At 32.0% G+C, this 118,573-nt stretch overlaps 9 protein-coding genes across 15 annotated transcripts; 6 read left to right on the plus strand and 3 right to left on the minus strand.

Annotated features, from left to right (window-relative positions):
• The first annotated feature begins 10,932 nt into the window (after positions 1-10,932).
• On the plus strand, positions 10,933-15,338 carry LOC108336479 (transcriptional regulator STERILE APETALA). The gene is made up of 2 exons (XM_017572960.2): positions 10,933-11,199; positions 13,978-15,338. The coding sequence occupies exons 1-2, from the start codon at positions 10,933-10,935 to the stop codon at positions 15,109-15,111; spliced, it is 1,401 nt and encodes a 466-aa protein (XP_017428449.1). The 3' UTR covers positions 15,112-15,338.
• Positions 15,339-19,160: 3,822 nt separating this feature from the next.
• LOC108338713 (phytochromobilin:ferredoxin oxidoreductase, chloroplastic) lies at positions 19,161-32,146 on the minus strand. 6 transcript variants are annotated; one of them, XR_001833064.2, is made up of 9 exons: positions 31,825-32,145; positions 25,109-25,225; positions 23,260-23,354; positions 21,477-21,570; positions 21,049-21,180; positions 20,808-20,912; positions 20,357-20,407; positions 19,966-20,283; positions 19,161-19,457 (listed from the first exon to the last, which is right to left on the minus strand). XR_001833064.2 is itself a non-coding variant. In XM_017575763.2 (9 exons), exons 1-9 carry the CDS (start codon positions 32,035-32,037, stop codon positions 19,450-19,452), a joined length of 984 nt encoding a protein of 327 aa, XP_017431252.2. In that variant the 5' UTR covers positions 32,038-32,145; the 3' UTR covers positions 19,161-19,449. The 6 variants fall into 6 exon arrangements, 5 of the variants coding, with proteins under 5 accessions (XP_017431252.2, XP_052736202.1, XP_052736201.1 ...); XM_017575763.2 differs by having other exon boundaries at positions 20,115-20,283; XM_052880242.1 differs by adding an exon at positions 25,694-25,756 and having other exon boundaries at positions 19,161-20,283; positions 31,825-31,965.
• Positions 32,147-41,193: 9,047 nt separating this feature from the next.
• LOC108337758 (F-box protein SNE) lies at positions 41,194-42,559 on the plus strand. Its single transcript, XM_017574348.2, has one exon. The coding sequence runs from the start codon at positions 41,954-41,956 to the stop codon at positions 42,419-42,421; it is 468 nt and encodes a 155-aa protein (XP_017429837.1). The 5' UTR covers positions 41,194-41,953; the 3' UTR covers positions 42,422-42,559.
• A 2,684-nt stretch (positions 42,560-45,243) lies between these two features.
• On the plus strand, positions 45,244-48,658 carry LOC108338346 (uncharacterized). Of its 2 annotated transcripts, none has more exons than XM_052880243.1 (2): positions 45,244-45,612; positions 46,124-48,658. In XM_052880243.1, exon 2 carries the CDS (start codon positions 46,224-46,226, stop codon positions 48,342-48,344), a length of 2,121 nt encoding a protein of 706 aa, XP_052736203.1. In that variant the 5' UTR covers positions 45,244-45,612; positions 46,124-46,223; the 3' UTR covers positions 48,345-48,658. The 2 variants fall into 2 exon arrangements, with proteins under 2 accessions (XP_052736203.1, XP_017430645.1); XM_017575156.2 differs by having other exon boundaries at positions 45,245-45,612; positions 46,127-48,658.
• Positions 48,659-58,544: 9,886 nt separating this feature from the next.
• On the plus strand, positions 58,545-65,115 carry LOC108336478 (disease resistance protein At4g27190). Its single transcript, XM_017572959.1, has 9 exons — positions 58,545-60,816; positions 62,206-63,186; positions 63,312-63,424; positions 63,661-63,780; positions 63,857-64,006; positions 64,108-64,188; positions 64,303-64,368; positions 64,489-64,582; positions 64,652-65,115. The coding sequence occupies exons 1-9, from the start codon at positions 58,545-58,547 to the stop codon at positions 65,113-65,115; spliced, it is 4,341 nt and encodes a 1,446-aa protein (XP_017428448.1).
• Positions 65,116-69,391: 4,276 nt separating this feature from the next.
• On the plus strand, positions 69,392-88,255 carry LOC108336476 (uncharacterized). Its single transcript, XM_052880244.1, has 13 exons — positions 69,392-69,510; positions 70,392-70,475; positions 70,555-70,631; positions 78,126-78,197; positions 79,342-82,050; positions 82,844-83,422; positions 84,765-85,439; positions 85,857-85,969; positions 86,200-86,316; positions 86,480-86,764; positions 86,893-86,973; positions 87,164-87,467; positions 87,649-88,255. Exons 5-13 carry the CDS (start codon positions 79,374-79,376, stop codon positions 88,164-88,166), a joined length of 5,349 nt encoding a protein of 1,782 aa, XP_052736204.1. The 5' UTR covers positions 69,392-69,510; positions 70,392-70,475; positions 70,555-70,631; positions 78,126-78,197; positions 79,342-79,373; the 3' UTR covers positions 88,167-88,255.
• A 3,212-nt stretch (positions 88,256-91,467) lies between these two features.
• Positions 91,468-92,937, plus strand: LOC108337715 (proliferating cell nuclear antigen). The gene is made up of 4 exons (XM_017574289.2): positions 91,468-91,948; positions 92,025-92,225; positions 92,323-92,420; positions 92,551-92,937. Exons 1-4 carry the CDS (start codon positions 91,627-91,629, stop codon positions 92,752-92,754), a joined length of 825 nt encoding a protein of 274 aa, XP_017429778.1. The 5' UTR covers positions 91,468-91,626; the 3' UTR covers positions 92,755-92,937.
• Positions 92,938-93,864: 927 nt separating this feature from the next.
• On the minus strand, positions 93,865-103,787 carry LOC108338462 (cytosolic enolase 3). The gene is made up of 13 exons (XM_017575358.2): positions 103,515-103,787; positions 103,267-103,421; positions 102,988-103,162; positions 102,241-102,312; positions 102,017-102,133; positions 101,578-101,658; positions 101,102-101,178; positions 99,903-100,006; positions 98,726-98,824; positions 98,542-98,627; positions 98,076-98,162; positions 95,311-95,508; positions 93,865-94,320 (listed from the first exon to the last, which is right to left on the minus strand). Exons 1-13 carry the CDS (start codon positions 103,617-103,619, stop codon positions 94,255-94,257), a joined length of 1,422 nt encoding a protein of 473 aa, XP_017430847.1. The 5' UTR covers positions 103,620-103,787; the 3' UTR covers positions 93,865-94,254.
• A 696-nt stretch (positions 103,788-104,483) lies between these two features.
• LOC108338338 (neutral ceramidase 1) lies at positions 104,484-111,150 on the minus strand. The gene is made up of 10 exons (XM_017575146.2): positions 110,948-111,150; positions 110,355-110,763; positions 109,547-109,755; positions 108,428-108,772; positions 106,957-107,221; positions 106,593-106,860; positions 106,370-106,495; positions 105,902-105,965; positions 105,318-105,481; positions 104,484-105,150 (listed from the first exon to the last, which is right to left on the minus strand). The coding sequence occupies exons 2-10, from the start codon at positions 110,654-110,656 to the stop codon at positions 104,602-104,604; spliced, it is 2,292 nt and encodes a 763-aa protein (XP_017430635.1). The 5' UTR covers positions 110,657-110,763; positions 110,948-111,150; the 3' UTR covers positions 104,484-104,601.
• Positions 111,151-118,573: the final 7,423 nt, after the last annotated feature.

The following is a 118,573-nucleotide window of genomic DNA, read 5'->3' on the forward strand; positions in this document are numbered from 1 at the left end:
TTCTAATCACTTTTTCTTTTCGTATCTCCTACAATATATCTATATACATATACATAAAAGAAATCTCTTCATTTATGAATGCTTTCTATTTATAATATAATATAAACAACACATCTCTATGCACTTCTAGTCTACTTTTAGATCAATTGTCTTAAAATTCAATTTTGATATATTTCTAATTTTACTTTCACTAAAAGTGATTATTATTTCTATTAAGCACAAAGGTTAAACTATATTTTATATTAAAAAAATCAAATTTTGAGACATCTTAAAACAATGTTTTAGTTTGTGTGTTCTTTTTATTTATTTTTATTAGCAATAAAAAAATTATAAACAGTGTAAAATAATTGGTTTTATTCATTTTTTAACAAATATTGTTAATCACATTATTAGAAAATTATTACTAACGGTTATTTTTTTCTAAAACAACTACAAAGTACATATATTAGAGGAATTAATAAAAGTAGATAAAAAAGTTAATGTTTTATAAAAGTTAATATCAATTCCTTTTAAATGATATTTTATATTAAAAATCTGAGACAATGACAAAATAGAAAGAAAATGTCATCCCAAATATAAAATTTTAAAGTTCAAACTCTAACTAAGAGGTCTACAGTTCAATCTTGTACCGTAGGATACCTGAATCCACTAAACGGTCGACAAATAACCCAATCGACCGTCCACTGGGCTTTCTTATGTTCGTATCACTTACAGTTTGATGTCGACTACTTGGTGATCGACACATAACCCAATTGACCATTTTCTGGGTCTTCTTATGTTCGACGTCGACCACTTGGTGATCGACACAGTGATGTCATGACAAAATGCTCGCACGACAGTTCGCATAGTTACATCAGTACATAAGGCGCTCGACATATAATGAGCGATATCTTCAACTTAAAAGGTGTAACGATTAGAAGTTACCAATTACGAATATCGGTCAATGCCATAAATCACGGGAATAAACTGACCCAGTATCAGACACGATCTAGCGGTTATAACTTCCAGATAGTAAACTCCGGTAACCATCCGGACTTTCAGGTAAACGGTTTATTTTACTGTTTTAAATATGAATATCACACCAGAAAAAAAGGTACGTTTTTCCCTTTAGAGAAATTAAGAGAGATAAATTATTATTCTTCTTGATCACTTTGAACTGAAAAGATTGGGGACATCCCTTTTCTGACTTGAGCATCGGAGTGCCTTTGCAGGTACCCAGTCCATTTTTCCTCTCAGAGAGCATAACACAGGAAGAGAAATACAACAGTAACGGCATCACAGGAAAGAGCAGTTGAGATTTGCTAGGTTCGTTTCTCGGTTCCATATCCATACTGAAACAAATCTTATGACAAGTGAAGATAATTTTGACTGTTAGTATGTAGTATATATTTAATGGTCTGTGTTTCTTTCTCCATGTAATCAACATAAGATTATTATTTATTAATATGTAAATTTAAATTAATTAATTAATTAAATAGTAGCTTTTTTAATATTTTTTAATCATAAGCAATTAAAAAAACATATTAGATTCCTTTTCTTTATCTCCTGTACATCTTAATCTATTCTATAATAAAAAAAATATTATCAGCATTACAATTTTTTTTTTACAAAAGCTTAATCAAATTATTTCTATGTAATGTTAATACAATTACAAGTAAACTAACAAATGGTAACTAACATCATACATAATAGTAAAGAGAATTATTAACTAGTAACGTGTAACCTCATTAGTTTATTTGGTTTAGAATATTGTGACATTTTGAAATATTTATGTCTTTCAACGTAAAATTGTAATCTTATTTAATCATTACATAATAAAAATAAATTATCATTAGTGATATAAGAGATGAGCTTAAAATATGCATTTTTTTCTGTTTGACTTGCATGGTTTTTATATAGATTACAAAATAAAGTATATTTTTATAATTAAAATAAGATAATAAAATAAATTAACAAAGTGGAATGAGTTTATCAACATATTAGATAGTGATTTGGAGGCATATAATGAAATTAGATGGAGATTGTGAAGTTGTTTAAACACAAAGAAGCAAATATATGATGATTCACATTTATAGGTTCCACTTATGTTTGAACAATTATGCACACTTCCTTATAACACAAAACATCCTCTTTCCTTTATGTTTGTGAGACTTAGTTTTGCTCACTTTTCCTAATCATTTGTTCATTTATTTTATGAAGTATTGGGTAGGAGACATGCCTACATACAGTTGCACAGAAATACAGTTACTATTGTTTTATTTACTCAGTGTGTCTTTTTATATTTGAATCGGTAATATTTAATTTTGTAGTCCTTAATCAAGTTTATTGTTAATTTCTTTTTATGTTTCTTTTGTCATAAAAGAGATATTTTTATATTTTAATAATTACACAATTTTTATTTTATCTCATGTTTTTTTTAAATATGTGATAACTAGTATGTTTATTTGAAAAGAGATTATTCTCATTGACTCTATACAATTAAGATTTAGTTGCACAACATTTATCGTCTCACAACAAATCAAAAATAAGTTAAAAATTTGAAACATCCCATCAGATAGAAGACAAGTTTGTTAAGTTTAAATAGTTTTATTATTATTTATTTTACAATAAAATTTATTTTTAATATGTATAAAATACAATAAAAATTTATATATATATATATATATATATATATATATATATATATATATATATATACATATATTTCAAAAACATATTTAAGAATACAAACTTCACTATGCTGAAAAAAAAATAAGATAATTATGATATAAGTTTAATTTGAAGTTATATAAAAAAAATCAACTCTAAAATATCATATTCATTCTAAAAACTCAAAAAGTAATACAACAGTAGTCTATTATTTTCATTTTATAATTTTATAATGAAGGTTCTGATTTTGAAAACATGTCTTGTCATATATTATAAGTGAAATTAAAATTTAATACCAAACTTATTCTCATAACTTCTTTTTGTATTCCAACAAATCCAATTCAGTACTTTATTTACATTACTTAAGTAGACCACATACATTATCGTAACTTAAGCATGCAATTTGTTAGACTAAAGATGAAATATAAAATTAATTTAATTATCATTTTTAAATTACTATTACTATATAGTCTTATGTGCACTTATGTCGTCTTATAAAATTAAGGGTTTTTATGATTCCAGTTGGATCAAATTATGACAAACCCATTTTTCAACCCAATAAAATATTAGTAAGTTTATATTTATCTTTTTATTAGTAGACACAACTCAACTATAAGATTAGGTCAACTGTTTAAAATTAATACCGTATAAATACTAAAACAATGAGAGTAAAACAAAAATGAAATAATTAATTTTCGTTATCTTACCTCCTACTTTATCTTTCTTTCATTTTGATATATATTTTTTTTCTAAGACTTTCATATGTTTGAATCTTATATGTCTTAAATTATGGTCACGCGTCTCAAGAATTGTTCCAATTAAACAGTTTTTTTAGAACTTCTAGGTGTTCAATGTCTTTATTATTTAATTCTTTTCTTAAACAAAAAAAAAATTCTAAGTACAAGAAATTTAATGATATGTCAATTATGGAAGAAAGTAGATATTAAACAAATATTTATGATGTAATAAAAATTGTTTAACTTCATTAGTTATCTAAGTCATTAAACTAAACTGAATTGTTATTGCATAAGTTGAGTTTTGAACTACTAAATTGAATAATATAGATATGATTATACTTTAAATTCACCCTTAGTCTATATTTAAGGTGTTAAATGTTTGATAAAATATGTTTAATGTAGGCTTTTCATAAAAAAAAAACCAGTAGATAATTTTAAAAAATATCCTTAAAGATATATATATATATATATATATATTCGTGGAGGTGGTAATTCATACATATGTGTGCATAGACATAGGTGAATAAGGAAATTATTTAATTATGAATTTCTTGTAGTGTTTTTCTTTTGACTTACATTTGATTATGAATTTCTACTGTTGATGTTTTGGATACATGAATAAGCTTAGATGCATACTTTAGAAGTGCGTTTGATAAGGTGCAGAAACTGAATTTCACCGTTATGTATTGTATATGAATTTTACCTTTATGAAATAATCTACTATGATTTTTTTAATACATAAATAAACTCATATGTAATTTTTTTATTGAAGGGACTCTTTATTAACTTTATTTTATTGCCAATTTTTATTTCAATCTTTTTTTTTCTATTTATCTTTTCTCAAAATAAAATACAAATGGAGTGTACAGGAAAAGAATATTAGTTAGGAAATAAATGGACAATTTGGTTGGAATTTGGATATAAGAACTGAATCATTAATCAATAATGAAAATTAATTTTAAAAAAATATTGGAAATAGTTAATTTGTTTATTATGTTTGGGAGAGTTGGTTCCAGGTTGGATCTCCCATGACTATGGAAGGTGGTCTCAGCATCACGAGATGCATTTCTGATTCGGTGGTCAAAACTCCAGTGATCATATTTTGATTCTTTTCAAATCAAACAACGATTTGATGGCCACATAAAAAGATAAACACTTTTTACACATCACTGCACTCGACTCTATCCAATATCGTACTTTCCTTTCCACCCAATAATAAACTTTTCATGCACAAAATAAACAAATAATGCTTTTTTTACTTTCCACACCCGTGATTCCAGATCTAATGCTCTCTTTCTAATTATATTTCTCTTTCTAATTATATTTCTCTTTCATTCAAAATAATTAAACCTTTACTTTTTAACATTCACCAATACCTCAGATAATCAAAAGTATTTTAACTAAATTAATATCAATAATCACGATAAATATTAATGATTATATCTATATGCATATATCTATGATAATTATCTTGAAAATATTTGCACTTTCACGTGAAAATATAACCAGTTTTCTAAAATAATCAAGAGAAGAAAAACATGAAATCTTAACTTTGATACAAAACTTTCATATTGGATTGTGATTGTTTATTTCTTATCAACCTCATAAAACATGCAATACCTTTACATGAAAAAACATACAAAACTTTTAAAGTTTACCTCCGTAGTTAATAGTTGATTATAATAGATCTAGGTTTTCATGATATCATTTTGAATATAACATATAAAATTATTATATTATTTTATTTTTTCTTTGTATCAAATTACTGCTAAAGAAATTTGTTAATCACATCAATTCAATAAAATTAAGGAAATTTGTTAATATATTAATCCAATAAAACTAGTTCATAATCAATTCAATTTCCGTTATTCTCATGTTGAACATTAATCTTATCATTTATATGTCTTACTTGTAGTTTTAATGAATCATCATCATGTCTACATTCATATTCATCAATATAATAATCTGGCTTATACATTTGTATACATACACACAACAACATTTTAAAGTATCTATATGAATTATAAATAGATATATGTGAATTAAGGGAATAAATCCCACTTAAGTGACATTTTTTTTTTCAGAATAGATCACGAATTCTTGTTCATGCTCTCTCGAGAATAGTTCAATCTACTCTTTGCTTGAACCTAGAAAACTAATGTTTAAATGTCCAATTTTTATTTTTATTTTTTAAAAATTAACATTTGTTATTGATGTTGAGATGCATACCATCACTTGATTTATTACATAAACTCATAATCCTGTATAAATCACTTAAAAAGTATAATAAGTGATAAAAGTTACACACATAATACTTATCTAACATTTGCTTTTATATTTATAAAATTGTAGTTTTTATTAGCGCCACTTATATGATTATTAATAACAATAGTAATATATTTATTTTCCATTTTTACTAAAATATTTTTTTCATCTTTCCATCTTCTTTTGTTTTTTTCTCCTTTAAATGAAATAAAATTGTAGAATAAAAAAGAAAAACACAGGTAGGATAAAATAAATTGTTAATGATGTTTGTATAATAAAAGAAAGTCTTAGAAAAAAAAAACTAGCTAGAAAATCGATTTCCAATTGCACCAGTATAACTTATAAGTTCAATTCGATTATTAAAACAAAAACAAATGTATAACAAAATAAAAGGTTAATATTTATACAATGAAATAAAATCTTAGAATATAAAAGAAACATACTAGTTTGAGGATTCAATTTCTAATTGAACCACTGTAATCACTGAGTTCAATTAGATTACGGTAAGTAATATCTATATATTTTTCTACTGTGAGTTTTTTTTTATATAAAATATTTTATTATGCATGTTATTTATACTTATCAATTCTAAAATTAGAGTATTTAATAAATAAAACATTACAGCGACATTTTATTCCATTAGACATCGACTACATAAATCATACAACATCCTTCACATTCCTTTAAAACCAAATATATTTTCATAATAATATTTGTAGACAATAACATGCTTCTTTTGAATGAAAAAATAAATAAAGATAATAAATACAAAGTATTAAAAAAATTTCTCATTTGGTGTAAAAAAAAAGAAAGAGACAAAAATAATGTGCACAATTTTAGTATTAAATCCCACTAATATTAATATTTATACAGTTTTAGTACAGATACTGGTATGCTACTGTACGTATAGTGTATGTATGCTTTACCTGAAGATTTATGTAGGATCTAAAGCTGCTTGAATGGTAACTTTCTGACGTACTTTCTCTGTTACTTTCACTATTTTCCATTGTGTACCTTTTGTTTTTGGGGTTTTATTCTTTTCAATTCGATACTCTCAATAGTAATCAACAAATATATCAACCGGATAACCTAAAAAATGTTACACTGTCTCGCCAACCAGGTTATATAGGATAAGATTACCTTTTCTTTTTTTAGCCACCTTCAATTTTATAACATTTTTTATTCAATTAAACATTATGTAAAAACTAAACTAGTTTTATTTAGAAAATATATATTCTCGTCAACAGGAATAAAATATTAAAAAAATGTGGATTAGATATGGAGGTAACATTTTAAAAAAAAAGTCTTAAAATTGATGTAAAAATGTAAAACTGACAAAAAATAGTATTAAAATCTCATAGAATGACTTCATTTTTCATCCTCTCGTTCTCAACCTGCATGCAATCCTTCTTTTCTTTATGTTTTTGTTCTACCTTTATACCTTATAATTTTTTTTTAAACTTGATTAACTCTGAAGTAACGGAAGAACTCATAAATAATTTCAATTAAATGGTTTACCTCAAAGCTAATAAGTGCTGGATGTTCTTATTAGCTAGAAGTTTCGTAAGACAAAGGTATAAGATAAGAGAGATTATCTAGGCATGTGTATGAAGGGGGAAGGGAAGGATGAAAATATTGTTTGGACTTCAATTTACACTACTACAATTCTTTTAATTATCCATAAAATTTTCTTATAAATTTGTTAGTAAAATAAATTTTGTTGACCATGACTGATTAAATTTTTCAGTACATTGAAATTTGAATTGTTGATGAAATTATTGGTTAATAAATATTTGTTGGTGAAATTTGTAAGATTTAATTAGTGATTTAATTTATTGGTTTAGTTCATTTTGGTCTATTTATTATTTTTGGGTTAATAATTTTGAGGCTTGAATCAATGCAAAATAAAATATTCTTTTTTCTAACTTTAAATACAAGTATAAGTAAAATAACGTTTCAAAGTCTAATGACATATAAAATTTATTAACTTAACTATATTTAATACTATTCTTGTAAAATTATTGTGACTTTGTAATATAAAGTGGTTTCGACAAACGAATACAAAAATAATTGATATATATCTACGAAAAATTCAATTACGATAATGTTAAAGAAGATTCGCTATTGTATGCAAATGAGATCCTATTATTAGATTCTTCCAATTTGCCAATACATAGGGACAAAGGTGAGCATAAAACATTGAATCAAGTATCTCATTTTGGAAAAGTTATTTTTTAGACCATTGGATTTTTTTTTATAGACTCAATATCAATGTCTCTACAATTCAGTTAAAAAAAATTACGAAAACATTATGTTTTATACGTGTTTTTGTTACATCAGAGAAACTAAACAAAACGATTTTTTTATGGATTAATAAAGTAATTTTAAAAAATACACTAATTTAGGCACATTTATCTGATTCATAAATTTTACTTATTATTAAATATTATATAATAACGAAAAATTTTATAAAAATTAGGTTATTCGGATTTATCTTCAGGTTGATATTTTCATTACATCCAAAGAAAGATAGCCAGAAAAAAATTCCTTGAATTAGCTAGCAATTTATATTCTTTTTCTCATGTTATATCGAAGAAGGATGTGAAATTGATTACAATGACTATAACAAATTTTTATTTTTTTTTTATGTGCATTTTCTTATGTGATCCATGAAATTTTTTCACTGACCTTAAACTAATTAAAGAACGTAAATTTTTTGCAGTTGGGAATGGAAGTTAGAAATAATATTTCTCCTTGAATAGAAAATGGAAGGGGACAAAGAGCAGAGGATAAAGATGTTATTCTATTCAAAAGTTTCAAAGAATAAAAGGTAAAGGTGATAGGATTAGAATCTTGACTTCACGAAGATTTTGTAATGATGTAAAAGGGAAGAGACTGGGTCCAATAACGGACTTGAATAAGTAAAAAGGTCCAACACTTTTTTCATTCTAAAGGTTATATAGTAACATTCAATTGAAACCTTATCTGATGAACACAAGTAAATAAGGTACAGAAAAAATTAGGAGCATTACCATAAATTTGGAAACCTTTGTTTAAGAAAACTCAAAGGGTCGTTTTCTCGATCGAACAAAGATAAAGGTTGTTGATCTTTTGGCTGTTGTGCATGTGCTTGCAAGATGAACAGGTGAAAAGAAATGGAAGAATGATTGGAAAATATAACTTTTTGTTTTGTGGGTATAGATTGTATAGTGTAGAGAGTGGATTATGAAGGGTCATAATAGTGGCACAAAAATGAGGGACAGTGAATTCACGCTCACTTTTGTTTTTGCGCTTATTGCTCTGACCATCAAAGATTTTCTCTGCTTCGAAACATTCAGGGAAAAAGGCAATGTTCACTGGAGACTAGTGTCTCCTTTCCCTCAATGATCACAATACAATGCATTGGATTCAATCAGATTTATGCTTTATTTGGCACACATATACATATATATGTATAAGTAGAATGAAAGAGGAATGAAAGAGGACAGACTAATCACTTTTGAAATATATATTACTTTGATATAGAATCTTAAAATTTAATATATGTAAATAATTTTTATTTTCTTTTTATATTATTTGACTTTCTTATTTCTATTAATATTACAATTAATATTGTTAAAAAAACCTAATGTAAAAAACTTGTCACTCCGACAAACTAGCCTGACCAGTTTGATAGTTGTAATTGAATCTATTTTGAGTATAGGTTCAATGATTTTGAATAAGCATAAGAGTTATTTATAACCAAAAGAATGTTGAAGTAATAATTTATACTTTCACCTCTAAGTATCTGTTTTATGATTTAGATGGTGATATTGACGAAGATGAAAGAGTGGTGGAAGAAAGTTCTTCTAATCTGTACCTAATAACCTTGAAAAGGGGAATGATCAACATTAAACTTAAAAATTAAGGTGATTGTTAATTTTAAATAATAATAAATTGAGATTTATTAAGTCTCTCCTTTTTTCTATCTCTAAATAATATTAATACCTATAAATTTATTATTCTTTAAACAATATTAACATTAATTTAACATAAAATCACATAATTTTTTTGTTCTAAAAAATATAGACCTTATTAAGAATAAAAAAAATATAAATAAACATTAAATCATTACAACTAAAATTATACTAAATCTCATAGAAACATGCAAAAGTTTAATCCAATGTCATTCTAACACATGATTGAATTTCAATTATATCCTGTTAATCTACTTTAAACTCAGCCCAAGGCTAAAAAAGGACGACATTTTTTAGTTTAAGGAGTAAAAACGAGTAATCTCAACCTGTTTCTTCTACACTAAACAAAACAAATAAAAATAACCTATTTACATATACCAGTCATCAAACTTATCCAAACATCTCATTTAAAATAAATTTAGTTGCAGACAAAATATGACACGATAATTATTTTATGATTTAGAAAAGTAAAGTGTGGTTGTGTTATGAGCAGGCAAAAGAAAAACAAATAATAGTGGAACAGTTCAATTCAATTATTATTTAAATCTACATGGATAAAACAAAACCACCTCCATACTCTCTCTCACATGATAATTTAATCATAAAGTATTTGAAAATGAATTAATCTAGACAGTCGCCAAGTCTAGTTTAAAAACAATAAAATTGACCAATGAAAAAGTGTCCTTAAAAGTAATAAATAAATTAATTTCAGCAATCGAAAAATCCACTTCAGACAAAGTAGAAGAAGAGGAAAATACACACACATATATATATATATATATATATATATATATATATATATATGTATGTATATATATAAAGATAGAGAGAAGAAGAGAGGAGGACCACCACCACGTAGCATTTTAAGTATGTTTGAAAACACCTGAAGACAATGGTACCAGTGGAGTTGCCATAGCTGGATTGAAACCCAGCCCAAAGCAGTCCCTGCATTGCAGCACGGGAACATCTCCAGAAAACACAAATAAATATCATTAATGTAAAAAGGACCAGCTAGGGGAAGGAGATAGTGTAAATAATATATTACATTTATTTGGAATAATTGTTTTATTTATGGTAGAAAGAAAAGAAAAGAAAGAAAAAGGCAATAACAAAGGGGTGTGTGTGTGTGTGAGAGGTTTGGTTTAAAAGTGAGATAAACGGAAGCTAAAGGGAAACACAGACACATATGATATAACCAAGAATTCCCAGACATCTCCTTTTGGGTCCCTCACTTTGTGTCCTTATCTTCTACCTTTTTGTCCTTGGTCCTTTCCGGTCTGGTCCTCCTTCCCCACTTTTATAGCCACCACCCACTTCACTCACTCATGTCTTCTACTACTTCTTCTTCTTCCTCGTCATCATCGTCATCATCAACTTCAGCCCCATATGATGTTGTTGCTGCTCCTGATATCCCTGGCCCTAGTACGAGGAGAACCGCTCAATTTGAAGGTCCTTCCTCCTCTCGTCAACGTCCTATGAATGAGGTCTTGCCTGAGCCTTTTCTTGAAGCTTTGGCCAACCAAGTCGCCATTGATGCTGCTAACTACAATGGACGTCTTGCTGCTGCTCAGGCCCTTGCATATTTTTTTCGGGTATTTTGTTTTTTTGTTTTTTGTTTTACCTTTTTTCCTTCATCTCCATCTTCATCTTCCTCTTTACCCCTCGTTTCGCTTTTGCTATAAAAAACATGCAATCATTGTTCACATTGCCTGTGTTTGCTTTGCTAAATCTGACCAAGGATTCTCAATTTGCTTAAAATGAAGATTTGTAGAATCTTCAGCATGTGTAACTGATAGCTTTTTCAGTTCCGTAACTGGACAAAATATTGGTCAAGTCAAACATGAATCTAGCATTGCAACCTGCAGACGCTGATTCTTTTTTATTTTCAATAAATATCAACACCATGGACTAACTTAATTATACTATATGTAATATTATTATTTTCATTATATCAACATCCCTCTTTTTATGTTTATGCGGCAGACTTTTTTTCCTGTGTTTAAACTTTAGAGGCAAAGATTCAGCCGAATGGATAAGGAGACATGAGTTCCGATTTAGGTTTTAAGTTTTAGATGCTTCAAGCATCCGAGAAGAAACTGTTCCTTGAAAGCACTTTACGTGTGTCTTTTTCAAACCAAATATGTGTGTCCCTTTCAAAAAAGGGTGTATTTTTCTCCTTTGCAATGTTTGTTCTCTCTTCCCCTTCAAAAATGTCTAGTTTTGGACCTCCTTTTCACAAACCAATCAAAATGCTCACACTGCCTTCGATTTGCCGTTTCCCTTTCTCGGCATGAATCCTTTTTGACTGAGCTTTTTCCTGCTATCTAGGCTAGAAGATCCATTGCATGCCTTTTTTTATCTCAAAATATGTAGATACCAGTTTTTTTCTTTTGTTTGAAAAGAAGTTGCTTTCTTAAACAATAACACAAGGATGGAAGCATAAATAGTTATTAATGTCTCATACCCAGCGTCCTTGCAAGTGTACCATTTCCATATATAGTCTGTTGCATATATATTTCGGAAGCACACCATTTCTTTTTCTTTATTTATTATCGAGATCAGTGAGAGAAGGTAACTGTCCACAGCATTAAAATAATTAATCTTTTTCTTATATATATATATATATATATATATATATATATATATACTTTTTTTTTTGTGTGTTCAAAGAACAACCTTTCCCGGTGTGCTTCGAAGCAATGGAAAACTGGAATCAGATTTCGTGTTACATTTATGCCTACCGTGAAAATAATAACAATTTTCCTTTACTTGCATTCATAAAACTAGAGAAGAGTTACTTTTATCAGTTAGAGTACCCTTCTACTCTATTGGAAACAACCAGTTGCATGATTTTTGGTTGCAGGATAAGCCTTGCACCTTCTCAAATCTCAATTAGGGTTTGAATTTTTTAATAATCGGTGATTAGTGGTTGGTTTAATATTTTATTTTATAATCTAAAAATGGGGTCAAAAAAGCAGCTATTGCATAACGCCAAAAGGCACATGGAGCCCTATTCTTGTCGTGACGACACTCTATTCCTTTTGTTTCTATCTGGGAAGTTCACACCTATTATAATTTTAGTTTTCTTTCCCAATAAATAAAATAGTATCATATGCTGTACTATATACGTTATGATAATTACACACACACACAACAAAGTTGGGACTTGGGAGATGGGGCATGCATATTGTTTAGTTGTACTTATAAACTATGACCCCTATATATAAAGGTGGATCTATTTGGATAAATATATGTACGAACGCCTGTTATATAAACAGAGTTTCATAATTAAAAACAAATGAAGCTATGAAAGTTTGTTTTTTTCTTTTTAAAGTGTTTGCTGTGAACCCTTGTTTATGTGATGTTTTCTTTAACTGCTAAACAACAATAGTTTGTCCAAGAATTTGTTACTCAAGTTTTTACCTGGGTAGGATTGGACTGGTCTTTGTGGGCGTGAATAGAACTAGAGATTCGGTGTTTGGAACAAGACAGGCACTTGGGCATACCTTTCTTGGAAATGAAAGTGAAATGTTTGTGGGAAAGCACGCTTTTCATACCATGTTTACATTTTACACACACATGCCTACACGAACAGGAACTAAGATATTGACTAGTTTCGTTATCTAGCCGTGTACCTGCAATGGACCACATAATAACACTGTATCTTCTTCTTTTCGCTTGCTACTTCCCCACTCTTTTTTCTCTCTAGGGCATGTTAATTAGCCTTACCCTTTTGAACTGCGTGATATATATCTTATGGTGGTGGATGATGGCGAAGTATGTATGAAATGTAGGTGGCAGTGTATGTATGGATATTTCATACCATACGTAAAGTGTGCTATATGGCAGAGGCATGATTATATAAGATTCTGAAGTATCTAACTGAAAATAAGTACACTGACATGATAATAATGAAAATTAAATGGGTGTAATGTTGTTAATTTGAAGCTGATAATGTGGTCTTTCTCTAGTCCCGAGTATCTGTTTTTCTGCTACGCGATGTCATTGCTATGGTTTGCTTGGTTCCTGACGCGAATGATGGTTACCTCTCTGCTCCCTCCCAGCTAGCTGAGCTGAGTTTTAGCTTAGCTTAGCATAGCTACCTGCTTCTGCCATCTTCAATGTTTCTCTCTCCAGTCTTTCATCCATTGATACCTACTTATAGTTAACGAAAAGCAGGTAGATATTATGAAAAAAAGAATTTCTTGGCTTTCTATTTTTGTGGAAGAGTTCTAGGGACTTGCTCAAATTATCAATGCAGCTTTCGTGAAACGGAAAGCTATTTTAACTTAGAGCTAGGTTGGTTGGTTCATATGGAGTTGGGTTGACAACGGTGATGATGATTGAAAATTTGTGCATTGGCCATGCAGGTTTGTTCCACGTGGCGGGAGGTGTCGCGCTCGGATCTGCTGTGGGAGCACCTCACGAGGCGCATCTGGCGAAGGACGTTCCGAGTGAGGGACACGTGGCACACCGAGTACATCAACTGGCATCGGACGGCTACGAACTTCGAGACTGGAAGGCTGTCGTTTATGACTCCGCGCTTTGATCCTTCGGAGCATCGCCGGGGCTTGATCTGCCGCTGCCTCTCCCTTTCCGACACCCGCCTCGCGTGCGGCTTCGTAGACGGCACCGTGCGGGTCTTCGACCTCGAAACCTACGACCACGTCAGCACCTACCTGTCCGACCACGGCCACCTCTTCGGGCCCTACTCGCGCTCTGTCTCGGGAATCATTATCACCGACTCCGACATCACCTTCGCCAGGCTGGACGGGGACATCTATGTGGACGCTATCAACGTGCATGGGCAGAGCCAAGCGCGGCGGGTCGTGTCGGGGTTCGTGATGAACAGCGGGGTCTTGGTCGGGTTCGCGGGAACGCGGCGGCGGTGGGTGGGTCTGTTCGCGGGGATAGCGGAAGGTGCGTTCCAGGTTTGGAACGCGGAGAGCGGGGAGCGCCTGTTCCTTGGGGGGTCGTTAACGGATCCGGAAACGGTTATGGGGTGGCACATGCTGACGGAGTTGGTTGACCCGGTGGGGCGGGTGCGCGTGACGGAGGATGAGTTCGTGGTGGCATGCACTGGTTTGAGGCTGATCTGTTTCAACGCGTGGAACCCGGAGGTTCTTCTGCGGGACGAGATGTCGGCGTCGGGGTTCGTGGTGAGTTCGATGGACGTGAGTTCGGAGGCGTTTGTGGTGGTGGAGCGTGGTGGGGTGGGAACGGTTTGGCGCGTGGGGACGATGGAGTTGATGAGCCGGTTTGTGTTGAGGAGTTCGTGGGTTCGTGGGTTGTGGGGTTGCATGAACCTTGGGTACGTGGTAACCTATTCTCCTAACCCTACGCCATTCTTGAGGGTTTGGAACATTGAGCAAGAAGAAGGACGGCTGTGTGTGAGAGTGTTCCTGCGAGCAGGAGAGGTGAATAGCATGGTGGGTGATGACAGACACGTGGCTATCTCTTCCAACAACATTAACCTATTGGATTTTGGTGTACAGAATCCTTAGCCCTAGACTTAGACTTAGGTTTAGGTTTTTAGGATGCAGGAGTGTACTCTGATGCTATGTCCTCCCATTCATTCTAACTTTCGATTCCTTTTTGTACCTATTTCTTAAAATTCACCTCCATTGTTACTCTTTCTTTTCTTCCAATGCATCTGCATATTTCATTGTTTAGTGAGTACAAAGACAAGCATGGGAATCCACCATGCATGTGCTCATTTGGATATTGGTTTTTATTCAGCTGTTTTTTGTTTTTCATCTTAATATTATTTTTCTCTCATATTATTTGCCTCCTTCAGAATTTGCTGTCTGTGTTTTGTGGCAGTAGATTGTATTTATTGGTAATAAATTGTATTTATTAATGTTTACTTAATGCTTCTATAAATCAAGATCATTTTTTTAAATATGATAATTTTTGCGTTTAAGATAGTTATTTCATCATAATTGATGTTTGAAAGCTTGTGCATTACTTTCAAGAGGTTATTATTGACTCTCTACTATGAATTTTCTGACTAATTAAACATATTTTTTTTTGTTCAATTCCTTAAAATTAATCCCTCTAGTAGTTATAGAAAAGAAATTATGGTTTAGTTTATAGCTTTTTATAGTTTCTATGGCTACTAAAATTGATGGTCCTTTTTATCTATTATATTATTATCATTATTTCAACAATTTAACGTAATTAATTAATTAAATTATTTTTATAATTTTATGGGTTTTTAGTTTTTAAATTATAATTTAAATTAAATTTGTATATTTTCGAAATTTTGATAGATCTTAAAGTTTAAAAATTGATTGAATATAATGATTTTACTTTAATTATATTAATTATTTTTAACATATTAAATGTGTTTTTTCTAATAGATATTGAAATTAAATTGTTTCAAACAATTTAAATAATAATATGAAATGTATTTAATATGTTAAAAAAATTAATATAATTAAATTAAAAGTATTATATCCATCTATTTTTAAAATTTATAAACAAAAATATATTAAAATTTTGGACAAAATTTTATTTTACATTTAGGAACTAAAAATTATATTTAATCATTGTTCAATATCTAATCTAACTTATAACTGGATTATGATGTAATGAATTTAAAGTCTTCCAAGATGTTTAATATCTATTGATGTTTTGTTTATTGCTCAAATGGATGTAATTCCATTCATAAACTTAACTTGATTACTAATTTAAATAAATCACTATAAATTTTTAAAATTTAATTAAATTTAAAGATAAATTTTGTTCCTAGGCATCCCATTTGATCACACCACTCCATATACATGTTCACAAATAATTAAAAAAACTTACACGAGAAATATCTTCAAATAAAATAATTTATGTATTTTTTATAAATGCAGTATTTAGATAGTATATGAAAACCAGACTTCAATATTTTATATTAAAGTCATTAGTCTCATTTAAATTCATTTAAATTCTCTGTTTAATAAATGAAGAAAGCAGCAACTTCCTCTTTTTCTCTGTGCTTGTGCTTGTGCATGGGAGGGAAGGGATGACCTGCAGAGAAAACTCTTTCACATTCTCTTAGATTGTATACTGCAACTGTTTATTTTATTCTATTTTTTGTTTTTAACATAGCAGTGTCACTGTGTTTCTTCTTTCCACAACCATGCATGTTATATTTCTACAAGTAACTGACATTTTAAAACTGATCATAAAGTCAATCTTTATACACTTTAGCAGCAAATGGTTCAGTTCATGAGTTTTTCTTCAATCTAAACCTAACTCATTTTTAACACATAGTCTAAGTGTTACATAGTTTATATATCATGATTGGAGGAAAAAGGCTATTGAAATGACATAAGATAGCATCATATACATTCTTTAAAAGCAAAATGATTAATTAAGATGTTGGACAAAGGAGGATATTTGGTTAACAGTTACAGTCATTCAGTATAAATTTCAAGCACTTGATAATACTTCAGATTTCATGCAAAACAACAACATTTCATGCATAATTGTAAAGCAGTACCCTTTTTTGTTGAGGAATTTGTCCATGTACCAAAACAAAAAGTATAAAAATATATGTATTCCAAATGCAGTAAAAGAACCAAATCAATATCTAAATTTAAAGCTTGATATTTAAAAAAAACTTGGTCTACTGTTTAACACATCATGATCACGTATACAAAGCACACCTTATATTATGGTTAAAATCCTGAGTCGTTGGTCATAAGCATGTTTCTGTTGATTCATTACAGACACTATTCACTACGTATGTGTAAATAAATGCAAAGATGCTCCAAGTGCAAGTGTGCAGAGAAGAAAATATATGAGTTGTAGTTATGGAAAAGTAACTAAAAAGGAGAAGGAGAATTTTTTATTAGACATTTTGAATATGGATAATGATACTTTAACAACATTTTTTTGACAATATTTTAACATTATTTACATGTCATTCTATAATTGATCTATATTAATGTTTATGATTATTATTATTGATTGAAAAACAATTTTGAATTAATCATACAATGACACATAAATAATATTAAAATATTATTAAAAAAATGTTCTGAAATTATCGTTAATATATGATAAAAATGAATGAAGGACAAAGTGAGATAGACAGATGATGATAGAGTCTAGTACTGCTCTCTAGTCCCTAGTCTCTCCTGCTTCTATGTTTGACGATGCTTTTCTTCTGTTGTCTGTTCTTCTGTCTGTTTCTGATACCATAGCTAGCTGCTGCTGTATGCTACTGCTGCTGCATCCATCGCTCAGCTTGGTAGCTAGGTAGACCTGTTGAATTCTCATATTTATATATTATTGTAAATTAATTTGTAATTTGCTGAAAGTTGGCAGCACCTTCGATGTTGTGTCTGTGGACATCATTAAATTTAAGCCTTAAAGAGTCTACGCGCATGGCCTAGATGGATTGAGAATGGAATGAAACTATTCTGACCATGTCTTTCCAACTTGTTCATATCAGTATCAAATAAATTATGTCGTATTGACTCTTGTATCAGTACCACTTGATCAATGAATCAATGAGTCACTTTTATGACTCATGCATGCTGCCATTCAAATAAATTTTTTCTTGGAATTTTAAGATGGTTTTTGAATGCTTTTGTCGGTTTTCTGTTAGGTCCATTCAAATCCAGCTTAAAAAGTAAATTCAGATTCACGTGTTTATGTTACTTCCTTCTAAGGATGATTGGATGTTAAAATGGTGCCTCAAAACTAATCTCTAGAAAAGCAACACTTCTGTTGTATCTTAAAACCTGATGTTATTTCAGAGCTAACTTTATAAATCTTTGAATTAACCTAAAAATATTGATAAATAAAAGGGCGGAGTATTCAAGAAACCAAAGAGACTTGACCAAACTATATGAATGATCCTTTTTACTGTTTTGTTTGTTCAGATAAAAGCTATATGAATGATTCTAATAAGTTGATATAATATAATTTTTTAACTTATAAAAAAATTATTATTTTATAAATTATAATGGAAGTATATAGACATATAATATAAAATAAAAAATATTTACATAATTTCAAACATAAAATAAAAAATATTTATATAATTTCATACTGTCAATAACCATTTGTTTATAATAAAAAGGATAGGAATTAAGAGATTACTTTATCTTACATTCAAACATGCTTTGTTAATTTATTTTACTTTAATATTGATTTCTTCTATTTGTTATATACTTGAATTAGAATTTGTAATAAAAAGGGAAAGTTTTGGTAAAGATATAGTTAAGAAAAAAAAAAGGAAAAAATGGATCAGATCTTTACAATTATATAACTTTTGTACATGTAAGGTGTATGAATAAATCAATTAGGAATTAAAATGATGATTTATAAATTACTCCTTAACCGACATGTTTGAGATGAAAACATCTACAAATGCAAATTAGTTTAATAAGTCACAGTTAAAAAATACCTCTACATAGAAATCCAATTTATCTAGCATGTCAAATAAATAGTCCAATTGATTTAAAAAACTTTTTTATTTAACCACAATAGTTGATCAACTAATTTTTTTTGTGTTATACAAATTAATATAAATTAAATGGTAATATACAAATTTAATTTAGAAGACTTGATTGATCTAAAGCTAATTGTACACAGCTGATTGTAATCTTACAATATAAATGTTACAATAACACAAGTACAGCCATAGGAGCCTGAGATTTGTTAAAGAATTTTTTTGCCATACAAAAATTAGTGGACATAACACAGTACAGTAGCACTTATATTACAAACATCTAATGGCATAATTCTCTACAACAATTGCAGTCTCTTCAATGCTTGCTGAACGATTCAAAATTTAAAGCAATGTCTAAAAAGTGTTGCCTTTTACATGCTGACAATCATTCACCTAAAACATTCCAACAGTCAATAAAAACACATGGATTCTTAAAAACTACTATAAACCAAGATAACAATTTCACTGAGTAGTTATTTCAATCCAATCAAATAACATTTTATTCATAAAATTAACTGAATTACTGAAATAAATTAAAAAAACTTATTCTAATAAGTTTTTCTGTAAATATTATAAAAATTATCAACTAGCATAATAAATAAATAAAAAATTAAACACCCTAGTTACTATGTTAATTCAGAAGAAGGTTGTTTGATCTTAATGTAATATTTCTTGTGAGTGCTATCTTGTGCACTATTTGCTAGCCCACTAAACTAAGCCTATTTCACTGTTGAAATCATCTCATGCTTGATCGTAATAATGGAAATTAAGCTCAAATGATTTCTTCAATTAATTTCTCTTGCACCTAAAATCTCACTGTCAGATTGTACCTTCAAGTGACCAGTAACGTACATATACACGCAAAATGCCACATATAAATATACAGAACCAATCTTTGTACCAGGAAATAAAAGACACCGTTAAGGGAAACAATCCAATTGATCACAGAACAATGATGATAAGAGAGGCTCAGGCTAGCAAAAGACATGAAACACAGCTGCAAAGGAAACAAAAATTAGATAAATAAAACCCAATTCAAAAACCAATTACCAATAAATTCTCCTCTAGCATTCCATGGGCGATTTTCGAAGGACTTCCCAACAATATTGCCTTTTTTATTTAACATCCCCTCTTGAGTGCAGTAGTGTGGAAAATAATCATAGAATGTTTTGCTTCCTAGTTCATCAACTCCATTAAAGAGAAATTTTCTCAACAAATCCTAGGATAAAACCAGAAGTAAGCATCTGTAGTACTAAATTGTAAGAAATTAAACCACCAAGGATTTGACCTACCTTGGCAAGTGTATCCCCAATCAACTTCTTCAACACACCTTGTCCTGGATCCTACTTCCAAAATATGTCCAGGAATCAGGTCCATTGTAAATTTAAATTTGAAATTGAATATTTATTCTAAATTTAAGACCCCATTGGATTGACTGTCCATTGTTGATAATTCAAACTTCAAACTACATTTCAAACTTATATGTCAAAATTTGAAAGTAGAAACAAATTTCAACATTGCTCAATAAACAACAAGGTAGCTAGCTCTCTTGAACATATCACAAGCATAATCCTCTTCAGTATTATCATCATCTAAATTAACTGAGGCTAAATGAGTGTAAAACCTTGGTGAATTAGTAAACCCCAAAACCAACTATACCTAGGAGAAATATGTGTCATTGTGGATAGATCACTAATCATATTTATGATTGGCTGTCCAAAAATATTAGAAAATGTGAACTACCTTTTCAACTCTCCATGTCAAATATCTGTGTTGTGCTTCGAGATTGAGTACAACCTGAGATTTATCTGTCTCTTTAACTGATTTGCATATCAATTCCAACCATACCTGTCAGGGTCCCAGGGTCCCAGTCATCAACATAAAAGAAATTACACTTGTACAAGGCCAACTATATTAAATATATTATATTTTGTAAAATTGAAATGGTCAATGATAAAGTTTAATATGGCGCTAGGGTTATTACCTTGTAATAATCCCTAAATGCAGAATACAGAATATCGTATTTTTGCGGGTTTGAGGTAAACTTTGTCCAGATGACAATTGGTGAAAAAAAATTTATAGACTCACTTGTGAGCTTCCCTCCCCATGGAAAAAGCTGCATGAAGTCTGTGTTAAGTCAACACGCTAGCTCCTTTAAGAAAGAATTCTATAATTTACAGAACATAGATGCATCGATGAAAGAAAAGGAAAAGTCAAAAACAGAGAATTTGTAGTAAGAGTATATATAGTTTTAAAACAATGCATCACTCATGTGGCAAATCAGATCAATAAGTAGTTCTTATTAACAAAATTTTGCACATTGTTATGCTGCATTTGAGTGATTAACTGTTTCAAAACTGAAAATACTTCTACCAATAACTTTAATAATTTGCCCTAAATATTTGCATTTACCTGTGTATATTTAAGGCCAAGAGGAATTAAGCTTTTAAAGTACTTATCCTTGTACTCATGCCGATTGATGATATCATGCAAGGGGTTAAGGTCCCTGACATAATTAATTCAAGGTTAGTGCCCTGCATTATAGAATGTTTGTACCTATTAATAGTACAGTTGGAAATCTTTATCAAAGTACCAGCGTCATATAGGTGAACATATACTATATTTCTAAGACAGTTAACGTGTAAATAATATTGAGGAGAACCAAGCACTACACAGACTGTCACAATGATTTTTCACATATTTGCTTTATGTTGTTCCTAGGTAAAGCATTGTCTTTGATCATTATGTAAAGCACAAGCACTGGCAATATGACTAGAGACACCTACATTGAGGAAGGAAAATGCAACCTTAGAAGGAAAATAGTACATTATCTAAATGGATGGGCACTATAGAATTCTTCTACAGTTGAGTAGGTGGTAAATTCTAGTAGATGTGCAGCTCACACACAATCCTTTTGTATTTACTGACCAATATGACAAATTTCTCATTTATTACAATGGCTGCACCAAATAGTAGTTCTTTATAAGATGGATCACTGCGAGTCACTACCAATTATCCAAAAGCCTCTATAACTTTCGATTATAAAACTACAATACAGAAGAAATGAAAGCAAAGGCCAATATGCATAAAACGAGGATGATTTTGGTACATCTAATATAACTTAATTTCAAATAGTGAATCAAATACACGATCCTCTACATAGAATATGACATGACATCTTGTGACAGATATAGCCAGATTTATTGAACTAAGGTTTCAGGGTTCTTTACTTACAAGCCCTCATTCTAAAGAGAATAACAATTATAAAACAAGCACTGTAACTCTGCAAGAAAAGATCTGTGACCTTCACTGTGCAGCTGGTTAGGATTACTTAAGATTAAAAACAGAGAAATATATTTTGAAGGGCTTAAGAGACCCCTCTCATAATCTTCTGTTTATAATGAAAAACTTATTCAAGAATACATGAAAGATTAAGGAACTGTACTAGACACCTAAGTGCCGAACTAGGTACTATTGGTATAGCTAATAGATTGTCTAACACACTACACCCACTTAGGCTTAATGATGATACATAGATGTAATTATTCTAACAGGACTAAACTTCATCTTATTCAAGATTCATAGAAAAAAAGTGGCAAAACCAAAGGGCTAGAGTAAAACAACTACAATTTTCTGGCTTAAAGTAACATTCAGATGTGAATAATTAGAAATATACCATAAAAGATGCATGAACCTGTTATAAAAAGGAATGAAGCATCCTCTTCAAGTTATCGAAGAAAGTTAACACTAAATGAAATATGGCATTTTCTTTTAACAAGTTCAATCAAATACCTATTCCTGAGACTACTTGATAAACCTAGTTTGGTGAGTATTAGTAAGCAGTAAAACATATGCATTAACCACACCCAAATGATGATATAAAAGTTTTCTGTTATGTACCACATGGATAAGAGGCTATTTTATGCATTAAAAAACTGAATGATTCTCAACACAATTTCACAATGCAAAGCAGACAAAGATAGGTTTTCATTATTAGTTCTAAACTCTTCTTTGATGAAAAAATTATGCATTACAATGCATAAATTTCCAAAGCTGAAATGCAGCTTATGAGTAAGTTAAAAAGTTGAAAACACGGTCCACATTGTGGACTTTTCCACAACTAAAAGTAAAATGGAAAATGGAGAACATCCTTTATATAAGTGGAATACAACAGTGGAAGAAGATGCTAACTCACAATACGACAATGTTTGTTTTAGCAGAGGTGAAAAAGTTGGCACAAAATATGGGGACATCATATTCTGCTTCAGGAAAGACAGTAAAATCAAAAACCTGCATAAGTTCAAGAAAAAAAGAGAGAGGCAGTGAGCATATTGTAAAACAATTTCCAGACAGGACAAAATACAGAACACTTCAGCAATTCATATGTCTTTTTTTCTTGTATCATTGAAAACAGGTTTGCACTAGGCTGAAGTTCAAGTTCACATGAAGATGGAAAAAAGTTTGGACTAGGATGAAATCCAACACATTGAAGTCAAATGAGGAGGATCCAGAGATATATAATAACACAATTCAGAAAATAAATGCCCACCTCTGTTTTCCCAATGAAGAAATTACTACTTTAAAATAACAGCAACACGATTAGGAATGGGATTGTTACTATAGTAATTCATCTAGCAAGAAATTCAAAAAACAAGAACAGACATTAACTTTGAAGTCTGATTAGTAAAGAGGATATATTGTGAAGTGACATCCGCAAGTTCTGAAATGATTAGTTACGTCACAGACATTTTAAATTAAAATAATGGACAAGGGATTGTCAGTTTTGTGGAAACTATGGTATTTCAAGAATCGAGACTGGCAGAAATAAGTTCATAAAAGATCAAATTTTGAAATTGTTATGGCTAAAATAAATTACCAGGTACTACAAAGGCATATTTTTTTAGGACAGTAGTAGAAACCAACCATACATCAATTTGTATTAGAATAACATAGTGCAGGGAGAAACTGATTTCATTATGAATGAGGGATTACAAAATTGAATTTACTGCAGTAAGCTAAGCTTATGTATAGCTACAGAGATGAGCTAATTATGCTAGTAAACCAACTAACTATAATAAAAGAGCTAATTGTAGTAGGGATAACAAACTGTAACTAATGGAGTTGAGTTAAGATAACAAACTATAACAAACTGAGAGTATGTTACATAGATCTTAGCAATGAAAGAGATACAATATAGTACTGAATATATACCCCACTACACCCACGCAAACTCAGGAAGGGTGGTGAGAACGAGAATCTAGAACTTTGAGCTTTAACCAGAGTCAGGAATCGATTAGGAGAGAAGATTTTGGTTAGAACATCAACAACTTGACATGAATGATCTAGATTTTGCTAGGTAACAACCTTTTCTCAAACAAAGAAACTATTTGTTTCCATATGCTTGGTGCATGAATGAAGAGAATTGTGGGCTAAGGCTATAGAGCTCATGTTATCACAAAGTGTGTGGAATTCCAAGTTAAGATCATAAAGTTTGAATCAAAACAATTTCAGTTGTGGTGTATGCCATATTGCAATACTCTGCTTCTGTTCTGGAGAGAGCTTTCATGTTGGTATGCAAGTGGAAGTATGCATGAACCTTGTTCCAAAGCTAAAACAATGACTTGCACCAGAAAACATGAGTGAGCATTTCTCTAGACATGGAAGATTGGAGCCACAAGAGGAGAAGTTGATTTTTTGACACCAAGAAGATAATTATTTGAGTCAAGCTTTTCAGAGATTGAGTGAGAAAAGTTAGTTGTCACCATTGTTGGACAAGGAGAAGAAAACTAGGGTTAGAGGCATGGATTGTTTCATGCTTAACAAAGAGAGGGAAACTGATTTCACTATGAATGAGGGACTACAAATTTGATTTTACTATAGTAAGCTTCAGCTTTTTATAACTATACAAAGATGAACTAGTTATCCTAGTAAACTAACTATAGTAGATAAGCTAATTGTAGTAAGGACAACAAACTGTTACTAACAGAATTTAGTTAAGCTAACAAACATAATAAATTGACATTCGACAGGGATTGAAAAAACACCTGCATTGTTTCTGTCTCAATGATCAAACTTCGTAAAAGCCTAATTTTGGTAGCTTCAAATGATAGCATACTAAGCATTCCTTTACCATCCTTAGAATTCATGGAACTGAACTTTTCCTAGCAAAAAAACATACACAAAATGTACGGTGAAGATCTGTGGACACAAATAATGGTGGAGAACAAAGCAGAGGAATGCAGAACAACAAGGGACAAAAGCCACAACTGGGATTTTGGAAAATTTTTTAGTTCGGTTAAACTAAATTTAATACCAAAAGAAAAATATAATATGAAATGGAAAATTAAATAACAAAAGAACAAAAAAACAAGAGTTAATGACTTCTTCATTATTTAATTATCAGAAGTGCAAAGTTGATGATTGGAACAATGGACCACATCCTCAAAAACTCCTTTTCATTTAAATTTTCCTTCAAAATTAAATGGAAGATGTTTTCTAGATATTATTGACCAAATCAAAGTGATTGTTTACTTTATTTATGTACAGTGCTTACAAAATCAATGAGTGTGTTTGAAACTTGTTGTAGATGTTGGCAAACACGTTCATGTATTGTTGGGTTTATCAGTTACCAATTAAGAAATCTGCAGCACTTGCAATCTATCACTGTCAAACATGGAATTGTGTACTGAGTTCTGCAATAAAAAGAAATTTAATACAGTAAATTTATTGAAGTCGAGCAGTTTTAAAGGTTTCAATTTTTACTGTTAAAAGTTAACGCTCTCCTATTCTATAAAGCAGTTTTCAGCATCATAACCATTGGGAAGGCAATGAAGAGTTCACACGACAACCTAATAAAAACCTAATCAAGCATGAATGATCCCAAAAAAAAAATCCTAGAGATTAGAAAATAAGAGGGGGGATAATGTTAGACAATTAAAGGTTTACGTGAGAAGGGGTAAAAAAAAAAGGGATGAAATAAGTAGTGGGAGACGGTGGTTAGTTGGTTAGAAGAGAGAGGGAATATAAATAACAAACAGATTAAGGAGAGGGGGCATCGAATATTATTTGGGAATTGAGACTGGACCATTGTGGCCAGTGGAGGAAGGGAGGCTTCCTTGGGGGAGAGATAGACAACTGTATTCATCTTTTCTACACATTACAGAGGAAATAGAAATATAGATACATGCATATTTCTTTATACTGTTGAGTGTGTGTTTTTTCTTGCTACTGTTCGGCTCCTTATATAAAGGAACCTAACAGATTTGGTCCGACCTGCCGGATCAGTTTCGGAGAGGAGAAGAAGGAGAGGTAGCGAAGAAGCATGGAGGGGCGAATGGGGGCGATGGAGGCGACAATGGAGGAACTGAAGGCAGAGGTGAGGGCGATGACTCTCGCTTTTCAACGAACCTCAGGTAGACGTTCCAGGAACCATGATCGGAGCTCCGCAGGGAGCCGCGACTCCGTCAATGCTGACTGTGAACGACGATCACCAGAGAGTTCGGAGGAGGAGTCGGAAGAGGATGGAGGAGATGTGCAACGAAGTTGGATGAAACGTGTGGAACTTCCAACGTTCGAAGGAACGGACCCCATGGGCTGGATAGCGAAGGCCGAAAAATTCTTTGATATCCAGAACGTGACAGAGAGGGAGAAAATGAAGCTGGTATATATCTGTATGGAAGGAGGCGCTAGTTATTGGTTCCGTTTTTGGCGGAAGAAGACTAGACATCCAACTTGGAGCATGTTCACTGCCGCTCTAACACGGAGGTTTGGAGGCTTAAACAGGGGCTCTGTTTATGAAAAATTGGCTGCCGTGCGACAAAGGGGAAATGTCGACGAATATATACAGGAGTTTGAAGTATTGGTGGCGCAAGCAGCCGGAGTGAATGAGGAACAACTTTTGGGATACTTCTTCGCTGGGCTACAAGAAGGATTAAGAAATCTGGTGAGGCCGCATGACCCACGCGATCTGTTGACGGCAATGGAGCGAGCACGCGACGTCGAGCAAGCGGGTTCGGTATCGCGAGGTAATAGCGGAACGAGAGGAAAAGGAGGGGTGACCTGGGGAAAGTATTCCTCGAGCTCAGGTACTGTCGCGAGGACGGAGACCTATCGCGGCACGTCAGAGGGATCGGTAAACGTCGGCGGGGTCGGCGGTGGATCGGGAACGAAGAAGGAAGGCGTTTCTAGCAATGTAACCGCCCGAGCTGGTAGTAGCGGAGGAGGGAATACTCAAGGAAGAGGAGTAAGAATGTTGCCTTATCCCGAATATATAAAAAGGCGTGAAGAAGGGCGTTGTTTCCAGTGCGGTGGCCCATACAGCCCGGGCCATCGGTGTGCTGAAAGGAGTATGAGAATGATGATTTTGGCGGAAGAAGGTGAAGAAGAAGGAGTCGAAGAGAAGATCGAAATGGTCGAAATGGAGGAACCGGTGATGGAACACACGGCGATGGAATTGTCAGGGTTGTCTGCCGGAGGACTCACCCAATCAAATACCATGAAGATGCAAGGATGGATGAAGGGGAGGAGAAGTCTGGTGTTAGTAGACAGCGGAGCTAGTCATAGCTTTATATCCACCAGATTGGTGAAAGAATTGGGTCTGGAAAGCATTGACACCCATCCCTATAAAGTGTGCTTAGGTGATGGACAAAAGAAAATAACCAGTGGATATTGCACAGGGGTTACTGTGAAATTGGATGGGCTGGAAGTTAGAGATAAATTATATTTATTTGAGTTAGGCGGTGTGGATGTGATATTAGGAATCACTTGGTTAGCTTCCCTAGGAGAAATTAAAGTGGATTGGGGACACCTAATTATGAAGGTGGAGGTTGAAGGGAAAGTAGTGGAGATAAAAGGAGATCCCACTTTAACACGTCGAATGGTGACACCCGAAGTCCTCTTAAAAGAAAAGGAGATAGAAGTCATGACTCTCGTGTGGAGCTTAAGTCAAGCAGAAGCGGTGGAGGGAGATGGGAAAACCGGGAGATGGACACCGACTCAAGAGGCAGGGCTGAAGCAGATTTTGTCAGACTTCGAAGGAGTATTTCGAGAACCTCAGGGGCTGCCACCTGAGAGGAAAGTTGATCATCGAATACCCTTGAAGGAAGGAACAGAGCCCATAAGTGTCAGGCCATACCGCTACCCACACCTCATGAAAACAGAGATAGAGAGACAAGTTGAGGAAATGTTGAAGCTCGGTGTGATTCGTCCCAGCAATAGTCCATATTCAAGCCCAGTAATATTAGTGAAAAAAAAAGATGGGAGCTGGAGATTTTGTGTAGATTACAGGGCACTGAATAGAGTCACAGTGGCGGATAAATACCCAATACCAGTTATAGAAGAATTGCTGGATGAGCTTCAAGGGGCAAGGTATTTTTCTAAAGTTGATTTAAGGGCTGGATATCATCAGATCAGGATGAAAAATGAAGATATTCCTAAGACAGCCTTTAGAACGCATCAAGGGCACTACGAGTTTCTCGTTATGCCTTTTGGGTTGACAAACGCCCCTGCCACGTTCCAAGATATGATGAATTCTGTCCTCAGGCCATTTTTGAGGAGGTGCGTGTTAGTTTTTTTTGATGATATACTAATATACAGTAAATCTTGGGATGAACATATGCAACATTTACAGCAAGTTCTGGAGGTGTTAGCACAGCAGAAATTATTTGCTAATAGAAACAAATGCGAATTTGGGAGAGAACAAATTCGTTATTTGGGGCATAAAATTTCAAAGGCGGGAGTTGAGATGGATGAGGAGAAGGTTTCTGCGGTGACAGCATGGCCCGAACCAAAGAGTATCAGAGAGTTGAGAGGGTTCTTAGGTCTGACTGGATACTACAGGAGATTCATCAGAGCTTATGGGAAGATCGCTCAACCTCTCACCAACCTGCTTAAGAAAGGGAAGTTTGACTGGTCTCTTGCAGGGGCAGAGGCAATGCAGAAACTCAAAACAGCAGTCACCACGGCTCCAGTATTAGCTTTACCGGATTTCTCTCAAGCCTTTCAGGTGGAGTGCGATGCGTCGGGCACAGGTTTAGGAGCAGTTTTGTCTCAAAATAGAAAACCAATAGCTTATTTTAGCAAAGCTCTTTCCGAAGTGTCACTCACCAAATCTGTTTATGAGAAAGAATTGATGGCTTTGGTGTTAGCCATCCAACACTGGCGACCCTACCTTTTGGGCCAAAGGTTCGTTGTTTATACTGACCAGAGGAGCTTGAGATATTTGTTGGAGCAACGTATTACTACTCAAAATCAGCAGAATTGGTTGGCTAAATTACTAGGGTATGAATTTGATATTGTTTATAGGACTGGGGCATCCAATAAGGTGGCGGATGGGCTCTCAAGAAAAGGGGAGGAATTGGAGGAGGGAGAAAAAGTACTGCACATGATATCTAGGCCCTATTGGTCCAATTTCCAGGAAATTATGGAAGAGGTTGAGAAGGATGCAACTCTAAAGAAAGTGATGGACGATATAAGTGCAGATCCGAATTCACATCCGGCGTATACCCTGGAACATGGGAGATTACATTACAAGGGACGGTTGGTTTTGTCAGCACAATCTTCCTGGATACCAAAATTATTAACAGAATTCCATAACACGGTCACAGGAGGGCATTCAGGAGTCTATAGAACATATAGAAGGGTGGCACAATCCCTGTATTGGACAGGAATGAAGAAGACAATCACCGACTATGTGGCTGGCTGCCTAGTATGCCAACAGCATAAGTACTTGGCATCGTCACCCAAAGGTCTCTTGCAACCTTTACCCATTCCTAAAGCAGTATGGGAGGACATCAGTATGGATTTTGTGGTAAAATTACCTAAATCGCAAGGATTTGACACTATACTTGTGGTGGTGGACAGACTCAGCAAATATGGGCATTTTATTCCCATTAAGCATCCGTATACAGCAAGGTCTATAGCTGCAGTATTTGTGAAAGAGGTGATTAGATTACATGGTATACCTATGACCATTGTTAGTGACAGGGACTCAACATTTTTGAGCATCTTTTGGCAGGAGATATTTAAATTGCAAGGCACACAGCTTAAGATGAGTACTGCCTACCATCCAGAGACAGATGGACAAACGGAAGTATTAAACAGGGTACTCGAAACATACTTACGCTGTTTTAGCTCAGAACAACCCAAAAGTTGGAGTTTGGTGTTACCTTGGGCAGAATATTGGTACAATACCAGTTATCAAGGGGCATCTAAGTGCACACCCTTTGAAACTGTTTATGGCAGACTTCCTCCCACACTCACACGATTCATCCTTGGGGAAACAATGGTAGAAGCAGTAGCCCAAGACTTGCAGACACGTGATGAGGCTTTACAGCAACTGAAATATCATCTGGCCAGGGCCCAAGACCAGATGACACACTTTGCCAATAAGAAGAGGGTGGAGGCCAAAATCAAGGTAGGGGATTGGGTATTTTTAAAAATCAGACCTCATAGGCAAACATCTATGCCAACAAGACTCCATCCAAAGCTGTCTGCACGATATTATGGTCCTTTCCGCGTGGAGCAGCAAATAGGCCCAGTCGCCTTTCAGCTACAACTACCAGAAACAGCAAAAATACATCCTATTTTCCATGTGTCCCAGTTGAAGTTAGCTATTGGAACACATTCAGTTGAAGGCACCCTCCCAACTGAATTGCAGGATGACAACCCACGCTATACCCCAGTGAAGGTGTTACAGCGAAGGAACCAACAAAATCAGGGAAAGGAGATACCCCAAGTTCTCATACAGTGGCAGGAGAATGATATTGAAGGTGCTACTTGGGAGGAGGAGCACTATATCAAACAGCAGTTTCCTAACTTCAACCTTGAGGACAAGGTTGATAATGAGGGGGAGGGTAATGTTAGACAATTAAAGGTTTACGTGAGAAGGGGTAAAAAAAAAAGGGATGAAATAAGTAGTGGGAGACGGTGGTTAGTTGGTTAGAAGAGAGAGGGAATATAAATAACAAACAGATTAAGGAGAGGGGGCATCGAATATTATTTGGGAATTGAGACTGGACCATTGTGGCCAGTGGAGGAAGGGAGGCTTCCTTGGGGGAGAGATAGACAACTGTATTCATCTTTTCTACACATTACAGAGGAAATAGAAATATAGATACATGCATATTTCTTTATACTGTTGAGTGTGTGTTTTTTCTTGCTACTGTTCGGCTCCTTATATAAAGGAACCTAACAGATAATCAAACAAGAATTCATATAAAATAAAAGATGGGCTAAAATTACAAATCACCACATCCTGAAGCATGCTCATTAACCCTATTTCAGCTGCACAATGCCATCCAATGTATGGTAACAGCATTTTGAGCCACAACCCACAGAACTTGTTTTAATAGAGCACTTCACTAAAATTCTTTGTCTTCTTCACCCTTATATTGGTTATGTTATGTACAAATGCATCACTAAGGCAGCATTTCGTATATGTTCAAAACAGAATGGAATGTTCAGTGCTCCTTGATTACACACATTTCATTGAATCAAAATGTCATTTCTTTGCTTCAACTCACAGTCCTGTTAAAGTGAATCCATATGCAATGTTTTATCCACTCCAACACATCTAACAAACCGTTCCTAAATTCGGTTTCAAGTTTACTGCAACTGGACAATTAGAAAAACCTATCTATTTCCACCTCAACTAAAAGTTTAATAAACACTACAAACTACAAAATCCACACTAACCCTAACAAACCATTCTAATTTCAACACCATCTCCACACACCAAAAAAAAAATAAAGAAAAAAAAAACCTGCAAAGGTGAAGAGTTCAAGTGAGAGTGGCGTCTGGTTTCATCCAAAGCAAACTCAACAAACTTGTGATAAGATACCGAAAAACTTTGTATGCAAGTACTTCTCCTTCTCCCCCAGTCACGTGTGAAAGTGGTTACGGTTTTTAATGGAGGAAGAAGCGAACGTTGCAGGGAAAAGGTTGAAGATGGTGAACAACCAATGCTAAATTCCATTCAAATTAAGCTTCTTTTGCACTCAATCACTCAACTCTTTAGTTCACTACTTCTGCATCCTCAATCTACGGTTACAGTCTGCAACTCCAACTGAGCCACACGTGCTGCTCAGCAACTTCCATTATAGTTTTAGCAACCCACATCCTGTGGGCCCACGGTCCACACTTATTTACAGCCTGTGGGCCTCCTCGTATGGCCCAAATAATAATGCCTCCAAAGTCCATTACACTCATGTCTCTCCCTCTGTCTCTTCTCTTAGACACAGTACAATTTCATTTACCTAATAAGAAAACAAATTATGTATCTATTTCATCCTATAAATATATTAAATTGATCCAATAAAGTTTATTATTTTTTATTTATTTTGGAACAATCTAAAATATATTGTTGAAAAAATATTCATATATTAAAGATAAAAGATAATCATAATGAGCTTGATATTATGATTTTTATTTACCGTAATTATCATAAGTATTATTTAAATGATATTACAATACAAATAAAACTGTCAATTTAACTCATGGTCTATGAAATGGGTCAGTCCTAATTTGTTATTGAAAAAAGTTTCATTTTTAAAAACCTTTTAAGTGAGGATAAAAAGTAGCCCCAATCTCCAAAACCCTCTCTTAAGTAGCATATAGTTAAGGTTAAAATATGTCAGTTCCATTAAATAAATTTATGTTTAGTTTAATTTTCAAACTTGTTTATTTTTCACAAATTCATAATTTAGTTACTCAAAAATCAAATTTATTAAAATATAATTTCAGAAAGTTAATTGTTTTATGGGGGTAATGAATTATGTATTTTACAAAAATACTGTTACTTTTTTATTCTTAGAAAACTTGTATAGATGTTTCTGGCAATAATTTTGGCCAATCAAATGTAATTTGATATTTTTAGAAATTATAATACTTATATTTACAATAAATTAGGATTAATTATATTTTTTGTATTTAAAATGAACATTGTTCTTTAAAAAAAAGTTCATGGGTTAATCCTGATTTATGTAAATATTTTGATCATGTCGGCTTTTTTTATAAAAAAAATTTTAATTCTGTGAATTTTTCTGATATTAACTTAAGTAAGTCAGGACAAAACTATGTTAAGAGATTATATTGACAGGTTTATCCACAACTATATTAATCCTACAAATATAATTTGGTATTGTCAAGGGAATACTTACTTAATTTCATACACATAACTATTTTAGTGATTTGAGTTTCAAATAATTTCTTTTTAGTTGAATGTTATTGTGTTCTAATGTTACACGCCAAAAACTTTAAGCATTTAGATTTCACTACCTCGCTAAAGTATCATATGTTCAAAATTGGATAAAAAAAACTATAATAATTACTAACTATGAGTGAGTTATCAATTAAGAGTTTTCATTTGTTTGTGGTAAGAATTTGACAGCGAAATTTGAAAGTCAGATTAAAACTAATTAATTTATTACTGAATTTATTTACTATTTTTAACTGACGTGAAATCTTTTATATAATAAACATTTTATATGAGATTAGATGTTTATATTTAACGGATGAGCTCATAGATGAAATTAATTTAGAATAAACTTTGATATTTTATTAAAAGATTATTTTAAATTTAATTAATCTCTACAAGTTAAAAATTATTTTACTTTTATATTATAAATTAAACATGTTTTTAGTTGAGGTCTAATTTTCCTTCATTTACTTATATATAGCAAAGTTTCAAGTTGTACAATGATTTTGTAGATTGATAATTACCACTTTATTTAAAATATCAACATACGTATAGACATTTTCTCAAAACTAAATAATGTTTGTGTGTAAATCAAAATAAGACCAAAATATTCATATATTCACAGGGTTAACCCATGAGATCAATTCTAAAAAATGAAATAAATATTTTGGAAATTAAATATCTTAAATTCAAATCCTATTTTAACTATAAATATTAATTATTTTCAAATTTGTTGATTAATATTTTTAGTTACTATGTAAGTTAAGTTTATAATTAAAGAAATCAATATTATGTAAATAGATGATCACATATCATACTAATGATATAAGCTTATATATATAAAATAGAAAACTATAGTTTAGTTTAGGGTAAACGTTATTTTTTAATAAATTTATAAGTAAATCAGTTATATTTTGAAAATAAAACTTCAAATAGTGGTTATGCTTTATTTTTTAGTTTTTGTAATGAACTATTATTTTAATGTTACAGTAACTCAAAATTACTTAAATTCTAACTTTAAATTTACTTAAACATTAATCATAAATAACTTTACATAATAATTTTAAGAATTTAAACTTTTTTCAACCAATTAAAAGGATTTATTTGCGAGCTGAGATTGATGAGTTATAAATTAAGTTCACAGTTCTACATGTAATCAATTATAAAAAAAAACATTACAAAGATAAAAGAGTAAGAATATAAATAAATTCAAATTATATCAATTAAACTATACTCCTTCTATATTTAATTTTAAACAATATTTATGCAATTAAATATAAAATTATTAAATGACTAGTATTTTTGTTATATATTTATTAGAGCTGTCAAAACGGGTCACCCGACCCGGCCCACCACGAGTTGGTCACTTAGTGAGCCAACCCAACCCGACTCACTTATTAACGAACTAGAAAAATTCGAACCCGGTTCGACCCACACGGGTTAGTGGGTAAACAGGTTGGCTACTTAATTATAATTTTTTTTAAATAAAAAAAATTACAAACTTTCTATAATACAAATCTAAACAAATTTCACTTCCAAATTTCACTTCTGGGTGTTTAATTAATTTTGAAAATAAGAAACTAAAATAATTTTTTCAAGCAAAAACAAAATAATAAATCTTTTTTTATAAAATTAAAATTAAATTTTAATAAAATAAAATTAGGTAGGTGGGTTGATGCGTCAACCCGGCCCACCACGGGTTCAACCTGCATGAACCGAGTTTAAACGAGTCGGATTGAAATATGACCCGCATAAAAAAAATACAATTTTTTCTAACTCAATCCGGCTCAAACCCGTGGTGAGCCGGGTTAGTTCGCGGGTTGTGACCCATTTTGACAGCTCTAAATTATTTATTAGATAGTTGAATTTTTTTTTAATGTATGAACTTATTACTCTTTTCAACTAATAACAAAATAAAAATGTAGTTATATTAAGTTGTTTGATGGATTCCAACGAGTACAACTCACTCACTGTTAAGTATTATTTATAACCTTAAAAAATTGAACTTAATTTAATCATGTTGATGAGTTGGGTTTTATATATTATTGATGAGGTCGATTTCATTATTGATGTGAGAATCTTACCACGAATAATATTAAGTACTTTTGTAAACCTTTTGAGTCTTAAGATTTATTCTAATCTAAATACGTTCTCTGGTCCAATTTACCTGAGTACTTATGCCTCTATGTAATTCTTATTTGTTTTACACTTTATTTATCAAACTGATACAGAATAGTTTAAAACACAAGGATAATAATACTGTTAGAAGAAAGTAATTAGAGTGGCGATTTGCAAGATTTTTTCGTATATTACTACTACTACTAATTATTATATATAATAGTATAACCTAAAGGCCAGAATTTGAAGTGATATTTATAAAAGATTAAAATAAAAAATAACAAGAAAGATAGCATAAAATCTAAAATAAGTTTGTCTTAAAGAGAAAATAAATTTTCATTCAAGTGTACGATAATTAATTCAAGAGCCAAAATGTTTTCCATATACACTCATGAACCATAGAGTATATTAAAGCCTTTCTATAATGGTCGTTGTTTTCCAAAAGAAGAAAACTTAAATATTACCTTAAATAATTTTTTTTCAGGCTACATTAACTGAATTAGTCGTTTTATTTCCAAATTATTAAATATTGATAAATGAGTTTGTAGTTAGAAGATTAATACAAACATAAAAAATAATATTTTACTAAATATATACTTTTTAATAATTTTTTTCATAAGATGCATTTTGAAAACACAGTCTTTTTAAAGAGTCATATAGTGAAACGGAAACACGCATAAATGCATAGACAATGATATCCTAATTCAGATTTTTTTATAAATGTGTGAATTTAGTTCTTTTAACTAAATTTTGTTAACTTTATTTGATGTTTTAAATGCATTTATCAGTTAATATTGAAGCAAAAATGTGTCAAATGGTATAAACAACTCAAATGCTATCATAAAACGCTTGAAACATCAAATAAACTTAATAAAATTTAGTTCAAAAGACTAAATTCACACATTTTTAAAGTTTGGAGACTAAATTAGACCAAAGTTTTGAAAATGGACTAATTCTAAATTTTAATAAAAGTTAAGGGATCAAAAACATATTTAACCCTATTTTGATATAATACATGTATATTTTTTTCATTGAATTTATAAAGTAAATATAATAATAAAAAAATAATGAATTAGTGAAAAAAATGATAAAATTAATAAAAAAATGATACCTGTATTATATCAAAATACTTAAAAAAATGTATTTTCCTATGTATAGTTGGGCTAACCTAGCTCCTAGCATCAAGCCTTACCTACACAATTTTTATTCAGCAAGTAATGTCATGGCACTGCACCTTGGTGCAGATTTTATTCACACAACAAGTTATTTAAGCACTTTCCACCACCTTCAACATTGATGCTTAAAGTTAAAACTGGCACAAAACCTGCACAGTGTGCAATGAGCAGATGCAATGCAGAACGAGTAGCTTTTATAGAGCTTGGAAATGCTAAGTTTAACTGTGGAACTCTGTTATTACTTTATGGTTAACAAAGTTTAATTTTGGATCCAGCAATAGTAACTTCTTCCCCTGTGCTTGTTATTAGTTGTTGGCATGCTGTGAACCACATAGTCATTTGTTTTTATGCCTAACATCACTGTTTTGAAGATGCCTTGTCAGAAAGACATGTAATGTGAGATTTGTGAAGTTATAGGAATTTAGTGTGAAGATTGAGGAAGTTTCTTGCTCTGATCTCCTTGATATAAGGAATAATGAGCAATAAATTAGGGTTTGAAGAAAAGACACAAGAAGAAAAACACAAGCCATGTTAGCTAAACTTTGAAAATAAACATGAGATTCCACAGTTACCCACTTGTAGCTAAGAGAGTAGTTAGCAGATAGCGTTGATTTAGAACCTCCCTCTCCCTGGCTGTCATTGCATTGTTTGCTTTCCCTCTCTATCTTTCTGTTTACCTTTTACTTCCTTGTTTGTTTCTTTTGTGGATGTTGTTTAAAGCTTTTATCACAACATACTTGTGCTAATTTGGAGATCACAAATCATTGTTCTGTCAAAACACTTTAATTAATTATGTAACCTGCGATGATGTTACTGTTCATGCGCCATTAATTAATCACCACAACACCTTTTCTTTTCGACAGAGAGAAAAAAATATGAGACTAGTACACCCAATTGGATGTACTTTTTCTTCAGCGAATTGGGCATGATATCCAGTGGCGATCTTTGCTTTTTTGTCTTTTACCAGGTTTGTGTACTTTCTTTCTGAAGTTACTAAACGAGTGTTTTTGACATTCTATGATATAATAATTTCTGGTAATTCTGGACACTCATAAATGCTCTTGGCATTTAGTAAGAATTAGAGTAAAAAAGAGGAACGACTTACTTTTTTTTTTTTTTTTCTAAAAGTTGCATTAGTAAAAATAATCTATCTTGCTTGATGGAAAAAAAATCAAAAATCTTACTGCAAACTCGAGTATGTTTCTTAATTTTCGCTCTCTACATTTTTCTTTAAATATTAGCGACCGTGGATGTTCTGAGTTTTCTAGGTTATTGGTAAGATACAAGTAAAAGACATTTCAGCGCTAAAGTTACATTGTAATAAATCTTATTTATAAAAATCTCACATACTTTACTTGAGTTGCATATTTATATTATCTGCAGTGGATTTACCTTTACTTGGATCTAATGAAAGCTGAATCACATTTAAATGGTTTTATTAGTAGTATGTATAGTGAGTTTTTACTTTTACTTGAGTCTAATGAAGTTTAATCACCTTTAATTGGTTTTATTAGTAAGTTAATTATGTTTAGCTGTTTAATCCTTTAGTATGTGTCAATATTCAAACATTTATTTGGACATTAAGATATAGTCAAAATTGTTTTGTGTATTTGCTTTTGATCCTTGTTGAGAGGTTCTCAATCTAACCATGATGTGTTCTTAGACTATACTCATATTGATGTGTATACTGTATATAAGATGTTTTTTAATTAAGAATTAAATATATTTTTAGTTTTTAAATTTAAACGTAAAATTAAAATTTGTTTACATCTCAAATTTTAATACATTTTAATTTAAAAACTTTAAAAATAAATGAATATAGTTATTTAAACCAATGTTAAATCTCTTTTAAATGTAAAATAATATTTCAGGTTCACATATAAGCTGTGAAATAATATAAACAACTTAAATGTGGATTTAAAACTTTATTTGATAAGTTAAAAAATTTAAAACTGTTAAATTAGAAAGACAATGTATATTTATTTTTAAAGTCCGAAAACAATATTGTATCAAAATTTATAATGCAATCACAAAAATATATAATCCTTCAATTACTTAACAATATAAAAACTATCCCTCTATGTATAATTCGTTAAATTATATAGGAATGATACTTAAATTTAATGAGACGAGCTGCACTTCACTATGACAGCACCACCTCTGTTTTTGTTTTCTCTAACCAAACAAACAAGATCGGCCGGATTAAAAAATGACGCGACTATACAATTTTGACCCTTTTCTTTATACTTTTTGATAAGCATCTCATGATTTCTCTTTACCACCACCATGAAAGTTATTCCATGATTGGATATTGAATCATCTACAACAACAATAACTTTGAGGATCAAAAAACAGTGGATATAAGTGGAAAAATGAAATTGTGCATAAAGAGATTATCACAGATGATTGGGTATATATACATGTTGACGTATAGATACATAGTATAACTTAAGTAGCTAGTTGACTAATGAGTATGTGGGCACAAGTTTACAAGAAGAAAGTACAAAGGATAGTTGTTGGGGGGAGAAAGAAGAGAGGTGAAAAAAAAATGGTGAAAAATTTGTTGGTTGCAAAGTTTAAAGCCATCTCCTTGTTGTAGTTTTGCAGTTATCGAGTTGCTAAGAGCAAGAATAGGGAACAGTGCCTCCCTCGAGTGTGTCCAACGAACAAGTCCAATTCAATAAAAACAACCTCTTATGACACACTCTCTCTAAATTGCAGTGTGGTGGGAACCACTTTCTCTCTACACAAACCCTAATTAATAAATCAAATGTCAATTTCACGCCCCCTAACAAGATGATATTATATTTTATGCTTTCTGTCTCAAAGGACTTGGTGCTTTGCTTTTGTGGGAGAAAATCCAACCCCATCAGACATTTCAATACTCATTGCCTCACACCATCATCTCAAACAAAAACCCCTCTCACCTTTTTCTTTGTTGCTATTCAAATTCACATCATTTTTTCCTCCTATTTCCTGTACCCTCTCTTTTCTATTCCTGTGTCTCCCAAGGAAATTACTTTAGTCACTGCTTCCTTTCAAATTTGGTGAAGCATCATTCACCCTCTTTCCTTTCATCACCAAAACTTTTTCCTACTTCTGCTTCCCCAAATGCACTGTCACTCTTCATATATGCATGCCAACTTGATTGCAAGGGAAAATCAAACTCCTTCATCTTCTTGTCTTCAACTCAACACAGCATCTTTCTCAGTTTCTTCCGGTCCACATTGATTAATCAAAATATAATTAATGATTCTTAGGTCATAATAATTTAATAAAGAAATGGAAATCATGGTATCAATTTTTATATCATGTCTGATAGTCTATATCGAGGTTGATGTTCACCGATACACTGTCAATTAGACTGGAGTCTAACTTCTTAAGAAATTGATGTAACTTTTAACTCAAAATCTCAAAGATAATGAGTTAATGAATTTTAACCTTTTAATTTTATATATTTATTTAATATGAAACTTAACATCGTTACGAACGAAATATTAGGAAAAGGTGATAGACAGACTAAGATTATTATACTTTAAAAACTACATTAGTCTATCGGTTTTATTTTATAGTTAAACTAAGTGAATGAAACATTTGGTCGAATAAGTTCAGGGCATAAGTCAAAATGAAAAAGATAATTTAACCAAATCTTGAAAACTGATGGAATCCAAAGTTTTACTTGGAGCGTTGGAAAGGGAAATTATGTTTCAAAAATATATATACAGAGATCTGATGCTATCTATATGATAATAGGCAAGGAGAGTCAACTCTGGCTTGATGTTGTACTTAGTTTTGTATAGTTTAAAATGTAAAGTTTTCAACCTTATCAGCGCACTTGCCAGCTGTTAATGCATACTGGTATCATACACATGCATTGCAGTGTCTTGTCCCATTTTGCAGTCGTGTATTTGCTAATAATAGTAACAAATAATTACATTTGTGTATTACTTTTTGCCACATTTTCAACTCATGAAGAAGAAGAAAACTGTAATTCAACACTTTCCTACCGCACCAAGTAATATAAGAAAGATGGTACGAAGTTACCGTATAATAACAACCTTTCGTCTTTAATCCGAACAATTTTGATACAACATTTATATGATTTTTCGAACTCGAAATTATTAAAAGTTTAATATTGACTAAAGATAAAACGAATTTAAACTATATAAATAAATATAAATATCATCTTTTAAACTAATTTTTTTAAAATTAAATTAAATTTAAAATCTTGTATTTAACTTGATATTAGAGACAAGTTAAAGCCTATGTTTTTGTTAACAAAAACAGCTTATCAGTCATTGTATATGTATACGGAGACACTCATTATTTGTAGCATGAAATGAAAGACAGTGAATAATAGTAAGATAGAGGCAAGGAAGTTATAGAAGGGATGTAGTGCATAGGTACCCCATATCTAGAGTTGTAGGGTGAAGAAATAGATCATAGATTGGTGACGAAACAGGGATGGCTCCATAGAGTGGTGGGAAGTCTAAAATTCAGACTTGAGTACTTGACTTGAACATGTCATAAAAAGTTTAAAGAAAAATGAAAAATGGTCCAAAGTCTGGTCCAGAAAAAACCAGAAAACGTCTGCGTAGAGTGTGTGACTATTCAAGCAACGGCAGCAGGAAGCATACGAAAATTTCAAAGGGAGAGAGAACTCTTTTTCTACACTCTATCTCTCTGATCCCCAACGGTTCTCAAGCGATACAAGGTATTTAGAGAGAATGCAAACAACAACAAAAACAACAAACACCAAATCTGCTCACCCCGAAACCTATATAGAAAACCAACAACAGGAAAAAAGCACCGTATCGGTTCCAGTTCTCTGCTTTGGACCTTTCTTTTGGCCCCTTCTCTCCCTCGATACTCACAACAACACAACCTCTTCTCTCTCTCTCTACATGCACACAACAACTCCAACCACAACCACAGCAACAAACGACTCTCCAACGTAGTAACAAATGAAAACGGTCTCACCCTTCACAACTTCACGTTTATTCATTCATTACTTCCCCAAAGTCAAAATACATCTCTCTTTTCACATCCAAAACCCCACCTATTCCCCCACATACTTTTATTTTATCATTTTGCTTATTGCCATTTATTAACACTTTTTTTTTTCCATGACTAATGTCTCGCTACATCGTTTTTATTTGCAAAATTTACGAGTCTAGTATTATTCGAAGAAATCCAACGTTTGTGTCCCACACCAACATTGCTTCACCTTTCACATGCCACACTTTCTTCTTAAACCCACCACTTCCTCTTCCACTAGCTAGCTAGATAAATCTCTCTCTTTCTCTTTCTCGCTTTCTCGCTTTCTCTTTCTCTATCTATCTATTTCTTTTTCTCTTCTCTTCTCCCTGTGCTTGTGTGCCATTAATTGATTTTGTGTGTGAATGGTGCTGGGAAGAATGGTGCAGGAGCAGCACCGGGGAGAGCGAGAGAAACGGCCTAAGTTCTTCATAAACGACAACATAGACATTCTTCGGGAAATCCTGAAACGACTCGACGGACCCTCGCTGGGTGTGGCGGCGTGCGTGTGTCGTCTGTGGTGCAGCCTCACGCGCAACGACGACTCTCTCTGGGAGCATCTCTGCTTCCGCCACGTCTCCACGGCGTCGGTGCGCGCGGTGGTGGTGGCCTTGGGCGGCTACAAGCGTCTCTACATGGTGTGCGTGCGACCGGTGCTGAGTCGACTCGGAGAGTCGGAGCGAGTTAGGAAGCGAGTGTGGACTCGGCATGAGGTGCAGCTCTCGCTCTCGCTCTTCTGCATTGACAGCTACGAGAGGCTCGGAAGTGGAAGGATCGCCAGCGACGCATCCGCATCGTCCCTCATGTTCCTCTGCAACACCATCAACGTCTGATCTCATCTCATTTTTGCGCCTTCGGTATTATTATACACCAAATTAAAAAATATCACTAATTTCTTTGTTTATTCTATCTCTTAATTTCCTCATATCATAGTTGAATTAGGACATATCAATAAAAAAAAATGCTTGTAATAAGCGTGGATTATTCCTCCTTTCATATCTTTTATTTATTCATATGCAGCTTATCATTTCAAACTCACTCCATTTATTTTCATTACAACCTTCTTGCTTCCTTAATTCATATTATTATTATTATTATAATTAATTATTTTCGGTGGAAAAAACCTTTTAATGTCGGAACTACATTAAAGTTCAATTTAATGTTTGATTACACCGCGACATTAGGTAGCTTAAGCCCGTTTTAGAAGTGATTATGGTACGCCACAAAGCCCAGAAATAATTGACTTTTACACAATAAAATGCCTTTTCCACAAACAAAGGAGTAATGTTATTTTTGTACAAGATTTTACAAAAACTATAAGCTTTTCACTTTTTTTAATCTCTCTTTCATTACACATTTGTTTCTTCTTGTTTTCATTTTGTCTCACTCTGGTGTATTGTTGTGAGAATTTGTTCCCAAGATATTAATTAATAACTAATATGAGTTTCACAATCTATGATGACATTTGAAATATATAAAACTATTATAAAGGTATGAATATAGTTCGTTTGGGTTTTCATAGCATGATTTGTTCACTATAACATTAGACTATTTAAAGTGTTAGTATGAATTTTATAAGAGTTTAACATAATTTTGAAGTATAATGCTTAAAAGCTTGTTATATAGTAACTCTTTTTGATATATATAAACAAACATATAAACGCACTAAAGTGGGTTAAGGAATGTAATTATGAGTTACTAAGAGTATAGTCTCGAGACATTTTCGTAGAAAAGGTACATCATAATCAACACATTAATATTGTATAATTCTTATTTACGTATATATAAATTTACTTTTTAAGTCAATCTTTTTTTTAAATAGCGTAAATCCGACTCTCTTTTTAGTTAAAAAAATATGTTTCCGGGTTATTTATTAAATAAGTCTAAGTCAAATTAAAGTAAACTATCTAAATGTCCAATAATTCCTAAAAAAGAATTGAATTACTTTAAAGTTAAGATTCAATTAAAAAACTTGTACGAATTTAATTCTTTTAAAATAAGATGTACATCAAACGCAAAGTATAAGATTACAATTGACAAAGCATAAACACATATTTTATCCAAAAAAACAAGTAATCAGAATTTTATTTGAAAACTAACTAATCTCTTTTTTCATTGGATTAATCCATTTAGAACAAAGTGGTATTTCTAGTCACCATTTTCAAATCAGAGCTTAAACAGCTGTCATGTTTTTTTATCATTCTCAAACTGGTACGGAATCCGACATAAAAGTTTAATGTTTGACGGATAAATCATGGAAAAAACAACGCGATATCATATTAGATGTTAAAGAAAAACAGATATAAATACGAAATAACCATATAATTAATTAAATACAACACATACTCTTATCACCATTAATTCTTCCATTCAAATTTCCCTCACTCTGGAATACTATTTTCGAATGTTCTCTTGGTTTATTTGATGAAATTATACGTTTTATCATTAACATTTATAATCTATCAATCAAGTGAAACAGGAACAAAATTGTAAATATAATAAGATTTTATATATAATAAGGAGAATTTTAAAATAAAGTATAAGATTTATTGAAGGTGAAAAATGATTTACTGAATGTGAATAAAAAATTGCCTGAGTTGAGAGCAGAGTATAAGATAATTTTTTACAGTGTGACAGTGAGTGAGTAGTGTTGAAGAATACGAAAAAGAAAAACAAAGTGTCCTTCTTACATTGATTGAGACAGAGCAAGCAAAATCAACACAGTGGACAAACAAACATGTGACTGTGATCATTGACTCAAAGTGTGCATCCAATCCAACCACTTCAATTTTTGGCACAACCAGATTTTTCAAGATTCAACTGTTGTCCCATTGATTCTGTACTCAACATCATTTCATTAATGTTATTTTTGGTCCATGCTTACATTAATTTCCTTCTAACTTTCGGCGACCAATGTCATTGGGCCTTCCACGTTAGCCCAAATCCATCTCTGTTTAAGTCCAACTTATTTCACATCGACAACGTTAAATCAATGTCAGAACAACTCAACCTAAAACATACAAAACTCAAGTTCAAGCTCGTAAATCCAACTGAAATACAATGCCTCAAAATGTTCTATCCAAAAACAAAAAGAAAGAAAGATAAAAATAGATACATTAACTTATCACGGCATAATTACGTATTTAGTGTTAATGAATTAAATTGTGTAGTTAAAGTCTACCATAGTGGCAATCAAGTTTGAATTTAATATATATATATATATATATATATATATATATATATATATAAATTACTTAAATCACGCGTCACCAGGCTGGTGGGTTGTTTTAAATCATTTTTCTATAATATTTTTTATTAAGTTTTCATTTTATTTGATGAAAAAAATGGTATTTTTAAAAAATAAAATGACCAATGAGGAGCATTCACGAGATGTCCTATGCCCGTCACTGGTAATTCTCCAAATCATCATCCAACCTCGCACCAACTATAGAACACACTCTCTAACTTCTAACTTCCGCAAAATATATAAATTTTTTAATAATTTAGGCTGCAATAAAACATATAAAAAATGTGAAATAAAGGAAAATAATACTATTAGATTTTTCTAAAAAAGGGGAAAATAAAGTAATAAATATGTCATGCAGTCATTAGTGATTACGCACCTACGGTGCACGTTAGCTTGTTCCAACCACCTCAGTAATAACAGCGTTTACTTGCTCAGAAAATTATCATCATTTTATTTATAATAATTCCTATTTTATTTGCAACTTTCTCTTTCTGATCGGCGATTGTCGGAAGCTCCTATTCATCGCCGCCACCTTGCGCCGAATCGGACCCACTTCGGATCCGAGAGCCACCCGAGCCCTTTCTTCCCGATTTTTGTTTCTGTGGCAAAGGCTTCGCCTTTACCATTTACCACACACCACTGTGTCCATACAAATCGGGTTCTGTGTTTTCCTGTTTTTAGCGCAGCAAGCGAGATTCACACTCAATTTTGCTCTAATTTCAAACTACACGTGGCGATCTGGCTCTTCTTCAACACCCCATTACCGCTCCAATCTGAGTTAGTTTTTTTGTTGTTATTATTATTTAAATTATTGTGTTTTTTTTTTGCATCTGGGGTTTTGGTTTTAAATAAATTATGAGTAATGATTTTGGGGGGTTTTTGGTTTAGGTTTTCGATCTCTTCGAAAGTTGTAGGTTTTTGTCAAATTTAGTTGAATTGGGTGCTGATTGAAAGATGGGTCATCTCTCCCTCTCTCCCGTTTGATTAATGTTATTGATTTTGAAATTGAAAGATTTAGGAAGTTTAGTCGTTTATGAATTGTATATGGAAAATTGAAAATTGTGTTTCAATTCATTAAATGTCACGATCTCTTTCTCTTACTCCAAAATTTGGGCGTACTGGATGGGCTGTGCTTGTTTCCTCTTGTCAGTTCTATATTAATGTTGGTGTTCATGTTTGTTTATTTTACTAAAATGTTTGAGTTGGTGTTATTTGGATCTTAGATGGAAGTGATTTTAGTTTTAAAATTAAAAATACTTACTTATTCTTTTTGTTCCAAAACTGTTAGCAGACATGGAAACGAGGTTATATGTGATATTGGAAAAGATGTTGGGCGGGTCTTAGTTTCTGTTTCAAGAGTTCAGTTGTGAAGTGAGTTTTGTTCCTACATGGAAGCGAACAAGGAGGAAGCACTTAAAGCGGTAGAGATTGCTGAAAAGCGATTTGCTGTGAGGGACTTTGCAGGTGCAAAAAACTATGCTGTAAAGGCTAGAACACTTTGTCCAGGATTGGAGGGTATATCTCAAATGGTGGCCACATTTGAAGTTTACATCGCCTCTGAGGTCAAACATAATGGTGAGCTAGATTACTATTCGATTCTTGGATTAAAACCTTTTGCAGATAAGGAGGCTGTGAAGAAACAATACAAGAAGTTGGCGGTGTTGCTTCACCCAGATAAGAACAAGTGTGTGGGAGCTGACGAGGCATTTAAGCTTGTTTCCGAGGCTTGGACTTGGCTATCAGATAGTGCTATGCGCAGTTCTTATGATCTCAAGAGAAATGCGCTGTTGGGTGGGACTAACCAGATGAATCTGTCTCCTGCCCATGCTACAGGGGCTGCAGGTTATAACAAATGTTCCAATTTGTCAACCCCTCGCGGTGGGCTTGACACCTTTTGGACAATCTGCACCTCTTGTAAGGTTCAGTACGAGTATCTGCGCAAGTACGTGAATAAAAGACTGTCTTGTAAGAACTGCCGTGGCACTTTCGTGGCTGTCGAAACTGGGGCGGCCCCGGCAAATGGTTCATTTCCATATTGTCCTTGGTCATATGTGCCAGGAAATGGGTATGCAAGTCATTCATTTGATGGTGTCTCGTATGTTCCAACCACTGCCCCCTATTTCAATGGGAATGGGGTTGCAGGATATCATTCTGGACATGGATATGAGTACGTTCCAAATGTTTCATTTCAGTGGGGCTCTGCCGGAGTTGTTAGTCAAAACGGATCAACTACCTTACCTGCTGATTCTGTCAATCGGGCAAATGGAAATGTGAAGAGGGGAAGACCAAAACTCAAAACAGGAGCTGATAAAAGGCATCATGTAGCAGAGATCATGGTGAATACAAATTCAGATGTACCATTCTCCTATAGTGAACCACAGGAAGATAAACTAAGTAGACCTGACAAGAAACAGAAAGTTGTTGTGGGAGGCACTTTCAGAAATGGCTACGAAGAAAAGGGTTCAAAATGTGCTCTAGAGGCAATAGTGTCTAACGGAAATGATAGCACTGGACACGGCCAAAAACCTTCCTGTGCAGTTGAAGTTCAAACCAAACATTGTTCCATGGCACCGGCATTTGATGCAAGAAAATTATTGATTGAGAAAGCCAGGACAGTAATCAGGAAGAAACTGGAGGAGATGAAGCTGTCCTCCGAAGTAGAAGCTGCAGCTCTGAAAGAGAGAGAAAAATCTCAAGCTCAAGTTGGTCCAGTAAAAAGAGAGACATGTAGAAAAACAGCCCTGAATGTTTCTGGTCTACAGCTAGAGAATGGGAAAGCTGGTCCAATCTCAATTACTGTCCCAGATTCTGACTTTCACGACTTTGATAAAGATAGGTCAGAGGAATGCTTCAGGCCAAAGCAAATATGGGCCCTGTACGATGAAGAAGATGGAATGCCACGGTTGTATTGTATGATCCGTGAGGTCGTGACTGTCAATCCATTCAAGATTCACATCAGTTACCTCAGTTCCAAAACTGATAGTGAGTTTGGCCCAGTAAACTGGCTGGATTCAGGTTTTACCAAATCTTGTGGAAATTTCAGGGCCTTTAATTCAGATGTTGTTGATCAGGTTAACATATTTTCTCATGTTCTAAGTCAGGAGAAAGCTGGTCGAGGGGGTTGTGTCCGCATATATCCCAGAAGTGGAGATATTTGGGCTGTGTATCGAAATTGGTCACCAGACTGGAACAGATCTACTCCAGATGAAGTGAGGCATCAGTATGAAATGGTTGAAGTGCTGGATGATTACTCTGAGGATCTTGGTGTTTGTGTTAGTCCCCTTGTTAAGTTGGCTGGATTTAAAACAGTATATCAGAGTAACACCGACAAGAGTGCCATAAAATGGATACCCAAAAGAGAGATGTTGCGGTTTTCTCATCAAGTACCTTCTTGGTTGCTGAAGGGGGAAGCCGAGAATTTGCCAGAAAGGTGTTGGGACCTGGATCCGGCTGCAACTCCAGATGAGCTTCTTCATGCTGCTGCTACAGAAGAACCAAACGCCTTGTAGGTTATGCAATAGTGAAACAATTATTTGGGTTGTGCTTTAGCATTCTTCCCACAGTATTTTAGATTTAACTGTACACTAAGTCACACTTGGTTAGAGACCAATGAGACATTAACCACGGATGTTTTAGAAGCTGAAATTTTATTTTGTAACATTTGTCTAGTACACTTTCAGATTTAGTGATTGCTTGTTCGGTAAAGTTTCTTCGCTGTAACTCGTGAGGACCAGGACAGATTGCTTGTTTGTAACTCTATTCTGACCAGTTTTTACTGGTCAGTAAAGAATTCATTCAATTGAAGGCTGAAACCAATTTTAAATCCCCCAAACTTCAAAGAGAGAAAAAGAAAATAATCAAAGGCATTGTTGTATTGTATGCAACCGAGAAGTTATACCAGTGACTTCAGAAACTATTTGTTTAGACGTTGACAACCTTACCAAGCTACTCGACCTTTATGGTGGGGCTATACTTATTGCATTTGACACTTCTCTTTTAATGATTCATGTCATCAGAAGCCTTCCTGTTTGTCAACCTCTCGTGGTTGACTTGGCTTGACACTATCTAGTCTGCACGTTGAAACTATTCATCACCTTATTGTCTTTGGTAATGTGAGCCAAAAATATGAAGACGTGGAAGGCATTCATTTGACTGAGTTAGTATGAAATATATCTTGCGCCTGTAAAATTAACACTCAGGTGTATTGTTGTGTTAGCTTATGGAAACATGGGATACGTTGTTCTATATTTAGGAGTATCATTCTGAGTCATGTATTGTACACGTAATAACCTGATGAATAGCTGGTTTACACATAAGAATAATACCGATTTATACATGTCAAGATATTTAGGAAGTCTCGTATTTGATTCTTATGGAGATATTTTAGGAACTTTTTTATATTATTCTTATTTATTATATTATGTATTTATTGAGTTTAATTTTTATATATTTTTATTTTTATTTTTATTTTATTTATTTCTATGTATTTATTGAGTTTAAAATCCTAAAACACAGTTTTCATTATTGTGCAAACCCTTATGGCTCTTTAGTATTTGTTGCCGCCTTCATTGCTATATTGTAGCTTCCATTGCTACACTCTTCATTTTGTGTCCAGATTCATTTTGCATTCAACTTCATTTTGTATCTATTTCATTCTTTCTTTTTGTGTATTAGTTGCACATATTTGTAATGGTTGAAATGGAAAATGGAAACAAGTCCTACAATGCAGGACAATTGGAGAATGCTCATTCAACGTTAAATGAGAAAAATGATGTCAAGCAATCATACTTCATTAATACCACTTTAAAAGAAAATGAAAGGCTATTAATTTAATCGACGATATCTTTGTAGAATATGATACTAAATTTAAGTCATGGAATGAAAAAGATTCCATAATCATGACATGATTATGGAATCCAATGGTTACAGAAATCATTGATACATGTTTCTCAACTCAACAAAAAGCAATATTCAACTTAACGAGAGTTAAGTTTGAAAAAGAGAGGGAGGAAAGACAAATTATTTAATCAATGATGCCTTTGCGAAGACAAACTATTTAATCAATGATGCATTTATGAAGACAAATTATTTAATCAATGATGCCTTTATGAAAACAAACTATTTAATCAATGATGCATTTATGAAAGATGATCGTAAGTTTAATGAAGAAAACTTCACAATCATGACTTGATTATGAAATCTAATGGTTCCAAAAATAATTGATACATGAATGTTTCTCAACTCAGCAAAAATAACATTCAATTGAACAAAAGTAAAGTTAGAAAAAAAAAAGAAAAGACTAGTTATATTGATGATGACAAGATGATCCTAAATTCAAATAATGAGATGAAAAGACTATATGATCATGACAAGATTATGAAATTCAATGGTTCCATAAACTAGTGACACATGAATGTTCTTCAATTTAACAAAACCAATATCCAACTAAACAACAGAAAACTGTAAGAGAATTATATCCAAGATGGAGTAAGAAAATTTCTCATATTATTCTTATTAATTATAATTATATATTTATTAGAATTAAGTTAAGTATATTTTTTTTCTTAAATACTATTTGGTTTAATGCCTCTTTTGGTCCCTCGAAAGGGGATAAATGTTCAATTACGTCCTACGGTTTTTTTTAAGTTCAATGTGTTCCCGACTTATGAAAAAAAATGTGCAATTAAGTCCTTTTTGGTAACGGCGTTAATTTTTTAACGGGTCAGCTAACAGGGTGGACTGAAGTTTGCAACGTGTCTGAGGAAGATTAATATGTGGCTGTATGTGAGGGTAATACGTAACTGTGTAAGGATAAACGTGTAATTTAATACTCGATAGATTATTTTAAACTAAAAATATATGCAGCAAATACATCATTGAGTAATTTAAAATACATTTCACTCAATTACATTTTCAGTAAATTATAAGTTTGAGGTTGTCGTATAATCGGAATAGCTTCCTCTGAAATTGAAAATAGAAAATTTGTGAAGGTGGTGAAGGGTTGATGGAGATGTTCTTCTGTAGCAGCCATTTTCCTCAACCTTCTCAAAACCCTTCGAATCTGCTCCTTCTTTCTGATCCTCCTTCTTTGTTCATATTTTCCTCTCACTCTTTCTTCATTTTCCATCTATAATTTCTTATTTATACTTTTACCAATGAACGAACGAATGAATCAATGTTCAGTGGGAAAATTTCTCTGCTTTTTCAATTTGCATTCAATGTAGCACTTCACTCCCATAACGTCATCTTCATTTCCAACCGCCAAAGATTGGATTCCAAACCCCCTTTTCTTTCGCAGGACGCAATTGAACATTTGCCCCCTTTCGAGGGACCAAAAAAGGTATTAAACCATACTATTTTGATCCTTATTTTTATCTCAGATTGTTAAATGAAGTTTTATTTTCTTTCGTGTTTAATAAACATTCAATTTTCGTCAATTTGGTCCTTAGGAGAAATAAAAATATACCTTAAGCATATTCAGATGTATTTTCTAATTGAATCAATCTTAAACCTTACTATACTTTGCTTGGATTAAACTTGGACGTTTTCATTTATTGTGACCTTTGTTCTTCCATGGTTACAAAGTGAAGGAACTTTTCTGAGAATCCAAGTCGTCTTTCATTTGCAAGATTCGTGGATGCTGAACAATTTCCAGAAATTAATGGAGGATCACACAAGTTACTGCAAACACTTTAGGCATAACTTCAAACAAGGGATTGCCAAATTCTTCCTTTCATTCAAAGATAATGTCTAGAGAGAATCTCTGTTTTTTAACAGTTTCAATTTTAATACTTCAATAATTTGTTTTTTTAATATATTTTTCTTTAGTTACACTCAAGAATCTGAAACATTTTGGAAAAGAATAAAAGACTATCAATCTTAATTTTTTCTTCATTTGCATGTTCATGTCCTATAATTGTTCTTCATTTCACCATAGCAACTCATATAGTACTCAACATTCGGATCTTAAACTCACCAATCTTGACAAATATATAATTCAGAAGTCATTGAATTTTCTGTAGCGACAATATTTTAAAGAGGTAAGATTTCATATTTTTGCTCAAAATCCTTGTTGCAAATTTCTTTAGATCAGATATTCAATATTACAAATCAATGACACTGTTTCTTCTAGCAGATTTTGAAGTCTCTTTCAGACAAAGTCACCCATTATTGTCCTTATATAGCATCAATATTCTAAACAAAGAGGTTGCTGATTAAGCTTTCTCATTTTTTTTTAATTTCCTATTTGGTTTTAATCTTCCATCATTTCTCACCGCTCAAGGTTTGGTTACCCAAATTTTTACATTTTGTAAAGTCAAATTATCTTAAGATTTAAATATATAATGAGAATTAAAATCTTAAATGGAAAGTATTATGTTTTTATTATAGTCAACTGGATGAAAAACTCAACGAATGCATTGTTCCTTAACTTTATATTTTTATTTAATGGATATTATGTATAAATAAACTTAAAAATTATTTAGTAGCATATTAAATATTACTACATTGAAATTCAAAAATATATATATTTATTTTTAATTGAATAGATATTTGCTTTAAAAAATAACGTGGATAATGTAATCTATAGTTATATTTTTTTTGTCAACAAAGAAAGTAACAGAATACTTATACAAAATATAGATACATTAAAAAACTATAAGTTTATAATACTAGAATATAAGTATCCATTTTGACAATTGTGAATACTAAAAACTTGAGGTTTTTTTGGACGTGGTCAAAATTTTAATTTTATAATATCGTTTTTTTGAATATTAAATATTTCAGAAACATTTTTTATTATTAGAACATTTATAAATGTGTACATACAATAATAATAACATTAGACCTATATTAATAGTCATTTCTTAATTATTTTTTTTAAAACTAGTTACTTTAAAAGATATTTAAAAAATAAAAGAAATTAATGACTTTATAAATATGTGATTAAGTTAAAAATAATCCATAATAACTTTTAATTAATAATTAAGTATATTAATTATAAATAAACTGTATTTATATTTTGAAAAACAGCATATTTTATTTTTTAATCCCATCGTTAATATATTATTTATGAAAAAGGATTGTAATAAATAAAGACTCATTCCATCACATACATTATTCATCACGATAGGTTTCGTTCCATCATTAAAACTAACAACATATTCAATTCCAAAGTTGTGTAGATATGTATTTTAGATAAGGTGATTAATATAACTTAGAAAATAAATCACAAATCAGGCAAAAGGAAATTGTAGAAAATACTGGAAAAAAAATCCTTACTCAAGTAATATTTTTCTACTTCATAAAACATGTGTTTAACTTAGTTTAAAGTTCACATATTTAACAATCATAATTCATAATATATTTTTATATATTTTAATGTTTATTCCAATAAAATATTGATTATATTTGTCAATAAATATGTAAAATTGGGTGAATTTTAATCTCTTTTTTTTTGCATGATATCTTATCTGTGATATTTAATTATGCGCATATGTATTGTGGTGTGTAATTATTTGTAAGTGAAATGTGATAAAACAAATGATCAAAATGTTACGATACAGTAGTTATCACATATGTAATGTTATACATTATAAAATACATATTATTTGCTATGAATAAATATAATTATTAATTTATGAAGTATTATTTCGACATTTGTGATAGTCTTTATAATATAAATAAATTTATCTCATGGTAAAAAAACGATGGAAATGTTTGCTATCTTTTGGGATAAGTTCATGAATGTTAATTAGATACTATATAGATCCATTTAGGACCAAAACATCAATGGATTTTCATGTGGAATATCCAATAACTAAGTATATCATATATGTACTGTATTGGTACTAGAAAAACATTTATTTTTTATATGAATAATATACAGATATATTCTGTATAATAAATAATATATAGAAAAAACTACAATATTCATACTCAACACTTTTTTATACTATCTAGTATTAGGATGACAACGGTTGGATCAGATATGGGTAGTGTCTATCCGCAATCCGACTTAACATAAAAAAATCTACTCGCTATCTGACTTGTTGTCGCACTGATATCCGCTTAAAAAATATCTGTGGATATTTTAAAATTTACATATATCCGTGGATACCCGCAAATATTTTAAAAAAAATATTTTTATAAAATATTATAATAAAATTTAAAAAATATATAATATAATATAAATTAAATATAAATTAAAAGTTAATTTTAATTATATTTAACATTAAATATATAACTTTTTTTTAATTTTTTGTGGGTAGCGGATATCTGCGGATATGGATAATATAATACTTGCATCCGACCTGCTTATAAGTGTGTATTAAAAAACTCGCTACCTGCAACCCGTATTGCAAATAGTAAATATCCATGAGTACTAACTATCCGTCATAGATTTTATCCTTGGATATCCGCATACATAGATTTTTTTGCCATCTCTATCCAACATATCCTATTTTACTCTTCATTATCTATTTCTTGTTAGGTTTAATAGCCAATTTAGTCCTCACTTTGGTTGAAAAATCTCAATTTAGTCCCTCGTTATAAAAGTGTTTTGAATTAGTCCTAACTTTTAAAATAGTGGGTCAGATTGGTCCCTTTCGTTAAATATAAGTTAACGAAATTAATGGATGATGATGTGACACAGCTTAAAGCTAACACCCACTATTTTAAAAGTTAGGACTAATGTAAAACACTTTTATAACGAGGGACTAAATTGAGATTTTTCAACCAAAGTGGGGACTAAATTGGCTATTAAACCTTCTTGTTACAAATACAAAATTATATATATTTTTTTAATGATCATCTTAAAAATGAGTTGCTAATTAATAGTAGTGTTAAAAGAAAGTGTTGGTTCCAAATACTTGAACTCAATAGTATTATTTACAAACGATTGAATCTTAATAAGGTTTTATATGTTTTCTTAGGATGAGATAATAAATATATTATTTAAGGTAATGTATTATATTTTATATAATGTAATTGATATTAAATATGCATTGATTTTACTTTTTGAATCAAGTATGATTTTGATACTTAAATTATTAAGCGGTTTTGATTTTAATTTTTTTTTTCAAAGTTTGATTTAATTAATTTTCTATTTTTTTTTCAAAATTTATAGAATCAATCTTCAATTACTTACACTATTATTGTTTTCTAGGACATGATTAATGATAATCTACATCAACATAACACATAACACGTAACAAATTATTAGTTTTATTTTACACTTCATCTTTTTCTTCACCTTCCAACTCTTTAGTTAGAATAATGTCAGCAGAGAATCTCTTATTATTTTTTTTAATCACTCTTGTCTCTTAATTAACACTTCCCTAATTGATAGTATCTTCTTCACTAAATTCACATTATCAACTATTTCATTTTTAATACATCAATTTCACTCTTTTTTTTTTCAATTTAATCCATCTTCATTTTTGTTCGAATACAATATTACCTTTTATTCTATTTAGACGTCTATTGTTGAGAGAACCAACGTATATGAGTATTTAGATGTCAGACCCCTTCATAATCGACGTCGAAATAGTTGTTTTATTTATGAAAAATGTTATCGGTCATTTTTTATGTTAGATATTTAAGAATCAAACGTTTAAAAAATGATGTTAAAGATCTTTTCTTTACTAGTGTTTGCATGTCATCCTTCACATGTTTATGTCCTAAAATGTTCTTCATTTCACCGTAGCAGCTCATAATGTACTTAACATTTGAATCATAAACTCATTAATCTTCACAAATATATATATATATATATATATATATATATATATATATATATATATATATTTTAGAAGTCTTAGGGACAATATGATTATAAAGAGGTAAGGTTTCCTATTTTTGTTCCAATCCTAGTTTCTTTAGTTCGTATATTAAATCAATGATACTGTTTCTTGTAGCAGACTTCGAAGCCTCTTTCTGACCAAGTCACCATTCTTGTACATTACATACAGCGTCAATATTCTAAACAAAAAGGTACGTGATTAAAGTTTTTTCATTTTTTAAATTTTAATCTTCCATAATTTCTCACCAGTCAAGGATTAGTTGCTCAAATTTATCTATTCTCTAGAGTGAAATTATGTTAAGATTTAAATATGTTATGAGAATTAAATCTAAATGGGTTAATATCTTAAATGGAAAATATTATGTTTTTATTATAGTCATCTTGATGTTAAGCTTATCCAATGCATTTTAGTTCATTAAAATTATATTTTCATTTAATAATTTATTATATGTGAAAATTAAAAAAATACATAGTAGCATATTAAATATAATTACGTTGAAATTGAATGTATTTATTTATCTTTAATTAAGCAGTTGAATTTAAAAATTAACGTGGATGACTAAATTCATAACTATACTTTCTCTTCAAAAAAGTAACAAAAATACTTATAAATATATTCCTACATTAAATATACTAGAAAAATACATATAAATAGAATTAGTCTATGTTAATTTCGCTCAACAAGAATATTTACATGCTCAGAGACCAATGCTTGAAAGCGCACTCATCCAATAATCAGATAGCTCGTTCAATAAGATTATCATTGAAACTCACAGACTTAAATTCTCACAAAAGTCGCTCAACAAGACTTGTCTTTCTAGCTACTACTAAGTCAGTGAACTTTCTAAATTTAGCTTCTCCCAGTAAGTATATTCTCGCCTAGCAACCTTCAAGTTAATAGCTCTTTGACTTTGGTTTCGCTCAGCAAGTATATTCTCACCCAACAAGTTTGCAAAATCATACATATTTATGTCATTTTAACTCTACAAGTTTAGTGCAACAACCAAATAGATGCCAAAACATATCAAATTCGAATTACACAACATTCACTAACTCAAAATATCTTATCTGCAAACCAATCATAAAACATTTCTAATTTTATCACACAATCAATTTATGCAATTTAAGAACCTAACCACAATTCAATATATCATACTTATCACATAGGTCAATCATTCAGTCAATTCACCATACAATCATAAAATTAAATTTTTTATGATTAAGTCTTATTATTTTTAAATTAATATCACTTCTAAAATGTCATTTTTTAAGTATTTATAATAAATGTGTAAATAAAATAATAGTATCATTAGATCTATATTAATAACAATTTTCTTATTTTTATTAGTTTCTTTAAAAGATATTTCAAAAAAATGTAATGACTTTATAAATATGTGATTAAGTTTAAACTAATTTATAACGATTTTTAATTAATAATTGAGTATATGAATTATAAATAAGCTGTATTTATATTTTGACAAATAATATATTTTATTTTTTAATCCCGTCGTTAAGATATTATTTATGAAAAAAGGATTGTAATAAATAAATTCCATCACATACAGTATTTGTCAAGATAGCTAGGTATCGTCTCACTAAAACCAACAACATATTCAACTCGAAGATTGTTAGCTTTCCTAGCCTCAATTTCCACTTAAAATCTGATTTTTTACATCTAACTAGATCCTATTAAACTTAGAAATTCCTTATAAATCTTATTTTTATGAATTAGGTTATATTTCATTACCTTAAACTGGTATAGTCTTCAACGAATTGCTTCAAAAATTTAAAAAACAAAATTAGAAAAGTCATAACTATTTTTATATTAAAATATTTATTTTTCATTTAACTTAAACTTTATTGTTTAAAGGTTTTGTCCTTTAAAATTATAAAACGATCCTTATATTGATAAATTATATTGGTAAGTTTTACGTATCATTTGAGAAATAAGCCTGTTTTTTTACTAATAAAAATTTGTACTTATTTTAGTGCCCAATTATTATTAGAAAACTTTATTGAGTGGTAGAAAATTTGTTTGCCATTTAAGTATATTCACATTTGGATTTGAATTTTTGCGTGAAGGAGGGAAAAACATTTTTAAGAAAAATTCCATGCACACAAAAAAATCCATGTCACCATAAAAAAAGATAAACTAGTACAAAATATATATTTTTTACAACATTTTAACACATGCTGGTCTATACTCGTATTTATGATTATTATTATTGATTATGCAGTAATTTTGTACCAATTACAGAATGACATGTAAATGATGTTAAAATATTGTTAAAAAAATCTCAAAGTATAATTATTTTTTTTTAGTTTTATGATAAGATTGCTTTTGGGCAATTTAAAAAGAAAACTAATCTTTAATCGAAAATTGTTTCTTAATTGGATATAAAACTAATTATGTTTATTTTATCTTATATTTGTATTATCAGGTTAATTAAGTGAATCCAGTGGAGTGAATTGATGGACATTCTGAATGGTTTTTTGTCTGAACTTTTAAAAAACGTGGTGTGTGGGGCTGTTAATCAATTACAATACTCTTTTTGCTTTAATAGTTTTGTTAAAGAGCTTGAAAAAGAAAAAGAGAATTTGATAGATACAAAAATAAGTGTAGAAGATCGTGTCATACATGCTCGAAGGCAAACTTTAAAGACTGATGTTATTGATAAATGGTTGAAGAATGCAAACATTGATTCAGAACATGTGAATCGTTTGCTTAAAGAGACAAATGCCAAAAAGAGTTGTTTTTTTGGATACTGTCCAAATTGGATTTGGCGATACCGTTTAGGAAAAAAGTTGGCAATTTCAAAAGATCATTCAAGAAGGTAAACAATATATACAACTTGAACGCAATGCCTCAATTCCTTCAAACATTGATGATTTTCTCAAAGAAAAATCTATGAATTTTGATAGTAGAAAAGATGCTTCTGATCAACTTATGGAAGCACTGAAAGATGATGGGGTTACAATGATTGGGTTATACGGGATGGGGGGCTGTGGTAAAACCACATTAGCAATGGAAGTTAAGAAGATAGCACAAGCTGAGCACCTTTTTGACACAGTTATTTTTGTTCTTGTGTCTAGTACAGTAGAAGTTTCAAGGATTCAAGACAAAATTGCAAGTTCATTGCAGTATCCATTTCCAGAAAGCCAAGAAATGGAAAGAGCCCAACGCTTGTGCATGAGATTAACCGAGAAAAAAAAAATTCTTATGATTCTAGATGATGTGTGGGAACCACTTGATTTTGGTCGCATAGGGATTCCCCTCTCTGAATACCATAAAGGCCGCAAGATTCTCATTACCACTCGATCTGAAGAAGTTTGTATTTCAATGGATTGTCAAAAAAAGATTTATCTACCCATCTTAAGTGATGACGAAGCATTGTCTCTCTTCCAAGAGAAAGCACTTAAGTCGAAAGACACTCCTGAAAACATAAAGCGTTTGGCAATATCAATATCAAAAGAATGTAAAGGATTGCCTATTGCCATTGTAGCTGTTGCTAGTAGCTTGAAGGGAAAACAAGAGGTCCTATGGCATGCTGCGTTGAATAAATTGAGAAGTTCTAAGCCGATCAATATTAGTATGGGTTTGCCAAATCCCTATATGTGTCTAAAGTTGAGCTACGATAATCTAGATACTGAAGAAGCTAGATCACTTTTCCTATTGTGTTCTGTATTCCCCGAAGATTATGAGATTCCAGTGGAATGTTTAATAAGATGTGCAATAGGGTTAGGTGTGGCTAGAGTAGTTGAAACATATGAAGCGACAAGGATTGAACTGACTGAACCCAAAATCAAGCTTGTAAGTTCTTGTTTATTGTTGGAGGCGGATGATAAACATGTCAAAATGCATGACTTGGTTCGTGATGTAGCCCATGGGATAGCAAAGAATGAAAATAAGATCATCAAGTGTGAAGTGGAAAAGGATGTAAGTTTGGAGCAAGGTTCGATAAGATATCTATGGTGTGTGAAATTTCCAGATGATGTGGATTGTTCCAATCTTGAATTTTTAACTATACAAACAAAATCAGAACTATCTGATGGAATTTTTGAAAGAATGGGAAAACTTAGAGTTTTGATTATTACCAATAAAAACGACGATAGGTTGCAGTTGTCAACAACGTCTTTCAAATCATTAACAAATCTCCATTGTCTGATCCTTCAACAATGGAATTTGAGAGACATTTCATTTGTGAGAGATATGAAGAAACTGCAAAGTCTTTCGTTTCATGGTTGTTCATTGCCTTCATTCCTTGACTTGCAAACTGATGTTGCACTCACAACACTTACAGACTTGAAGTTGTTAGAGTTTAAAAGTTGTGACATTGAAAGCAATATTTTTGAAGAGATCAAAAGAATCCCATTTCTAGAAGAATTGTATATTTTTAAAGACTACCGGAATGATCAAAAGGAAGAAAGTGTTAAATTCTCTAACTCACTTAGTGTCCCTAAAAAGCTGCAAAGGTATGGAATTATATTAGAATATGATTTTCATACTTATTATAGATTTCTAGAGTTTTTCACTTGTGAGAGAACTTTAGGAATTAATTATTTTGACATATCAAATGAGGTTGTTAAAGGTTTGGCCAAAAAAGTAAAAGAGTTATTTGTAGGAAATATTAAGGGAGGTGCAAAAAATATGATGCCTGATATATTTGAAATTGAAGATGGTATGAATGAGTTGAAAGATCTGACGATATATGATTGTGAAGAAATAGAGTGTTTGATTGACACTAGCAATCATTTAAGTAAGATGGAAAATATTTTTTCCAAGTTACGTTATATGCAGATCAGGGACATGAATCATCTAAAAACTTTATGGCATGGTTGTCTACCTGCCAATGGGTCTTTTGAAAAATTAGAGAAACTATCTATATTTGATTGTGAACAATTAACATGTCTCTTCACAATTGACAAAACAAAGGAAAATGAAGATCAATTTACAATTGGGCATTCCATGCAATTCAAAATTTTCCAGAATCTTCAAGAAGTGATTATAATTGGATGTAAAGAATTAAAACATGTATTCACAGCCAATAATATCACAGGAGGCCTAACTCAATTGAAAAAACTTGTAATTGGAGATTGCAATATGTTAGAACAAATAATTGAGGAAGTTCTTCCACCAGCACACTGCGAAGAAACAAACGAAATTGTGAGCAATAGCTCAGGTACGTTTCCCATATTACATTATAAGCATCTTATTTTGTTTTTCAAATTCAATTAAATTTATGCTCAAGATAATTAAATAAATCCATATGGAAACCCACACCTTATGCATAAATATCTAATTCGTTTTTAGGAAAAAATCATATTGTAAAATATTTTTACTAAGGTGTATATTTTCAAAAAAATACAAAATTATAGATTCGCGGATGTTTTAGTATTCAACAGTTTGAAGTCAATAAAAGGATAAAAGTTTATTTAACTGTAAGAAAAATGAAAAAGCAACTAAGTTATTTCCAAAAACCGTTCACAATAATTATTATTCCTCTTATTCTTAAATTATATTTTTTTTCATAATTGCAATAACTCCTTATTAAATATATAATTATAATATTTTTAAGAGTATTAATATGCTGACATCCATATTCTTTACACTCTCACTCAAAACTCAAATAAATTAATATTTTATTAAAATATAAAGTGTAATTAAAAAATAAATATGTAGAATGTATGTTATATATGAATTGTGGTGTAAAAAACTTTTTTTTCCTTAATAAATGAAAGGTCTATGTAGAATCTAGAAAACGTATATTATTATATATAAAAAAATATAGTTTGACATGTATAAAGTTTTAAACTCATTTAATATTATTTTTTCTTTTCTTTACTTTTTCTTTTAAAATATAAAAATATATTTTTTATGATCATTTTATTTTTATAATATATATCACATAAATGTAAATATATATCACAAATATAAATATGTGTCACTCTATTATTATTTTGAAAAATAAAAATATAAGTATAATTTATTAAAAAAGTATAGTTAACATTAAATAGTTTACTCTAGTTATTAAGTGAAAAAAATTCCTACATGGAGAGGAGAAACTTTTTGTTAAAACAGAATACAAATATAATAAAACATGAGAAAGAAATCACTAAATTCAACTTTTGAAACCGTTTAATTTTTTGAAGTCATTCTTTCTATTAAACTCCAGAAATAACATATATATATATATATATATATATATATATATATATATATATATATATATATATATATATATATATATATATATATAATCTTACGAATAAAATAAACCAGAAATAGGATCTTTACATGTGAAAAAAGGTTCGAGATAGAAATTAAGATGAAGTTTGTGTAAATATAGAGATTAAAAAAAGTAATTTAATATGAAATTATTAAAAGAAAAAAGATGGTGAAAATGTGAAGTAGGCAAAATAAAATTGTATGGGATAATTATTTTTTATCACTATCAGCTGATTATTTGATGTTATGGTTTGTGGTTTTAGTCCATGGAGATCGATGTATTGAAAATAAGAATGAAAGTCCTAATTGAGTAACATTTTTGTTATTTATAATTGTTTTTCAGGATCGTTTTCTCTGTCTAACCTTGAATTCCTTGAAATATATTCATGTTCAATGCTGGATTCATTGTTTACAACATCTGTAGCTAAGACCTTGACTTCATTGGAAGAATTGGAAATATGTATCTGTGATGGTTTGAAGCATGTAGTTACTCCTGAAAGAGTGAAAAAAAATAAAAAGGAAAACATGGTTGAAGATAAGCATGAATTCAAGAGTGATCTTTCAATGTTCTCAAGTTTGAAAAGGGTAACTATTTGGCATTGTAATTCGATGCAAGATATATTCGCAATGCCTTTTGTTGGAGGCGTGGTGAATATTCAGAATCATTTTCCCACTCATCAAACTCTAAGCATGAGCAATGCCAACAATGGAGATTGGATGATGGGACAACAAGTCAGTTTAAAGTTAGAATATTTGAACTTGTTTGGTCTACCTAAAATGACTCGTATTTGGGTCAATACCAATAACTCATTTACTCTCCAGCATCTCAACTCATTAATAATAAAAGAGTGTGAAAAATTGGAAGTGATATTTCCTCAATTTATGCTACAATCCTTACCAGATTTGAGTCATATACGACTAAGAAAATGCGAGGAATTAAGACAGATAATTGAAGAGGATTTGGAGGATAAAAGGTTTATTCAACCATGCTTTCCCAAACTACAATCATTATTTATTGAAGAATGCCATAAGTTGAAATGTTTCGCCTCTGTATCTGCATCCAATGATCTTTCCAACTTGAAGATTCTAATCATAAAGGAAGCCACTGAACTACAAGAGTTTATTGCATGCGAATACGATGAGACTGGGAAGACCAAAGTTCAACTTCCACAATTGAAAGTTATAATATTTATGCATCTTTCAAATTTTCACCAAGAGACTATATTTTCAAATGTGAAGCATCGCATTATCCGCAATTGTCCAAAACTCTCTTTGACTTCAACAACTACTCCTCAAGAACTCCAACAAAATCTTCATTTGGAAGGTAAGTACTATGCATGGATATGTTGTTACAAACATTACATGTTACGATGGAAACTTTATATATAAATATTTTCTGTTTGCGTTTCATTGTTAAACGAAGTCCTTAACTATACACTTGAACTACAGGTTTGGGAAACTCTAAAATTTATCGTAGGGTGATTTCGCAACTAATGTATGAAATAGAGAAATTAGATGAAGTTTCTACAAACAACAATTCTACTGAGGTGCCTTCTTCACAGGTCAGAATTAATCAACCTATCCAACTTAGCCTACTGAGTTGTCAATCATAACAATAATGACATTAAACTATAGTACACACCATCACTTGCTTCACTAAAATTTGTCAAACTTCATCTTATTTTTTTGAGACTCAATTCATTAATTGAAAAACAGTCTTTTCATTTATAGCTATTATTATTCTAAAAAAACTGACTTATTCAGATGCTCCTGTTCTATATACTTTATCGTTGATTAGATTAAAGAAGAATCAGATAAGAAATTTATCGAGAAAGATTATGGTTCAAAGGAAGTGGCTCCTGCAACTTCAATAAATTTAGAGGTGGATGGAAAGTCTAATTGTGAAACATATTCACAGGTAATTGTACTTTAAGCTCTTCTAAATATTTGAGTGAGTGAATGGAAAATCACTTAATATTCATCACTTCATATAGGAGTTGGTCGGTGCAAAATCAACCACTGGATCATACTTGACAGACCAACAAAACCCACTTGGACAAACTCAAAGTACCGTCAAAATGACATCAGACCCACAAGCTATGGAGCAAAACTTTCCAGTCATTTCTTCTCCAAACATGACTCAGGTATTTACATATTTTATTTTAATCTTCTAAAAAATGATACATTAATAAGCTACATGATGGAAGAAATAAAAATAACCATAACTTTTGGCATTGTAAAAAAGCGTACTCATCAAACAGAGGCAAACAATATTGGAAAAACTACGACATCAGATAAACTTGCAATACCGACTTCTGCTTTAGAGGTGAGAAGTTCATCTCAAACTTGTATTGTAACTCCCTTGCGTAAAAATTAAAAATTACTAGGATTCCAAGCTGCTATAAACACTAATATGCTTATTCAATGTTTCAAATAAAAGTTGGTGCACAAAGAATCAAACAACGAAACAGGTTTTCCATACCAACATGCACTCGGAGAAACAATGGTAACCACTAAAACTGCTCAAATTATATACCAACACATGATGTATATCATGAAACAACTACTTTTCAGAGCTACAACTTTAAAGATACACAAACATTTATTTTTTATTGGTAATGCACAGAATATTGAGGAAATAGGAAGACAGAGGACCAAAGATGGACCTCTATCAGAGGAAGCTGCAATTAAAACTCGTAAGCCAAACGAGGTTACTCGAGGTTGTCGCTCTTTTCTTGTCTTTTTTTCATTGTATTTTTCATGTCACCTACTCCTCAAACTTTTTACAGCTTCTACAGATATTCGTACAAGATTGGAAGAGTGTAAGCATTTTGCTGATCTCAATGATTCACGAATTTCTTTATTAGTGGAGGCAATATCAGCATATCCACATCTTTGGAAAGCTTGTGAGAAGTTTAGCGATCGCTTTCAAGCTTTGATGTTGAAAACATTGACAGATATGTTGTTGTTTCTTCGAAGTGAAAGTGTTGGTAGTGTTAATCCTGATAAAGAAAAAGAGTTCCTTAAACTATGTGATGAAGCTGTTCAACTCGGATTTGAGAAGTCGTGGGTTGATGAAATGCGTCAACGTGTTGTGGGAAGGGATTCTAAGTTGGACCATGCTAAGACGAGAATTGGTGATCTTCTTAAGAGACACGCTCATTTAACTCAAGAACTAAACAATATGAAGATAGAACTTGTGAGTCTCCATGACTATTTTGATGTTCCTACAAAATGTTTCGACTTTTTGTGATTTTCAAGTTCTAGTCAAACACTCTTATTTTACGTTTTTTCTATTCCTCTTTATAAATACATTTGGCTTTGTCTGTCATACTTCTAAGAATGAGTGTCAGGTATACTGTTATTTCATTTAATATTAAAACATTTCATATTAATAACACGATATATCATTAAAATATTTAGGAGTTTTATTTCGCCCTTTACACAATTTTAATGCAGAGAATTTCATAAAAGGACTAATATATCAACAAATGTATCATTTATTTAAATTTAATGGCGTTAAAATTTGGCATAAGTAATGTCATATCATTCCAGTCATGTGAAAAAGCTATTTAAGAGGTATAAAATAATAAACATATCATTCCACTGACAGAAAATAGTAGTTTTATGCTCTACAAAATTTACTCATTTGCTATTTATTTTAGTTAAAATATGCTTTTAATAAACTGATTAAAACATAATACTTTTATTTCTTTAAGAAAAAAAATGGGTTATTATGAAATATTTATTTATGGTGACTTTTTTAAAAAAATATATTTATTTATTTTTCATTACAAAGTCTTCCTTATTAGGAATATAAGCATAAAACTTTTGAGACTCAGGAGACTTGTAATATTTAAAAAAAAAATAGAAGGTAGTGTAGAATTGAAAAAGAAGATAGATTATTAGTGTAATTGGAGAAAACTTCACGGAGTATTAGTATAAGTTATTTTTAAAAAAAATTAATAACTTTGAATAATATAACATAATACAAAAACAACGTAATACAATATGAAACAATATAATATAGTAAAACTAAACGTAATATAGTATTGTAAGTACAGTATAGTAAATTTATATTATATATAAAGAAATGTATAAGTTAGTATTCGCCTGAATAAATTTTAAAAATATAGTATCAATAAAGAAATGTATAAGTAATTATTTTGAGGTTTAATACCTCTTTTGGTCCCTAGAAAGGGGACCAATGTTCAATGTGGTCCCACCTTTTTCTAGAAGTTCAATATGATCTCATCTTTTGTAAAAAGTGTGCAATAAAGTCTTTTTTGGAAACGGCGTTAAGTTTTTAACGGAGCAGCTGACAGGGTGGACTGAAGTTAGCTACGTGGCTTTGTGTGGGTAATACGTGACAGTGAGAGGGTGATACGTGACTGTGAGAGGGTAAATTTGGTAATATTAGTGAGGTTAGGAAATCAGAAGTTGAGGTTTCAGGAGTTTTAGAGAAATTGAGAATTTGGAATACAAATGACTTCTTCTGAAGGGTGTTCGTCGTGTTCGAGAAGTTAGGGCAAAGGATCTTCTCAACCTTGTGTAGGTGTAGGACCATTTGACCCGCACATAATCAACCTTGTTAAACAAAAATATGTGTTGAGTATCAATCTGTGAAAATAATTTATGGTCTCAGTTCTTGACCTGGGGTGGGGGTGTAAGAATTTTCTCAATAATTGAATCAATGCATTTTCTTGTTATGCCAAGATTCTCGGACCACTCAGGTAACTTGTCAGTGGCCTGCAGTGCTGCAATAGAGTCCTTCCATCCTTCAAGAATGCATGAACTGAAGAAAGCCTCAAGTTTGCCTACAAAGTTTCCCTTCTCAATGGACTCATTCATTTGTAGGAGCTTAGCGGCGCAGAGTGCAGGTACAAAGTTATGAGCACTGATATTGATTGAAACTCCATAGCAGAACTTAGCACAGAGTTCAAAAGCATCTGCACCTCCGGGCATATCATGAAAAAGCCACCCTCTATTATAAGTTATACATACCATTTGGGCAAATATTCAAATGATCTTAAAGGGGTTTGTACCAAACTCTCTATTTATTTCTGCATATATTATTTTCCGAGAAGATCCTTTACCCCCAACTTTTCAAACACGACGAACACCCTTTAGAAAAAACACCCTTCAGAAAAAACACGACGATAAATCCCAAATTATTAATTTTTCTGCAACTCAAACCCTAACTTCTGATTTACCCTCTCACAGCCACGTATCACCCTCTCACTGCCATGTATTATCACACAAAGCCACGTAGCTAACTTCAGTCCACCCTGTCAGCTGTTCCGTTAAAAACTTAACGCCGTTTTCAAAAAGGACTTGATTGCACACTTTTTACAAAAGATGGGATCACATTGAACTTCTAAAAAAAGGTGAGACCACATTGAACATTGACCCCTTTCTAGGTACGAAAAGAGATATTAAACTTTATTTTGAATCACATGGTAACTCATCTAAGAGTCAAAACAGATAGAAAAGGAAAAGACAGTTGAAAATGACCATATTTATAACGATCTTTTCAACTGTCATCAAACCTAGAAACGATGAAGCAAAATTTTCAAGACATTTCTTCTCCAAACATAGCTCTGGGAATTCTCAAGGATCTCTGTCTAACTCAGAATGTACATCAGAAAATATTTTCTGATATTTTCTGTTCTTGTCTATTTCTGCCATTCTTTCGATATTTTCTGATATTTTCTGTTCTTGTCAATTTCTGCCATTCTTTCTGTTTATTTTTCTGTTATATATTAACTTATCTACACCCACATATATATATATATATATATATATATATATATATATATATATATATATATATATATATATAACGAGGATATTTTTTTTGTATACACAATTTTTATTCTCATTTTATCTTTTATAATATAACTATTAACTGATTTTTTTTAAAATATATTTGTGAAAAAAAAGTAATAACTATTTTAAAATATCTTGTATAAAACTGTCACATTTTGTATATACCTTTTTTCTGCTTTGATAATTCATTTTCTCAGAGAAGTTGATTGAACTTATTCTCCTAAAGGGGCTAGATATGGTTGTGTTTCAATATATTTTTGGGTAGAGGGATGACGAATCTTAAAAAAAAATGTTTTCTAAAAAAAATATTTAACAAAATTATAGAAATCATATAGTACGTAAAATTAAAATAATGATTAAAAGTTAGATTATTTTTAATTGTATTCTTTCCATCGTGTATCCAATAATTTAATATTTTTAGTATAAAAATGTAGAACTTATAACTACTAATAACTCCATAACTGTTATTGTGATTTTACCATAAAAGCCAGTTATGGACATTGTAAAGTTGTAAGCATAATGAATGATCTTTAAGTTTTTTTTTCCTATTATATCTAAATAATTTTTTATAATATGTTCGTTTCTCTTGTTCAGGATAAAGAAAGTTGCATTTAGTAGAAGAAATTGATGGAATGTCTATATGGTTCTGCATCTTCTATTTCAAGAGATTTAGTGTGTGGAGCGTTAAATCAATTACGTTATCCTTGTTGTTTTAACAATTTCATTGAAGAGCTCGAGAAAGAAGAGGGAAATTTTGTTGCCACAAGAGCAAGTGTCCAAAAATTTGTGGTACAGACCCATAAACGAGAAAGACCAGTGAAGTTGTCGAGATTTTCCTATGTTGCTAAATGATTGTGGATTTTAATCTTAAACTTAGGTTTTTGCTTATTCTATTATAGATATATCATCTTCGTATTTTCATTTCGTTTAATATTATTTGGTTAAACTTCAAAACATATATAAAAGTGTTTAAACATATAAATTTTATAGACAATTTTGTCTTAACAAATAAATCATTTCAAACTGAAAATAAATAAAGAATAATTGGTACGAGATTATTTATAAGTGCAATAATCAGCATGAAGTTATTATATAGTATCTTATTATAAGATAATAAACTAACCGTAACCATTGTGAAGAAACAATCTTGAAACCTTACGAGAAGTTATCTTGTTTATCTTGCTTCCATGATAAATGTAAAGTAGTAGCTATCAAAATTTACTATCGATAATCAATTATAAAGATCATAATTAATGTGTAAACATTTAGTTTAACACCGTAAAATTATTTTCGGTTTGTGTGCCTTTAAGATACCTTGCTTGGATAAACTTAGACATTTTCGTTTATTGTGACGTTTGTTCTTCCATGGTTACAAGTGAAGGAACTTTTCTGAGAATCCAAGTTGCCTTTCATTTGCAAAATTCGTGGATGCTGAACAATTTCCAGAAATTAATGGAGGATCACACAAGTTATTGCAAACACTTTAGGCATAACTTCAAACTAGGGATTGCCAAATGCTTCCTTTCATTCTTCAATAATGTCTACATAGAATCTCTGCTTTTTAACAGTTTCAATTTTAATACTTCAATAATTGATTTTTCTTTCCTTGCACTCAAAGAATATGAAACATTTTGGAAAAGAATAAAAGACCATCTATCTTCATTTTTTCTCCATTTGCATGTCCGTGTCCTATAATTGTTCTTCATTTCACCATAGCAACTCATATAGTACTCAACATTCGGATCATAAACTCAGCAATCTTGACAAATATATAATTCAGAAGTTCTTGAATCTTCTGTAGCGACAATATTTTTAAGAGGTAAGGTTTCATATTTTTGCTCAAAATCCTTGTTGCAAATTTCTTTAGATCAGATATTCTTGTAGCAGACTTTGAAGTCTCTTTCTGACCAAGTCACCCATCAATATTCTAAACAATGCAATCAATAAATGGAAAATATTATGTTTTTATTATAGTCTACTGGATGAAAAACTCAACCAATGCATTAGTTCATTAACTTTATATTTTTATTTAATAGATATTATATATAATTAAACTTAAAAATTATTTAGTAGCATATTAAATACTACTACATTGAAATTGAAAAATATATTTATTTATTTTTAATTGAATAGATATTTTCTTTAAAAAATAACGTGGATAATGAAATCTAAAACTATTTTTTTCTCGTCAAGCAAGAAAGTAACAGAAAACTTGTACAAAATATTGATACATTAAAAAACTATAAGTTTATAAATGAAAGTAATCATTTTATAAATATGTGATTAGGTTTAAAATAGATTAATTATACTTTTTATTCATAAACTAAGCCATTTTGGTTTAATTTTCCCTTTCAAAGTTTAAACTTTGAAATTGTTACAAATTATTGCAAACACTTTAGAGATAACTTCAAACAAGGGATTACCAAACTCTTCCTTTTGTTGTTCAAGCTCGATTAAAATCTCTGATTTTTTTTAATCACTTTTGTCTCTTGATTAACACTTCCCTGATTAATAATATCTTCACTAAACTCAACATTAATCAATTGTTTCATTTTTAATACATCAATTTGATTTTTTTTTCAATTTAATTTTCTTTCCTTGCAATCAAAGAATCTGAAACATTTTTGTTCGAATACAAGGTTATTTTTGCATGATATCCTTCTCATGTTCATGTCCTAATTGTTCTTCATTTCACCGCAGCAACACTGTACTCAACATTTGGATCATAAAATCATACAAATATATAATTCGGAAGTCTTAGCCACAATATTTTAAAGACATAAGGTTTCATATTTTTGCTCAAATCCTAGTTTCTTTATCTCATATATTCAATGTTCTAAATCAATGATACTGTTTCTTGTAGCAGACTTTGAATCCTCTTTCTAACCAAATCACCCATTATTGTACATTACATATAGCATCAATATTCTAAACAAAGAGGTAAGTAAGTGATTAAAGCTTTCTCATTTCTTAAATTTTAATTTTCCATAATTTCTCACCCGTGATTACTTGCTCAAATTTATGCCTTCTCTAGAGTGAAACTATGTTAAGATTTAAGTATGTTATGAAAATTAAATCTAAATTTTAATATTATATATGTTTACATATCCTTAACTTTTTTTCGTATGTTTATAATTATATATACATTGTAAAAGTTAAATTTTAAAGAAAAGGAAACTTGACGATTTTTGTTGGGCGTGATCAAAATTTAAATTTTATAATATCATTTATTTGAAAATTAAATATTTTAGAAGTATTTACTACAAAAATCTATAATTGGAAAAGTCGGTCTCTAGTAGTATTTAGAGCTTCGTGTCATGATCGACGTTAGATTGTCCACTCTGCCTATTAATAATTTAATACCAGAAACACAAAATCTCAAAAACAAAAGATCCTTTCATAAAGTAGCCCACACCTTCTTTCACTATTAAAAAGTTTACCGGATCATCAAATCAGTGCATTAGCTCTACAAAATTTTAAACTTGAAACTATTCTTGAAACTACACGACTTAAACAGGAACCACCCAAAAATTTCGGACGCTGGTGTTGTCTAAGACCCCACTCCAAAGTGAATTCCACTTCTCCAAGTTATAAAATCTCATACTTGTTGCAGAAAACCAACCAAAACCTTTACACCATAAAGATTTATCTTCTCTTTTTCACATATCCATGCTAACCTCTTTTGATTCCCACGCCCCTTTTTCTTCACTTTCTAATTTGATCCACAATTGATATATATAACCGGTGACTTTTCTTCTTGAAATACGAAGCTTCTATTAAAGACTATAAAGCACTAGAGAACTTGTTTGAAACAACAAACCTCCCTTGAATCACACCTCAAACTTACGAAAGAACAACATCATCTCTTCTTCATTTGCAATTTACAGACATCTTGAATTCTCATAACACTTACTTCCATCTTTCGCTCAACTATACTTGATGCACCACCTTCGTTCTCCTTCCCTGTCCAGAAACCACTCCATATAAACTTCAAACTTGAACCCTTAGATTAACTCCACAAACGCCACATCACTCATAGTTCTTCTTGCACTCATCCCGTCCAGATTAACTTAAAACCTTCTTCTTTAAGAATTGCCCTCTTCAACTCGGAATCGTCAAAATACAAACCCTATCTTTAATCCTCTAAACCTCAAGATACTCTTAACCAACAACACCAATCTTCTGACCTTATCTGAACTTACCAATTCACTGCCTTCTGCAATCCATCATTCAACATCCACTTCTCTCTTGATCAAACTCAGCCGAACACTGAACATCACCAAAAAACCATACCCACAGAAAATTAACTTTATCACAAGATGCAACTTCATAACTCTAAACATCTCAACCAACCCAAACTTATCTGATCATTCTCGATACCCTCTTTAGCAACTTATACTACAGCCACCCTTTATCATCTATTCTAAAATCTTTCTCCATCCACTGTGCTCTTAATTCTCTGACCTTATACTTTCTTACCAAACTGGCATTCTGGTGTACTCCTTCCTTCAACATTTGAAATCTCTCATCTCAGCCAATGATCAAACATTTATTCTATACGAACCACTAATCTTGAAACATTCTTTTAAACTTGACTATGCATTATCCAATTGCGATTAATGCTTAACCATTCCATTTGGTTATTCAACTCACAGTCCTATAATACTCCAATTCTCCTCACACACTTCATGTTCCCTTAACTTGGAGATCCGGCTTCTATTACACCCTCCTTAAATCCGTTCTATGTTTTACACACTGCTCCTCAAACCCTTTTCTTATAACCTCTGACGTTATTGATACACTGAACTAAACTGATCTCTCAAACTTTGTCACACCCATGCTTACCCAAAGCTCATCTTATTCTAACCTTCAAACCCAACTCTTCTTGTGGAATACACGGTATCTAACCTTCTGACTTTGTTTTCTTGAAATTTTCTTCATCCATAACATTTCTTCTAAACTCCAATATCTTACCTCGCCCTCCGAAGTTCAACTTTTAGTCTTCAATCTCCTATCTTCAAGGCAAGAACTTGTCTCAAAGGCTTAACCCAATTCCAATAAAGGTATACAACTCAAGTTGTCCTCGAATATGCATTCCAATACTACTATAGAGCACATAACACTACCACAAAACAAGAACAAGACAGGAATTTCTAAGGGAAATAACACTGAAACTCTAACTCTTTCTTACCTCAAACCTTCAGAATTAAGAAAGGAAAATCATCTACGGTAAAAGTCATGAGTGGGCACCCTCATCACTCCTATCAAGACGTTTTCTGTTCTCAAAACTTCTAGTTAGATACACACATTACTATATAGACTTGAAAGAAATGGTAAATCATACCATTTACACTCAATTCTTCACAGAGAAGACACGGTAAACCCATAACACAAAGGTCATCCTAAGGATGAACTGCTCTGATACCATTAATGTAACATCCCGATTATATAATAACCAATATTATATAATAAAGACGTTAACATCCAAATATAGAGAACAGTCGGAGTATGACGTGTAATTAAATATGAAATTACAGTCATTCCCCAATAACAGAAACTGAAAATTTAAACTTGAACAATGGAAAGGATTAAACACTACAAGTGTTTAATCAGGAAACTATAAGAAGACTACTCCGCAACATCAGCAACCTCCAGCTCTTGCTTCAAGGGAAACTCCGCGACAACATCTGCTCCCATCCAAGTGGATGATCATCGCCAAAGAAACATACCCAAACAACACATAACAAAAACAATGCAAGGGTGAGCTAGATATAAAAGCATGTTGTACATATAGCATAGATAATTCATATAATCATACTTAGATTCGTATAAAAGAACAATTAAAGCATACTCATTAAACCACAATTCACCCACTTACACGACATGCAAAAGTCATTCAAACATGGTAGACTAACATCACAATACTTGTTACTTTATACCCCGACTTGTTACTTCATAGACCGACTCGTCCGGACTAGAATGTATGTAGAGCTGGGGCGGGTTGTGCACTTGTGATGGACCCTACTGCTTTGCAAAGCCATTGCCGAGGGGTTTCACCCGACCATACACAAGGTTAGTCCGTTACCGCGGAATAGACCTTCAGTGATAACGTCTACCCTAGGACCTCCCACTACTCCCACCACACGCGTCAATCCTCTCTAAGTGAGAATGAAAGACCGTTGGAGTGTAGGGATAACCCCCCATATGGAAGCCTCTTACATTCATTCAATACACTAACCAATCCCACCGAGAGATCTTAATTTCCGATTAAATCCCACCATTTTAAATCTCATGATATTTCTTTTGGATCAACAATGTACATCATAAACCACTTATAACCATACACTTTCAACCAATCTGGATCACATGAAGATGCATTCATAAATTGTAACCGAAATATTTAATTAACATAACTTACTGGATGAGAGAAAACATAACAGAAAATATCACCACTGGACGAACACTATTTGGACTGACGTTATCATATCTTACAATATCATACCGAACGCTAAGACCGAACACCAAGAATATTCAGCCGAACTCTAAAACCGAACACCTCCAATATTCAAACTTAAGACTATCAAATGAAGACTGAACGCTCACAGTTAGAATATCTATTCATATAAAGAACAATTTAGGCGTACTCATCAAACTACAACTCACACATTCACATACTTCCCACATAAATCATATCATATCATGCATTCCAAACATTCCTCATACCTGACAATCTGTTAAGCAAACAACAATAACCAATCCAATACACCTTACCAGACAATAACAGTCCTAAAAGAACCACTAAACAACACAAAACCCCGTAACTCATACTTAGACAAAGAAAATGGCTTTGAAACCATCACCAACAGTTCCGGAAGGGTTGAAAACCTCCAAAACGACTCAAGAAACGTCCAAAACGAACACCCGGAACCCCAAAAACTATCAAAAACAAAGACCAAGCCACTTTCTGCGAACAACTCGCGCCCGGGCGCCATAAGAGGGGCGCCGGGCGCGAATTTCTGCGAGACTCTCGCGCCTGGGCGCCACTGGGGCGCCGGGCGCGAACCAGAAGTCGTCCAGCCCCATACCAATTGACAGCAACCATTTTGCACATGTTTTGATCAGTTTGGTGATTCTAACAAGTTACAAATGACTTACCTAAGATATCCCAACAGCCCAAATGTACTCAAAATCCTTACTTCTCAAAATCACTACCTCACTTCCTCTCAAAGTGACCTAAAACTCTATCAGCTTGTTCAAAACAGTGTATACTTTCCTTACCTTCCACTTGATCACCCCTCCAACAGAATACATACATCAACATACCAATCTCAAATATCATTTCAACCCAACCACATCCACAGTCACGAATTTCCAGCATACAGTTCATACAAAGATCAACACATGTATTGTTCATACAACTCATAGAAAAGATCTAGCTCCCCTTACCTGGTTTTCTCCAAGCACTATATCCACCACCCGCAACCCCATATCCCGGACTAGCACCTTCACCTCCTCCAGCTTCTTCCATCACCATAACCATCCCCTTTGCTTCATCTCTGCCAAACCGCCCACCGCGCCACTGAACCAGCCACCGCGACCCAACCTCCGATCTTGTCTGCTCTCTTCAGCGTCTCTGCGCCGTGTCTGACTAACTGGCTGCTGCTCACCACCGCGACCCGACCTCCGCGTCACTGCTTCTTCGATCCATCCACGGGCAACCCAGGGAGGGGTTCGTCTCCACCACACGCACCGACACTACCTCCCGTTCGCGGCTACCGCTGCCTCCGATGCCACACTGCCGCGTCCTACAGCTGGACCTGAGACATCACCGATCGGCAGACGCTAAAGTTGGGAACGCCTTTGCTGCTCACAGGTCTCCTCACGGTTCTTGAAGATGTTTTGGATTGGAGGAAGGCAATGAGGTGGGTGATGGTGGTTTTGAGGATAAGGAGTGGTGGCTGCCAAGGATGGTGGCCTGAGGTCATGCGGAGGAGAACGGATAATGATTGATGATGGATGTTGGCCGTGAGTTTAGGATGTTGAAGATGGTGTGAAGGAGGATGAAGGTGATAGGTTGTTTTTGACCGTGGGATAAGGTGTCAGGATGAAGATGATGATGATCTCCCCCTCTGCCAATAATTGCATTCTCATAATGCAATAAGTGGGTGTCCCTACCACTTAAAAAATGAGGTCCTTACAGTCTTGATAATATTAATAAATGAATGTCATGGTAAAAAACGATGAAAATAATTGCTATCTTTTTAGGATGGATTTTCATGTGGAGAATTGATGAGGCCCAATTTAACTTGTTAGCCGTTGCTAGGACTCGGGTTCAATCCCCAAATCCTTGGCAACAGCGCTAAAAACTTGTTAGCTCAAAAAATACTTGTTGGGCTCGATTTCGGCAAGTGCACCGAATCGTTCAAGTAATAAACCGGTAAGACCGGGTATCGTTTTCCCAAGAGACTCGTAATACTAGAGAATTGTGCGATTAACAACTCATATAGACTCAATAACATAACATCAATATACAGAACAAGTGCAGGAATGTAAATTCATACATAATTACAAGGTTGGACTTTGGTATTGAAGGCACTTGGAAATGGAAAAGACTAGAAATGGTATGAAATGACATTGTTAAGGCTAGTTTTCACCAATGCACTCTTGTGTATAACCAATTTCATCTCCTCTCTATCAATTTACTAAACTCAATCCACTAAAACACTCTAGCCCTAATTCCTTAGGTGAAAGAGCCTAGGTTTTCCTTATCAAACCCCAATTCCTTGGCAATCTAACAAGCAAAACCCGCATTAAAGAATTTGGATCTAAGACAACATGTGAATCATCTTCCATTCCTAGAATCAATGACCCACAAGGACTCTTATTTCAGTTCAAGATTTCATCTTACGTTCCCATAATCCATAAAACCCCAAAATCAAGTCATGAACGTTCCCATTACATGCAAGCTTTAAGATCGGAAACAAGAATACTAGCAATTGATAGAAAAGGCATATATATATTCAAATCATTCAATAATTACACAAGAATTCAATGGCTACAACTAACCCCAATAAGATGGGTTTGGCTCTCCATTTCCATGGAGAACCCTAAAGCTTACAAACATGGAAGATGGAAGAAGAAGGAGACCCAAAGGAAGAGGAGGAGATGTTCGCACAAGCTCCTCACGCCCTCCATGAGCTCCAGCCGTGAAATCGCGCCTCCAAAATAGCAATTGATAGAAAAGGCATATATATATTCAAATCATTCAATAATTACACAAGAATTCAATGGCTACAACTAACCCCAACAAGATGGGTTTGTCTCTCCATTTCCATGGAGAACCCTAAAGCTTACAAACATGGAAGATGGAAGAAGAAGGAGACCCAAAGGAAGAGGAGGAGATGTTCCCACAAGCTCCTCACGCCCTCCATGAGCTCCAGCCGTGAAATCGCGCCTCCAAAATGACCAAAGATGATAACCCCATCGCGTTTCTGGGTTAAATAAGCTGGATCTGACACATCAGCAAAAGTCGCGCCCGGGCGCGAGCCTCTCGGAAAAAGTCACGCCTGGGCGCCCCATTTCTCACGCCCGGGCGCAAGCTTCTCGCAAAAAGTCGCGCCCGGGCACCCCTTTTTCACACCCGGGCGCGACCAGCACACAAAACTGGCACCTGGTCACTTTTCTGTGCAGAAACTGGCCCTGGTGCAGTCGCGCTTGGGCGCCCCTCAGCCAGGGGGGGCCCGGGCCTGACTTTTCAGCACTGCATCATTTTCACTTTTTCTGCAGATTTGCTCGCTTCTAGTGGTTGGTTCAGCCTTAGACATTGTTGGAGAGTCTTCCAAGCTCATTTTTAGCTACAAAATAAGGGATTATTGATGAAAGTACATCAAAGTAGCCAAAAACACAATTATTTAGAAAATAAGACAAAACAAGAGGATTAAGCAAGTTATAAGTAAGAAAGGAGTTGATTTTGCCATTAAAATGATGCTTAAAATATGGTATAATTTAGCATTATCAAGAATCCAATCACTAAGTATATCATATATGTATTGTATTGGTTCTAGAAAATTACTTATCTTTTTTTATGAATAAACCAGATATTCTGTATAATTTATAGAAAAAACTACAATATCTTCGTACCCAACACATTTTTATACCTATCTAACATATCTTTCTTCTTCTTCAACCAGATAATCTATTTTTTCAAAATTCAACCAGATTAGAAAGAATTTTCTAATCACTATTGTTTCTTATTTTTCACTAAATTCAACATTATCAACTGTTTCATTTTTAATACATTAATTTGATTTTTTTTTCAATTTAATTTTCTTTCAATATTTTAAAGAGGTAAGGTTTCATATTTTTGCTCAAATCCTAGTTTCTTTAGTTCATATATTCAATGTTCTAAATCAATGATACTGTTTCTTGTAGCAGACTTTGAAGCTTCTTTCTGACCAAATCACCCATTATTTTACATTACATAGCATCAATATTCTAAACAAAGAGGTACGTGATTACAGCTTTCTCATTTTTAAAATTTTAATTTTCCATCACCAGTCAAGGATTAGTTGCTCAAATGTATCCATTCTCTAGAGTGAACTTATGTTAAGATTTAAGTATGTTATGAAAATTAAATCTAAATTTTAAAATTATATGTTTATATATCCTTAAATTTTTTTTTCTTATGTTTATAATTATATATATATATATATATATATATATATATATATATATATATATATATATATATATTGTTAAAGTTAAATTTTAAAGAAAAGAAAACTTGAAGACATTTTTTGGTCGTGGTCAAAATTTAAATTTTTTATAATATCATTTATTTGAAACTTAAATATTTTAGAAGCAGTTTTTATTATTAGATAATTTATAAATGTGTAAATACAATAATAATATCATTAGATCTATATTAATAATCATTTTCCTATTTTTATTTAAAATTAGTTACTTTAAAAGATATTTCAAAAAAATAATAAGTGAAAGTAATGACCTTATAAATATGTCATTAAGTTTAAATTAATATGTAATAATTTTTAATCAATAATTGAGGATATGAATAAACTGTATTTATATTTTGATAAATAATATATTTTATTTTTTAATCCTATGGTTAAGATATTATTTACGAAAAAGATTGTAATAAATAAAGACTCATTCCATCACATACAGTATTTGTCAAGATAGGTTTGGTTCAATAATTAAAACCAACAACATACTCAAAGTTTGTTAGCCATCCTAGCCTCAATTTCCACATAAAATCTGACTTTTTACATCTAATTATTTCCCTTTAGGTTATATAAATCTTATTTTATTGAATTAGGTTATATTTCATTACCTTAACTTGTATAGTCTTCAAATAATTGCTTCAAAACATAAAAACAAAATTAGAAAAGTCATAACTATTTTTAATTTAGAATATTTATTTTTCATTTAACTTAAACTTTGTTGTTTTAAAAAAATTGTTCTTTAAAATTATGAAATGATACTTATATTGATAATTATATTGGTAAGTTTTACGTATCATTTTGTGAAATTAGCCTGCTTTTTTACTAATAAAAATTTGTACTTATTGAGTTGGTTCTTAATTGGGTACAAAACTCATTATGTTTATTTGATCTTATATTTGTATTATCAGGTTATTTAAGCTGAATCCAGTAAAGTGAATAGATGGACATTCTGAATGGATTTTTGTCTGAAGTTTTAAAAGATGTGGCGTGTGGGGCTATTAATCAATTACAATACTCCTTTTGCTTTAATAGTTTTGCTAAAGAGCTTCAAAAAGAAGAAGACAACTTGGTCGAAATGATAAAGAATGTAGAAGATCGTGTCATACATGCTCGAAGGCAAACTTTAAAGCCTGCTGATGTTATTGATAAATGGTTGAAGAATGCAAACATTGATTCAGAATATGTGAATCGTTTGCTTAAAGAGACAAATGCCAAAAAGAGTTGTTTTTTTGGATACTGTCCAAATTGGATTTGGCGATACCGTTTAGGAAAAAAGTTGGCAATTAAAAAAGCAGACCTTCAAAAGATCATTCAAGAAGGTACAAAATATATACAACTTGAACGCATTGCCTCAATTCCTTCAAACACTTCTGATCAACTCATGAAAGCACTGAAAGATGATGGGGTTACAATGATTGGGTTATACGGGATGGGGGGTTGTGGTAAAACCACATTAGCAATGGAAGTTAAGAAGATAGCAGAAGCTGAGCACCTTTTTGACACAGTTATTTTTGTTCCTGTGTCTAGTACAGTAGAAGTTTCAAGGATTCAAGACAAAATTGCAAGTTCATTACATTATAAATTTCCAGAAGATCAAGAAATGGAGAGAGCCCAATGCTTGTGCATGAGATTAACCCAGGAAAAAAAATTTCTTATGATTCTGGATGATGTGTGGGAAAAACTTGATTTTGGTAGCATAGGGATTCCCTCATCTGAATACCATAAAGGCTGCAAGATTCTCATTACCACTCGATCTGAAGAAGTTTGTATTTCAATGGATTGTCAAAAAAATATTTATCTACCCATCTTAACTGATGAAGAAGCGTGGACTCTCTTCCAAAACAAAGCATTGATATCTAAAGACACTCCTGAAAATATCAAGCATTTGGGAATATCAATATCAAATGAATGTAAAGGATTGTATGTTGCCATTGTAGCTGTTGCTAGTAGCTTGAAGGGAAAACAAGAGGCGATATGGCGTAATGCGTTGAATAAATTGAAAAGTTCTAAGCCGATCAAAATCAGTAGGGGTTTGCGAGATCCCTATAAGTGTCTGCATTTGAGCTACGATAATCTAGATACTGATGAAGCTAAATCACTTTTCCTGTTGTGTTCTGTATTTCCCGAAGATTATGAGATTTCAGTGGAATGTTTAATAAGATGTGCAATAGGGTTAGGTGTGGCTGGAGAAGTTGAAACATATGAAGAGGCAAGGACTGAAGTGACTGCAGCCAAAATCAAGCTTGTAAGTTCTTGTTTGATGATGGAGGCGAACGATGAATGTGTCAAAATGCATGACTTGGTTCGTGATGTAGCCCATTGGATAGCAAAGAACGAAAATAAGAGCATCAAGTGTGAATTGGAAAAGGATGTAACTTTGGAGCAAGGTTCAATAAGATATCTATGGTGTGTGAAATTTCCAGATGATATAGATTGTTCTAATCTTGAGTTTTTATCTATACAAACAAAATTGGAAGTATCCGATGGAATTTTTGAAAGAATGGGAAAACTTAGAGTTTTGATTATTACCAATAAAAAGCACTATATGTTGCAGTTGTCAACAACGTCTTTCAAATCATTAACAAATATCCATTGTCTGATCCTTCAAAAATGGAATTTGAGAGACATTTCATTTGTGAGAGATATGAAGAAACTGCAAAGTCTTTCGTTTCATTTTTGTTCATTGCCTTCGTTCCTTGACTTGCAAACTGATGTTGCACTCACAACACTTACAAACTTGAAGTTGTTAGAATTTAAAAGTTGTGACATTGAAAGCAATATTTTTGAAGAGATCAAAAGAATCCCATTTCTAGAAGAATTGTATATTTTTAAAGACCTCTGGAAAGATCGAAAGGAAGAAAGTGTTAAATTCTCTAACTCATTTAGTGTCCCCCAAAAGCTGCAAAGGTATGAAATTATATTAGGATATGATACTGATAGATTTCGAGAGTTTTCCTCTTCTGAGAGAACTTTAGGAATTGATTATTTTGACATATCAAATGAGGTTATTAAAGGTTTGGCCAAAAAAGCAAAAGTGCTATTTGTAGAAAATATTAAGAGAGATGCAAAAAATATGATGCCTGATATATTTGAAATTGAAGAAGGTATGAATGAGTTGGAAGAACTCAAGATAGGTTATTGTGAAGAAATAGAGTGTTTGGTTGACACTAGCAATTATTTGAATAAGATGGGAAATATTTTCTCCAAGTTACGTTATATGGAGATCATCGACATGAAACATCTAAAAACTTTATGGCATGGTTGTCTACCTGCCAATGGGTCTTTTGAAACATTAGAGAAGCTATCTATAGAAAATTGCGAACAATTAACACGTCTCTTCACAATTGACAAAACAAAGGAAAATGAAGATCAATTTACAATTGGGCATTCCATGCAATTCAAAATTTTCCAAAATCTTCAAGAAGTGAAGATATTTAGATGTAAAGAATTAAAACATGTATTCTCAGCCAATATCAGAGGAGGTTTAACTCAGTTGAAAACACTTAAAATTTCAAATTGTTATACGCTAGAACAAATAATCGAGGAAGTTCTTCCACCAGCACACTGCGAAGAAACAAATGAAATTGTAGAAGAAGATGTGCAGAGTACCTCCTCAGGTACCTTTTCCATATTACATATCTCATAAGAATCTTATTCTTTTCTTCAAATTCAATAAAAGTTTTGGTAATAGCTATTTATAATTTAATTTTATCAATTAGTTCCCTGAATCTATTAACCAATTAAAACTAGCTCCATTCCTTAAGAATTCAATTTAGATTTTTGTTTGAAATTTATCGAATAAGTATGTTTCTTACCTTACAGTTATATTTTAATGTAGTCGTTTAGATAAATTTGTGGGATAAGTTTTGGGTTTTCTTCCATTAATATTATGAATACATTGTCGTATATGAAAAATATAAGAAAATTAATTGTTAAAACATTATATATGATATTTGTCACGTAGTAAGAGAAAAAGGAAATATATTTGAATTCGAATTTTAAATATTAATTTTCCATATAAAATTATAAACTATTTACTCAATCGATCGCTTTGGTTAGAAAATTTTCTCTTTTAATCTATCTATTTAAGAACATATCTTTCAGTTTATATATATTACCTTGATGAGTAAAATAAAATACAAACGGTATCTTTACAGATTAAAAAATATACTATATTAGAATATAGGAAATTAAGATGGAATTATTGTAAATAGAGATTAAAAAAGTAATTAAATATGAAATTATTAAAAGAAAAAAGGACGGTGAAAATGTGCAGTGGTTTCATCGTTATTATTAGCTGATTATTTGATGTTTGGATTTGTGATATTAGTTGGTGGAGATGAATGTATTGAAAATAAGAAAGGAATTTTTAATTAACTAATATTTTTGTTATTTATAATTGTTTTTCAGGATCGTTTTCTCTGTCTAATCTTGAATTTCTTGAAATATCTTCATGTTCAATGTTGGGTTCATTGCTTACAACATCTGTAGCTAAGACTTTGACTTCATTGGAAGAATTGGAAATATATGACTGTAATGGTTTGAAGCATATTGTAACTTCTGAAAGAGTGAAAAGAAAGAAAAACATGGTTGAAGATGAGCATGAATTTAAAAGTCATCTTTCAATGTTCCCAAGTTTGAAAAGGGTAAGTATTTTGGAATGTAGTTCGTTGCAAGATATATTCGCAACACCTGTCAATGGGTGTTTTGAAAAATCCAAAATTTTCCAAAATCTTCAAGAAGTGGAGCTATATGCATGTGGAGAATTAAAACACGTATTCTCATCCAGTATTATAGGAGACCTGTCTCAATTGAAAATGCTTAAGATTAAATATTGTAATATAGAACAAATAATTGAGTCAGGAGACCATAAAGAAACAAATGAAATTGTTGAGGAAGATGATGAGCAGCATTTTGAATCTAACAAAGTCAAAGTTTCTCCTACAAGCATTTCAATTCCATCAGTATCTACTGTGAACAATAGCTCAGGTACCTTTCCCGTATTACATTATAAGCATCTTATGTTGTTTTGCAAATTCAATAAAATTTACGCTCAAATAATTAAATAAATCCATATGGAAACCACACGTTATGCATAAATATCTAATTCGTTTTTAACAAAAAATCATATTGTAAAATATTTTTATTAAGGTGAATATTTTCAAAAAAAATACAAAATTACAGATTCGCGGATGTTTTAGTATTCAACGGTTTGAAGTCAATAAAAGGATAAAAGTTTATTTAACTGTAAGAAAAATGAAAAAGCAACTAAGTTATTTCCAAAAACCGTTCACAATAATTATTATTCCTCTTATTCTTAAATTATATTTTTTTTCATAATTGCAATAACTCCTTATTAAATATATAATTATAATATTTTTAAGAGTATTAATATGCTGACATCCATATTCTTTACACTCTCACTCATTAAAAAATAAATATGTAGAATGTATGTTATATATGAATTGCGGTGTAAAAAACTTTTTTTTCCTTAATAAATGAAAGGTTTATGTAGAATCTAGAAAACGTATATTATATATAAAAAAAATATAGTTTGACATGTATAAAGTTTTTAAACTCATTTAATATTATTTTTTCTTTTCTTTACTTTAAATTTTTCTTTTAAAATATAAAAAATTATTTTTTATGATCATTTTATTTTTATAATATATATCACATAAATGTAAATATATATCACAAATATAAATATGTGTCACTCTATTATTATTTTGAAAAATAAAAATATAAGTATAATTTATTAAAAAAGTGTAGTTAACATTAAATAGTTTACTTTAGTTATTAAGTGAAAAAATTCCTACATGGAGAGGAGAAACTTTTTGTTAAAACAGAATACAAATATAATAAAACATGAAAAAGAAATCACTAAATTCAACTTTTGAAACCGTTTAATTTTTTGAAGTCATTCTTTCTATTAAACTCTAGAAATAACATATATATATATATATATATATATATATATATATATATATATATATATATATATATATATATATATAATCTTACGAATAAAATAAACCACAAATAGGATCTTTACATGTGAAAAAAGGTTCAAGATAGGAACTAAAATTAAGATGAAGTTTGTGTAAATATAGAGATTAAAAAAAGTAATTAAATCTGAAATTATTAAAAGAAAAAAGATGGTGAAAATGTGAAGTAGGCAAAATAAAATTGTATGGGATAATTATTATTTATCATTATGAGTTGATTATTGGATGTTTGAGTTTGTGGTTTTAGTTCATCGAAATCAATGTATTGAAAACAAGAATGGATTCTTAATTTATTAACATTTTTATTTATTATTGATTTTCAGGATCGTTTTCTCTATCTAGCCTGATAGGTCTTGAGATAGATTCATGTCGAATGTTGGACTCATTGTTTACGACATCTGTAGCTAAGACCTTAAAGTTAGAATCTTTATCGTTGAAAAATCTACCTAAAATGACTCGTATTTGGGCGACTACCAATAACTCATTTACTCTCCAGCATCTCAACTCATTAATAATACAAAAGTGTGAAAAATTGGAAGTAATATTTCCTCAGTCTATGTTGAGATCCCTACCAGAGTTAAATTATCTGGAAGTAAGTGAATGCAAGGAATTAAGACAGATAATTGAAGAGGATTTGGAGGATAAAAGGTTTATTCAACCATGCTTCCCCAAACTAGAATCATTGATTATTAAACAATGCCATAAGTTGAAATGTTTCACCTCTGTATCTGCATCCAATGATCTTTCCAACTTGAAGATTCTACTAATAAAGGAAGCCACTGAACTACAAGGGTTTATTGCATGCGAATACGATGAGACAGGAAAGACCAAAGTTCAACTTCCACAACTGAAAGTTATAATATTTATGCATCTTTTAAATTTTCAACAAGAGAGTAAATTTTTAAATGTGAAGCATCGCATTATCCGCAATTGTCCAAAACTCTCTTTGACTTCAACAATTACTCCTCAAGACCTCCAACAAAATCTTTTTTTGGAAGGTAAATACTATGCATGGACATGTTGTTGCAAACATTACATATTACGATGGAAGCTTTATATATAAATGACTCATGGTGATTTCGCTAAATATGTTCAATGTAGCTGTGAAATCTGAAATCTTCAGCCAACATCTTTATTTCCTTATAGAATTAGAGCACAACTACATTTCAAATAACTACCCTTAATAACCAAATGATTTATGTTTCTTTCTTCCACCTAAGGAAAATACGAACCAAACATTTGTACAAATAATCACTTGTATTTATAATTGTGTGCATGTTATTTTCTTTTCCATTTAATTATTTTTAGTTGTGACGATATAATGATCATTCATGGAATGTTGAGGGTGCGTTGATTTCTGTGTTTGCTTTGTTTCATTGTTAAACGAAGTCCTTAACTATATGCTTGAACTACAGCTTGGGAAAATTATAGAATTCCTGACTGGCGAATTTGGTCACTGGTGGAGGACATAAAGAAATTAGATAAAGTTTCTAGGAGCAACAATTCTACTGAGTTGCCTTCTTTACAGGTCAGAACCCGCCAACCTATTCAAGTTAACCAAGTGAAATTCAATATCATAATAATAATAATGACATTAAACTTTAGTATATACCACTAATTGCTTGAATAAAATTCGACAAATTTTACTGAGACTCAATTCATTATTTGAAAAACAGTCTTTTCATTTATAGCTATTATTATTCTAAAAGAACTGACTTATTGAGATGCTCCTTTTCTATATACTTTATCGTTTATTAGATCAATGAAAAATCAGATAAGAACGTCACTGAGAAAGATTATCGTTCAGAGGAAGTGGCTCCTGCAACTTCAATAAATGCAGAGGTGGATGGAAAATCTAATCGTGAAACATATTCCCAGGAAAGTAACGTTACACAAACTAAATATTCTCATTTTTTAAAAAAATTTACAAAAAATGAATGGTTGATTTATATACTACAACAACTCAAGGAAATAAATTAGTATGGAGGCTATCAATCGCAAAAAGTAGTCCTAACTTTTTACGATCAATTGTTTTCGGCAGGATTTGGATCCTACGCCAAAAAACACTTCTCCCCTCCAAATGAACCGTGAAGATCCATCTATATCTCAAATTAAACCATTTTCTTCACAAGTCAATGATAACAATCAATCTATGTTGGAGAGCAAAGTTGAAATGGTGGGTCAACATAACAAAATTGAAACCAAAACACAAGAGTCGGAAATAGAAGAGTTCCAAAAAATAGACAGAAAAAGTGAAATGACATCTGACCCAGAAGCTATGGAGCAGAACTTTCCAGACATTTCATCTCCAAACATGAATGAGGTATTTGCATATTTTCTTTTAATCTTCTGAAAATGATACATTATTCAACTACATGATGGAAGAAATTAAAACAACCACAACCAAACTTTACTTACTAATCAATCGACATAACTTTTGGCGTTGTAAAGCGTACTGATGAAATAGAGACAGACAACTTGGGAAAAACTACGACATCAGATAAACCTGCAATACCAACTTCTGTTTCAGAGGTAAGAAGTTCGTCTCAAACTTGTATGGTAACTCCTTTGCATAAAATACTTGTACTTGTAAATATGGTAACCGTTAAAATTGGTCAAATTATTGTGGTACCAACACATGATATACATTATGAAACAAATGTTTTTAAAAGTTATAACTTTAAATATACACAAACATTACTTTTCCATTGGTGATGAATAGAATATTGAGGAAATAGGAAGAGAAAGGAGCAGAGGTGGAGCTGCAACAGAGGGAGCTACAATTAAAACCTTGCCAATTGGTGGAGATAACATTAGCTTGGTTAGTGGTGTTACTATTCACAACTCAAGCGGTGCAAATATACTTATACAAGATTCCCAGGTTGTTAAACAAGATAGTGAGATGAATGAAGACAAGACAGAAATAGCACCATATAAAAATATCAAAATCCAAGAAGGGTTGAACTTGTTGGATAAAACAGAGGGAATAGGAATTGTTTCCAATAATGACGTTGTGGTTACTCCAGGTTATTTCTCTTTTCTTCTCTTCTTTCCATCTTTTATATATATATATATATATATATATATATATATATATATATATATATATATATATATATATATATATATATATATATATATATATATATATATATATATATATATATATATGTCACCTACTCCTCAAACTTTTTACAACTTCTACAGATACTCGTACAAGATTGGAAAAGTATAAGCACTTGGTTGATCTCAATGATTCACAAATTTCTCTGCTAGTGGAGGCGATAGAAGCATATCCTCATCTTTGGAATGCTTGTGAGAAGTTCACTGATCGCTTTCGAGCTTTTATGTTGAAAACATTGGCAGATATGTTGTTGTTCCTTCGAAGTGAAAGTGTTGGTAGTGTTAATCCTGAGAGAGAAAAGGAGTTCCTTAAACTATGTGATGAAGTTGTTCAACTTGGATTTGAAAAGTGGTGGGTTGATGAAATGCGTCAACGTGTTGTCGGAAGGGATCCTAAGTTGGAGCATGGAAGGGCACAAATGGGCGAGCTTCTTAAGAGCCATGATGATTTAATTGAGGAACTAGACAGTATAAAGACGCCAATCGATGAACTTCTTAAGAGACACGATCATTTAACTCAAGAACTACACAATATGAAGAAACAACTTATAAGTCTTAATAACTTTTTTGATGCTCCCACAAAATGTTTCGACTTTTTATGATTAGCAAACACTTTACTTTGATGCATTTTATGTTTCTTCTTAGACATACATTTAGTCTGATTTGCTATTCTTCTAAGAATGAGTGTTATGTCGTTGTTCTGTACTTCTTGAAGCATGGTTTGATATATATTTTCCCTCTTATCTTTTATCTTTTATCTTTTATCTTAAAACTAGAAACTAGAAACAGTTTAATTCTTTCTTTAATTTTAAGTAACCTGGTCAATTTAAGAATTATCAAGCAATACATACAACATGAACATCTTGTTACAGTTCCTTCTAGAGATCACTTGATTTTCTTTAGGAAATAATGTTTAATTTTTGAGTGTGGACAATTTGGTTGTGGTTTAGAAAGGAGCTGAAGATGATGAGGTTTCGAAGACTGATTGTATATAACTAATAAAACCATATAGTTTTTTATGAACAAAGAACGAAAAGAAAATTATGTACTATATGTTTTTTCATAATCGTTTTTAATTCTAGCTTGATTATCAAGAATTTTTCTTTTAATTATTATCTCTCTCAATTTTTTATTAGATTATGATCAATTATTTTTTAGTCTTAAACCTTGTTTTTTTTTAAAAAGTATATATTAATGAAGAATAAAATAATAGATTCATTTTTTAAAAGTGATAAAAGGAAAGCTACATATATGAAAATAAAAATAAAACAAGATCAACTTCTTCATATATCTTGAGGCATGATACTAATATCTAATTGTTCAAGAGGAACCCTTTCTTAAAGAGGTTAAAAGAATTACATGATGAGTTTCATATTGATACTTTAGAATAAGATTAGTCGTTATCTTATTTTAACTCTTCTTGTTTATATACCTACAATAGAAATATTATTTTTTAAAATCAAGATTATCAAAATAAGGTTGCGGAATAAAAGGGAAGATGAATTTTTTTTCGATAATATGGTTATTTACATTGAAAAAGAAATTGTAGAAAAAATTTAGTTCTAATTCATTTATTAATGAGTTAAAAATGTGAAGAGTCTTTTATATATGTATAATTTTTTTTTAGTTAATAATGTACTTATTATTTTTATTGTATTAGTAATATTAATTAAATATATAAATTTTGAATGTACTGATTCTTTTAAATGTGTTCTTGAAGATCGGTCAATGTTAATTAAGATAACACCTCATTTATTTATTTATATATATATATATATATATATATATATATTATAATGTGATGCTATTTCTATTAATTTAGTATTCACTAATACAAAATGAGTTTATAATGTTTTGTATTCAACATCAACCTAAAAAAAATAACGTTAAAGGTCATCTTTTGTAAATAAAATAAAAAGTTTGACCTCAAATTCAATGGGATGACATTGTATCTCCAATAGATGTCAAACTATTGGTACACTGATTTCTAATGATATTTAAAAGATTAAAAAATTCAGCTTAAAGGTTATTTTACTGCATCCTATAATATCGGATTCTGGAACCTAATATAAGTCAATTTATTGGGGTCTAATCCGATAGGATTTAAAACATTAAAAAATCTAATATAAAAACCATTTTCCTACACTCTTTAATCACATCAAACTTTAATCATTAATATTCATACATAATCAAATAGTGTTATTTTTTCAGTAGTTCAAAACTTTATCACCTATACCATATGACTCAATAAAAAAAATAAAACAAAAGTAAACAATGTGTCTACTTAAACTATGAAGTTTGATTCACGATATTTTGCATGAAAACTATGTAAGATAAGTTTTTTATTATTAAAGTTTTAGTTTTGTTTTAATAGTTTTAGTTTTGATAATTTTAATGTTAGTAGTTACATTTTATGTTAATAACTTTAGTTTTGATATATAATATGTGTTAAAAAAATTGAACTTTGTTGAAATATTTCCTATTTTTTATGTTAGAATAAATTAAAAATGTAAAAAAGTATTTGAAAGAAAAAACAACATTTAATGTATGTTAATTTACTAACAAATATCAAATATTGTTCACTTTTAAATAATGTTCACTTTTAGTTAGAAATGACACTAATTAAACGAAGATAGGTGATAAGAGACGTCATATTTTCACATAATCAACATTCTTAAACATCTATCTTCAATACTATCAATTTAATGTTTCCAACTAAGATGTAAAACTCAAAAATAACATACATCAAAAACTATTTTTATAATAATGATAATAAACTTAAAAAAATTATTTGAGATAAACTTTTTAAGATATTTCATCAATGTATATTGTTTACGGAAGAGAAAAAACTATATATGATAGCAAACTTAATAATAACTCAAAAGAAAACAAAAATAACTAACTTTACAATATTTAATTATATTTTATCTAATACTATTTGATTAAATCCTCAACTTCTTATAAGTAACCTCTCACCACACTTCTTTTATATAAGGGTTGATTGTAAATCCACACAATAATAAGTGCTGTACACTTTTTTTTTATCAATATATTAAAAAAATAAACACTAAATTCCTTCAAATATTTTGTTTTACGGTCAAATAAATTTATGGCCATTTAAAATTTTAAAGTCTTAGTGTAAAAAGTAACCTTTTTAAATTGATATTTACTTATGAATTTAAGGAAGTGCGTGTTAAAAAAATTATAATGAAGTAACAACTAAGTTTGGAGTTATTTCAAAGGGATTATTTATTTTGTCATTATTTTTTATGTAATGAATTGTATAATGTTTTAGTAGTGATGTATTCTCAATAAATTAGGCATTACATTAATAAAATAAATATACTATTACCAATATCCTTTGTTTTCTTCATGCTTAATTTTTTAAGATTCAAACAAATATGTTAAATATTGTCTATAGGTTAAATTATTTAATTTTATAAATATTTCCAAAACAAAATTTAAATTTAGGATATTGTTTCCAACTTAACTAAATTATTGTTATTTATATGTATTAATTAAATATTTATCTCTTATATAATTAAGACAAAAAGGTAGTACTTTCATTATTTGGTAACTTTCATTTAACCAGTTTTATATGTACACATATGATCATGTACTGTTAACATGTGATCTAGTAATTTATACAACAGTATTAATTCTGTGTTGAATTATATCTTTTGATTTTATGATATTGCATCTTGTAAGTGCATTTAAGTTAACTAAGCAAAACTATCAAACAATTTATACTTTTAAGTTATACTTTTAAGTTAGAAGAATCAAGAACCTAATAAGATTAAAATGATTGATAATTAGTACAAATACAATTAGGTCAACAAATTAAAAAAAAAAAAAAACCGCGGCAACGGAATCAACTAAATAAACTAACAAAACGGCCAAGGACTCAAAATATAATCTTTTTAAAATCTTGGATCGTTTTGTATCATACCATTGTCATTAGCATTCCTTTTCTTTGCTAGTCTTTTGTGTTGCTTGTTGGTGGTTGGTGATAGATAGAAAAGAGAAACAAGAAAGAAAGAGAGAGAGAAAAGCAGTAGAAAGATGGTGAGAGCTTGTGTGCTACAAGGTTCAATTCTGAAGAAGGTGGTAGAGGCCACAAAGGATGTGGCAGCTGAGGGAGCCAACTTGGTTTTCTCCACTGTTGGCTTCTCCCTGAAAGCCACCAATCCCTCATTGGGAGCAATAGTAGCCGTCGTCCTCCCCGCTGATGCTTTCGACAGCTACCACGGTGTCTGCACCGTCTCCATGATCGTAGACCTCCACTGCATGTCCCGGATCTTTCATGTAAGTTCCGAAGATGACATCATCACCGTAGAAGAGTGTCCCGAACCAGAAGGTGTCTCCTTGGTCTTCCAAAACCCAAGTAAGTTTCTTATCTCTCTCATTCTCTCTCTTCCACTTTCAAAATTGATGCTTTTTTAAACATTGGTGTATTGAAGGGCATGATAAGACATCTGAGTTTAGGATGAAAGAGATAAGTATAGACAAAGAGTGGCTGCTGCATCCGTTGCATATCCCTGAGGTGGAGCACCATTCCATTCTTGAGACGGAGAATCTTGCCACTCTAAAGATGCCTTCTCTTGTGTTTCAAAGAATTTGCAGTGAACTTGCTGATATTGGGGACAGTGGTTCTGTCTTAGGTTTTTTCTTTTTTTTTTTCATGTTTTGTAATGATTCTTGCTGCTTCTTTCTCTTTGCAATTAAATTTGTTGTGTCTGTGTTTCGTATTAATTGTAGTTACCATAAAGGTTACTGAGGAAGCAATCAAGTTTAAAACCAAAGGGGAACTTGGGACTTCAATTGTGACGTGCAGTCAGAAATTTGATGTCCAAAAGGTAACATCTTTATGGCCTTCTTATGTTGAATGCATGCTTATAGTGATCAACATTAGATTCTTGATGTGGGTATGGATAGAATTCAGAAATTTAAACTGCAGACTGATGGGTTTATGCCATGCATATACAGCCTGAGGAATCAGTTGTGATAGAGATGAATGAGCCTGTGCGCGTGAAATTTTCATTGAAGTTGATAAATTCTGTCACAAAAGCAGCGTCGTTGTCTGATAGAGTCACTATCAATTTCTTAAGAGAGATGCCTTCTGTGTTTGAGTACAAAATTGCCCAGACTGGTTATGCTCGCTTTTATTTGCATCCTAGCAAAGAACTCTAAACAGGACGAGGTTCAGGGGAAGACACATCAAGAGTAGGTGTTCTGATGGGACATTTAAATTCGATTGTAGGATTTGTTATCTGATGAGATTTTAGATTCTGTTGAAGGATTTCTTAGATCTTCTTTAAGATAAGTTTGATATGTTTGAGCTAATAATTTGGAATTCAGTATTTGTTTTGTGGATGTTTGTGGTTTTCTTCCCTTTCACTTTATTTTGTGGTTATGAACTATAACTTTCAAAACGGATAATAGATCTATTATCACTCCTTTTCAAAATAAAAAATGATCCGAACAGATTTGCCACAATTAATGAATGTAACGTGATTAAAAAGCTTTGATGTCAAGACTGCTGTGTTCTGTTGTCATTTGCTGTAGGAAACGTGGGAACGAAAAAAAAAATAAAGATTATAGAAGTTTAAGGATAAAAAATTAAATTATTAGATTCTTTAAACCAAACTATTCTAAATTACATTAAATTATTTCTAATTGTTTTGAAAGAAGTTTAAGGATAAATTAAATTATTAGAACGATGATAACTAATCGTTTAAAGAAAATTGGTTAATTGTTTAAAGAAAATTGGTTAAAAAAGAAAGATTGCCGCATTTTGTGTTTTTAGACTTCATTGTTTCAAGAGTTCCGATTACTAAAGTCACAATAAAAGAGTTTAGTAGTAAGACAATCGATTTTTGCCGAGTCTTTATGTGAAGCACTTATCGCTATGGTTTATAAGTTTGCTCTTCCACTTAACCAGCCAGAGTTAAACTGCAAAGGTGTATATTGTTAAGACAGAAACTTACAGAAAAGTAAAGAAAGTATTTGAATTGTAGAATAGTGAACCTCCCCTGCAGTGACGAAAGTAAATGCAAAAGGAAGTTTGGTAGTTAGTTATTTCAAAGGAAATAATTGGTTCACAGTATTGATAAACGATTGCTCTCTTCACCAGGTTATGCCAAAAGAGAACAGATGTACCAGACCCTTACTATTGAAAAGGATTATAAAATGTCTAGCAAATATTGGGAGGAAAAGAAAAATATTAATGCTAGAAAACCAAATATGTTCTCCATATAGATTATCATAACAATTTATACGTTATAAAGGAACTAGAATGTATAGAATGAAATAAAGGTAGATTTATAACTGATAAGTCAATCGGTGGTCAGGTCTGCAAAAGATGGTATCTGGAACATAAGCAATGTGCAGAATTGGAAAACTACTATCAATATCAGTTGCCCAGATCAATTTTACCTTCCGCATTGGATTTGTATAAGTTTCTCTCCCTATAACAAATAGACAAATAAACAGGCCGCACTATCTCGTACAGATCGGTAATGCTGGTAAACATTCTCTAAAATCCCAATGACACAAAGTGGTGGTGAAGGAACAGTTATGGCAATAGAACATCAGCAGTTGTTGAATATGGTACAGTGATGAACTTCAACCACACATCAAACTTAAAGAAGAAAATCATATCTCAGACCAATCTGAAGAAATTGATCTGTCTCATTGCCTCCAATCTTCACCAGCATAAACTGCCTGTTCTCCGAGCTCCTCCTCAATCCGAAGTAACTGCATCAAAATTCAAATAGCAAATGTTATGTTTTTATTCTTTGTTACACTTTACCAGAACAATCAACAATACTTACAAGATATGAACTCATCTCTACACGAGAGCCAGAAATAAGTTAAGTTTGGTCAAATTTTTTTCTTGGCTTCTCCTTTTATAAGTAGAAGCACCTTCAATAAGCTACACAAGTTCAACATTTTGTGCAGTTTCTCAATTCAAAAGGCTATTTTTAATTAAAAGCTTCTGTGATATTTAATGACCTACTTTTTCCTTTTAAGAGAAATTTAAACAAAACAAATTAAACATTTCCTTAGACGTAAGATGAAATTTGAATCCCTTTCAAAATAAAAATAAAAAAGAAACTAACTGAAAATTCTTAGTTACCAACGAAACAGGCAACGTCAAGATTCTAAGGAAAACAAAAGGACCTCAGGTAATCCCAATGTTTCTTGTAGTTAAAATCTTATAAAACTCGAAACTGTTTACTATTTAAAAGAAGTGTAGAAATTGCGTTCAGAAAAAGATTTCAAGGTGAAGTTATGCCAAAACTTCCAGCAAAATATATATTTATGGAGAAAGTAATATATCATGGTTGAATGAAGTCTATATGGGGCAAAGCAAGCCTGCATAAGATTACTTTTAACATGCAATTTATCATAAAGAACCATCCACAAATGCCACAAATGCCACAAATTTGACCATCAAGACACATTGAATGAGGAGCCTCGAGGAATAACATTTACAGGTATTACTGCTATTGCAAAAATAAACAGAGCAAATTACCATCTTGACAACCAGCATTGAACAAAATTTACAGGTTATAAAACCACCAGTTGGACACTACTGATATCGAGAATATTCCACCACAAAGAAAACACACACCTTTCAATAAACTGGTGAGTTGACGGAATGTAATTAGTAGATGTAGATTAATAATCTGGAAGCATGACAATAGTGCAGTAAAATCATCAGCATAAGAATCAGAAAGACACCTGGTTGTACTTTTCTAGCCGCTCTCCTCTGCAAGGAGCACCTGACTTAATCACACCTGAAGCAAGGCCAACAGATAAATCAGCTATGAAAGAGTCTATGGTTTCGCCACATCTATGGGAGGTTACCACTCCCCAATGTGCTTCCTTTGCCTGCTTCACCACGTCAATGACCTCTGTAACAGTTCCAACTTGGTTGACCTAGGTTACAACAGTAAATCATCACATTTCAATATTTATTTTCTTCAAGAAAATAGAAGGAAAAGTGCAGAGGAGAATTGATAACCTCTCCCAAATGATTTATAGAAAAAGTACACGGACAATGTTACAGGCATTTATATGGTATTACTAACAAATGCTTGCACCTTAATTTTTTTATTTCGATTTATAGGTTAACTCTTTTTTTATTTGGGGTTTATTTCATCTATTGTGATTTGCTGATATGACAATGCACAATCACTAAAATAGGGCAGTATAGAAGTCAGTTACAGCTTTTTCTTTTTCTACCTGTGTGCGTTTTGTAGCTGTCCACTGCTTATGGTGTTGGTGGCGTTTTGGAAGGGACAGATTACCACCAAAATATTTTATCTCCACTACAATCTCATAATTTCCGCTATGCTTACCCTTGAACACTGGGAATTATTCCAAACTTTTAGTTCCCCTGTCCATTGGGTTCTCTCTATATCTCAATCAGTGTCAGCTTAGTATTCAAGAGGTGGAACGTTCTTTGACAAAGAAGATTAATGAGATCCAATGCAGAAATGCAAGAGAAACTGGATCAAGTAACCCTAGATCGAGTAACCACTCTGTTCAGTAATAAAGCTAAGCTAACCTCTCTCAACAAAAAGGTTTTCTCAACTCCTAACCTAGCATGCCCCAACAGGAATTCATGATGAACTGTGTGAGCCCATAGGCTTTACCCAGAAACAACCAACTCCTGCACAAAACTATTATTCAACAAGGATTTCAAAGACTGAAATTTATTTTTGTTGGCTTGCGAGTTAAGGAATGGCTATACCAGCGTAAGCAATTTATTTTTCTGGAGAAAACTCTTCCTGAATCCAAGGTGAAATTGGCTTCCATTCACTTAGGGGACAGTGTTTTACAATGGCATCTCAATTATGAGATCGAAATTCAATGTTTACCCCAATTGGCCCTTTTATATATCTGACAGTACATGCGCTTTGTATATGCAAATGACGATTCTCTTTCTTCTTTGACACAAGTGAAGAAAAATGGCAAAGTTCAAGATTGATGACTTAGAATTAAGCTTGACCCAGGTGACACTGCCCCTACGACATTCCTTGAGATTTGTATGGCTGGATTAGAGCATAACATTCAATGAATAATGTTTAGTCCTACTTCAATTGCACATGCTGCCAATTTAGCGAAATTGCATGAGGCCTCAATGTAGAACCTGACTGATAATAGGTTTAGTAGCCACCCAAATGCTCATAGAAGTCAACAAATCTAACAGTGGGGGTACTCAAACGTATCAAACACATACAACTAAACCTCTGATTGGTAAGACTCCTAGGAGACAAGAACCTTATGTATGTTTTCTGACGAGCCATGTACACCAGGTCACTAACTAAAACATAAATCTCAGATGCTGTTGATGGAAATGGATGATAAAGAACCAAAGGATGAAGAGATAGAGCAAATAGAAAGAAATGGAGTGGCAACTGTGACCACTACTAATGTGGACAAATCTCATTTGTCCATCAATGCTTTGTCTGGAAGACCTAATTATTAAACTGAGTTTAAGTGGTCTTTATAACAAGTTAGGCAAATTTTAATTAACAGTAGAAGCAGTATGCATAACTTCTTAGACCTGGATCTTGTTAAGAAATTAGGGTGCAAAATTGGAATCTATTACACCCCTTTCAATTACCGTTACTGATGGGACTTGATTAGATGCTCAAAATATCTGTAGAGATTTTCCTTGGCAACTACAACAATACAAATACACTTCTGCTGCGATGGTATTACCTTTTGTAGTGATTTGGTTCAAAGATTTCAATGGCCGTCCAACTTAGGTCCAATCATATGAGATTTAAGAAGCTGCAAATGGAATTTACTGTTGAAGGAAAACGGTTTGTTTTGAGGGAAGCCAACCCTTCAAGCAAAAAGATGATTAATAATAAAACCTTTACTGACACAATCCAGCAAGGGGCCCAATTGTGATTTTATATTTGAACACGTCTGCCAATTCTTTTGAAGTTCCTACATGCTGGCTGAACTCTACTAATGCAGAAATTCTCAATTCACCAGTTGAGATAGATGATTGCATCACAGAATTCAGGGACATATTTGAATTGTAAACAAACCAACTACCTTGTAGAATTAGACTTGATTATAGAATTCCTTTAGAGGAAGGTTCCATCCCTTTCAACCTGAGACCTTAGGTACTCCATTATTCAAAAAGACAGTGGATAATCTAGTTGATGAAATGCTTAACCAGGGAATTATGCAACTCAAAATTACGGGCAAACTGAGTTTACATTTCTCTTCTTTTTACATGACCTAGCTTAGCAATTTATGAACTTGTTTTTTCTTGAGAATCAACTTTTTCCAATATATGTGGATATGAACTTAATTCTGAAACAGGATTGCTTCCATTCAATAAACAATGGTGTTTAGTATTTAATATTTAAAAACAAAAACATCATATGTATATATATATGTGTGTGTGTGTGTGTGTTTTAGATTAACTTTTCATCAGGCAAAACAAAATACTTCAAAGTTATTGAAGTCACAAAAGTTACCTTAAGTAGGAGGGCATTACAAGCAGACTCAGTTATTGCTTTCTCAATGCGTTTTGCATTTGACATCAAGAGATCATCCCCAACTATCTGCAGAACCATATAAAGAAAAAACTACACAATCAAAAGCCAGTTTCTATAAACTAAACATCTCAGTCGCAATATGCAAATAACCTATCTAATGCTCAATCCTGATATTGAGGCAAAAGACAACAATCTTATATGAAATTTTTTATTCCTCCCTTGCCCACATAGCCTGCTAACAAGTCAATACGGCATTCATACACTAACAATCAGTTTGTTATTATTTTTTATTAAAAATGTACATTGTTATTATTTAAAATATTGTGCAAACTCCAAAATGGTAAAGCCTATTGCATAGCACAGTCTTTGCTGCACAAAGTAACCAGTACAGAGAATGAATTGATATTAACTCAAACAAAATATTAATTGATTAAAAAATTAATACCTGACAAATCCCAAGATTTGAGATATACTTGATATGTTCCCAATCTTCCTTGTCAAATGGATCTTCAATTGACACAATAGGGTATTCTACAAATTCAAAAAGAAAAATCCAAAATAAACACAACGCACATGCTGAATAAATTATAACATTCCCGTTAGGCAAATCTTAAGATAAATTGGTATACCCGAGCATAGTTCCTTGTACAACTCTATCATATCCTCCGCTGATTTAAAATTCTGTCCAGATTTTTGAGGAGATTGAAAATCTAGATCATATCTTTTACCTATAACAGGAAAAAAGCATATATAAATAACGGGATAACCTGGTCAAATTTATTCAAAGGTAAAAGGAGCCCAAAAAGTAGAAGGGGGTTTTAACAGAGGTGAGCAAGGTTGCATGACAGAAAAAGGCGTTAGCATTAGAAAAAGATGAAAACAGTCAATAGTGACATACGGTAACATTTTGCAGTAGCTATGTTCATAAATTAACTATCAAGCATAGTATTAATATCCTCTATATATAAAATAGAATAGTTATCTTAAATAAGAGTATTTTTACGAACTATTCTTCAACCAGAGAGGTTAACGATATCTTTTAACAGTATTTATATTTTTCAAATTTATTTCTAAATTAAATTTCAATGTTTTTAAAAATAAATTATCAATAGTTAAAATAACCCTGTATCATAATATAAATTGCTTATAAAAAAAATATAAGATATAATTTTTATGTTTAAAAGTATTTATTTGTTATGAAATTTAATTATTATAATATAAATTTTATAAAAAATATTTATTTATTGTAAATTTAGTTGTATAAAATAACCATTCATCCTATGCATTGAAACAGGCTAAAGTACTAGTTAACAATAAAACATTAGCATGATCAAGCATGACAAAAAAATTCAATAACAGACTCTTGAGATAGAAATTCATAACAATCACCCATGGGCATCCCATAGCACTTTTAAAGTCTGTCTACCTCTTACTCTGTCGAACCCTTATTTATTTCTCTAAATTGAATAAATTAAAAGTGGTTACCCTGTAACTCCCCCTCCTCTCCAAATAAATAACAATTATCACATACCAGGTCATGTAATACCTGTATAACAAGATTCAGAATCCAAGTTGAAAATGGCATATCCCTAACTGGAACTATAGCCATGATTGAAGTATTATTTACAGATAATATTGTTATTTTTACATCTCTTAGAAAGTAAACTACACAGTAAAACAGTTAGCAAAGCACTGCTGCAACAGTCAAATTATAATAACAATAAGCAATATTCAAGTAAGCAAGTATCACCAAATTCTATCTTCTAAAGAATCTAAAAGTAAAAGATGATAGAAACCTATGCTTACCTATGCAAAAATTTGTAGCAGAAACATCAAGAGCTATCTTTATTTTGTCATTATAACCAGTTCTGCTAATGGCCTCCTTGACAAGATCCAGGGCTTCTCTAAAGCTGATGATACTTAAATACAGTTAGCTAAAAAATAGAAATAAAATAAAAAGACCTTTAAAATTAATCTTATTAGAGTTGAGAAATACTTCTATAACGAGATTGGCCAGTTGAAAGTTTCATAAATATGTATTGATTTGATGTTTAAAAAAATATACAAATTTGACATTGAATCTTTAGTTGCTTAAAGATCTAGATAGTTAGCTGAAAAAAACATTAATAACAAAAAACATGTAAGATAAGATTAATAAAACCCACACATTTATATTAATTTTTAGAGTGCACTCGCATGAAAGTAACTTAATATATTAATGTACTCTCTCTTCAACAATGACCTGTCACTCAACTTATTTTAAATTTACAGTCGAAATTCTACGGAATTAATTCTGCATATAATTTTTTGAAACTTCAAACCACTTCTTTTTCTATTTAAATCTGCACACTTTAGATTCTAAGTTATATGTTTATATTTCACCTGAGTTTAAAAATATTTGTACACATAGTAAACTAGCTGGTTTAGTGATCCTAAAATTCAAATGGTAATCATAAAACATAGCAACATTTACCATGTAGAAGAAAACATAGTGATTATCACATGCAGCATTTTGGAAAACGACATAGTGATGATGCCTTAGCACTCTAACTTTTATTAAAAACATGTTGCAGTTCAAATATGTTGACTAAAAGAAAATGCTAGTTTAAGAGGAAATAAAAATCAAATTATTTTCATCACAAGTTTATCACAGATTTCACATATGTATAAGGAATAGAGATATCACATCAATGTATCCAACAAATGACAATGTACAGTTAGAGAAATTAAAATTACAGCAGTAGAACAAGTCAAATTATATTGGATAAAATACTATATGCAGCAGTTTTTGGAGATACTTTTTGCTTTCTTTATTTCCTTCTAAAATGGAGACGTTTCCCCTATTTTATGCTATTCATTTAACAGTTAAGAACTTCATAGAAGTTTATGGTGCCATGTGATCCACATAACTGACCAAAAAGTGGAAAAAGGCTTTGTTGTATTTAACCGTGAACAATTTTCAAAAGCTGTTGAAATCAAATAATTCAATAAAATAAAAAGCTTGCCTGGAGATATTAGGAGCATAGCCACCATCTTCACCAACATTACAGTTATGTGCACCAGATTTTTCTGTAATGACAGCCTGCCCTTTTGTCATCAACAATAAATAAATGCATCAGCTTAAACATGACATCCGCAAGTGACTACTAATATTTTTTTATCCACTATTGATGAAAAAACATGCATATGGGATGGGACATGGCAGATTGGGTTGCTAAATCAATGAAGACCAAATACCACCAAATTGTGAGCAAAACCAAAGGTAAAAACTATAGTAGTACTACTAGTAGCAATAGAATGGGATCTAAATCGTTGTAAGCCTGCTAAACAACAATCCAACCAAATGCCATCAGCTAAAGTTGATATGTTTCTAGCTCGGGAACATACTAATGAGTGCAGTTAAAAGAAAAAGATCGCTAAACACAGAAAGTAAAAGCAACAGGATAGAATAAAAATAAAACAAGAAATCAAGCAAAACCACCTTTAAGTGATGATAGGTCTCAGTACCCATTCTCAGTGCTTCCTCAAATTTGCTTGCTCCAATTGGGAGAACCATGATTTCCTACCAGGAATTATATAAGAAATAAAGGGTCCAAATCACATAGGAAACTATGTCTGTTTAGAAGGTCTGAAAATAAAGAGCAAAATAAAACACAACAAATTGACAAAGTTATGCCCTAGATGATTAAATCTGTGTTGGTTACAATGAAAATGTATAAGCTAGTTACAATGAAAATGTATGAGCCCCGGGTCACTTTACTATTGATTTGACATATAAAGTAATATTTCCATATTCGTTTATCATTTAAATTCACTACTCATTACTTTGTTAGATGAAAGGAACACAAGCCTAATGGAGGTAAGACTGGTAGAACACTAATGAGAATGTCTAAGAAACTAAACTGCAAAAGAAACTATACCTGAATGGCCAGATTACTCCCTGCGTGTTTTCCACCACTTATTACAGTGAAGGCGGGAACAGGAAGTGTTGGGTTGGTTTTTCCAGACAGGTCGGCAATGTGCTTGTAAAGTGATACCTGGTATGTTTTTGCCTTTATTTTCTTGATATCATGACTGAACATATATACTTATTTGCAGATGAAAAGTTAAATGAACTTATACAAATATTATTTGACAGTTATACCTCCTTTTCAGCCGCACCAGCTCTACAAGCAGCAATGGACACAGCTAATATAGCATTGGCTCCAAGTTCCCCCTGTAAATAACATTAGGAACAGAAAAGATAAAATACAATATTGGGAGACCTATCTCGTTAAGACAAATTATTCAAGAATGCATGTATAAGTTCTGTCCACAACAAATGCATGATAAGAATCAGTCACACGAACTGCCTTCATCAAGCTCTCCAGAAGAATATACAAGAAAGGTAATCACTAGAAAGTACCATGAGAAAATTATATCGTGGATTTGAACTATTTGAAACCAAAAAGGAAACTAAGAACGCACAAACCAAGAGAAAAGCAAATTATGCTTCTATAACATCATGTATGAATTTATCATATTTCCAACAGCCGATGTTTTATGATTGTAGCTGACTACCCGACACAAAAGCGTCTATTTTACAGCATTTCAGAAACAAATAATCTTATAGAGACTTACATTCCTTTGGTGAAACAGAATCAGAAACTATTGAGTTTGCTGATCTGAGTTGTGTTCATCAACGTAACTAAGAAAAGCTAAATCCTTGACTAGAGAAAGACAGAAAACCATAGGATAATATTATTCAACCTTTTCATAGCATTTTACCTAATTAGTAGCAAAATTCATTTTGAAATGTAAAATAATCGAAGAAGCATTGAACGAAAACAAAAGTACTATGGCATATTAACAATCAATTCAATGACTTCATAGCGCAGAAACGTTAAATAACCTTCTTCTCAGTTCTGTCGAGGTCTATCATGGCCTGATCAATCTGCGACTGAAGCGTGGGATCCATGCCGACCAATGCCTCAGCTATTTTGTCATTGATATTTTTAACAGCTTTGGCCACGCCATTCCCGAGATACACTCCTTTGTCTCCATCCCGTAGCTCGACAGCTTCGTACCTGAAAGGAATCATGAACCAACAAAACCGACAATGAATTGAACGAGAGCGATGAATGAAACGGTGAGAGCGATTGCGGCTAAAAGGAAGAGTAAGAAGGTTTACATGCCGGTGGAGTTGCCGCTAGGAACCGAAGCGCGAAACATTCCTTTGTTAGTGTACAAGTCGACTTCGACGGTTGGAATCCCTCTACTATCGAGGATCTGCCTGGCCTTGACTTTTGTTATCACCGATTGCACTGCTTTTTTCATGTGATTCGACTGTGGTCACGGCGAAAAAAAGCATGGTGAGAAATTCCGATGAGAAGTGAGAGAAAGAAAAAACACGAAAAGAGACGAGAGGCAGAGAGATACGATGAAGAGAACGGGATCGGAGGTCTTGGCCCTAACGGCGGCATTGACGGCATCTTCGAGTTTTCGGGAAAGTAAGTGCTTATCCAGGTACTCTTGCACTGACATTTCCACAGTCACCTGCTTCTTCTGCTGCTGTTTAAAATCTTACTCAGCTCAGAATATATGAGTGTGAGTGTGTGTGCCCACGCCCTTTCTCTCTTCTTCCGCTGGCAAAACGCTATTCCACACAGTTGCTGCAGCTTCCCGGTCTAGAAACTAGAATACCACTCGTGCTAAACGTCGTCGTACTGTTAAATAAATAAATAAATTACTTTCTATGTTTCATTTCCTTTTTCTTACAAATACTTCATTTCCTTTATTCCAACCAAATAACAGTTCAACTACTTCAAATTATTCCACTAAAATTACAATTCAAATAATCTACAGAGCAAATTGTGATATATATACATATAGCTATTTAGTTCATTTTACAATAATTATTTTAAGGTATATTCTTTTCACATATTTTGTAAGTCATATTTACGTATCCTTTATTTTTTTTTTTAACAGTATAAAATAATTTAACTCACTAAGTTTAGAAATTAAAGTCTAGTTTTAGTAGAGGTAGCACTGTGATGATGTCAAAATTGATGCTAAAAATCTTTAACAACACAAAAAAGAAGCATCATTTTTCACAAAAATAACTTTTTATAATATGAAAATTATTATTTACTGTAGAACCACAAGTCATCATGGTTTATGTGAATCTCTGCATCAAATGGAACTCAATTTTTTTTATCTATGGTAAAAAAAATATCACAATTGAAATGTCTTAAAATTTGACTAAGATTATGTTGATAAGGAATCTTGTAATAACTTCTTTTCTTAATAATAACTACTATGATATCTTCCCTCCAAATAATATATATATATATATAAAGAAATTTGTTAGTTATAGAATGTGTAGGAAAGGAGATAGAGAATAGTACGTAAGAAATAATAACCGATGGAATCATCCTTGATTTAATGCAGTGTGCTGCAATTCAGTTCTCTAATAGAATACAGACCATTGAACATGTATGATCATCAAATAGTATCCCTCCCTTTGCTATGCAACTACAAATGCACTAGATGAACCTGTAAAGTGACGAATTGACCCCAATAAACCTTTTGCAGCACCAAAATGTTTGATTCTGTATATACCAGGAGTTGCATCCTGCGGGATTCTCCATTCTATGGTGGCTTTACTGTGAGAACTGAGTTTGAAAGGTCTTGACCATTTGAAGCGCAAGCAAAAATCATCATCATCATAAGCAGAAACCCAAGTAGTCTTTCCTTGGAGAAATTCCACCAGGGAAAATGTACCTTCAGTCATAAGGTCATTACGAGGGCATGCAGACCAGAAAGTGACAGACACCATGTCACCTCGCTTAAAAGTGGAGTTCTTGGGAACATCAGAACTACAATCCCCGAACTTCACACCAATAGGAGTTGCATCCATCACAACTGGAGTTAAGAGGCTTATTTGCTTATCTAAGAGATCTGGGGGCTGAGGACCTGGTTCTACAGGCTGACCACTGATGAGAGCACGCGCAAGCTTTGTAAACTCCTGAATGTAAGCACTCAGTGTGTGTGGACCGTACAGTGTGGAAGCACCCTGGTAACATGAAAATTGAAGTTATGAAGATGAACATCTCTTGTCAATATGAAATATGTTATTTGATAATAAGTTGCATAGCTAAAAGCATAAACTTTTACTGATGCTGCAGCAATCTAAAAATGTTTGTTCCATGCTTTATGTCTCTTTTCACAAGTGTAACTGACCTCATATCTCTGCATCTCGTACTCTTCGTAAGTAGTCACATACTGTGAATAAGTATTGGTCAACCCCGCTATAACAACATGAATGTTGCTACCGAAGCCTTTGTTGCCACTTAGAACTGTTCTGACTGCATCACGAAGTCGCCTCCCAGCCATTGTTGTGAATTCTGTCAGAATTTAAACAGTTACTAAAAGCATGAGAATTCAAAGAAATGCATAGGCTCACAACAATTCACAAACACTATACAAATACATATCAATCTGCAATGGAAGAAAAAGACATCGAATATATGTAATATAGTATCAAGGTTTTAATAGCTAAGATGCAGCCATCCTTTGAATTGCACCCAGTATTGCTGGAATACATATCATCAAAATAGCATGGTGCCAATAGGAGTTCAACGTGTGCATAATTTTCTCTTTTCAGTTCAGCGGTGTTCAACAACTTAGTTTTGATTTTCATTAACCAGATGAATATATTTTCATTTGTCCAAGGCTGTGTCTAGTTGAAACTTGAACGTTTCAAAATGGAAAGGATAGAAATTCCAACAATAACATTATAAGAAATTGTGACTATAAGCTCATACCTCCAGGTACACTAAGAATAACAAACTGCCCAACTCGGAGGATCTGGATTGGAAGTATTGAAGGCTGTAATTTAACATGAGATAATCAACGTTCAGATGAGTAAAAGTGCCTTGTGATATGAGAAAGAGATATCATCAAAGAACGTCAAATACAGGTCTTGGAAAAACATTTGGCATAATAAATGGAGAAAATGCATAACAGGACTTCTTTATCAAGAAAAAACAAGACTTCTAGATACAAGAGTGATACTATAAAATCAGTTTTCAATCAGATTTACTGAATTTAGTAAAGAAATTATAGTGAATGTGCCAGGAGAAGTTATAAAAAACTCTGAGGAAAGTAAATAATCTGCGGAAATAGTCTCTATTACCATCAATCCTCCGTCTTTTTATATTTCAGATCACACAGTAATTGAACTGAGCTAGGAGATTAGAAGACGTGTTATTCAGTATCAATGAGTAACTTACTGCCCAATCATATGGTAGCTTCATTTCGCCGGTATCAAGCAAAATGGGCTTTGGGTGTTGACAGTCCATTTGCTCCTTGCCTGGTGTTTTAATTAAGTTGCGGACCAGCTTCCAGAAAGGATTTCCCTGACATGTGATTAAGAAGAATATACAGACTTCTAAGATTATTTAATAATACAACGCTAGGATAATAGTTAAGCTATAGGGTCTTAACGAAGGTTACCTGATCATCACCTTGCTTAAAGTCAAAAGCTCCAGGTCCATCTGTTGTTCCAGCAGCAAATGCGAATCCCATTGCAGCAGGGCATGTTTTTACGACCTCAGAAACACCAACTTTAGAAAGATTTACCTCAAGCTGAGAGAAATCTATGAAAGCATGTCGAAAATCAACCTTCCCTTTAATCTGTTCAGATGCTCCACTGAATAGCTCCACTGCTTTTTTAAACTGTCTCTCTCCTATAATACGTGTACTTTCAAATTCGTCTGGATAACTGCCACATCAATTTATCGGGGCACTTTAGCAAAAATCATGAAAGCTTAGGAATTTGTAAAAAATTAAGAAGCATTGAGCATCCAAAAAAAATTACCCAGGTCCTCGGCCATAACACAATTCATTCTTTCCTCCACATGTACTATGATTGAAGTCACAAGGTAATTTAGTGTCTATACAAAAAGCTCCGAGCACATTTGGACTAACATCTCCACAGTTTGATTGACAAAATGCAGATACAAATTTAGGCTTGTCGACCTGCCTAAGGACACCTCTCACACGTCGAGCCACACTTGAAACTTTGGTTGCCGGTTTACCGGGAGGAGATTGGAATGAGGCTGCAATCTCCAGTAATTTATGGTCTGCACCAATAAATTTTAAGTGAGATTAGAAGCATATTCATTTATTAATTACTATTGTTATCAAATATCCACCTTTTTATGACCTATTTATGGCACATATATAAAGAAAGGTATGACATGTATGGTTCATCACAAGTTTGCTCAATCAGGATATTTTAATCTAAATAAAAGTACATAGACAACCCCATCATCTCCCCGATATCAGGACTTCATTACAAGACTTGTAAAACTTAGAAGCACTAAAAGTTCATGATTAACCAGAAATGATATCAGCAAAACGAAAACATGGACGAAAAGGTTGTGAAATAGTGACAGATCTACCAGACTGATGATACAATAACTGGGATAAAAAACTGTAGCCAGATACTACTTGAAACGTGCCAGAAAAATGCATAATAAAGGATAATGGAACCCAAAGGGAAACAGGTATCGGGGCATGCCAAAGAACATAACCAAGAACAACAGGAAGGAGGATGTGAGTGTCAGAAAACTGCTAGAAACATGCCACTAAAATGCACCGTGCAGGGCATATGACAGAGAAGAGTCGGCCAGAATGAATAGTGTGGCAAGAAGAGTGCTCAATTTGCAAGAAGGAAGCGAAAACACCTCGAGGATATCAGAAGGTTGACATGCCTAGAGTCATTTAATATGAAGGAGAATATCATGAAACTAAGTAGAACTCCTAATTTTAGGGAGCTTGAAAGTGAAGTAGTGCAATAATTGGCCACAGAGGCACAGGGAGGACACTGTCATGTTGAAACCATGGGATTTTAGATATATAGATAAATAGAGATAAAAGAAATCGGAATATTTAATTGATACCAACTGAGATTTATTACAATGTATTGATGCATTCTGTTTGTTCATAAAATCTAGAGCACTAGCCTCTATTTATACTGATCATAACCTTAACTAATTAAGAAAGAAATCATGATTAAATAAGGAAATATGGTACAAATCCTCAAAGATAATGCAAAAAACAGGTTAAAGAATAATCTAATATATTCTTAAATATGATAAGATATTTTTATGTAATCCAGTTTCTAACAAAATAGGGGAGAGTCCTTTGGTCAAACTACCATTCCATGCTAGAACAATGGACTCCCATCGCATACTCTTGTAAAATCCGAAGTTATTTAATGCATGTACTAAATGGAAGAGAAGTTACTTGGCGAATCCATTGTAGCTAAAAGAAAAAAAACTTACATGTATCATGAACATTGGGAATTATGTTTGAAATTCTTCGAGGGATTCCATCATTTTCAAATCCAACAGAATCCATTCTTACAGACCCTTTTCGCTCAAACCAGTCTTCCATAAATCGTGCAGCTGCACCCTTATTATCCCCACTAATTAACGAGTTTGTTCGGCTCATTGAAGTACCATGAGTAGCAAACCAATTGAAACTTCCCGAAGGACCCCATTCATCATCAACAAACTTCAACAAAGTCATTTCTTTATCAACATTGTACTTGTATTTGCTTCTCTCTGCCTCAGGGTTGTTGAGATAAGCACTGGGACTGCGATTTACACCAGCATCTAAGAGCTCTCCTGCAAGTTGGAGATAATTTATCTCAAACCATGAGATATCACCAAAGAGAGGGGAGAAATGACACAATAGGCTAAACATTTGTCACACTTGCTAACAAATACATTGATAGCTTCAAAATAACGATTAACAAATTCTTAATACAGATAAAAATGTTAGTAAAAAGCAGCAGCCTGGAAGAAAAAGGTAAAGCCAATCTCATTCATGATTCTTATAAATTTCTTGGAATAAACTTATTAATATAGGTATTGTAGTCACTGTTGGCTATTCATTCAAGAGAACTCACTTATTATTCGAACCTCATTTTTTATTTTACTTATGCAACTTGTTACATTCATTTTCTCTACCTTTGTTTCTTTCAAGGTGCCTTTGTTGATAATGCAAAGAGGGACGGACAGTAAATTGATTTTTCTTATCCCTCAACCCCAAAAAGTATCCCACTCACGAGTGAAGTGCAATGCAAGATCCTTGCACCATGTCTGTAAATTACCTGATTTTGATGGTGAATACGTGACTATCCACTTGTTTTTATAATTTCCTGATCTTTTCATCTCTAAAGAATAAAATTTGAATATGAAATTTATAGAAATTGATGCTGATGACTCAGACAACTGAGCATGGATGTAAAACTAAAACTAACCAACTTGCTTCCTGCATTTTTTAATTTTTTTCTGACATGCTTTAACACGATGCAAAATTCATCCACATGTGCTTGCATTTTTTATAAGCAGCCAAGGGATAAAGGACTGAGAAGGAATGACGAGTCTTTTCCTTACCCTTATTGACAAATATTGATCCTGGCCGGAGATTTTCATGGGCTTGGACTACACTATTAACAATGCCATCGACAATGACATCAAATGACTGCCGAACAAATCCAAGAGATGTCACAATGTACACGACATATTGGAGATAACCCCCAGGACCAGCATGAGTGTGAATTCCACTGATAGCCACATTCTTTTCAGTGTAAAGGTCACCATATCTGTCAAACAAAATAAAGTGCAAGATCAGGCACATAAGATAGGGATCAAACAAAATTAAATAGGAACATCAGCTGTTATTCATGCTAGAGAACACACTCGCAGGAGAGTCCTAAAGCTCAATGTGAACTCAAGAAAACCAGGTGAGATTCAAACAACCATGACTTGGTGTGACCAGGGCCAGTCATGCCTATTCAACAAGTGTGTCCTCCAACGGTTCACCTCCTCTTTTTCTGGCAGGTGGAGTGAGTGGTCATTAGCTGCATGCGGGGAGGATCTAGAACTGTATAATACCGGACCTCAAGATCTGAGGGGCCTGTGACTCCTAAGGCCTTAGGGCCTCTCCACTGTTAGCGTGTTAGAGTGAGTAGACAAAGTAAATGGCCAGACTTACCAATGTGGGTCAGCCATTTGTGACCTATTTACTCACCCAGATGGTCCACAACCCTCAAAATCCAAGCCTGAGTTATTTGTCAAGCCATGCCACAGTGGCTTGTTTGGTTTGGCGGTTATAAGAAAATGTCCTATAATCAATCTTCCATAATTTCTATAAGTTAATATCATAGTAATCTCTTGAGATTAAAGAAATCATTATTGATACCTTGCTTTCAGCCTCTCAATCACTTTGATGACCACAAGTTGAGAAGCCATGCAAGCATCGAGGTTCACGAATACTACCCGGTTACCCTCAGGCTGAGCAACAATAAAAGCTCTAGCCCGCAGCCTGAAGTGAACGCCAGATGCAATTTGCTCCGCGTTAGCATAACCCATCATATTGACATCAGCTGCAGGACCAGTAATGTCATAGCTTCCAACACCAATCAAGTACTCGGAATCGGAGTGCACGGCATCACTCCTAAGTAGTAGTAGCAGCAGCAGCAGCAAAAGGGTCCACACTCGCATGGTTGCAGATGCCTTTCAAAGGAGAAAGGGAAGGAACTCGATGACACCCAAATGCAAAGCAAAAACAAAACCGATTTTTTAAGCTCTCCGAGTTCTTCTCTTTTTCCCTGCACAAATCACACCCAACAGACTTCCAGTTATTGAAAAAAAAAACACAGATAGAAATTTAAAAACTTCCAAAACAAGCGTTTTCAATCTCGCAATCAGTCAAAGCCAGAATATATAATAACTATGCTTCAACGTACAAACAATATAAATTACAGAAGCAATGAAGGTAATTTAGTTTCTCACCACCCAAATGCAAAGCGCGATCAAGAGACCATGTTGAAGTAATCTATGCTGTCTGTAATTGCAGAAAGGCAGCCCCAGAAAATGAATAGGGAAAAGCAAAATTGAGAGAGAAAGAGAGAAAAGGAAGAGTCCAAAGAAGAAGCCAAAGGAAACGAAATAAGAATGGTTGGTTGAGTGCGTGGGAACTGACACGGTTTTGGAGTGAAGGTTCCTCTTTCTAATACATCCTATTTAAGGTGAATTTCACTTGGTCGTTGGATCACAGAATAAAATTTACTTATTAATTTTATTAGTAATATATTAAGTAAATTAAGATAATATTTCATTAATTTTTTTAAATTACTCGTAATATATAATATCTCTATTGTTTCATAAGTATAAAAATTTGTTAATATAATGTTGAAATATTTACTGGGTCTCTAAAAATATTATTATATGAGGAAATTAAAAAATAAATAAGAATGATGAGTGTAACTTACTCTAATATATTTTCAGATATAAAATTTAAGTGAAGTAAACGGTGAAATTTTATCATATATTCACATAAATTGATTTCCACGTGAAAGCATTTATTTCCATGTGTTATGATGCTAAGTTTAATAAGGACGAGTCATACAAACATTAAACTGTTATGTAATTAATGTAATTATATGTGTTAAGTTTAATTATCTTTGCAAATACTATATTCCAAAAATGTAACTATTATACATGCATATTAAACTCTTCCAAAAATAGAAAAAGCATCTCTCGTCAATTTTTAGTTTAGAGAATGTTGAAAGAAAACATCATTACATTTACATGAAAAAGGAAACGTAAATTTTACGTAAATGTGTATCAGAAAAAAAAGGTTAGATTTTAGAAAACAAAATTTACAAATTAACTACTTAATTTTAAAGTATGAAAACATTTAATGTTTAAGAAAGTGTTTATTTAATAAGTACCACATTGTAATTTAATATTCTTATTTTATTATTTAAGATAATGGGCCATGTTGAAATTATCTTAATTTTAAAGAAAAATATAGTAATTTCATGATAAAGAGAAATGTCATAATTTCAAAAATAATTCAATACATTATATAACTGCATTTATGTTTTTATTATGGATAATAATATTTTTGACAGCATTTTAATATCATTTACGTGTCATTATGTGATTGGTCAATGACACGTAGATGATATTAAAATGTTATCAAATTTTTTTATCAAAGCATCATTGTTTTTTTATTATTGAACTTTTTAGTTATTGTTAAATATATTTTTTATGTATTGGTTAAATAAAGTGGGTGAGATATTAATAAATTTGGCACCTTGTATGAACACAAATAGATCTAACTAGATTTCAAGTGGATGACATGTGTTCAGCTATCTTGAAATTGAGTACTTCCACTTTCATAATTTGAGCAGTGTGAATGAAAATAATAACTCAGTGGAATTAGTATCATGATTTTGTTTGACTATATTTTTTATATTTTTTCTAACAAAATAGAAAATAATAAAAAGTGTTGAAAAATGCCTAATATTTTATTTTCTTATCCAACAATGTATTGGACATTTTAAGTTCTTATTATTTCTAATATTTGTGTTTTGAATTCACACTATAATTTCATAAATTAAAGTTTGTGTATATCACTTAATTAGGTGTTTGAGCTTATATAACACAATAATTAAATGAGTACTAAAAAAATTATTGTCTGCCAGATCAATCAACATGCTTGTGGTTACACATTAACAAATGCATCTGTCTGAATCTGAATGTGAATCAACGAAGTGTGTGATGGAAAAATACATGACAGTGATTAATATATTTAAGATAACTAATTAAAAGTATTTGTTAAATAATTAATATTTTGAAGGTGTTTAAGGTTAGTATGGTGGAATTTAATTTAATTTTACACTTAGTATCGTGAAATGTTGTTTTTTTATCTAATTATATAAATAATTTTCTGTAAAATTTAAAAAATATATCAAAATAAAGATATGTGACCTAAGCATACATTAAACGACGTTAAATTCTTATATTATTTATTTATTTTTACGTTAAATTCTTATATTGTGTTTTTTTTTATTGTCTTGCTAATGTTATGACTTAGTTATAATAATTATATTTGAAAAAGATTTGAAGAGATGAGTATAAAAGAAGTGAAGGCATTCAGACAACGCATATTGAACCCAACAAAATAGGAAGCATGTTCCATTAGAAGTCAATAAAGAAAGATCATGGAACATGTCATGGGCCATTCCATTAACTTTTTCTGTGTATTCTGCTTTTGTTTTTTCAAGTAAACCATCTCTTTTCACATTCATTCTTCTTCAAAAATGGATGAATGGATATCTTTATAGTATGTTGGTGATTGAGACATGTAATAGATATATTAAAATTTGTTAGTTGCTACTACTAATTAATGTTTTTAAATATAGCAAAAAAGTTAGATCAGTAGCTTGTGGAAAACAACATTGTGTGCGCATTTTTTTTTCTTCATATAAGGTTAAGTAATTAAAATTTGTGAATTATATTGATATTTTACTCACTTTTTTTCTGAGAAAATGATTAGTATTTAAAATATATATTACATTAGTTTTTATTTGTAAGAAAAAATAATTTTATAAATACTTTTAACGAATTAAAAATTATTCTTTTGGCTTTTTAATATTTGAAGAACTTTATCGGTTTTATAAGGACAAATTAATACAATGTAAATGTGCATATTATTAATTCACAACTTAACTTTATTTACATGGAAAAGTTTAAAAAAGAAATTATCTTTTATAATTGTTAAAATGGGTACGTAAGAGATAAACTCCTACAAACAACTTGCATGACATATGGATTTTGGGTAGGTTATATTTAAAAAATATGTTGGGTACAAACAAAATTCACATCGGATAAAATAAGAGATAAACATGGGATATACACATAACATATCTCCATTATTAAGAGGCTTTTTGGAGTGGTACCAAAAACAAATTTGTGAAGGCTTGATCCAAAGCGGATAATATCTTATTACTGTGAAGATATCTGTGTGTGTTTTCCTATAAAATAATAATATAAATAAAACTTAGAAATTCAACTATATCAAAATTAGAAAAATTAACAAATTCTAACTTTACATCAAAATTTAGATACTAAAAATATATTTAATCCTTAGATTAATATATAATTATGTTTATATATATATATATATATTAATTGATGTATTTATGTTTTTGAGTAATTAATTTTATAAGAGAACAGTATCAATATAATGATCGATTAATTAAATCTGTGAGCACTTAAACTTATTTTATGTTATCTTATAGTAAATATAATAATAAGTTGATATTGTAAATTTAGTATGTTTACTTGTAGAAGGTGGGACACCTCCTCTATCTTGTACCACCAATGAAATTTCTTAGCATTTTAACTTTTAACATTGATTTAAAGCACAAATTGTACAACTCACTAATGCTATGTCATTTTCATAGTGTAAATTCATAGGTAATTTACTCTTGTATTCTTTAAATAATCGCGTTAGTATTTTCCATAATTCAAAAAACTTAAATTTAAAATCATATTTTCTTATGTAAAATAAAAATGATTAATAAACTACTTCTTTGTCATAACGATGCAAGTGAAGTAGCCCACTAATCAGATTGACACAATATTATGTAAAAAAAAAATTATATAAATCTAATTAAAATTTTGTTACCTAATATATATATATACTTGATGCAATTGTTCCCATACGTATTATCAAAACCAAACAATATTAAAAGAATTTGTCAATATATTTATTAGACAATTTTATTCATATATTAATTATATAAATATAGCATTATATATTAGACGTAACTGTTTATATACATATTAAATAATTTTATTAGACGAGTACTTTAATATACACAAAATGAGTATAGTTCTTTCAATACCCATTTTGTAATGAATTACTTATGTTTTATCTTCGTATTCGAGTCTAAAAGTTGATGCTTGTGTTAATTTTTTATTGGACCGCGATATTTCAACAACGAATTTTTAACACTATTTTGACAACGCCATGTGTCGTCACCTGATTGGTTTGTTTAAATTTTTTTTTTTTAAAACCTATGACCGTAACCCTTATTTTGAGTGAAAATCCTAAAATACCCCTTTCTCTATTCCATTGGAAATGAAGGTCCGTTCTCTTGAGAGGTCGAAGGTCGCGTTTCGTGTCGCTTCGTTCCATTTGCATGGTGTTGTCTCCGGCCAGTTTCGTCTCCTGTTATCGTGCGGAATGGCAAGTTCCGGTGACGATTGTCCGCCGACGAAGGTAAGTGGTTTTCCATTCCATGTCGTAGCTTGGTTATTCGGTTTGGGCATGTCGTAGCATGCTTATTTGATTTGGGTTAAGGTTTGGGGTTCGTATCCTTGTGTTGTGGTTCTTGGGTTATTGGGTTTCGTTGTTTTGATGAATTTATTTTGGTTTATGCAGTTGAGTGTTCGTCACTCTTTTTCGACAAAGTATATATGTACTTTGAACGAACGCTTGACAGACGAGAAAGGATGCTAAACCAAGAGGAAAGAAGAAACAAAAAAGAATTCGCAGAGAAACTTTTATGCGTGCCTTAGAGGAACAATAATTTCTAATTGAAGAACTTAAAAGGAGGGTTGCAAATTTGGAGGCACAATTGGCTGAAGAGAAGGCAAGAAGGCAAAATAAAGATGACGTTGGACAAAGTGTGCCTCGTACAGAACCATCCGTGAACACTGGTTTTGTATCCCCTACTGACATTGACGAAAATGAACAACCTTTGAAGACGTATGTTAGGGTTGGATCACGAAGGCGTTACAAGGGAAGAGCACTTAGGACTCCATACACCGGAATCGTAGTGCTTAGAATCAAAAATGAGTGATCTGTGTATTTTAGTTGATGGAAAATGTTATTTGGAAAGTAATGATAATTGTAATCATTGTAAAATGATTAAGAAAACAAAGTTTAATGTATCCGATTTAGTGCAATGAAATAAAATTTGAGTTTTGGTTTGAATTGGTCTCATATTTTATTTATTCACTACCATTGTTATTATGAGTTGTGAGTTTGTGGATTTCAGAATGTGGTCATTTTTTTTGTCTCGTAAGTTGCAGGCTTGTTTGTAAGATGTTGGTGTTTGAGTGGTCATTTTGGATAACATGGTGACCAATGTCAAAACCAGTTAATTTGAAGGACAATTTCAGTGGTAGGAGAGGGTGGTTGGTGATGTGATGTGAGTCCAAGGAGTGTGGGGTGACCCCTGATCAGTTGGAGGAGCAAGCTCTGCAAGGGATGAGTGAGGGTGTTGAAAAAAGGGTCTGGTAATCGTTTACAGCATCCCTGTAAACGATTACCCGAGACAAAACTGGATTTTGTACAGAAAGTCCAACACAGGTACTCAGTCAGGTGAACTGGGGTCACCATTGGCCAAAAAGGTGACTTTTAAGCACTTTTGCACTTTTCTTAGGTTGGTCCCGGTGTTTCAATGGTGGGAAGTGATGTTTTGGCACCCCATGATGGAGGAAAAAAACAATGTTTATGAGATGAGCAACTTGGGTGAGATAACATGCTGTCAACTTTGACCTTTGCTGGCTATTTTAGTGATAACTTTTCCCACCGACCTCCAAATGATGTGATTCTTTTTTTATTAGAAACTAGACTCAAAAATCTTTCCAATGACTACTAATTTGTATTTTTTGGACATCTGAGTTGGTACAGTTTATTCTTTCAAGTTAGCGTTTCATATATTTTTCCAACTTTGACCTTTGCTTGTTCTTTTGCTCATAACTTTCTCCACCGAACTCCAAATGAGTTGATTCTTGTTTTGTTGGAATCTATACTCAAAGACCTTTCAAATTATGCCTTAGAAATCAAGTTTACACCTTTTTTGACACTGTAATCGATTACAAGGACACTGTAAACGATTACCCGAGAGAAAATTGGAATTTGTACAGAACGTCCAACACAGATACTTAGTCAGGTGAACTGGGGTCACCATTGGCCAAAAAGGTGACTTTTAAGCACTTTTGCACTTTTCTTAGGCTGGTCCTGGTGTTTCAATGGTGGGAAGTGATGTTTTGGTACCCCATGATGGAGGAAAAAACAATGTTTATGAGATGAGCAACTTGGGTGAGATAACATGCTGTCAACTTTGACCTTTGCTGGCTATTTTAGTGATAACTTTTCCCACCAACCTCCAAATGATGTGATTCTTTTTTTATTAGAAACTAGACTCAAAAATCTTTCCAATGACTACTAATTTGTATTTTTTGGACATCTGAGTTGGTACAGTTTATTCTTTCAAGTTAGTGTTTCATATATTTTTGCCAACTCTGACCTTTGCTTGTTCTTTTGCTCATAACTTTCTCCACCGAACTCCAAATGAGTTGATTCTTGTTTTGTTGGAATCTATACTCAAAGACCTTTCAAATTATGCCTTAGAAATCAAGTTTACACCTTTTTTGACACTGTAATCGATTACAAGGACACTGTAAACGATTACCATAGTGTTTTTTCTGCAGATTAGGTCTGCACTTGTCCAACTTGGTCCCTTCAGTAAGAATGACTTCTTTCCCACTTCTTGGGGTCACCTCCCATCACCTACCACCCTCTACCACCAGTCAAACATCAACACCAAGTAAATACAAGTGGACTTGTGCTTTAAAATAGCCAGCAAAGGTCAAAGTTGACAGCATGTTATCTCACTCAAGTTGCTCATCTCATAAACATTGTTTTTTTCCTTCATCATGGGGTGCCAAAACATCACTTCCCACCATTGAAACACCAGGACCAGCCTAAGAAAAGTGCAAAAGTACTTAAAACTCACCTTTTTGGCCAATGGTGACCCCAATTCACCTGACTAAGTACGTGTGTTGGACTTTCTGTACAAAATCCAGTTTTGTCTCGGGTAATCGTTTACAGTACAGGGATGCTGTAAACGATTACCAAACCCTTTTTTCAACACCCTCACTCATCCCTTGCAGAGGTTGCTCCTCCAACTGATGAGGGGTCACCCCACACTCCTTGGACACACATCACATCACCAACCACCCTCTCCCACCACTGAAACACCTGGACCAGCCTCAGACAGGTGCAGAACTGCATAAAAGTCACCTTTTTGGCCAATGGTGACCCCTGTTCAATTGTCTGACTACCTGTGTTGGACTTTCTGTACAAAATCCAGTTTTGTCTCGGGTAATCGTTTACACGGATGCTGTGAACGATTACCAAACCCTTTTTTGAACACTCTGAGTCATCCCTTGCAGAGCTTGCTTCTCCAACTAATGAGGGGTCACCCCACACTCCTTGGACTCACATCACATCACCAACCACCCTCTCCCACCACTGAAACACCTGGACCAGCCTCAGACAGGTGCACAACTGCCTAAAACTGAGCTTTTTTTCCAATGGTGACCCCTATTCACCTGGCTGACTACCTGTGTTGGACTTTATGTACAAAGTCCAATTTTCTCTCGGGTAATCGTTTACCAGGATTCTGTAAACGATTACCAGACCATTTTTTCAACACTCTGACTCATCCCTTGCACTACTTCGTCCCCCTACTCATCACGGGTCACTCCACACTTCTTGCGTTTACATCAATGACCAACACCCATCTCCCCACTCAGAATTTGATCAAC

The sequence above is a fragment of the Vigna angularis genome, chromosome 7, assembly GCF_016808095.1.
Source record: "Vigna angularis cultivar LongXiaoDou No.4 chromosome 7, ASM1680809v1, whole genome shotgun sequence".
Classification (NCBI taxonomy): Eukaryota; Viridiplantae; Streptophyta; class Magnoliopsida; order Fabales; family Fabaceae; genus Vigna; species Vigna angularis.

Bases quoted from the DNA above. Each gene is read 5' to 3' on its own strand.
- LOC108336479 (XM_017572960.2), top strand. From the start codon at position 10,933: ATGTCTTCTACTACTTCTTCTTCTTCCTCGTCATCATCGTCATCATCA. The intron at 11,200-13,977 runs GTATTTTGTTTT...TTGGCCATGCAG, and splicing joins CCCTTGCATATTTTTTTCGG to GTTTGTTCCACGTGGCGGGA.
- LOC108338713 (XM_017575761.2), bottom strand. From the start codon at position 32,037: ATGGAATTTAGCATTGGTTGTTCACCATCTTCAACCTTTTCCCTGCAA. The intron at 20,913-21,048 runs GTAATAACCCTA...GGACCCTGACAG, and splicing joins CATTTAGGGATTATTACAAG to GTATGGTTGGAATTGATATG. The intron at 20,408-20,807 runs GTAGTTCACATT...TTTTGGAAGTAG, and splicing joins TGACATGGAGAGTTGAAAAG to GATCCAGGACAAGGTGTGTT.
- LOC108337758 (XM_017574348.2), top strand. From the start codon at position 41,954: ATGGTGCTGGGAAGAATGGTGCAGGAGCAGCACCGGGGAGAGCGAGAG.
- LOC108338346 (XM_052880243.1), top strand. From the start codon at position 46,224: ATGGAAGCGAACAAGGAGGAAGCACTTAAAGCGGTAGAGATTGCTGAA.
- LOC108336478 (XM_017572959.1), top strand. From the start codon at position 58,545: ATGAATTTTGATAGTAGAAAAGATGCTTCTGATCAACTTATGGAAGCA. The intron at 63,781-63,856 runs GTAATTGTACTT...CACTTCATATAG, and splicing joins ATTGTGAAACATATTCACAG to GAGTTGGTCGGTGCAAAATC. The intron at 64,583-64,651 runs GTTGTCGCTCTT...AACTTTTTACAG, and splicing joins GCCAAACGAGGTTACTCGAG to CTTCTACAGATATTCGTACA.
- LOC108336476 (XM_052880244.1), top strand. From the start codon at position 79,374: ATGGACATTCTGAATGGATTTTTGTCTGAAGTTTTAAAAGATGTGGCG. The intron at 83,423-84,764 runs GTACCTTTCCCG...ATTGATTTTCAG, and splicing joins TACTGTGAACAATAGCTCAG to GATCGTTTTCTCTATCTAGC. The intron at 86,974-87,163 runs GTAAGAAGTTCG...GGTGATGAATAG, and splicing joins TACCAACTTCTGTTTCAGAG to AATATTGAGGAAATAGGAAG.
- LOC108337715 (XM_017574289.2), top strand. From the start codon at position 91,627: ATGGTGAGAGCTTGTGTGCTACAAGGTTCAATTCTGAAGAAGGTGGTA. The intron at 92,226-92,322 runs GTTTTTTCTTTT...TATTAATTGTAG, and splicing joins GGACAGTGGTTCTGTCTTAG to TTACCATAAAGGTTACTGAG. The intron at 92,421-92,550 runs GTAACATCTTTA...ATGCATATACAG, and splicing joins AGAAATTTGATGTCCAAAAG to CCTGAGGAATCAGTTGTGAT.
- LOC108338462 (XM_017575358.2), bottom strand. From the start codon at position 103,619: ATGTCAGTGCAAGAGTACCTGGATAAGCACTTACTTTCCCGAAAACTC. The intron at 103,422-103,514 runs GTATCTCTCTGC...CCGTGACCACAG, and splicing joins CCGATCCCGTTCTCTTCATC to TCGAATCACATGAAAAAAGC. The intron at 102,134-102,240 runs GTATAACTGTCA...AAAACATACCAG, and splicing joins CTGGTGCGGCTGAAAAGGAG to GTATCACTTTACAAGCACAT.
- LOC108338338 (XM_017575146.2), bottom strand. From the start codon at position 110,656: ATGCGAGTGTGGACCCTTTTGCTGCTGCTGCTGCTACTACTACTTAGG. The intron at 106,496-106,592 runs GTAACCTTCGTT...ATCACATGTCAG, and splicing joins TTAAGCAAGGTGATGATCAG to GGAAATCCTTTCTGGAAGCT. The intron at 105,151-105,317 runs GTCAGTTACACT...TCATGTTACCAG, and splicing joins ACGAGATGCAGAGATATGAG to GGTGCTTCCACACTGTACGG.